Source organism: Cygnus olor, chromosome 3, assembly GCF_009769625.2.
Source record: "Cygnus olor isolate bCygOlo1 chromosome 3, bCygOlo1.pri.v2, whole genome shotgun sequence".
Classification (NCBI taxonomy): Eukaryota; Metazoa; Chordata; class Aves; order Anseriformes; family Anatidae; genus Cygnus; species Cygnus olor.
The window spans coordinates 70,305,213-70,433,989 of record NC_049171.1 but is presented as its reverse complement, the minus strand read 5'-3'; the positions used below and the strand labels follow the sequence as shown (position 1 = coordinate 70,433,989).

Genomic DNA, 128,777 nt, shown 5'->3' with positions numbered 1-128,777 from the left:
AGACAGGCAGACTTACTTGACACTTAAAACTGGACACTTAAAGCTTGGTTGCTGCCTACAACTTCTTTGAAAGCCTGTAGCACATCAGAAATGAAGCTGCATCCCAACCATGTTTCTTGCTTCTTGGTTTGTATGGGTTGTTAACCTTTCTAGCTAACCTGGAATTATGATAATCTTCCTGTTTCTTCCTGTTCAGCCACCTGTAGAAGTAGTCCACTTGGACTGTAAATCACTTTAACAAGCGAGTTTAATCTCCTAAACTACTTAAGCATATCTGTACAAATACAGTAACTAGCCAGTGGAGCATTTGCAAAGTCTGTTTGTTTTGTACTTCTTGAATAGATATAGATACACAACAAAAATTCTTGACTAAACATGAAATTTCTGTTTATCTGGTTTCAAACAAGTAAGCTTACTGGACCCATGCATTAACATTAACACTCTGACTAATGGTATAAGGCCACTTTTTGGTTTCTGTCTAGTATGTCATAAAAAGTTTGTGTAGTAAGTTCAAGTTCCAGTTCCTTAAATACCTTTTTTTATTGGAGAAATTGCCAGTAAAGGTAGACTTTTTTTGCTGAGCAACCTCTGTGCTTTTTCCGGTTCTTAGTTCTGAAATTCAACAGCAGAATGAAAACCAGACTGAAGCTCTGGGACTCTACCAGAGTGTGAATCTTCACTGTGTCTTGGCAATGTAATCCTGTACAGATTAGTTTTCAAATGTCTAAATGGCTGCTTGAAGAGCTATTGCTGTTCTGTTTAAGCACTTCCCTTATCTTCTTTGTGGCTTGCTCTCTTCTGAAATTCCTTATGAATTTAAAGTGGCCATGACTGTCAAACCGTGGAGTATAGTAATTTTGATTTATTATGTCACTGACTGGAGAAGTTGAGCCTGAGTAATATTTAGGAAATACAATCTACAAAGATCAATTAGACTAGGCACAAAAACCTGTTGTAATTTACCTAAGATCTTTGTTCTGGAAAGATATCTGAAGTTTAGACAGACCTGATTTAACTTCAGACTGGCAAGTAGGAAGTATCAAACATTTGTTTTACATCTACGGGATATATGATATAGTGATTCATCTCAATTTAATCAGATGAACAGAGGCCCTGTGCTATTGTATTTCATTACCTCTTGCAATTTGAAATATTTCAATCTTAAATGAGCAAGTACCTGGCGTGTAGTCCCTGTATTTAAGGAATCCTTTTGAGATAAAGGACTTGAGTAAAAATCCAAGTCAGTGCTTCAGGTAAAGTGTCTTACTTGGCATGTTTCCATTATCTTATTTCATAAAGACTAGAAATGGCAAATAGTCATTCTGCATTGTAGTTGTGCGGTCTGTCTGTGCAGCTAATTTGTTTAAAAAGTTTAATGAGACTTTACAACTTCTGAAAAAAATTATAAAGGACTTGGAGTAATTAGTGATCCTTCTCTATGTAATTTTCTAGGTGTAACTTAGTTGCATTAGTAGAAAAGTATGAGCTAATCTATGATCTAAGCTCTGGAGTTTTGTTTAAAATGTTAGATTGAGTCTTAATAGCATTCAGTCTCCTCAAAGTGTGCAAATCCTTGTTTATTATTAGTGATTAATTGCTGGGGAATACTTTGAGCAATTCTTAGAGACTTAGTGCCTGAGTCACTGTTTGATAGGTGGTGATAAGAGTAAATAGTTATAAAATGAATCTTTGTAGTAAAATTGTGGTGTTGAATGGTGAAATACTTTTCTTTTAAATGGAGCTCCTTTATATTCTGGCTCTTAATATCTTAATGATCTTGATTCTAAAATGGAGAACTGGCTGCTTCTTTCCTCCTTTATGGAACTCTTTACTTGCTATGGAAACAGTTCTCTAAATGCGCATACACATTCATCCTTTGTATAATGAATTACTGAAAAATGTAAGAAAATGAGGTGGCAATGTACAGGAATAAAAAAAAGTGTATTAGGAAAATGCCAGTGATATAAGTAATGGTTGGAATACTCACTTGGCAGTATGTGAAAGGTCACTTCAGACAGAACTCTTTGTTCTGCAGCAGCCCACTAGTGAAAATAAGGAACGTGCTAGATTCAGATTTATCTAATGAAGATTATTTGAAAGAAATTGTCTATATTGTATGACTATTATAAAGCTCTGTAAGCTTGTTTTGTTTCTGTTTTTTGTCTAAACAAGCATCTCTGGGAAGAAAAAAAGTACTTGGTGTGGTTTTTAAACACAATCATGGTTTCTTTTATCACTACCTAACATGTTCATTCAGTGAAAAATTACTAGCTTAGACATCCTATGTTGCTTATGTGGACTCACAAATTTTACTAGATGAATTTTATAATTTATCACTTTACTAGTTATTTTACCATTTTAGTCTGTATTCATGCAGAATGCTTCATTCCTTAACATTCCTTAAGTATGTTAAGAAGAATTTTATCGTTAAGTATGGTGTTTGAATAGTCTTGGCTTGGGAGATGAACAAGTAGAGGGTCAACATATCAGTATTGTTTTTTTCCAAGGTTCTAGGAAATGAAACAAAATGTTCAGTCTTTTGATAAAACAGACATTCAAAATTTTTTTTCCTTTTTTTTAACTTAGGAACTTTTAAACTGTTCATTATGATGACTCTTCTGAAAGCTTAAGTTATGGTAATTGTCTTATCGAAAGCTCATAGATCCTTACGGAGCATATGGCTAATTCTGTTTCTAGACTATCCTTTACTTGTACATATCAATCCAGAAGAAAGGACTTTCAGCTCCTCACATTCAGATACATTTGATTTTTTTAACTTTTGCTTTGCAAGACTGTTCTGTAAACTGCAGTATTGAAGGCTGCTCTGTAGCTCCGTAGTATAGTACTTGAGTCACATTATCAATTTCCATCGTTCATATTATGTTCAAGCAATTTTGATTACAATGAGTGAATTTGATTTTTTGACAATGCTCTATCAGTCTTGACGTAATAAAATGTCTGCCCCTCCAAGATGCATTCCATATTCAATTACTATGCCACAAAAATGGTTTTATACTCGGTGTTTATTTAGTCCAATAAAGCAATGGAACTGTTGTATTGTGCACAAAGATTACTTCAAGTCTCTTTGCTTTTTATAGCATCTGGCCAGTTTAAGTGCTAATGCTTCTATATAGATATTTCTGCAGGCAAACTACTTTCTTTTGAACTTGAGTTGCTTTTTTTTCCCAACTATGCTTTGCTTCAAGGTCACTAAAATCACTGCCTTCTACTATTTAGTAGTTTAAGAAAGAAAGGCTTTCAGTTAGATTGTCCATCAGAGTGGCAGTTATTTTCCTTGGATTATTGTTTTTAAGCACAATTACATGAGATTACTTTAGTTCTAATAGCTGTGACAGCACTTCTCATGTGTATAACAGCACAAGTGTCATAATGACTTGTCATTTTTGGGTTTCAGAAGTCAGAAAATATAAACCTGTTGTGTCTGTTCTTAAAGATTGTATTTTTACTTGGGTGGAAAACAAGTTTGAAGACGTTTTACAGCTTTATCTATGGTTGTCTTCCTCGTTTTTCTTTAAGAATATTAATCACATGATTCAAAATTTGTCTAGCAATCTTATTCTGCATTTTTAAGAGTATCTTTTTTGCTTTTAGCCTTTATGCAGAACTGCAACCATACATAAACATTTGTTTAAAACTGCATTGAAGTTAATCACTATTAAAAAGGATTTGCTGTGATTTGCAGCTTGCCTTGAATTAGAACAAACAAGACTTAACTTCTTTAATCTTCTGCAAAAAAGTTACATCCTTAAAAGTGAATAGCAAAATACTAAAGTAAAATGGTGTACTGAGAGATTTAGTAGTCTCTACAGCTCAGCAGTTAACACTGCATTAAGATTGTGCAGTGATTCTTATTTTAAAACTAGAATTATCCTTTCATCCCTCAGGGTGTGATCATAATTCATAATATCTTTTGGGCCAAGATTTAGACATTCTTTTTAAGAGGTAGTGCTACTTTCTCTGAGTATCCCCATTTCTTAACAATTGCAGTAGCTAGAGTACTGCAGTTGCCCTCAACTCCAAAGTTCAGATAGGGATTTTCACACTGTATCAAAACCAGGAAGTTTTTCATTTTGACGTAGACATTCCTTTATGAATCATCAAGCATAAACTTACAAAAGAAAGGTGTGGCAGTGCCTGATTGTTTGAGTTATTTAGTTTTTCTTTGCTGGCTGCTTGCACTGTTACCCAAATACTGGAGAGAAAGAGAGAGAGTGAGGATCAAAGCTAAAAAAGCTTAAAGCTAAACATGTGCTCTGACTATTTCCATGGAATTCAATGGTAATGGTATATTTAAACCGGGCTTGGACAACTGTAGAATATATTACACAATGTTTTGGGACCATCTTCCCCAAAATAAGTTCTGGGGTAAAAAATGAGACTGTATCATGACAGTGCAACCAATCAGTGCTGTAGCAAAGAACTCAAAAAGATGAGTGAAAATTGTAACACAGCTGAGGTTCATCAAAATTTGGGGAGCATCTATTTTACTAGAAAAGGCAAGACATGTTCCTAGCAAAATCAAATGAGAAACAGTATCATTAGATATTTTTGAAATGGCAATGGGCAGATGGCTGTGGACTTAGAAGACTATTCTCTGCTATGCAGCTAGTTCCTGTACTGTGTCTTACTACATCAGTTTACCCAAAATATTTGTATAATCCATTTTCTCCGCTTTGCTTTCTATGTCACACTGACTTAAGTTAACAAAACATCACTGTTTGTGAAAAGCTTGTGAAAAGTTTCAGTCTGTTTGAAGATGGTTTTGCTCAAATTCAGTTCACTGTCCTGTAAGTTACCTCAGGTGCCAACTTCCCAAACAAAAGCAAGTCAGCATTGTTCTGCTACCTTTTCATCTCTTACCTATGTAGCAACTTCCTACTTAAAGATGCAGCATATCTTCTTACAACCACTTCCATCTAGGGTTTTAACCTCTTCTTTGTAGAAAACTTCCCAAAATTGCAGAGTGGCTGAGGTCAGAAGGGGCCTCAGGAGCTTGTCTAGTCCAACACCCCTGCTCAGAAGAGCAGTAGCTACAGCAAGGTAGCTTATGGCCATGTCCAATAGGGAGACTCTGAAGTCCTATCAGAAGACTACTGCTAGTGTTTGACTAGCCTCATATAAAGCAATGCACATGATTATTTCGGAGTGGAATTTTCTGTTTTGATTTAAGTGTTTTCTCATCCTGTCACTGGGTACCCCTGGGAAGAATCTGACCATCTTTAGTCTCCTTGTCAGGTATTTCTACACACTGGTAAGGTTTACCTGCTACCACACTCCCAGGGTTTCACTTCTTAAGACTAAGCTTTCTCCTCACTTGTTCTGGAACACCTTGTGTAAAATCTGAGGAGAGTTAAGTCTGAGCCATCTAAGTTGGAGCTGTCTGAGCTCCGAGACTCCTGAGAGGAGTTTTCCTCTTCTCTCCAGCTACTGTTTGCAGCTACAATAAGTGCAAAGTATTTAGGGCTAAAAAGCTGTTTTTTCTCCAAGTGACAACAGCAGTTACCTGTGTAATGGTTTAAGGAACAAAACACACCACCAAATAAGTGCTTAAAATTGTGTCTTAGAAGAGCGGTGACCAGAATGCCATCCATCCATTGCTAATTGGTATGTGTTATCTTATGATCTATTAAATCCCAATGGATTCATGACATACAGCAGCACTGTACTTCTCCTTTTATTGTCTTGTATTTTTATTTCATACTTTCCATCTATAGGGCTGCCTCTACCCTAATGTCTTTTCCCTTTGGGGAGTGTCTGTGAGATACACTTCTTGGCCTGAGGCATTATGCCAGTGAAACAGCTGATTTGACCTTAAAGATTCTTTGCCAGCTGGGAAACAAGCTTTTTTAAAATTCAGATTAACTCGTCTTTCCAAACAGACTACTCTTGTCATTGCTATTAGGGTATGGAATTCCAAATTAAGTCACCAGATAAATAAAAGGACGTACCTTGGTGGATGTAGAAGTTGAGAAACTTTTTCTTCTCAAATCACACAGATATGTGCTTTTAATGTCCTTTTTTTTTCCAGACACATGTAGAATTTCATGATAAAAGGTGCATTTTGAACTTCATGGGTAGCAAGTATGATTTAACACAGCAAAGAATGAAGGGTTCTGGAGCTTACATACATTCTTTTCTGATTTCTGTCTTTCCTCCTTCTTCACCCCAAAATATTTATAGTCATGCACTCAAATTTCAGTTGTTTTTTTTCTGATGTCTTTCACAGAATTGTATTACAAGAATTTGTATTCGCTGAGATGCTGCAAACCTCACTGGTCACCTGCAGTGGGATCAGGAATGAAATTTTCCTACTAAGAGGGAATGCCTCTTAGCTTCTCTGCCCAGTGAGTATGGGGAAGGGAAGACTGAAGCCACAGAGGAGCTGAAGGGTTTTATCTGTGCTCTGGGTCACAGACTCTGTCCTGTGATTTCCAGCCTCAACCTGTAAGCATGCAGGAGAACTCTTTGAGGTGTGGAGCCCTCCGCTGGTACTGAAGCAGTACCCAGCTGTCCAAACTCACCTCTGTGTCTGCCATCATTCATCTGCATGTCCTGATCCATGTTTGATGGCATAATTGTCTGGAGGCCAGCATCTCAGTCTGAAAATAAATAAACAAACAGGAAATGTTTGTTTGGTTCTCAAGTGGGAAGTGTCCCGTGGTACCTTATTTAAAATGGATGCTGCTGGACATAATGCTGAAGGAAATGCAAAGATGCTGGAGCACTTTCCACTTTGAAACATAAAAGTATATATTTGGCCTTCTGTCATCTTGATATAAATCAAGATCTGATACTTGTCTAAAGCAAGCCTCTAGATGTAGCAATATCTGCATGTTTTTCCTTATATCTTTTGACCTATTCATGTCCTCTGTGTCAAATACAAACAAATACATTTTAATTGATTTTCATATTAGTTTGAATAAGACTAAGTGAACACGTATGATCTGTTCTATCACAGATCTTTCATCATGCACTACAGATTGGGAAATAGTAAAAAGGTGGAGTTATTTAGAAAATATGAGTTGTTAGGGATAGTGTAATGTCTGGGCTGTATCTGAAAAAGTCCTCTTAGGGTAGTTGAAGTCAACTATTTGCTGAATCCAAAAGCAGTTGACAAAGGTTAGGTTTACCTGACCTTGGTGAAACTCCGTTCACTTCAGTAATTGTAGGCTTCATATCAGGTACTAATTAGTTCTATCATTAAAAAGATAAATGCTTGTCCACTTCAGCTCTAAATGCTCTCTAAGCTCTGGGACTAGTTTCCTTTCCCATTCCCTTTCCTTTTTCTTTTTTCTTTTCCATTGACTTTTTTCTTTTCCCTTTTTTCCTTCCCTTTCCATTTGCCTTTCCTTTCCCTTTTCCTTTCCCTACCATTTCAAATGGGTACTTTTTGCTCTCAGTCTTTGTGTGTTCTCCATAAGCTTATTCTTGTGATTTGAACATTTATGACAAAATGCACTTTGTTTCCCATCTTTCTTTTATTATTATTTTTTTTCTCAAATTATTATCTTCAGAAAGACCCTGGAAGCTACCTTGCAGCATCAGAGAAGACTGCTCCACCACCGCCGAAGTTCAGCCTTTTCCTTTTTGCCACCTTTTGGGTCGCATCACGGCCTCTATTCCCAGCGGGCTTCCTTTGCTTGCGCCCCCCACCTCCCTCCCGGTGTCCCTCGTGCCTCCACCGTTTCTCCGCCGCGCGCCCCGCCGCTGGCAGCGGCCGCCGGGACTCCGCCGGTGTGGTCGCCGAGGGGTCGCTATGCCGGGGGTCGGCTGGCCGCAGGGGCCCTGGGCCGCGGGGCGGCGCTGGACCCGCTACCTCCGCGGGTCCAGGTCGCCCGGCAACGCGGTGGACGCGGCGGCAGCCGCCGCGATGGGCTCCAAGGGTGGCAAGAAGAAAGAGGTCGGGAGCCGCAGCAGTTCCGGGCTCCTGGGCCCCAAAGAGTAAGGGCCCGGGGTGCGGGGGGAGCCGGCGGGGTTGTGAGGGGAGCGGGGACGCCGCCGACACCAGGGACGGGCGGGCGGTAACGGGCCGGGGGCGTTCTGCCCCGCGGGGACGGGAGGGGGCGCGCCCCGTGCGCTCCCCGAGAGACCCCATGTGCCCCCCCCGCCCCCCCCGCTGCTCGGAGGGGATGGGACCGTGCCGTGGAGGGGGCGCACAAGCTGGCGGGGCGATGGAAGTTTGTTTGCTCGAGGGGATGCTTGGTTGAAAGCAGGGTCAACGGGTAAAGGGGGGGGGGGGGGGGGGGGGCGGGGGGCGAGTTGTTTGCTGTGGGTTTAGTTTGTTTGTTTGTTTTTGTTCTTTGGAGGCTCAGCTTTGTCACTGAGATGCAGAACCGCAGAGTGGTTGTGGTCGGCAGGGACCTCTTGAGGTCACCTACTCCCAAACCCCTGTACAAGCAGGGACACCCAGAGCAGGCTGCCCAGCACCACATCCAGGCAGCTTCTGGAGACCCCACAGCCTCTCTGGGCAACTTGTGCCAGCGCTTGGTCACCCACAAAGCACAGAAGTGCTCCCTCATGTTCAGAGGATACCTCCTGTGTCCCAACTTGTGCCCATTGCCTCTTCATGTGGAAGTTGTGCTTTCTTCCCCCTTATAGTACTTTTTATGGCCCTGTCAAGTAATGATATCCTGCCAGAAAGATTTTGCATGTCAGAATGTATGTCTTAGGCCTTCAAGAGAGTAGCAGAAATGAGATCACACGTGCACGTGATAGGTCGTGTTGTGATATGGTTAGGTTTCTACACGTGAGGAGCACTATGTTGGCCACAGCTCAGAGTATGAATCATAGAACCACAGGACGGTTCAGGCTGGAAGGGACCCTGAAGATCAGGTTCCAGATGCATTAGGCTTATGGGTACAAAGCATTAGATTTACGTTAAGCAGCAGACAGCAGTGAGTTTTCACTGAAAAGTTTTTTGGGGCTTAAAAAAACTCAGAGTTTTTAATCAGGAGGATAATTTGGGGATCACATGCAGCCATCCATTTTCATCGTCTAGAGGAACTAAGCTAGCTGAAGTTTTCAGGGCAAAACAGCTAATGACCCTTACAGCACATCAATTTCATTTACAGGAAGGGAACATAATTCCCAGTCCCTTGAATGTTTGTTTTATGTTATAACGAATCTCAGGAAATTAAGTGTATATATAATATATATATATATATATATATATATATATATATATAAACATTCTCCCTGTTCATTTCTTAAATATTTCTGTGTAAGTAGCATCTCTTGAGATATTTAAAAACTATTCCCTGTTTGTTAGGTATTAAGTGCAAATTTTCCTCTGTGAAAATGTGTATTTCTCCCTGCAAAGACAAATAACTAAATAGAAAACATTGAATTTCTTTCACTGTTGCTATTTTGATCTATGAATTCTGTATTTCTATCTTTTGAGCAACTTTCTCAACCTAAACTATGTAAATATGCGCACGTGACACTGTCTGGATTCAGACAAAAAAACAAACAAACACTAGTGACACAAAGTATGTGCTCATGCCCTTTTCTTCATTTTCCTGCCATAAATAAAGGTGTTGGTCCTATCACTTATTTCTCCCTTGAAATCAATCTTAAAATGCTCCTTTCTTCTTGATTCATATCCAGTTACCCGGCCTTTGCAACAAAATATTTTGTTTCAAATATTCATACTTCTGTTTCACATTTCACATCTTGATTCACATTTTATCTTTCCTGTTGCTGTGGTCAGCCAGCATCTCTAGTTCCTCTCTTTTCCTCTCTGCATCCCTTTTCTCAGTAACTTATTTTTTTTTTTGTCTTAGCCACAGCCATGCTGCCCCTCATATTTACTTCAAGCAGTATATCAAAAATTTTCTGACAATTCTAGCAGGTAAAGTACTATTTTCCTACTTTGCACTGTATGTAAAATTGATTGGGCTGTCATCCAAAAGATTTTTTTCCCATAATAGGCATTTTTACAGTGTAAGATTTTTTTTTTGAGATGATAAAAATATGTACTTTTATGTAGTAAAATCGTTCATTCTCTCCCATATCATAGAAAACTTGTAAGAGAATCATTCATATGAAATGAGTTATTTGTATCAGAATATCTAGAACAGAATCTTTTCCTTTAGCATGCAATTGCTTTAGGCTTTATTAAATGAGACCACGTTGGATAAATAAGATTAGAAAATCATTTTCCCTGTGTCAAGTTGAGACTAGAGAATATCTAATTACAACTGTTTTGAATGATATTAAGTTTTACTGGAATGCCTCTGGAGTGTGAATAGGAGATATGCTTGCTGTATATTTGAAATCTCTTGATGGACCTAAAAGGCAAGAGACATGATGTATCTCTCACTCTGCAATTATCATCTAATTGTAAGGGAACAAATGTCTAGTATATGCCAGTGTTAATTCAGTGTTAGCATAGGAATATTTACTCATTTCACTAGGGCTGTTTTACATAAGCAATAGTAGCTTGAAGTGTGTCCTAATGGTGGTTTAGTGACAGGTTACTAGACTACAGAAGACATTGTTACAATCGCTTGATTGTAATGCTGAATCTTTGTAACCCAGAATATATAAGTTGCATTATTTTTTTTTTTAATCAAACCAATAACTTCTATTTAAACTGTAACATGTTTTTTGTGTTTATTTGGTCGCTGTTGTGCCCTTTCCCGCTAGAGTAAGACTCATCAGTAAACTGCTAGATGTTATAGCAGTTCTGATACTGGTTTTCTGATTAACCTGTCCCTGCTCTTTTTTTTTTTTTTTTCTTTTCTTTGTCATCCTGAAATATCACTAAGGAATTTTGGATGGATGGATGGATTAAAGGAAGGAAGAAAAAGTGGTTGGTTTAGGACAATGCATGTCATGCCAAGTTCAGCAAACTACTTGATAAATCTTTGTGTTCAGGCTGTTGGGAAAAAATTATTTCAGTATCTGTTGAGTTGTAGATAATAAGTGAAATCAAGAAAAGCTAGTGACAGGTTATTCTAAACTTCAGCCTAGATGTTTTGTCTTAAACTTTTTACCAGAAAGGTAGCCCATAATTTTCTCATGAAACTGTAGAGCACAGTGCTGTAAAGCACTGGAAAATTAAATCTGAATTCAGCACTTGCTACCTTTTCAGTCATATTGTTTTGCGTGCTCTGTAAGTTGTAGGTGCATTTTGAGTTGCTTACAGGCCATATTCTGTAACAGTGTTTATTTTCAGCAAGAAATTATGGGGAAAACATCTTAGTACTCTGTTCAAAGTTCTGGGTGAAAGTCTGGTTTTGCTGAAATCAGTGAAAGCTGTTGATAGTTGGGAGCTGAACATACTGGGGCTAAAAAACTTGCCCTTGAGAACATTTTTGACAACTTGAATAGCCTTTCTTCTTGCTTTTAGCACAAGACAGGGACCCTTATTTCCCAGACTGTTGGGAATTTGTATCCCAAACCCAACAACAAAAAGATATTTTGGCATTCCTAGTCCCTTTGAAAGGTTAAACATTGAAATGTATTTCTTTTTTTTAAGTTGTGCTGTAAGCCAGTGGTCTACAAGCTTTTTTGATTGTACACTACTATCAATAAAAATTGTGAGCACACTCCACCAGTACACTTATATTTATTTATTTGTAAATTATATGCATGTAATACTGAAGCTCTAATATTTTCTTTCTTTTTCTTCCACACCCTACTTTGGAAAGCACTACTATACACCACAAAGTATCTATGGAGAGAGCGAGCAACCGGACAGATTCAAATGCTGAACTACAGTCTGTTAAAGTCTACAGGGAGCTTTTTATTTGATCAGGCTTATGGTTGAAACTTAGAACTGTAGACTGTGATTTATGCAAAATGGAAGCAATGTTTCACTTACAACATTCAGCATTGCTTCTAGAGTGCTTTCCCCTTTGTCATAGGATTTGTGATGCGCATACCAGAATAATAGGAATGCTATTATTAGCAGACAGATTGACAGATCCATGCTATTTCTTTATTTGGAAATAGATTCTGTATAATAAGGAACATCTGCATCATAGTAAAGTTATTCTGTAGATCTGTATCATTGTTGTCAAGAAAAATCATCAGAGTACTGAGTTGATTCTGCAGGAGTCTACCCTGGAACAAAATATTAATACTGCTGCTTCTATTATTTATATTTTTTATTAAAATTGCTGAACACAGTGATAGGACAAATTTGCTATGTAACCCTATGATTTAGTCTTCACTTTGATTGCCAGTTCTGTGTTGGAGGGATTAATCTATGTTTCCTCATTTAGTGATTTTCTGCTAATAGTAAACTAATGGTAGTAATGATTGTGAATATTTTATTAAAGACAGTTTACCAAGTCTTTTTAGTAGGTTGTGGATGTTAGAAGTAAATATTCTTATGTGCATACTATTAGGTTGAAGCTGTGTTCTTTGTATGTATGACAGTTAAAAAGACGACAAGGAAATAGCTATTATGTTCATTCTGTTACTGAGCTCGTTCAGTAAATTTGTGTACACCTTCTAGTGTCCAAATTTTGCATAAGTCTGTCTATGGGAACTTCAGTAATGTTGCTGTTCATGTACCAGAAAAAAAGAATGGAAGTTTGCAAGCTGCCTTAGAAAATATTGTCCCATTAGTTTAGTATTCCTCGCAATTGCAAAGTAGGTTTTCTCTTTCTCTCTCTCTCTTTTTTTTTTTTTTTTTTCTGAACAGAGCTTGCAGTTGCAGGGACAAAATACATTTTGTCTTTTGTGTAATACTGTCTTCTTACTAGTAAATGGTATTTGTTTTCATGTGTCTCCAATGGTTGAAATACTGAATAGAACTATCAGTAGTATAAAAAAAGAAAAAGGTTAATAGTTTTTAAATATAATTTAAAAACAAATCCTCAGAACAGTCAAGGCTTACCATAAAGAATTACAGTGCTATAATTTTAAACAACTATAGGTAAAACTAATGCAGAAGCCCTCTGAGAGAAATGTGTACAAATATCTGGACAATAATATATTTTGATCACCTTAAATTATTTGATAGATTTCTAGTCACACCAGTCTCGTCCCTCTTCCCCCCCCGCCCCCCCCCCCCCCCCCCCCCCCCAAATGCTGACAGTAGTCAGCAGAGTGCTATGTAATATGGAAAATCAATGGGGATTGTTGGTGGATTATACTGCAGTACTGGAACAGGACTTTGGAAACATACAGAGAGGGCAGGAAATTCCTTTGTACTTTCTAAGCCAGACTTCACATAGGTCAATCTGCAGGATGCTCCATTGGGTCTCTCTTCATTACTGCTTTCTAATTAGCTGGCTGTTCCCTTCAGGAGCTATGCAGTTGTTAGAGATGACAGACTGAAGAGCTCAAAAGAACAGCTGTCCTTAAAGCTTTTCTTAATTGCACCATTAGAGGCTACTGAGAATCTGATCTTTTCCAGGTTTCAACAGCTACGGTGAATTGCAGGAATTGATGCTTTTGTCACCGCTGAAGATTCTGGCTAGTAACAATGATAATGAATCGAAATGCTTTGTAAATTAATTTAATGAAACTCTATGCCATTGAGCCCAGTTCTCTGAATTAAACTGAAGTCACTAACATCTGCCAGCACAAAGAAAAATCTGAATTAGTATTTGGGTTATTAGGGACAAAAGTGAGGAGTTAATGGTCAGTGCCAAGAGTGGCAAGTGGTGTAGGGATAATTGTAGCATAGGCACAACTTCCCAATGTACAGGGGAAGGTCAGAGTGCTGTTTGAGATCTTGTTAGGGAGAGCAGTAGCTAAGAGCAATGTTTACTGCTGATGGATCCTTCAGCACCTGCAGAGACAGGCTGGAGCCTGGACTGGCTGGGAGCAATGATTGAAGTTCAGCTGTGTGCCTGATTGCACCGAGTAGCAGGTTGCTGCATTGCTGTTGTGCAGTGGGATGCTGCACCAAAGCCTGGGATTACCTCATGTTTGCTATTAAGATTAAAGGTTGAGACAGTAAGAACAGGAAAAAAAAAAAAAAAAAGTGCTCCATTGCTAATTCATACTTGCACCTCCCAGAGACCTAGGGGAAGGAGTCAGCAAGTGTATGATTGTCGTTTTATCTACTTCCAGTGTGTTTCTCAGGTAAATATCCTGAAGGTTTAGATTACAGCAGCGGTTTAGAGAACAGGGTCTGAATAGATGAACTTTTTGATGTTTTTGGAGCCCCACTAGATTGACTGAAGTTTAGGAGTGGGAAACCTCATGTCTTATGGATAACTGCACAGGGGTTGAACTTGAAGCTGCTTTCAGTGTTGTGCTGGATTACTACTGCTGGTTACTGTAAATTGTAATGTGTGCTAAAATTTACATAGAAAAGGTCTGCGGAAAGATTATCTCTGATCATCATTGTGGCCTTCCTCTGGGCCTGCTCTAACAGCTCCACATCCTTGTTGTGCTGGGTGCCCAGCCTGGATGCAGAACTCCAGGGGGGGCCTCACAAGGGCAGAGCAGAGGGGCACAATCCCCTCCCTCGACCTGCTGGCCACTCCTCTGTTGATGCAGCCCAGGACACAGTTGGCCTTCTGGGCTGCAAGAGCACACTGCTGGCTCGTGTTGAGCTTTTTGTCCACTAGACCCCTCAAGTCTTTGAAGTGCTGCTCTCAATGAGTTCTTCTCCCAGTCTGTGCTCACGTCTGGGATTGCCCCAACATAGGTGCAGCACCTCGCAGCTGGACGTGTTCAACCTCATAAGGTTAATGTGCTCACTTCTCAAGCTTGTCCAGGTCCCTTTGGATGACATCCCTTCCTTCTGTTGTATTGCCTGCACCACTCTGCTTGGTGTCATCTGCAAACTTGCTGAGGGTGCACTCAATCCCACTGTCTATGTCACTGGTAAAGATTTTAAACAGAGATAAGTATGGTTTGGTGGGTTCTGATTAAGTTCCACTAGAGGCTTTTGAAACAGATTTAAATTTTTGGACAAAAGACATTGAGGATACTAGTCCAGTTTATCACTGATGCCATACATTTGCAATTTTTGGATTAGCCATATCCATTTTATGGTTAATTCTTCTGTATTTATTGGAAACTGGGCTAGAAAGGGTTTATTAACTGTTTGTGGTACCATTATGACAAGGCACTCCCTGTTCTCTCAAATAATTCAGAAGCAACATAAATCTGTAGTGGCCCGGGATTCCAATGCTTCCAGCTGCAGAAACAAAGAGTAGAAATGTCTCTGTAGCTTAAAGCTTAACCAAACAGTGGGCAAAAGATATCATCATGCAATTGCTTACTTTCCCCAGACATAGGAATGTTAGTGAGTAAATACATAATGATTTAGGTTCAATTTGGATGAAATTCCCTGGTTTATGATTTTTCTTGAGAAGCTATTTACTGCATCAATGTGCATCTGCAAATGCTTATTGTTCTAATATTAAATTGTAATCCAACAAAAAATAGAGTCATTACTGGAGAGTTTGCGTTGTCTTGCCTGAACATAAAACATCCACTTCTAATTTATTGTCTTTTCTTGTCTATTTACTTTGTACATGACTCATATTTCTGAGGCTGGTGTTTTTGTTCGTCTCAGAAACAAAGTTAAGCACACCTAGAATTTTCTGAGTAAGCATTTTCTGGCCTAAAAGATGAAGAGCTTGCTTTCAGCACCTGTGCTTCATTGGTTGAAATGTTTCAGTGTACACTCTGTGTAATAAAGCGCCATATAATTTTATCTTTGTAGTCAATTTGTTAATACTGTTTTTTTTCCTCTTCTGCCTTTAACTTTTTTGAGTTTCATTCTTTGAGGTGAGAGGATGGTTCTTCCCAAAGTAAATATGGTAAACATATTGTACGTTTATAAACATATTATATATTAGCCTACCAGTATGTTGAATTTGTGGTTAACCACATTTCATTCCAGCTAGAAAATTATGTATTCAAATTGTTCTTTCTTGCTAATTGTAATTAAAAAAATAACCCCCTTAAGAACTCAGCCTATTGTGATCTGTAGCCTTCAAACTTCATGGACTTATGGGCATGAAAAGACTAAGTCATATATCACTGGCAATATCACGATAAATGCTATACTCCCTGTTGGTCCTAATTTTAGGTTATTCTTTCCCTGTAACTCTAAGCACTGTCAGAAGATCTTGCAGGCAAGCATTGTCCATGAGCCATTAATTGAACTATGCAATCAGATATACGTCTAGACTTCTGTTACAATGAACTGTGCAATAAAGAAAAGCAGCTTCCAGCAGGAGAACTATATAGCAGTAATAGTGCTGCCAAAAGAAAAAAAGAAAAAAAATAATTGTGCTTCGAAACTGGAAAGCATTCCTAAAATAACACGTTAGATACTCTGTTTGCTATGGATTATTCATCTACTTAAACAGAATTGTCTTTAGCTTTTGAGAGCTCTATGTAACAACACTGAAGAAATGGGGTTTCCTGGTGTTCTTGTCAAGGCATGCTAAGTGCTTTGTAAATGAGTTGACATAAATCCACAGAAGTACTGAGGTGCTCTGTCATGCAGAGATTTTCAGTTCTTAGTTAATTACCCATGTGCCATACAGAAGGCACAAAAGTATTTTACAGAAGCCAACAAGGAAGAAATGCCAAGGAAAGGAGCAAAGCTCAAGTCATATTAAAACAAAACAAACAACAAAAAAAAACATTGGAGTACCAAACTAGTCTGGAAAGAGGTGTGGCAATCTTCCCAGCATTCCTATAGCTGAATCTCAGGTCAGGTTAATCTTTTCAGCAGAAAACAGTGGGAGAAGCAAACTCAGAATAACTAGTTTCATAATTTCTAGGGTGCTATACAAGTATTTGGAGAAACACGACCTCAGATTGCTTCTTAGAGTCAGAAGCAGTAAAGAAGGATTTAAAAAGAGATACTCAATTTCCTGCCTCAGAGAACAACAGAACCAGTGGATGCTCTGTGACCAAACTGTTAGTGGTTTTTCACACAGAGCTCTGATGGAAAGGGGACTAAGGGACATTTTTCTTTGTTGTCTTGAGTTTGACAGAGGTATGTGCTATGTGAGATAGGCTGTTCCAGTAACCGTACATCATTGTTCTCTCCTGAGTTGCATCTGATGCAAAGGAGTCTGAAGGCTAAATATTTTAGTGGTCAGTTGTTTTCCTTTTATTGATATTAAATTTTCTGTGTTTTATGTTAGATATATTATTTTTCTTGTGTCATGAGAACAGATAAATAATTCACTGTTGTCTATACTATTCATTATTTTGTACATTTACACTTTGTTATTCCCCCATGCTCTGAACTGTTGCCTGTCACTGAATTTCCAAAGTTTTGGTTACATTGTTAGGGCAGCTGGAACCAATCAATACGTCATGCAAAAGCCATAATATCCTAAGTGGCATTATACTGTTCTCACATATTGGGCCTCCTGCTCCTAATGTCTTCCAATATTTGGTTTGCTTTCCTTGACTATACTTGAACAGAGATCCTTATAGATCTATCATAATGACAGGCAGCTCATGACTCTGAAGCGTTATCATTAACAGAACTATATAAACTGTAATCAATTGCTGCTAGTTGGAAGGACAGTGCATTGATCAAACAAATTTTATCTGCAAAGTGGATGTAGATGTTAGACTACAAGATTGAGCTACGACCTCTTGGTGCCCATGTTAGTCTGTACTCGTTTCACTTGGCCTGTCACCTCCACTGTTTGAAACCAGGTATTTAGTTCAGCTGACATTATTCACATCTGCAGCACATTCCAGAGTCAACAACTTTGGAAAAATCAGTCAGAGATCAACCCTCTTGACTGGAATTGTCACCTGAAACAGGCACTCTTCTTACCAGGACTTGCTATGACTCTAGCTTGGTCTTGGTATATCATATTTTCATCTCTAAAAGTGAGTATGATAAAGCCATCCTCAATAAAATACTTTTGTCTCTCTTCATTAAAATGCTTTTTTATGAGCTAGATATTACAAGGTTTCTGCTTTGGCAGGCAACTCTTGATTTAATCTTCAGTGTTCTGCTCTTGGAATGTAAATTTATATATATATACATATATATATGTATATATTATTGAAGAATGTTTTAAAAAGTTTATCTGACCTCTAGTGTGGGCAGCGTATGAAAGGCTGGCAGATGAATGACTTCCAGGCCATCTAATACCTTTCATTATCAAGTGGATCTTTCAAATATGCTAAATAGGGTTTTTTTTTGCCTTTTTTTTTTTTTTCCATTTTATATAAAAAGCTTTTTGACAGCTCTGTAGAATTGAGAGCAGAAATTCTTTACTGCAGCTAGCTCTTACCACTGAAAATGGCAAGATGAGCTTTTCTAGCCTTGCTCTCACGTGCTACAGATTCTTGACTTTTTCTGCCACTCAAAGCAGCAGTGTCCACGCTATTTTGTCCTGAAGCTCACCTGGTTTTGCTTCTTTCTTTGAGCTATTTACTAATGGTAGTTTATGCAATAAAAAAATATTATTATTATTCTTGGAACGAAAAAAAAAAAAAGGTTAAAACAATCCAAATTAATAACACTCTGTATGAACATAACACAAGCTGTGAACTTGAAGGTTGAATGGCACATAAATTCTTCATCAGAAATATGTGAAACTTTACTTAGTTTTAGCTTTGCTAAGATTTCATCATGATCTGTATGAAATATTCAGTTGCCTTCTCACTGCATTTGTCATCATTTTTATGAATGTATCTTCATCTTTTTTTCTCTAGCATATGGCACAAGTCTTGTACTGTGGCTATTGTGATTTTTATATTCAATTTCTGACTTTTTTTTTTTCTGTTAAAATTTGTATATAGAAAAAAAAGTATAGTTGACATAAATTGATCAAAATACCAAAAGTCTAAATTTTGTTGATAAGAACTGATCCAGACTTTGTAAGAAATTCAGCTGATATTTTAAAATGTTAAAGACCAAAATTTGGACAATATTTATAGGGCAACAAATGGAATTAGGCTGAAAATAAGGACAGCAAACTCAAAAATAAGTTTTAAAAAACATAATGCTTCTACACTAATACTTTCTACCTTTGCACCATGCTTTTTTGAAAAAATCTCAAGGAAACACCTGTACAACTGGGGCAAGAGACTTGGCACATAGCATTTTTTCCCCCCTCTATAGCCTGGAAAGCAAACCAAGAATTACCATCTCACCTCCCATTAACATGCAGGCAAATGAAAATAAGAAAAAATCCGGACTTCTCTCTCACAAGGTTGAATGTGAGGCTTCATGAACACTCTCTTGGCAAATCTGCAGAAGTATTTGAAATAGTCTCATTCTTGGCAAGTTACTTAAGTCTACTTGTTCATCTGACACCTACAAGGATGTTGGCTACATTTAGAAATGAGCATATTACACTTCAAAGTAGTGACACACATTAAAAACTCCTTTAAAAATGACATGCCTATAAAATATAATCATTTGGTCTTCGTCTTTTCTTTTTAGTATCACTTTAATCTTCTACAGTTTGATCTAGCTTCACACAGAACACTGTGCTTTTTGAGGAAAAAATCCTAGACGAGGCTTACCTCAGCAGACAAAAATGAAGTGATAGAAAACCTGTTGTCATAGGTTTTGCAAGCAACTGTCATTACAACTTAGATGCCTAACAATTATTTATTCTGCTCCTTGTACCTGAACTGTGTCCATGCCTTGATTCTCTCCCCCCTCCATGAGAGCTCTGAACTTTCAGGCTAGTGTAATTTTTTCTACAAAGTCCTTTAAGTCTTGCATCCCTTGTCTGATGTAAGAATAAAGTTACCATAAATAACACGTGCATATTTGGTTTTATTTTGGAATTACTGCTTACTGTATTAATAGTAATAACTGTATTTCCCTTGGTGCTTATTAGATCATCTGATCATGACTAATTCTATTCATTCCTCTTCTGAAGAATGGCACTATGTATGATTAAAAAGAGCAAATCATTTTGCAGTGGCGTTACTGATACTTGGTTAAATGTTCTCATATGCTCTCCAGATCCTTGTGAACTTGGGTGTTGCCATAGTTTCCACCGTGAGTTTCAGAGGTGTTCGGATGCTAAATGAAAAAATGGTTTGAAAAACCATTTCAGTGATTAGACTTTAAAACCACTTACTACCATAATTAAAGTTTTCAGAGTTTTATTATTATTATTATTTATTTATTCTTTTTCGTTTGGGTTTTGAAGAGATTAGGAAAAAAGTTCAGTAGCTTTCCTCCCAGGGTACTTTTGGAGGAGAATTTGAACCATCTTTTTGTTCTCTGCCCTTTTTCCTAATTATTTTTTTTACCGAGGCCAGAAATTGTTCTTTCCAGCTGCTCAAGCAATTCAAGGGAAGGGACTCTTTTTTCTTTACCTTTTCCTGGAAAGAGTCCAAAATTCTCATCTCTTTGTGTCTTAACATTAGTTCCCAACTGGGAATATGAGGTGTGAGATTCCTCATCTCCATCTCTTCCTTCACATTGTTCTTACTTCTGTACATATCGAGGAGTTCAGAGCATCCAGAAGAGCGATAAGAGACAAAAGGGTAAAAGTTTCAGCTCTGAGCCTCATTCACTGTCCTACCAAGTATTAGTTACCTAAATATCATGTCCTGTTACTGAATCATTTATATTAATTATTGGCCATCCCAAGAAGTGAGGTCAAGGTGATATCAGGTATATGGTTAACAGCGTATTTTCTGGGATCTGATTGAAACTATGCTCTAGAGTATGACGGTTATTAACATTTCATGAAAATAGTAGACAGTATTTAATGAAAGTTAAAAGATTTGCAGCTTTAACTCTAGGCTAGCAACAGTCTCTAAGAGAAAAAATGAAAATGATGAGAATCAAATTGATTTGGTCTTCTATTGGAGTATTGTTATGATCTAATCTGTGGTTTATTTTTTAATCTTTAGGACATGCTATCAGTAATGTTGGTGACCATCTACCATATCACTTAAATGCATCATACTACAGTTACAATGGCTGGTTTGTTTAACAGTTTAACAGTTGCTGTTCAGATGCAAATGATCAGTCTTTTAGTTCTCCAAAACATGCTTTAAGCACACACACACATCAATGCACAACTGAAGTTAGCAGATGCGTAGACAGTAACTGTAGTATGGCTGCTGAGTAGTAATTAAGCCAATCAAAACTTAGGTTCAATTTTGCATCTCAATCCCCAGCTAGAGATCCCAATACTATGTACTATGTCCATCAAGACATCTGTATTTCTTTCTTAGGATGACAATGCAAAGCAGATCTTAACAGACCTGGAAATCTAGGAAGAAGGTTTAATAGGTATAAACCAATGAAACCTTAGAGCAAATAAAACCTAAACAAGCTTTAGATGCAAAAAGTGTCACCTTTGCTAACTTTCTCTTAAGAAATGACAGCAACCTCTGAAAGAACAACAACAACAACAAAAAAAAAACCCTCAATATATCCATATGCAAATAACTAACCAAAAACCCTGAAGAAGTCATTGATATGGTGGAATGTCTGTTTTTGTTTGTTTGTTTCTGAACTTCCAAAGTACAGTCATGGAGACAGTGAGAGCTGATGCATTTTTATCTAATGCCAAGCAAGATTATATGTGACATAACTTTTGCAGGGGGAGGTTGGTAAAGAGAGTATTTTTTTCTAATTTTATGCACCAATGTAGAAATGGAAAATATTTGAGGAATGTATGAAATAGGAAGAATGGTACATTACCAGATTACAAAACAATCAAACAATCAAATAAACAAAAAATTCTTCCTTAACAGAAGAGAAACAGAATTCTTCTGTTTCTCAACGGAACGGACCGGAACGGAAAGGAAAGGAAAGGAAAAAAAAGAAGTGTTTGGTATAAGAAAAGAGAAGAGAAAATTGCAATATCTTTAGCTTTTTATAGCTGATGTACATAATGAAATGGAAGTGTCATGCAAGTGTATTTTTAAGGCTCCAGTTGTACAAAAGTCTCATTATAATATTGCATTTCTGCTGTAGGATACTGCTAAGTAGCAAAGAGAGATTTTGACCTAAGTTCTTTTTATCCAAATAGTTGAAGTAGATGTGCTTTTCTGCAGTAAGTTTTATTTAAACCCTTTAGTGTTGTGTTTTCCTTTTGTTCTGTTTTCAGTGTCATGTTGCTTCTCAGGTCCCTGCAGCTTCTTCCTTTGTTCTTTGAGTGGACAACGTGCAGTTTGTTCCCTGTGGCTGTTGGAGAATATAATTTAGATGTGACCTGTGCTTACTTTATCTGCTTTCTAGTTAGGTATGTGAGAAACACTCCGTAGCCAATAACTTAGGCTCAGGCGAGGATCTCAGTGAAGTAGTAATTTATTCGCGAGTGCAATGGCGGGCGCCCCACAAGCAGGAGAGCGCACCTACTAGTTCCAAAACACAGTTTATATACTTTTTGATGACAGGACCCTCCCCTGTTTCCCCACTGGAGTGGGTATCCAGGTTCACAATCTATCTGACCCTTCACAGACAATGCCTGGCCTTCAGTTGCCGGCCTGTTTTTGAGGTGGTATGTTTTCTCCCCTTATCTGGCTTGACTTAACATAGTGATTTTACCTGGTTGCTCTAAGGAGTCTGGTTGTCTGCATTTACGAGGTCACCTGCTGGGCTTTCTTATCACTGTAAGCATATCTCAATACCACATTCCTTCCTTCTAAACAATGTAACACTGCAAAAACAACATTTCTATTCCCATAGTTAAGGGGAATCAATCTAACTAGTTCCGTTTTCAGCCCTTCATATGCACTGGAAAAACAATGTGCACAGATACTACAAGTGTTAGCTGGTAGCTATGTACCCTTCGTGTATTAGTCCTGGTGAAAATCACTGCAGTCTCAGCAGACTTTTTTGCCAGAGCTGTGAATCCAAGAAAGAGTGTAGTGAGTGTGCTAGAGGTGGGAATCCTATTCCCCAAATACATTCCGCCATATCTCTTTTATCCATAGCAAACTCCTTTGGGTTGGTTAAAGTGAGTAAGACTGCAAAACAAAAACGAAATCACTTAAAAAGTTGAAAGGCTTCTGTTAGATGAGTTGAATTGGGCTATGAAGTCTAAGACTTGTATTGGAAAGGAAGGAGAATGATATGGCTTGAAGCAGCAGAAAAGGAAGAGGGAGGAAACTGTGCCCTAGGATTCTGTTTTTGTGCTTCAGCTGTCCCATTTACTTCTGCAGAATTCCTCATATAAAATATTTGTGTCGGTTTATACCCAATAAAGCCATTTTGCTTATCTTAGTGACAAAAAGTATTGTAATTACTAACACTAGTTTTATTACATTATATTAAAAAATGAATATCTTATTTGATAAAAGTCTTTCTACTGTGTTTGCATTATATACTGTTCATTTTTATTCATTTCTCTGGTTGTTTCCCAGGACATCTACATATCAAGTAGGTAATTCAAGATTTCCTATTTGGCCAGAATGGAATGAAGCTGACATCAATGCAGAAAAATGGGATGCTGGAAAAGTTGGAAAAGAGAAAGAAAAATCTGGAAAAAGTCCTATTTCAGTAAGTGTGACACAAATGCGTTTTTTTGTACCATGTTGGCTTTTGTACCTCTTTAATTTCTCAATAATTCAAAATAATTGTCATTGATAAGTATATAAATTTCCAACTATATATTTTCATTAAATTTAAATAGTTCCCTACCGAATTAAATGCATAAACTAAATACATTGTGCATTGTTTCATTGTTGCATCTGTTAACATAAATATGCGCTATTAGCACATTAATGGTTTAAAAAGCCCCAAACCCCCAGATCTATTTCATAACATAATTAAAACTGGGGATTTGGGAAGAAGCCAAACTGTCCTAATAGGCTGGAGCAATCTCTTTGCAGTTTCTGGGGGCAAAAAAGCTTGATGCATCCATCTTTGCAATGTTTTTATGGGGAAAAAATGCAAGTTGATCTCTTTTCTTCCGCATGCCTCAGTTTGTGGACATGTGAAATACTGTCTGCAGTTCCAGAGTGCAGAGAACAGTTTGAGGTGATACAGTTATATTGTATAAAGTAAAGCACTTACCATATGCAGAAAAAAAAAAAAATCCTCAGTCTTTCCAACTTTGGAACCATGTTTGAGTCTCATCTGGATTTTTAATTCTTCAAACTGATTTTGCTTCCTTTGTGTACTTTAAATAGTTTGTTGCAGATTGGTATGTTGAAGGAACTTACACAATGAAGCAAGCAAGAAAAAATATGGGAAAATATTGTTTGGGGGACTTTGGTTTGGGTTTATATTGCTTGTTTTTTTTATGGTTTTGAGATATATTTTCTTTCACCTTCCTTTAATCAGTAAATACTTAAAACATCATAGTTTTTTCCACCCCAGAAACTCTTTTTCAGTTGGTCTGTAGAAGATCAATAGTACATAGTATGGGTTATGAAACACACAGAAAAGGATAATATGCCTAAAACTTATTTAAAAATCCAGACACAAATAGAATGCACTAACCACGTAAATAATTAGTTTTTCAGTCAATACAAGCAGTATCAGAGCCTCATCCTACACTGTGCTATTACGTAAACAGGTATTGTATATCCTGATGCCTTCTGTTTACACAGAGAAGTATCACTTTGGAAACGGAAATTTGAAAAGTATATGAAGCCCTCCCTTTAACGGGCTAATTCTTGATGTTGTATAATTCTCTCTCTCTTTGATTTCTATGGCAGTTTTAAATGCTTGGAGTCTGCTTTGTTGGTGTGTAAATATTGCTTTAGGGATTTAATTTCAGTCCTCAATTTAAAAAAAAAAAACAAACAAAAAACTTGAGAAATAGTGAGTTAGAAAAGTACTTAGAAATAACTTGGTAGAAAGGTGTCTGAATTAAAACCTTATAAAGGTTTTGGGGAAATTTTTCTCAATGGTGGGAAAGAGGGGAAACATTTCATATAGACCTGGTTAGACAGTGCAGACCACATAGCTGTTCCTGAACAATATAATCAGCTTTTTTTTGCTGAATTCTCAGTTTGGACTTCACACTGTTTTAGTTCAGAGTTATAAAAACTATTAGTACCTTTTTATGTTATTCTTACCCTTAAGTGAATTATCATGTGAACAATGAATTATTTTAAATATTGTGAAAGATACAACAGTATAATTAGTTTTAAAAAGTGTTCCTTTTCTGTTTATGCATATTTTACATAGCATGTCTTTGATGATCCTGAAGGAAAAATAGAATTGCCAGCATCCTTAAAAGTGCATTCATGGAAACGGCCACAAGAGTTTTTAACAAATAAGGTAAGAAACAAGCAAGACCAGAGTGAACCATTGTGCACCCAGGAGATGGTGATATGTACAGTGGTTAACCTGCGTGGGCCCTGGCCTCTGCTGCACTGTGTTGCAGGCACAGCATGACTGTAGGATAAGCTCAGCCAGCACATTGAAACAGAGGAGTTGGCGGGCATCTCCCACTTGATATCGGCCACCTGCATGTTCTTGCCTTTATCTAAAAGGGCAGCAAGAAGTTCTAATGTGGATATCCTTTCTGTTTAACTATAGAAGTGATGAACAGAGCTTGTAAGAAAGTCCTATAATAGCTAAAATGCTATAACAGGTCAATAACACCAAAATGGAGTAACCCATTCTACAGGGGAGTCTGCACAATGTGCTGTGCGTGGAGAAGAGGCCTGTTTGCTGCTGCACACCTTCTCTACATAGAATCATAGAACAGCTTGGGTTGGGAGGGACCTTAAAGATCATCTTAATCACTTCCTTTATAGTGTTAACTCTAATAAATAGAAGGTTAAATGAAACTTTACGGAGTCTGAGTGCACCAGCACCTCCTGGTGCAAGACATCACGGTAGCGTACCCTTCCAACTCTGCTCTGCTTTTTTTCCCTCCATGTTCATTTAGAAGACACCTGGTGAGAGAGATGTCTTCCTGTTTTTCTTCGTGTTCCTGTTTTCTCACTTTTAAAAATCAGTGTTATGGCAAATCAAGTTCCCTTTGTTCCAGCTAAGGCATCTTGAGCAGACATATGAAGTAAATATCTATCCTGAAACTATGGACTAGCTTTACCAGAAATTCAGTACTTTTTCTCACTCTCCTACCTTAAATATTGCATTTCTCCAGTATGCATTCAGAACATGTCCACATCTTTGACAGTACTTGTCTGGAAGGTAAACATAACATTTTAAAATTGTGCAAAGCTCTTCTTCACTTTCTTTTTAAAATGAATTGCAAAGTAAATAAGCAGCCTACCATTTTAAAGGTTGGAATGTTCTTCAGTGCTGTTGCTAATCTTAAGTTTTAAACATTTTTTTTCTTTAGATTAAATGCTGAAGTTTTTAAGCACTGTGACCACCTTTAAAACTTTTTTTTTAGTCTTGTCAGTTTTCCTTTTGTCAGCTTGTCAGTTTTATTTCTTATTAGCTAAACACTAAGCAGCTCCAAGATTCATTTTTAATGGAGGAATGGGAGGAGAAGTCAGGGGAGTAATTGACAAGACCAAAAGATTAGATGAGAAATGCTGCCAGCATACATAAACAGAGTAGAGGGATCTGAAAGATGAGGGCAGGAGAGCTGGCAGCCCAGAAAGCCATGGAAACATGTATCTGTATTAAAAATAGCTTTTAGACTATCTTTAGAGCACCGTGAAGAAAGCAATTACTTTCTTTAAGACCTGATTAAAACTTCGGTGCTTGTTGTTTTAGTACAACATATTTTGGATCAAGTAGTTATGATTACTAGGAATATTGTAAGTTATTTGATATTAATGCTAACCTCAAGTGATGAAAAGCTATTAAGATGATATATGTTACTGCCTAATCTATAAGTAACTAGAAATAGAGTAAACGAGGCTATTTATTGTGTTAAGGAAAGAATCAAGCTGTAACCACCACTAAGTGATGAGAGGCACAGAGATATTTAGTTTGATAAATTACAATCCTATTACTTCTAAACTGCTTATGAAAAGAAAATGGACTCTGTACGCAAGTGACAGTCATCAAAACTATGTAATGTAGTTAATCATAGAATCATAGAATGGCTTGGGTTGGAAGGGACCTTAAAGGTCATCTAACTCCAAACCCCCTGCCATAGGCAGGGATGCTGCCCACTAGATCAGGTTGGCCAAGGCCCCATCCAACGTGGCCTTGAACACCTCCAGAGATGGGGCATCCACAGCTTCTCTGGGCAACCTGTTCCAGTGCCTCACTACCATTACAGTGAAGAATTTCCTCCTAATGTCTAAAGGTTAATAAAGTCAGTGTTCATACTGACTGATGCTTATATTTCTACTGGTGTTACCAAGACTGAATTCAGACATGAATATCGTTGCTTAAAAAATATCTGTAATTATATTTTGAGTTGAACTCTTGAAAACATGTGTTACTATTAGGAGAAAAAAACAACTAAGTTTTGGTAAAGTGGTCCTCTGTCTAATGTTCATCCAGTTCAGATAAGCCAGTCAGCTTGCTATAGAAGAAGCAGAATACTCAGTCATTATGCCCCTCCCCCAACACACACACAAAAGGGGAGGAGTGGGGGCAGAAAGAAATGTATTGTTGTCTGTTGGTTTAACGGACTGAAACAACTAATTGGGGGTCAAAGTCCAGCTCTAAACAAGGAAAAAGAAGGGAAAACATAGGACAACTCCTTTTAACAACAGCAAATTGTTGAATTGGTTTAGCCATCTTGTTCTAACCCTCGCTCTTTAATTTAAATTGAAGTTCTTCTTGCACACTGCTTTTAGGTAAATTATCCTAAAGATAACTGTGACCACATAATGAGTGATGACTATGGAAACCTGATATATTTTAATTTCCTGCCTTAATTGCACACAATAATGTCATACTTGGAAACACACCATAAATATCTTGTGATTAATAAATGAAGACAATTTATTTAGTTATTTAGTGTTAAGTATACAAAATGTATGAAGTATAAAATTTTTCATTAACCATTTTCTTTATAATGTCTTGACAGTAGAGAAAAGAGAAAGTAAATAAAGATCAATAAAGTCTGTTTGCAAAGTAAATCATTAAGTTGATAACTTGGGTCTGTGAATTATCTTTCTAACCTCTTGTAGCGAGTCTTTGCAACTGAAGAGCTGGGAGCATAGATGGTCCTTCATGTTGTTCTTTTATAGAACTTAAGCATATTTCAAAAATATATTGCATTTTGTATGTTTAAAATATATTTGCAAATTATTTGTAATGACTTTTGATAACATTGACTTGAAAATAATTATGTTGCACTTTCTCCTTGATAATATATTTGAAATCATTCTGTTAAACATGAATGCAAATTTTTCTTATGGAGTTCCTTTATCATAGAATATAAGACCAGAAAAGGATAATAAATTATGTAGTCTAGGCTATTGCATGTCACAGGGAGTTAAGATTCATCCTTGTGTTGCTCTAATGAACGAATGAATTTTGTTAGCCTAAAATATTTCCATTCTCAAATTGCTAAACTATTGTGTGTCACAGGCACAAAGAGTAATAGATAAAGCAGCACAGGAAATTGAGTGAGTTGTTCCTAGGCCAAATGCATGCTGTAATGGAATCAGAAAAGAAAGATGCCAGACACCTGCCAGCCTGGCTGGAGGGAAAATCCTTTTGGAACTTTAATCTAATTAATTCGAGCCTGCACCTATAAAGAAAAGTAATCTTAGGCAAATTTGTTTTCTACTCTTTGATGGTACTGTATTGCCCATTGCAGTATCAAAGTTGGACAAACTTTTAGCATTCAGTAAGACATTACGAAAACAAGCAAACCATACTTCTAAAAGATCCTTTGAACCCTGGTGGAGGGCCAGGGAAATCACAATATATGAAACAATGTTATGATCACTATTTAAGTGCAGAACTGTTAATACTATGAAAAAATTGAGGAAATCTCAATTTATATAGTTATGTATTTATTTCATTTGGTATTTTTAAAATCTTCTGGTAAGAATAATGATTCCTTTGAATTCTGAACATCTGTATTTTGACACTTTTAAGAAATACCAAGTCAGGTAAAAGATTTGTAAACTGACAACCTTGAGTTTGCAAATATCTAACAAATGCTTGCAAAACATCTAGTTTTTGTAGGTCACTACCATTAAATACTACTCTTCATTTCATTTTTTTTCCTGTTAATTTATCTATGGACTTTTAACTAATATACTTTCTCCTAGATTCCTGTGGTGGTCAAAATGAAAACTCATGTGATCTTTTTTTAGGAAATGAACATTTATTTTGTAGCGAGGTAGGTAGAAATGCGCAAATGTCTGTTACTTTATTTATTTCTTCTTTTCATCTCTTTTTAATCTTTGCTGTCCACAGAACCACCATTTTATTTTAGTTCCAGTTTGTTGTAGTAAAAAGTTATGCTTATTCTTGTTGATATAAACCACTGTAAGAAAGCCTGGTAATACTTTTAAAACTGTAGCATATATCTATAATCTGTATGTTAGAAAAGGACACACTCTGAAGCATTATTAGTTAAAACTTGTATTTCACATGTTAAAAATTTGTTATAATTTGAAATCACATGTACCCATTTTTCTTTGGTAAATGATGAACAGCATAATTTCTATTGTGTTTTTACCTATTTTCAGCAAGTTTTGTGTTATTGTAGATAGATATGATTTTAAGAAAAATTGTGCTGGGGATTTTTTTTTCCTTTTCTTTTGCATGAACCATAGCTTTTATGTCACTCCTTCCTTTAAAACAGGAGCTATTTTATTCTTTCATCATTGTAATATAACTTGATTTTATTTTCTTAGAAGATGTAAGTAAAAAATTTTTTTTACATAGTTCTGTTTGTTTTCAGATGATGAGATGGATTATAAGTGAAATTTGTGCAGTCTGGAGGATATATAATGGAAAGGACTTAACTAATGGAACATCCATGGTATTTTGGAAACCGTGGGAACATATTTATGCCTTATGTAAAGCTACTAAGGGACACATACCTCTATACAATAGCTATGGCAAATACATAGTGAAACTTTATTGGATGGTGAGTATTTACCTCCAGCAATCTAAAATTTTGTGCAGCTAGCGTGGCAAATTTTAATGGTTAGGAGAAGTATTTATAATTATTGAAAAGACATACAAACAAAATTGTGTTGACAAATTGTTGATGCATGTTAATGAAAATTCATTGTACAGTGTATGTGATTTTTGTACAGCATAGAACCTAATAAAACACAGTCGTCACTTGATAAGACAATTATTTTTGCAGGTTAAGTAGAATAGCTGCAATTAGATTAATCTCTGAAAAGAAAAAAGAATAAAATGATATGACTACTGTTTCAGTGCTTCTTAGATATTATATGAATACTTGTTTTAAAGCTATCTGTAATGTAAATCAAAGTGCAGTAGAATTGGATTCTTGGGAAAACATACAAAGTACTCTTACATACGTGTTCCATTTCCAGCCCACAAAATCCCTTTTTTTTTTTTTATTCCTTTTTTTTTTTTTCCCCCCTTCCACCATAGGGGTGCTGGAGAAAGATCACTGTCGATGATACTATGCCTTTCAATGAAGAAGATAATTTGTTACTACCAGCTACAACCTGTCAAATTGAACTTTGGCCAATGTTGCTGTCCAAAGCTATCATTAAGCTGGCAAATACTAGGTATGTTTAGTTAGCTCACTTTCAGTTTATTTTGTGAAGTCATGTGGAATTTGAAATAAGAAATGTTTTAGTATATGTGGAAAATGTATTTTGCTAAAAGTTTTATAATGAGAAATATATACTTTTATGAATGCTGACACAGTAAATCAGTAAAACAAGGGCCTCTGTGGATAAGGAAGGCAGAATTTTTCCTTTTTAAATGTGTCTGTGTATTCATGCACCTAAAACTGTTTTTTTTTTGGGGGGGGGGGGGGGGGGGGGGGGGGGAAGTTACCTCCCTGTCTGCTTTATTTCTTTGCCATTATTCCCAAAGGCTTCACATGTGGTTTTCTGCCAAATGGCAATATCCAAGACATTTTAACAAAGTAGTGCTTCAGATGGTATGGACGATTAATATATTGCATATTTATAAGAAATACAGTAGAAACAAAATATGTTTTTGATACATCCAGCTAGTAGTTAACTTTAGAATTAAAATAAGTTGCTAGAAAATGCCTTTACAAATTGGAAGAGAACAGAATATAATGGAGTCTGATCCAAGAGGACTGAAGATGGTAATCTTTAGTGTCCTTGATGGTTGTCCTATTGGGACTGTCACATAAATTCAAAGTGAAAGAGATAAAGGACTGCAGAGACAGAATATTTGCCCCCCTCCGGGACAGGCAAAAGGGGATCCTGTTTTCAAAAACAGGAAAGAAAATCTCATTCCCCCAGTTGAAGAGGAGCCGCAATGCATTCTGATGGGCTTTCTGCTCCAGCTCACCTTTAAAAGGGAATAGACACAGTGGAAACAGAATGTAGAAGAGGAAAGAGGCACTCGAAGTCATTGTTATAAGAGAGGAAATTATGCTTTGGAAAAATAAAGGTGTTTAGAAGTACTTCAGGGTAATTTAAAATTCTTAAAATTATACTCTTTTTAATTCAATATGATCCTTACAATTATTAATACTTTTGACTAGAATAAAGAGGGAAAGCAGTGGAGTGATGTTTTTCATCATGAAGTACTGTATAAATTACAGTCTTTATTTTTGTGCATTTTTATGAAGAGTATGTTTAGAGGGCCAGGTCTTGTGTATTATACCTTATGTTTAAGATTTATCAGACCCCTAAGTGTTATAGGAGTTCAATTACTTACTGTGTGTACCAGGTTATTTTCTGTTCTTTGCTAGGTATTTCTTTTGATTAGGTATATTTTTAATACATTAATGTTACACATTCTTTCAAATGACAAAATGTACAAATTCAAATGTGAGACGCATAAGAGCTTTTATTTTAAATGGTAACAAAAGTAAACATTATAGATATGAATATATGATACAGTTATATATATATATATAAAGCTTGCAGAATGTTTTGCAGCATTTATTAGAAAAGCAACATATTATTTATAGATGCTTGACCTAAAAGAAATAAAGCTTTTAAAATGCAGTATGGAAAATAGAGTATTATAAGTTACTTCTGACACTTTTGCCTTTAGTGCCACTGTTGTGAGCTGTGTGGTGATCCACTTGCAAAAAAGTGACCTGGAAATTGGCCCATGGTACAACCAGTTGGCAATTAGGGCCACAGGTTCCTATGAAAAGAGCAATGACCACCAGGTGTTTAAATGATTAAACTTCAGAAACGAATTCAAATACTGAGCTGGATAGTCAAGCCTTCCTGTTCTGGTTATATCAACAGTCACTTCTGTCAAAAGAGTGATCTAAAGTATTTCCACATTGACCAGGGAGTTGCCTATAGCTGCCTGTAAACTCTGTTTGCAGGAGAGTGGTTGAAATCTAACATTTCTCCAGAGCACAAGAATGACCAGGTGCTTGCACTTTTAGCCTTGGTCCTCTCAGGATCTTCTTACAGAATTCTTTCCAGAGAGTAGGAAACTATATCTATTTGATAGAGTTGACTGTGGTACACTGGAAATACAGCCAACTGTTAATAATAATCTGGGATTCGGAGCAGCTCTTCAGAAAGGGAAGTTCTAGATTCAAATCCCTCATGGGTCTGGTGGGATTTCAAACCCACATCTCCAACCTTGCAAAAAGAGACTCTACTGCATACAAGTATACATAGTATGCTTGCTAACCATACTGAAATTGCTTTTGTACAAGTGGGAATGCTAATATGAATGGCATGATGCAAAGGCACGGCAGCAAACTTGAATTTTTAGGCTAGTAGTCAGCTATGGATTGAAAAACTAAAATTGCCATTAAAAACTTGTTTTTCAGCAGTCTTATTTTCTGTTTGGGCCTTGTACTGCTTCTACAGAAAGCAATATAGACTACAGAATTCGGTGAGCTGGTTATATGATATTTCTGTGTAATGGTTGTTTTTGTCTTACAGTATACATGAAAATGGAAAAAGAGAGCTGGAGGAATTTACAGTTCTACATGCACTGACTGGATGGATACCAGAAGTTATTCCTCTCCAGTAAGTTCGTCTATTAAACGTTTTGCATAATGTTAAATATTTACTTCTATAAAACATTATGTAAAATAAAGCTGAGCCATACAAGTCCTTCAGCATCAGTTTTGCGGAATGTAAGGTTTTAATTCTAGAACTTGCCTTCAAGAAAAGCAATTTTTTTTGTGTTTTTATTTGTAGGTCATGCAGTTGATTGTAAAGCTATTTATCGTGTTAAGCTGCTGATGATTGTTCTTCAAATTAATTTATTTTGAATTAATATTGAACCCTGTGGTGAAATCAGGGTTAGAGAAGTCTGTTTTGTTCTAGAATACAGATATAAAATGTCTGGCAGTAATACTAATAACTGTATGTATATTAGTATGATTAGTATTATTACATTAGAATGTACTATAGAAAATATATTACATGAATTTGGAAGTAATCAACTTCAGCTGGTGAGGTGTTTTCACATTTTAAATTGGAACAGTTGTTATGCTTTTATTCCTCCAAATAAAATTCCAACCTATAATATTTTTTCTTGTTTCCTATGAAAGTCCATTCCATTGTTTAAAAATTATATATATATATTTTTTTTCTGCTTGACATTATTTTTGTTGAATGGAATGACTGAGGTACACATTCTAAATATATATATATATATTTAATGGCACTTTTTTGCCTTTTGATGAACACACTAATGAATAAATAGATACAAACTTGGTTTATATATAATTTATTCAGGTTTAATTGTTTATTTATAAAAGCATTTCAATATTAAATAAGTTAATTCATGCTTTATTTTAGCTCTTATTTCCACAATCATAATTTTATGTCCCAAGTTATGCTTGCAACTTAAGTTTTTGATATATTTGGGTCTTAAAGTAGTGTGTCTGTAGCCCATGTACTTAGAAATCTCAGCAACGTTAATTTTGTTTCTTTATGTAGTTCATTTTTAGAATAGCAGCAACAAAAAACAGTATCAACAAATCTGGCAGTTATTGCAAAATTTAACTTGCTTGCACTAAGAAATGTGAGTGCCACAGAATCTTTGCAATAGAGGTATAAAGATGACTTTAGCTTGTTGTACAATTAATAATTTTATTGTAAAAAGAATGTTTCATGCAATTGGCTTGCATTAAACTTATTCATGGCCCTGAATGATTCATTCAGTTTTAGATTATTTCAGGAATCACTGACTTTCTGTGAAGAAACAGCACAGCAGCAACTGTCAAGTCCTATGAAAACTCTGTTGTAGCTGGTGGAATCAGGGGCAGAGGCATAGAACTCCTGGTGTTGAAACAGCTACGGAAATCCTGTTTGAAACTACTTTCAAGAAGAGATTTTTAATGTACAGAGCTAGAATCAATTAATTATACAGGGTAGTTGCAAAGTGGTCGACAAATTTTCCTGCCACAGCTTTTATCTACAAAGTCAAGCAAGTGTGTTTTATTTACTAAAATAACCCAGTCACTTTTCCTGAGAGTTGAACAGTCAGTTGTATTATAGCGTTGTCTAAATGAAGATCACACATTCTTATCTTGTTACAAATATCATTATCATTGATATGTACGTGTGTTTGTTTTTTAAGGCCTGGATACTTGAACAAAGTCTGGGACTTTTTGAAAGAGATTTTGCCAGAATTCAAGTTGACAAATGAGGAAACTTCAGAACTTGACAATCCTCGGACAGATACAAAATGTAAAGAGACCAAAGTGTCAGAGTTAAAAAATGAAGTTTCATCTGTGAATAAACAGCCAGATAAACCTGAGAAAGCAGAGAAATTTGGCAAAGGTCTGTAGTTGTAGGTAGTGTTATCTTTGTAGGTCAAGCATAAGTAAAGTTAGCATAACCTCTGCCTTCAAATTCATCTATCTTTATTATACCTCATGCAAGTCTGCAGGTTTCTTGCTTCACTGTGTATTTTGCAATGGTATAAAATCAAAGAAATTTTATTTAACTGTGGACCTCGTTAGAAGCAGTATTAGACTCTTCTTTCATGAAAACCAGGCTTCATTTTCTGGCAGTGAGTTCTTCAGCTCTGTTAGTCATTCCTCTGAAGAGTGGTTTCGTGCAGAGGGATAACAGTCAGAGAGTTTAGATTGCCCAAAGGCAAATGGGTCAGTACTGTTCTGACCATCCAGAAAGTATACAACTCATAACGGATGTTACCAAGAATGATTACCTCTAGAGTGTACTGACAAGTACGTAGTATAATGTCTGTCTGCAATTTTATTTGCAGTAACGTTTCTGTTTATGCTACTAGGTATTAATTTTCTTCAAGAACTGCTAATCTTATTTACATTTAAATGAAGAAAACTAGGCTTAGAAACATATTCGTTCCAGTATATTATTCTGCAATGTTTATATTTGAGTCTTAGTTTTCTTAGCTGCTGTTTTAAACTTGGAGGCATGGATGCAATTTCACAACACTTTTAATGTTATTGGAAGGTACAAATCATAGAACCACAAAATCATAGAATATCCCAAGTTGGAAGGGACCCACAAGGATCATCGAGTCCAACTCCTGGCTCCACACAGGACCACCCAAAAATCAAACCCTATGTCTGAGAGCATTGTCCAAACACTTCTTGACTCCAGCTGGCTTGGTGCTGTGACAAATTCCCTGGGCAGCCTGTCCCAGTGCCTGACCGACCTTTGGGTGCAGAACCTTTCCCTAACACCCAGCCTGACCCTCCCCTGTCCCAGCTCTACGTCATTCCCTTGGGTCCTGTCGCTGTCCCCAGAGAGCAGAGATCAGAGCCTGCCCCTCCAGTCCCCTTGTGAAGAATCATACACTGAAATTTCTTTTTCTTCACTGACTTTGAAAACAAAATAAAAATGCATTCCTCAACTTTGAAGCTCAAATAATAATCCTAATGTCAAAAGTGTTATAGAAATGTTTGAAGAGACTTAGCTGAGGGACTAGTCAGGGACTCACAGGCACTCTTTCTATCATCTTATGATTTGCCCACCAGTGTAGAAGATACTTCAGAATTAGGAATGGACATGTACAAGGGTACAGCCACTGGAAACAGCACTGTTACTCATCCAACAGGGTGCTGTAATTTATTCCCAGAAAATGGTGTAAATTTAATCCTGCCTAAGCTTTAGGATTTGTTAGTAACTGAAACAACTAAGAATCAGGGAAGCACAGTATTATGATGAAGTTCTATAATCTTCCAACTCTGAGGCTCCAAGTTGTGTTCTGAAGCTCCATTAATTTTTTTTTTTTTTTTTAATTATAAATGTATTTTTCTGTAATCTAAGTTTTAAGGCTGGAGAGAAGGTTCTGGCTCTGGAAGATGTTTTTTCTTCCATGTGATTTTATAAGTGATGCTGACAGTATCCTCTTTTATATTGCTCTATGCTTCCAATAAAATTTTGTTTTCTATCACATATAACTTGCTAATATTCCTTCCTAAAACTTGTATTTTCTTTCCTGGTTATGTTTTTTTTTTTTTTTTTCCTTTTAATTATTCAATTATTTTATTTATTTATTTATTTATTATTGCCTAGAACAATTTAATTTCTGAGGAAAAAAAAAAAAAGTGATAGAAGAGGTTTCTTTTTTAATAAAAAATAAAAATAAAAGCTTTTATTGAAATGTCTCTTGCTCCCATATGTTGTAGCAGCAAATGTTGCTGCTGGGAACTTAGGCCAAGTCTATGTTAGATTGTTTTGGAAACTACTGATACACGGGATCAGGGATGTGAAGAAAATATTTGACACAGTGCCAGGACTTCAGGAATTCCAAACAATATAGTGGGGAAGTGAGAGTTGTGCACTAACTGGAAGGTGTAACTGAAGCCTTCCTTGCAGTTTCAATAAGTCTACATTTAAATCTTAAGAAAGTCTTTTTTTTCTTTTTTTTTTTTTTTTTAACTGAATGACATATCTCTTTATCATACATCAATTTCTCTTCAGTTTTGAATAGTTTTTTTTTTTTTAACTAAAATGTTATTAAAACGTTTACACAGTATTAGACTTTAAGACTGAAAAATTTTATCAGAAAAAAATTTTAAAAAAATCTCATCTTTGTTTTACTTAACAGAAAAAGCAGAACAGAAAGAAACTGGGAAGAAGAAAAACAAAGATGGAGAAAAAGAAAAAAACAAGTCAGCAATTCAGTCTTCACAAATGCTGGCAGAAGTCCAAGGTTCTCCTCAAGCCTTAGCTGAGAGTAAGTGCTATTAAAGCTTAAAAACCAAATGGAAGTTATAGGTAAATAAAAGGCTTTTTTTTTTTTTTTTTTTTTTTCTTCCATTCTCTAACTTATTGGGGAAAGAGTAAATATACTCATTAAAAAAAAAAAGTGATTCTTTACAGGCTGTATTAAAGACTGAAGTCCTTCCAACATATTAAAATCCTATAAATTATATTAAGAATAATATTGCAGTAATTTGTATTTGATGTTGAAATGTAAAGCAAATCTACACTGAACATTTGGAAGTTGCTGGCCAGTCATGTAGGACCAAGATTTGTTCTAGATGTAAATAGTCTTTTTTTATTAAAAATAATAATAATAATCTTCTTCTGTAGTAACTTATTTGCAATATCTACTTTATTCAGTATATTGAAATTGGAAAAAGGAGGAATGTTCCTTGTTGAAGAGCAGGGTGGCCAGAAATAGTCATTTGAATTTCCTGCATGACTTATTTGTTTAATAAATTTGTTTCCTTTTTCCTGGAAATATGTTTTGATTGATGGATTTTTTTTATATCAATACGTCTGTGATACCTTAAAAATTGAGAAAGTTCTTGCTTTGTGCATTCAAATTTAAATATTTTTTAACAAAATATAGTTTAGAAAAACCACAGGTAAATTTTAATTTGTCAATAAGAAGTGTCATATTTATCTACATAAAATATAAAATTCTTCATAAATCGTAGAATCATAGAATATCCCGAGTTGGAAGGGACCCATAAGGTTCATCAAGTCCAACTCCTGGCACCGCACAGGTCTGCCCAAAAGTTTAGACCATGTGACTAAGTGCACAGTCGAATCTCTTCTTAAATTCAGACAGGCTTGGTGCAGTGACTACTTCACTGGGGAGCCTGTTCCAGTGTGCGACCACCCTTTCGGTGAAGAACCTCTTCCTGATGTCTAGCCTAAGCTTCCCGTGCCTCAGCTTGACACCGTTCCCACGGGCCCTGTCACTGGTGATAACAGAGAATAGGTCACCTGCCTCTCCACTCCCCCTCGCGAGGAAGTTGTAGACTGTGATGAGGTCCCCCCTCAGCCTCCTCTTCTCCAGGTGGAACAGGCCAAGTGACCTCAGCCGCTCCTCATATGTCGTCCCCTCTAGGCCCTTCACCATCTTCGTCGCCCTCCTCTGGACACTCTCCAACAGTTTAATGTCCTTTTTGTAGTGTGGTGCCCATAACTGCACACAGTACTCGAGGTGAGGCCGCCCCAGCGCAGAGTAGAGCGGGACAATCACTTCCCTTGACTGACTAGCAATGCCGTGCTTGATGCATCCCAGGATACGGTTGGCCCTCCTGGCTGCCAGGGCACACTGCTGGCTCATATTCAACTTGCTGTCAACCATAACCCCCAGATCCCTCTCTGCGGGGCTGCTCTCCAGCGTCTCATCGCCCAGTCAGTACGTATAGCCAGGGTTGCCCCATCCCAGGTGCAGGACCCAGCACTTGCTTTTGTTAAACTTCATGTGGTTGGTGATCGCCCAGCTCTCCAATCTGTCCAGATCTCTCTGAAAGGCCTTTCCACCCTCATCCGAGTCCACAACTCCTCCAAGTTTGGTGTCGTTGGCAAATTTGCTCAAAACACCTTCTAGTCCTACATCCAAATCATTTATAAAAACATCGAAGAGGACTGGCCCTAAAATGGAGCCTTGAGGGACCCAACTAGTGACCATCCGCCAGACAGATGTGGCCCCATTTACCACAACCCTTTGAGCCCTGCCCGTCAGCCAATTGCTCACCCATCGCATGATGTTTTTGTTTAGCTGTATGCTGGACATTTTGTCCAGTAGGATCCTATGGGAAACCGTGTCAAAAGCTTTGCTGAAGTCCAAAAAGATCACATCTGCTGGTTTCCCTTGATCGACTAGATGGGTGATCTTATCATAAAAAGAAATCAAATTTGTTAGGCAGGACCTACCCCTCATGAACCCATGTTGGCTGGGACCAATGACTGCATTGTCCCCCATGTGCACTTCAATAACTTCAAGGATCATCCTCTCCATAATTTTACCAGGCAATGATGTGAGACTGACAGGCCTGTAACTGCTAGGGTCTTCTTTCTTACCCTTCTTGAAAATTGGCACCACATTTGCCAGCTTCCAGTCCAATGGGACCTCTCCAGATTCCCAAGATCATTGAAAAATAATTGAGAGAGGTCCCGTGATGATAGCAGCCAGCTCTTTAAGCATCCTGGGATGAATCCCGTCCGGACCCATGGACTTGTATGGATCCAGGTGGAGCAGCAATTCCCACACATGTTCAAGGTCGGTTGGGAGTTTGTCATTCCCACTGTCATGGTCCTCCAGCTCAGGGTACCCTGGGTCCCGAAGCCCATCATCAGTGTTGAAGACAGAGGCGAAGAAGGCATTAAACGTCTCTGCTTTGCCTATGTCATTGTCTGTGAGGAGACCCTCCCCATCTAGTAGCGGACCTATGTTTTCTTTGGTTCTTCTTTTTCTGTACATTAAATGTACATTATGTACATTAAATGTACATTAAGCTGATTTTTGTCATTGTTTATATCTGTAAATAGCATATCCATACAGCTAGCAGAAGGAAACATATTTATTAACTGGAATATTATCTAGTTGAAAATCAGCAGGTGAGTGTCAGTGGAACAACTTTCTTTAAGGTTATAACTACAAAGTAAAAATGTATAAAAAGAATGAAAATCAGTTTCTTATTATGTGAATCAGTTTCTTGCTTCCTGATTTAAATCCCAGTTAAAATTGTTCATTTAAATCATTTTGACTTGTGTCAATCCAATGTTATTTTTCATCAATGAGTATATACCTTATTCATTTGAATTCCTACATTATATATTAGTAAAGGAGTTAAAGAGAAATTCTGAAATTAATTGCGAACAATTAATAAGTTTGCAAACAAAACTTGGACTAAAGGCTTTTTTTAAATCATAGTAGTTGTGGAATAGGAGATTAGGCATTTCACTCAATCATGTTGTGGGAAAATAAAACAAAGGAGAAGCAGAAGTAACGAATTCTGGAAATTGTACCAAATCTGTGAAAGGGCATCAAAAATCATCATATTTTGTATTTAAATATGAGGAAACCACATGACATTTTGGTCTTTCTTCTGCCATTTAAAGCACAGTGTATTCTGTTTTCTTAAAGACCCTTAGTGACGTGCAAAGAAGTTATTTGGAAAGATTACTAGCTTGGGGCTAAAATGTGGCAGATCAAAGAACTCTTTTATCCTAGATCTCTTTCGTAAACAGAAGATGAAATGCATGCATTCTAAAGCCATGAAATATTCTTAACCTTTATTAACCTCTGTTGAAGTTAGCAAAATGTTATTTTCCTGAATGAAGTCGTTTAATCAACATCAATGGGATTAAGAGATGGGTAACATAACTTTATTAAAACTTTTGAATCCTGACAACTTTCACATGTCTTTTAAAAGCAGTATTATTTTTTTTTTTTTTTCAGACATTACCAAAGAAAAAAAAAAGTATCAGAAAAGAGTTCTGGAAAAAAATCAAAAGTATATATTTCACTACTGAACTTACTAAGAAATTGATTAGAATTATTTGTGCAGATTGTAAAGTCAGAAGGCTTAAAATAGGGATAAAACTTGAGATTAACAGACTGCAAAGAAAAAAAAGAAAGGTAAAATGTAATTTGAAATAGTACAGGACTGAATTATAGTCCCTATGAGGTTGTAGCCACAAGAGAAAAAAACTTGTAGGCCATATGAAACAGCCTGCAAAGAGTGGCACAGGACAATAGAACTATTTTTGTGCATGAAGTAACATCTGTAACTAAGTCTAGGCTTAAATTCAGACTCTAGAGGCAGCAGCTACAAAATGTTTCTGAATTGTTCTTGGAAATCAGTGTCTTTACTCAATGCAGCAGGCCTTTTAATATTTTTTTTATTTTTATTTTTATTTTTTAAGGTCAGTGTCTTGAAAAGTACTTAATTTCCAGCACCATAAACGTGGTCATTTCCCATGTACAAGTTTTCACTGTACATAATGAGTATGAGGACTTTAAAGGAATTGTTTTTTGTTTGTTTGTTTTTTCCTGGGAAATATTGGAATTATTTCTCAAAAAGCAATGGCACACCAGTTGCATTTAGAAGCATTTAGAAACTTCTCTTACAGGCTTATGATTTAGCAGGGTTTATAATATGGTGGTGGGTTGACACCATCTGGCAGCAAAGTGCCCACCCATTTGCTCACTCACTGTCCACCAGCAGGATAGGAGAGGATCAGAAGAGCAAAAGCAAGAAAAAACTTGTGGGTCGAGGTAAAGATACTTTTCAATAACTTTTAATACATGGAAAAAAATAATTAAGGAGAGAAAAAAGTAAGTGATGGAAAAACAATCACTCACCACACGCAGCCTGATACCAAGCCAGGCTCTGAGCAACAGCTACTTTAGGAAAACACCCTCCACTGTTATTGCAGTGTGTGACATTGTATGGGATGGAATATCTCCTTCATCTATTTGGGTCAGCTCTCTCACTTATGTCACCTTCCAGATTATTTCCCACATCCAGTTTATTCTCTGGGGCAGCAGAGTGAGAAGAAGGACTTGACGCAAGCACTGTTCCGTGACAGCTAAAACACTGGTGTGTTATCAGCATGTTTTTGTTGCAAATCTGAAGCACAGCACCATATGGGTGGTTCTGAAGAAAATCAGCTCCATCCCTGCTAGACATACTACAAATATACAAATACAATTCTGAAGCACCTGTGCACTCAAACCAATGCCTTCTGCATCTTTCCAAATACTATATGCATTGCAGGAAGCAGCATTGTCCCTACTTTTTTTTTCCTCTATTTATCCTATTCTGTGGAACCAGAAGAATAACCAATCCTCCACCTGATCAGTCAGGGCTCTTCCTGCGAGCAACCAGCTCTTTGGTCCTGTGGCCAGCCAGTCCCTGGGATTCTTTTGCAGGCAATTCATTTCTCCGCTTATCAGCCTCTTCTTCTATTAACAATTTCTACTTTCATACCTGGGGAGTCCATTCATTCCATAAAGAGGTTTTATGATGGTAAGGTGTGAGCTATGTAGGCCTCTTGCTCCTATAATGAGCCACCACTCCAATTCCTATTTATGTTTCTAGACTAATGATTTTTCTAATGATTTTGGAACTGCTGGAAAAGGAATACTATTCTACTTTAAAAGGCACTGGCCAGGTATTTGGGAATTTGTTCTACAAACTAGCTCTTTGTGTCTGCTGTCTCATTGTGCCTTGATATTAGTTCTGTGATTAGAAATAATATTTTCTGTGTCACTTTCTATGTCACAGAAGTGCTGGGAAATTATAATAATGTTTAAAAAATGTTAGTTATACAAGTAAACCCATAATGTTAATCATCAGAATAAATGAGATCCATACCGCACATTAAAATATCCATAAAGATTTTTTGCATTTCCCTTTTGCCAGTTCAAAAGAGTTTTTACTTATAAGTGGGGATCAGAGCCTAATATTTTGTTTTGTTTTTTCAAATGCATGCTATCATTCTGAAATATTTATGTAATATTTGAATTATGAAGAACACCTATATCACTTTTCTGAAGGCTAAAATAGAACTCTCCAATAGGGAAAGTTAATTCATGCCCAACTCAGCAGCAGGGGTTAGTGTATGAGCAGCACACCTCAACAGAAAGATATTGAAAGCCAACCAAACTGTTTTGGAAAGTTAAAACCTGATTGATACAAAAAAATATTTAAGAGAAATCTAGGGATATAGCGAGAAAATTATTCGCCAGTCTTCAAAACCTATGTTTTTTTTTTCTTTCTTTTTTTTTTTTTTTTTTTAAATAAAAACAAGAATGATTATAAAGCATAACAATATTCATTCTTGGCATTTCTTTTTAATTGACTTAATTGATTTAAATGGCATTTCTTTTTAACTGACTGGATGTGTATGTTACATGGATTGATTCCATGATACTCTCCCTTTTTCCAGGGACTGAAATGTTTGTCCAGATGGTGTAGCAATCACCCTCTGTAAATGAATTTGCAATGCTGCAGATGTAAAATATAAGCACCTACAAGGATTCAGAAATCTTTAACAACACAATGCAAAATCTTTAAATCTACACTGATGGATATAAATAATAGGCTTTGCTGAACCTAACTTTTTGTTGTACTATATGTTATGACATTTTTCATCTGATAGTGTAATTTTATCAAGGCTATCAGTTTGAAATAGATTCTCCAGATGATGAATACCTGGTATTCATGAAATACCTGTGTGTGAGAAATGCTTCTCATGTGCAATGAAATTGGTATGGCTTGTGGCATATACTGTTCGGTAATGTGTGGTACATCATAGATACTACTGCTGTTTTTTTTTAACAGATCAGATATGTCAGTAAGGACGGAGACTCAACCTAGATTGTATTCTTGCTTTTGAATAAATTGAAACCTACAGCTAACACAAGCTGTGGTTAATACAGTTATCAAAAGCATACAGAGATAAATACTAAGAATCCAGTAGAAAGTAACTGTAACTTACCATAAGCTTATGTTTTATTGAGAAGATGAATTCCTAAAAGAATATTCAAGATGCAGAGATGTCTTACTGCTTCAAGAAAAAGACATTGCATACCTTTATACCTTGTAAATAAATGGATTTTGAAAAGCCTGATAAATTATATTTTTCAGACACTTGCCTAACTTTTGTTTTCCTTTCTTCTCATTTCCATTTTCTGGTTTTTCATTTTTTTTTCCTTTGTATTTCCATTTCACAGATAATGTCTATTTTTAATGCAACTTCCAGTTGAATACTCAGTAAACATAGGTAAAAATAGGAAGTAATTATCCTATGTTTGAGGTGGAACTGAAGCGAACAAAGACAAAATATTCTGATGAAAGAAAAGTGTCACAACCACTCTACTGAAATCCTGTCTGCACATGCTTTCTTAGATGTTTAAAGAAAAATGCAGAGATGCTTCTTCCTGAGCCGACTTTTAGGTCAAACCACAGACCCATATTTCTAATACTGTATTTTTTAGACTTTTAATTTTCCTTTGGCATTTATGTACTGTCTGTCAGCCAAACAGCTTTGGATTCTCTAACTTTCAGGATTTACCAATGGCTTCTTTCATAGATGAGAAGATTGAGTGGTTGCTTAGTGCAAGGGATTTCTAGGGCTAATGAAGTGTGGGGAGTCACCCCCGCACACTTTCTGAAGCAGCTATTGTTACCTCAATTTTTCCATCTCCTTGACAGAATTAAGAGCAGCAACCCTGGTTTTTGACCACTGTTTCTCAAACTACCTATTTCAGTCTTTATACCCATTGGTAGAAGTAGTGAGTGCTCTGACTTTTCATCATTTTGCCAGCAAAACCATTTTTTGCTTTCACTTTTGAGAAGCCTTTAGCTAGTACTTGCCAATTGGTATGCTTTCACTTCAGCTGTCTAGATGTGTACTGGGACCTTCATGCTAGTACCTAGTATTTTTAAAACTTGAAGAAAAATAAAAGAACAAGTGCAAGAGCTACTTCTGCATTTCTAAGTTGTAGCTTTTGTTATTCATTTGTGTGAAAACACTAAAATATGTAAAAGTTGTTGATGATCTAAATACACAAGGACTAAAACTATGTACTTTTTACATCCATGGCTCCTCTTCTGAATACTTTACAATAAGCTCTTGTTTTGAATGGAATAAGAGTCAGACAAAGAAAAGAATAGTGGAAGCAAGGCAGAGAAAGTGAATAGCTTAGGGGAAGGAACCACAATGTTTATTTATGGCTTACCCTGTTCCAAGACCTGTTAATGTTTTCTACCTAGATTCTTCTGTACGAACCCAGCCAGATATGGCAGTATATGCTGGCTTTATTCCGTTACATTTGTTTGAAGCGGAGGTGTTTTCATTAGATCAAATGGTAAGATTCTGTACTCTCAGCAAAATAATGCATTATATTTTGTATTATCTGAATGTTTATTTTTGTAACAACTACATTGTAAATAATAATAATAATAGTGTAGTAAAACAATCACCAGGTAATGATTATCAGTTAAATTGGTATTTCAGTCCTAGATTATGGACATGCTTTTTCCTACCATAACCACGCTCAATTTTTAGTTTTACTTCACTTTCCTCTGGATTTCAAGTGCTGAAGTCTCTGAGTAACAAGGCATGGATGAGAAAACGCATCATGATGAGACACTTCTGAATGGAAAGAATAATTATTTTAAGGATTACTTGAAAAACATGAATTTTAGTTGTTTTTTTTTTTTTTTTCAGGCTACAAATAATTATCTCATATACATTTTCTGTTATGATGTTCTGTATGAAATAGTATGTTTATATTCATTTTTATCATTGGTGTTGAAAGTGGTGGAAGCAGCTGGAGAAAGTTTAGCACTTCAAGAAGCTGGAGTAAAAGCAATGCTTAAATTTCCACTTAGCTACTCATAATCTGCAGAAAACTATTTTAAATACCGAAGTGGGCTTTCATGAGATAATTATTAGCTAAATTTATTTTAGCTAATAATCTAATCTAATCACATTCTAATCACATTTTACATAAGTAGAACATTAAAGTGTAATCTTTCTCAGAAAACCAGCAAGCTTCACAGGATGAGGACAAGAAATTTCAAAAAAATAGTTTGCATGTCTTATGTTTTAATACTCTGAATTTCTTCTTCTCCTTCTCCTTCTCCTTCTCCTTCTCCTTCTCCTTCTCCTTCTCCTTCTCCTTCTCCTTCTCCTTCTCCTTCTCCTTCTCCTTCTTCTCCTCCTTCTCCTCTCCTCAGTGAAGCTCATTTTGTGTTATTTCGAAGATTATGTTGTTCTCTGTGATTTTAATTTATTTTAATTCAAGGTCTCAGACAATACTGTCTCTTTGCTAGTAGTAAGTAATATTAGTCATTCAAAAACAAATTGAACACAGTGACGCAGGGGCTACATCCTTCCTGACACCTAAGGCCTTGAGTCTCAGACTTGGCCACAGTCTGTAAGGATGCAGAGATTACAGAAAAAGAGGCATGACAGACCACAAAGGATGAGGCAGGTGAATCTATATGTCTAAAACAGTAAAGACTGATACGAAAATGGAAGCTGAAATTAAATATTGAAGTGTAGTGGATTTCTTGTGGGCCCTAGTTTAAAAAAAAAAATAAAAATGAAGCCCGTTTTCAAGCGTTCTTTGGGGGTCTGGTAAGCACTACATCAATGGAAATAATTATAATTTGGAGAATGGAGTAATTGTTTGGGATAAGAGTTGCTCCCCAAACTCAGTAGTAGAAGGTTCGTCATTGATTGTACTTGTGCCAGAATTTTCCTCCAGATTTTTTTCTGTTTCCATTTTAGCTGTGTCTTCTAGTGTGTATGTCCTTGGATTTATGTAGTAAATGTAATTGTCTTAAGTTTGTTCAAACAAGATGGAAAAAAAATCAATAGTTTCTGTTATGCAACTATGCTTCCTGCTCAGCACCTGATGAATTCTCCTTTACAGCACCTAACTGGCCCTCTTCAAAATCCATCCAATCTCAGATGGTTTAGCTTGCATTTTTAAGTTATTAGAATGTGTGTGTAACCAGTCACTGCTCCTGTAAAACATCTTTATAAATTCAGAGATCATATGAGGCCAATATATTTCTTATGTACCTTAAAGAATTTAATTTGATCCTCTCCCTTTAAATAACTCTGACAATCACAACCACAGTCTCCTCTGCACTGCTTGCAATTATGCCACCTTGGGACCATTTGATGATGAAGAGGTACAATCAGAATCTGAGCTGATGAAAGGGTTAAAGAAATACGTTATAGGCAATTTATCTAGCAGTGGAAAGAAGGTGTATTTTTAAAAACAAAGTAAGGATGTACAAATCTTGAAACAGAACATTCAGCAGAGAAAAAATAGCAGACTTACATATGAGACCATTATTGTTTTAATGGGAAGAGCACCACCCAATGTCCACGTCTAAAATTGCTCTTAAGTCCTTTGCTAAGGGCTTTGGTATATATGGGTCAACTGTAGTGCCTTCAATGTGTTGTCTAATTAGCCATAACATAGAAAGCTTAACTTTAATGATGTTGTTCAAAGTGTTATTACATTATGAAGATATCAGAAGTTGTCTAAAACACCAGTTACTTTTAGAATTCTACTAATTTATAAATTCAGCATGAAGGACTATTTTTTTCAAAAAAGAAAAAAAAGTACTTTTAAATATGTTTATTTGAAGCAAAATTTTGTCAGTGTTGTTTCCTTACTTGTACATGTTGCTTCACTTACATTTTTTGTAGCACCCAAAGAATATGATTGTACAAATATGTTTAAAGAAGTGATCAATCTTTTCTGAAAATTAAAACATAGGCAGATACTTCTAAGTATTCAATTATGCTTTTTATGGTGAATATTGATCCTATATAGAATGCTCTTGGATAATGTTCTCAGGTGAACTGTTCTCGCTTCTTTTGTTATCTAAACCATTAGATGCTTCTGTGCGCATGCTGTTTTTTTTTTGTTTTGTTTGTTTGTTTGTTTGTTTGTTTGTTTTAAAGAAAGGGGCAATGAGAAAGGAGAGCTGTGCCCAGTCAGATTGTCTTTTCATGTTTCATAGGCTGGTTCTTCAGAGAATCTGAGGCAATATGGGCTTTCGCAAGTATATAGCCATCCTGTCCTGGTTACTAGAACGAGGTCCTGCCCTCTGGTAGCACCACCACAGCCACCACCAGTTCCTTGCTGGAAACGTTTCCGTCAGAAAAAGGAAACTGTTGTGACATCTGAACCTCAAGGTTTGTCTACTCAAACCTCTGAAATAAATTTGTAATTATATTTTAATTATTATAAATGTTCTCAAGCACATACTTATCATCTGTTAGTATAATTTCAGTAGAACTGCATTATGGATTACTTTTTCTCTCTCTCTTTTCTCTCTCTCTCTCTTTTTTTTTTTCCATTTCTGTAATACTTTGCTTTAGCTCTATTACTCTATTATTTCTTAAATGCTTTGAGAAATGTTTTAATGTGTTGCTAAAAAAATACTTTACTGGAGAAAATTCAAAGGGAGTAATATTAGAGCAGTGCAGAAGCTCTGAGGCAGAGCCATGAAAGCTTCTAAACACCTTTTGAACATTTAAAGTATCTGACTAGCCCTTCTGCAATTATTCACAGTTTTAAGAGCAAACTTATTCTGGGCCTAGTCTAGACTGCATAATGAAATTAAGTATATAACATGAGATAGCTTGAATATGAAAGATTTACAGGCATGCTAGCAAAATATACCGGCATAGAAAACAAGAAATCATCAAAGGTAGAATGTTCTGCCACAGTTCTGAGCTATTTTGTATAACTTTACCTATAGGTTAAATATACTTTTAATACCTTGCAAGCTGAGAGTCAGAGAGTTATGCATTTAATTTGCTCATGTTACATCACCTAAAGCCACCCCAGTTGTTCTCTTTTATTCAAGTGCATATCAAGGTGTTTGGAGATTCTTTCCTGAAGTCTTTGTATAATTATTTAGAGGTGAGTAATCCCCTGTGGAAATCATCTGTCAATTAAGTATTAAATATTTCTTATGAATATATATTTAATTATTTTTTTCCAGAGCCTGTGATAAAGAAACCTGAACAATACATCGAGATTGCTAGCCTATTTTTGAACTACAAATTGAACCCTATCACAATACCAAAAGACGTGTAAGTATGCAGTATAGTTTCAGCAGTAACATCCATTTTTTTAGTCATTTTCACTATAAAAACACAATGGCTTATACTTATTTGGGTCACAGGAAAAAACTGTTCAGTTCATGTAGTCTAAAGCACATCAAGATCAAAGCACTCTATTGATGTCACATAATAATTTGGCAATGAGTGAACTGTACATTTAGGATCAATATCAGAATTACAATAGACAAGCCACTTACAAAATGTTAATAAACTCAAAAAAAAATCTGAAGCCTTTCCTGCAACTAGTCCCAAAACTTCTAATAACACACAGAGACATACACGTGCTTTTATATGCACCTTCCTGGCATCACAGATTACAAGCACACCCCCTCCTTTGGGAGTGCAGGGTTCCCTATGTGCACACACCTCAGGTTGGGGTTCACCTCTGTGCGCACAGCTCCTTTAGGAACTGGGGTGCTCTAGGCTTTGTATGCTGCTCCCTACAATTTGCTAATCTACATGCTGGTGAGAAAGGCTACTCTGTTGGTCCCTGTTGGTCACACCCTGTACTGACAGTCCCCTAGCTGGATGCACAAAGCTGAGTGCATTCAACATCCATGGACAGCGAGCTGTCTGGCCTAGGCACAGGTTGTCACGCCAGTGGGGTAGCTACAGGCAGTGACAAACCAGAGTTTGTCTGTTGCTGTTTCCAGTCCAAGGTCTCTCCCCTCTATTGCACATTTTCATCATCCTTTTGTCTTTTCAAGCTGTCTTCTCATGTTTCAAAAGTTTTCCTGAATATGATTACCCATTTTTTATTTTATTTTATTTTATTTTATTTTATTTTATTTTATTTTATTTTATTATTTTTTAACTCTGGCTGATTCACATCTTTCTCTTTAACAAGAACAGTTTGGGGCAAGCCCCCTCTCAGAGAGTTTTGTTTGGTCCCATTACATGATCTGTAATACACACGTTTATTCTCCATCATTGCTAAATGAACTGTGTCAATTTCATCTGATTTATGTCACAGAAGAATATATTGTCATTTACCTTTTTCTACGACGTTGTCTTTTTTGTGTGAAAATTTCATATCTCTTTTCTCATGCTTTCTTGGAGGTTACTTTTTAGACACAAATCATTGAAAATTATATTTCTGAATATTAATGAGCATTTAAAAAGCCTGATGAAACAGTGGCATTTTTCTTTTCATCTGGCCTTGCAACAAATTATATAGAATAATTTCATAACATTAGCAACTCCCCATGCAAAATTTGGCTGTATTTTTTCTAATTATATTTTTTTGTTGTAAAGTTCATAATCTGCATATGCCAAAAATAGCCAGTGTAACACCTAACTGTGAACAGTTACTTAATGTTAATCTCTTGCTCATTTCTGGCTCCATTATTACATCATACATAAGATTTTCTCTGAAAAATAATTGGCCTTGTTGACTCAGTCACATCCAATTATCAGAGGAAACTGATGTGGCTGAGTCTCTTTCTTCAGTTTTTACTTCTCCGTAATTCAGGAAGAATATACGGGGATCTTCCATCTTGCTAAAGAAGAGTATAAAATTTGGCATAAAATTATATGGAGAAAAAAAAATCTAATCCCCATTTTCTTTTGTTTCTTCATATGAGATGTATCAGCCAGGTAGTAGATCAGGTATCTTTAATGAAAGTATGATTATACATTGAAAAATACCCATCAAAGTCTAATTTATTACTTAATTCAGAGATTTTATGTTAACCTCAAAATATCTTGTAATTTTCTGTAATTAGGGGGCCAAAAAAAGTAAAATATTTAATAGGTCACTTCCACCACAAATAGGAATATTCTTTAGCATCTTTAAAGTTTTGCCTGAAACTACTGATATTTTTTAATTTCTTGCACATAACAAGGAAATTATTTAATGGCATGTCAGTACTTTTATTGATTTCACATAATTGGAACAATTACTGCTGTTTTTTTACTATAGTTGTTACAAGCAGCCTGAGAGTGTAGCTGAATCTGTTCATGCTCAAAACACAACTTTTTATAAATATCCTGTATTAAAGACTGTTTGGAAGTTGTATAATCCTTCAAAAACCAGGTTCTTTAAACAAGGAGTCTTAGAGAAGAAGTTTCAGAAATTGATGTATGCATGACTTCTAGTCAATATTCAATATTCAATGTTAACACTTTCTTGCTGACAGGAAAAGAACGATTTCCATTAAGGTTATCAGGTCCTTTTTTTTTTTTTTTTTCTTTTTCTTTTTTTTTTTTCCTTTGACTCACTGCATTATATATTACTGTCAGGCTTAAAGTTATGATGTGAGCATTCATTAGGCAACTGCTAAAATTATTAGCAGTTAATCCCTCTTTTATAATCTATCTTTTATTCTGATTGAACTCCTGACAAAGGACACACTGAATGTATGACATACTAAGTGAGCACAAAAAGGTTTATGTCATTTTGATATTTCTTTTCTTGAGCCTGAGCTCAATTTGTATATTGCTGGGAACCTATGTATATTTAAGGTGTGTGCAACTTTTTTTAAATGCATCTCTAAGTAATCAGAATAAACTGCATATTTGACAGGTACTGCATTTTGATCACAGCGATTGGATTTGATCACAGCGATAATAAGCCAGTAAAATATTTTTGGAAGAATGGCATTTGTACATGGAAAAAAAAGTCCTTGGATTATTTTGGAATTCTCAGGGAAAATCATTGTTTTACTGATTTATTTGCTTTTTCCTGATTAAAATACTCTAAATTACTTGTTTTTAAATTGTAGGATTAGAAACACGTAAAAATGCTTAAAGCAATATACATAAATACATTATTGAAAGAATGAATGACAGAATAATAATTAAGCATAAATTTATTTATTTTATTTATTTTTGTGTTAACATACATTACATTACAAACATATTTGTATGTTATTTTATATATTTCTTTTCATATTTAATAGATTCCTTCATGGTCAACCTACCCCATTTTGTCAAGAATGGTTTATTTAATGTTCTAAGTTTCCATGAGAATTGGCTAATTTAGTCTCCTGTGATTTAATTAACAGGTAGAAAAGAAGAATATATAGCAAGAGTTAACATTTTGTTAAAGTAATATAGCTGCCTAAATAAGGTGAAGGACTTAGATAAACAACTGGGACTGAAATTGTTTTTAATGTCTTGCTTTTATTCTAATAAAATTTTTTGAAGGTCTCAAGGGAAAGATAATTGTGACAAGTTACTGCTAAAGATCTTGATGTTTCATTATATCAGTCCTTAAGAAAAGAGTTAGGTAACACATGCTTACATTTTTCTCTGTTCTTTATTGCTGCCATAACACAATTACTCACATCTAATTGTCATGTTTGCAGCATTGTTTTGATCTCATTCTCCTAGTTTGCTTGACAAGGAAAGAATTGTTTGTATGTCTGTATTTCATTCTTCTGCCTTCACTGAAGTCAGAGGCAGAGCTTCCGTCTACCACAGCAAGAGTTGGCCTTACTTAATTATCATGTGTTTTATCTGTCTGGTACATTTGTAGACTGATTTTTGAGGGGAAAAAAAACTATTCTGACACACACAAATATATATATGTGTGTGTGTGTATATATATATATATTTTTTTTTTTTTTCCTGTCTATGGGCCATAGAAATTTATTCACTTCTGGTATTACCATCTAGTTTTCCTCAACTGGCTTGGGTTTTGTATTTTAAGGTTAGCTAGTTAGTCAAGCATAGATATATGTGTGGTGCCAAGCCACTAATTATAAGGTATATATGTGTATGTACTTTCTGTGCTGCTCTGTTGTCAAAATAAAGGAGGTACAAATTATTTTGACAGAATTCTGTTAAAAATAGTAGTTATGAAAACCAAGAGCAAATATGTGTATTAAAGTGTTCGAGTTTTCTTTTATTATTTAGCTGCTTCCCACAGTCTACCATCAAAAAAGGATTTCATTCACTGACCCATCTCCCTTCTGTCACTGAACATGCTGAAAATGTAAATGACAGTAATGTGGTTATGAATCAAAGTGAGAGACACTCAAATGCAGAAGATTATTCTCAGGTAATATATATATTTTTTGACCTAATTTTATATTGCAAAGGATAGTGAAAGATGAAATAGAAAATACTTGATTCTTAAATATAGGTTTTATAGCATATAGGTTTTTTTTAGCTTAGTAAGCTATCTGCAACTTCCCCCAATATTTAAGCAAATTCACTGTTCATTCCACTTTATAGCTACATTGATGTATGGGAAACCTTTACTAACATTTTTCATTTTAAACTTATATTTATGCTTTTTTTTTTCTGTTGTTTGTTTTTTTCTTTCTTTAGATTATCAAAGTAATATTGCTAACACTATAAATTCACGCAAATGAGGATTTCTCAGGGCTTGCTCAGGTTGCCTCCAAATTCCTCCAAACAGATTCATTAGGGATAGCACACTGAGCACAGTTTGCCAAGCTGGCCTAGGAAACGTCTCCACAAAAGGAAATGACGATCACTAGAGATTACTAGGTACATGTTGCCACTGTAGTTTTCCATGATAAATAAGGTCAATCTTATCCCAGGTCAGTAAAATATTACTAGGATGACTTCTGGCAGATCTAACCACTGTTTGTTGTTGTTGTCATTTAAAAAAAAAAAAAAAAAAAAAAAGGATTGTACCTTGTTCTTTATATACACAATCAAAGTCTGCTTTTAGATATGGCTCTAAAAGAACACTACTTGTAGTATTTAAACCTTATATTTTGAATGGAGAAAGGAGACTTACAAAAAGAGACTTTCTGGAAACTACACTATTTCATGCAAAATATTTTGTACAGGAAAATTATTTGCAGCATAGAGACATAGAGACAGAAACATTCAAGTGATGAACAAACAGAGCTCCACGGATGTCATTTTATTAGCACAACACCTACAAAAGAATCCAAATTGTCAGTGCCATTATCTCTTCAATTTCATACTTAGTGCAGCAAACACCACTCATAAGAGCATGTGATAGCATTTCTCTCTTTGACTTTCTGAAAATTGAGAGAGAAATCAGCCTAACATATATACAAATGCCTTTCTCAAAATCTCAAAATCTGGATCCAACTCAGTAAACCAATTATATCTGGGGGAAGATGGGGAAGAAGCACTCCCAACTTCTAAATGTTTACTACAGTTCTCCCCTTCACATTCATTTTCTGTCCCAAGTAAAGAATAAGTGCCTTTTCTATAGGTTTTTTTTTTTTTTTTTTAACTTTCAATATGATTACATTATAGAAAATAATTTAAGAGTCTCTATAAAATATATTTATCCATAGTGCTGCATAAAGGAAAAACAGCATCAAAGTGCAGATTCTTACAATCTTGTAGTAAAGATGATCCAATTTTAAAATTTCTACAGTACCTTTCTGGGACAAATTGATAAATACACATGGGGATAATATTTGTGGTATTTCGTTGATGTACAGTGACTACCTGTAGTGTTACAAAATGTGTTTGAAGACCATAGAACTGCTGTTGAGGATAGTGTTAAGTATCTTCATGGACAAAGAAAGTAATAATTTATTTTGTAAATTTTGAAGTAAAGGGAATTTTTTTTTCTATGTACTTTTTGGAGTACCTATACATATGTTTACTCTTCAGAGTACACTATAATGCCATTTTTATATTTCAGATCTGAAACTCAATGTTTTAAACTGTTGTATATCTATATTGTGTCTAGAAACTGTATCTATGTGTGGATATATTTATTCGGTATTATTTAAAAATAAGACAACGTTGCAGTGAAAGAGAAATCTTTGCAGTAGAATATATTTTTGGCTATTTTGCATTTTGTGTACATTTTAGAAACAAAAAATAGCTTAATTAGTACTTCATGACCTTTTAAAAGTCTTTTTAATAATTTCAGCTTACAAAAATCATTACAAAAGCAGCAGGGTAAAAAGGTGCTGTAAGTAGTATAATAATTATTGGTTGGATTACTGCCATCTCTATAGCTGTACAAATATAGATTTAGATAATTGCAAAGTAATAGACATTTATGTACTAGGAACGTAGAAGTAGTTTGGAATGTCACTTTGACTTTCTCCTCTAGTCCAGGAGTTAAGAGCCTTTCTGCGTGTGGAAAGCTGGTATGTCACAGTAGAGTATGCAAACAAGGAGAGTCAAGGGCGAGTAAGAAAATACATGAGAGACATTGGTTAAAAAAAAAAAAAAAAAGAATGGTTTGAAGAAGAAAAGAGTGTGACAATCTGAGGGCAATCTGGTTCAGACATGAAATGCAGGAAATCACGAGCAGCTAATTAGCTTATATTTGAACCTTACCTTTGCCTCAGTTTAAATCTCAGCTGAAAAATACTGTGCTTATTAATAGCTGTGGTACGTAGGTAGCACTGCATTTGAACTGACTGCAAAAGAAAATAAAGTTTTTAACTTGCAGAGCAATCTTCTTTATTTCACCTATTAAGCATTTTAATGAAAAAAAATATATGAATACCCTTTGGAAATTCATTATGGAAGAGCTTTCTTTCCATAGCTTTAAAACTTGAAAAAACAATATACATCTAAATCATTTCTTGTTTGTCTGATTTAAAATCAATTAGTGTTTAAAAAACAAAAACTGAAAGAGAAACTTTGATATCCTCTACTCACTATGTAATTGCTAATTTGTAGAATTTCATATTGTTATATTAAGCATGAATAACTTTGTTTCTATTTTAAGCTGTGTGTTTGATATTCAGGAGAAATCTGCTTTAATAGAGATGTAGATCTGGTAAGAATTTTGGGATGGAGCATTTTTATGCTTTAATGGAGATCTGATATGTCAGCTGCTGAGCCAGATCCTCAGCAAGTTTAAATTGGCATATTTAAGTCAACGTCAATGAAGAGGTGCTGGACTGTGTCCAAAGAAGGACAATGAAGCTGGTGAAGGGTCTAGAAAACAATTACTTTGAGGAGTGGCTGTGGGAACTGGGGTTGTTTAGCCTAGAGGAAAGGAGGCTCAGGGGAGACCTTATCACGCTGCACAGTTACCTTAAAGGAGCCTATAGCGAGGTGGGAATCTGTCTCATCTCCCAAGCAACAAGTGGTAAGATTAGGGGAAATGGCCTCAAGTTGTGCCAGGGGAGGTTTAGGTTGGATAATAGGAGAAATTCTTTACTGAAAGAGTAGTGCTGCATTGGAACAGGCTGCCCAGGGAAGTGGTTGAGTCACCATCCCTGGAGTTCTTCAAGAAATGTGTAGATTTAAAACTTAGTAGCATGGCTTAGTGGTGGACTTTAGTACTAGGTTAAAGGTTGGACTAAATGATTTTAGAGGTCTTTTCCAACCTGACTGATTCTATGAGTCTACAAGTATATGAAGCTACATCGCTGAGTATGTGTTTCCTTGTTCCTAAGGTCTGTTGTCACAGAAACAGGGAATAGGGAGAATTGAAAGATAAAATTTTATGAGCTAGACGTGCCTTCTTTGAAGAATATTAATTTGAAAGACGTGGTGTTATTTCTTGTGTCCCCAAGTTACTTATGCCAAATAATAGAAATGTTCAGTTATTGTTTTTTCAAACACCTTTTTTGTTTTCCTGTTTTTCCCATTCCCTCTGATTTTTCAGTTCTTAAAGCTTTGTGGATGTTTATTAGGAAAAAAATCCTTTAAAATATCTGATTTTTGTAGTTAAACTGATTTTGAATCACACTGCTATTCAGAAAATGCATTTTGTAAATATTTCTTTAAAAATTCCATAAAATAGGGCCCAGTTATTTAGTGAAGGGGCTTGTTTTTTGTTCTTTTTCAACAAGAACATAAGTAATTTATGTATGCAAGATGCATTGCAATGCATTTGAAAGTATATTTTTGGTTTGTTCTATTTGGTTGCAAAATTTTATTTGTGGAATAAATAGCTTCCAGTTCTAGAAAGTTTTCAGAATTTTAGTTTTTTTCTTTTGTTTTTATTCCCTATCCACCTTTGTGGATAAAACAAAACAGAACAACAACAACAAAAAAAAAGGCCCTCATACATAATTTGCATAGTATGCATTGCAGTTTTCTGCAACAGTAATTTTGGCAAGCTCTTTTGAGAAAAAGATTATCCTGGAACAGTGTTTCCTTGCAGCTCACTCATTCAGAATCCTACTTAAATATTGTTCATTGAGATTAATTATTTAATACAAGTTATCTCCAAATTCATTAGAAATAAAAATTTTATCTTCTCTTTGAGGAAATGTTGAACACTAACAAAGCAATAAAAGCCTAGTCCAAATACATTTGACATCAGAATTTGCAATGGCTACTAAATAATTTAAAGGACCTACCTGATTGCTATACCCAGAAATCCTAAGCAGAACACTCTGACTTTTTTTCATGGCTTCCTCAGTATAAAACTCTCTGGCAATGCTATTTACTAGAACAGAACTATTAAAATTGCCACTCTTTTCCACTAATTTAAACACAGTACACTTGTTCTTTGATGTTCGTACTTTATTTTTCAGTGTCATCCCTATGTATACAAGCTTCAACTTTTGCTTCACAACTGATGTCAGTCTATTTAGTTAGCTTGTTCAGTTTTGTGCTTTTTTCGTGTTACCAATAAACTTCCCAGACTCATGTCATAACAAACTTTTTTGTCTCCTCATTCTGATCCTTCTTAGCACATACTTCTTTAATGTCTATTAGGCTCAGTGAATTGGTGTTGAGTTACAGGATGGCTAGGTAGAAAAAAAAAAAAAATCAATTTTCTTTAAGAATGTTTGGAAATTAATTTCAGTCTGCACAAAATTTCAGGAAAAATAAAGTATACGTGGGATGTTACACACCTGAATTAGAAGAGGGACTTGAACACTCAGTTTGAACATTTGTGGTATAGCAAATCTTCCTGACAGGCCCATAAATATCTACTTGCTTATAAAGATTGGGGACAGTTCCAATATCAGAGATTGAAGAAAATAATACTGGATATTAGTAATTCAGTATGTTTAAGCCATTTCTGTACCTCAGTCTGTGCACATCTATCAACTTTGCAGTTGTTCTTACATTTGTACAACTGCCTTCTTTCGAAAGTCATCTCTGTTACCTTCTTCCACAACACAGCTAAAAATAGACTAACACATTTAAAGAAAACAGTAACTCAGGAACAGGCAAAAAAAAAAAAAAATGTGTCCAAGTGACTATATTTTTAAACCGATTTAGTGATTTTGTTGACTCTCAGGCCAACATCAAACCTAAAAATGTAACACAGGGCAAGATCTTAAGAAATATTTTCATCTTTTGTTGTTGTTGTTGTTGTTTTGTTTTGTTTTGTTTTAGTCTTAAAAATGATGTTTTTGAAGCTTTATTGCTTCACCTGCAATTATATCCAAATAACTTATTTTTGGAAGAAGATTGTTTCCAGAAAAAATGGTTTGAAAGGTTTTTTTATATGTCATTTCTACAATAGAAAAAGATAGTGGTTTTATAAAAATATCAGATAGCTTTTGAAACATTTTGTTTTGTGCATTTGAGTAAAATAACAACATATCTAATGTTAGGAGGTTAAACAATGCAAATTAATCTTTGAAATGAACAAGATAGATATAAATCTATGAATTACAATTATTTTTACAATTATGTGTGAACAATTATAAAACCTAAAAGATGACTAATTAGATTTTTAAGTTAACTGGCAAATTTGCCTCACATTTTGCATTTAGATTTCCTATTGATATGAACAATAAGTAACTAAACTCTCCCTGAATCTCTGTACATCCTTTCATATTTCACAGCACGATCCAAGTCTTTCTTTAAATTCCTTCTTTATCAGATACTATGGCAGAGCAGATTTGGCCCTTCAGATAATGTGTGCTCATTAAGAAAAATGACTTTAGTTTCTCCTTCGATGCCAGTATTTTAGATGCTATAGCTGAGGCTATAGCATACGAGCATGAGAACTTCCTTAACAATCCCAGTCATCTCAGTACCACTGAGATTTAGGTAGAAGGATACATCCCATACCATTACAGAAGCAGGCACCTTATGTCTACACTATGTCTGTACTCCAGAAAAGGAAGTTGACCCTGTGACTCCTACAGGAACCTTGGCAATTCTGGAACTATGCAGGTTGTAGACTACCGTGCAGAATAAAAGACAGCTGTATGCATGGGTACTTCTGAAGCCACAGTGTAAAGAGGATATATAGCCCATGTATAATTAGAAGTTTTTAGGCCCAAATGTTGAGTTGTGAATGCACTGTGACAGGTGATCACAGCTTGTCTTCTGTTTTGTACAGTTGTATGTACAGAAATTTGGAAAGAGGAGCTAAAGTACACAGGCCCTTAGATGTCCTAAAATCCTATTGTCTCCTCTTCAGTTCATTTGCTTTAGAAAAGCTAGAAATGCATCTAAAAAGGACATGTAAGATGTAATATATTTCAATTACCAGATTGTTCAACAGTTAAAAATTTCAACAATCTATGTATTTTACTCTTAATTGCTGTTTATGTTAGATCTCTTTTGAGCTTTGACTCCTGAACATTCTTTAAAAATATATATCAGATTTAAAGTAAAGTTTAGAATTTGTGCTGTGCAAAAATAGGCCTTTCAAGTTCTCTTAATAAAGAAAATACTGCAGTTACATTGTACATGCTAAATTATTTTGTACTATTTTGGAACAGAGACTCTTAAATCTGTAGTCTATTCACTCAGCTCATTCCTTTAATTAGTTCAGAGAAAATAAAGCACCTAGAATTTTGACAGTGGTGAGATTCCAGAGCTTATTCTGGGACTGTGGAGGTGCTGTAAAATGCTGCAGGAAGAATTTTATTGCAGCTAGGAATTAAAGTTGAAAGCCCTGTCTTTCCTCTAAGGATGCATTCACAGGTTCCCGCATATTGTGTGGGCAAGGTAAGTCTGTAATGGGAGAGTCAAGGCAGACCTGAAGTTACTGCACAATGACAATGTGCAAAGTTTAGGTATAAGGTATAATTGTAACCTACCATCCAGTCTAACTTAGACTCCCTGAATTTTGTCAGCCTGCCCTCAAACTACCCTTCTAGATTTTATTGAAAAAAGCATAAAAGCAACTCCAAGTCAGTCCAGCTGCCACAATCCCTTTTTGAAATGCAGAACAGGAAATCACTGCGTGTCCAGATGTTGGTCAGCTCAGTGCTATCAACATCAACACCTCTGCCCCTTGTAAAAATGGGTATATATCAGGAGTTTGGGCAGGGGGAAGGTGACACTTTGTGTTAAAGGGAGAGGTGGAAAGAAAAGAAGCTTGCAAAGTTGTTTGCAAGAGTGTTATTAGGCTTCAATGTTTACAAAGGTAAAGCTAGTGCAGTTAACCCATTAATAGTGTAGTGGAAAATGGAGTTTCCAAAAGGCTGGCTAACTGGATTTTAACTTTAATGCACATGGATATTGCATTCATGTTAGTCCAGCTCCTTGAGCTTGAAAATAGGATTGACCGGAACAAAGTTGTTTTTCAAAAAAAAAAAAAAAAAAAAAGAGAGAGAGAAAAAGAAGAAAAAAAAAAAGAAAAAGAAAAACAGCAGGCAACTTTGTATTGTGCAGCTGATACAAAACTGAAGATGCTGTAACAATCAGGCATGCTGTCGCCATTGACAGTTGTGTACACTTGTGCAGCAAGAAACATTTGTTAGAAAAAGGAGCTCTCTATATACTCTCGAAGAATGGAAAATTAGAATAGAATAGAATCAGGTCTAGAATAGAACTAATTAGTTCTTAGAATAGAACTTATAGTCAAAGAGAAGTGGTAACAGAGAACATTTTTAATAGTATAGGAGTAAGCAAATAGAACATCTTTTATCTGAGACTCCAGATCACATGTACTTCTCTAGAAAAACATTCCCTCTCCCTACTTCTCCCTTTTCCTCTCCCTCTCCCTTTCCTTCCTTTTCCTTTTCCTTTTCCTTCTCCCTCTCCTCTCCTCTCCTCTCCTCTCCTCTCCTCTCCTCTCCTCTCCTCTCCTCTCCTCTCCTCTCCTCTCCTCTCCTCTCCTCTCCTCTCCTCTCCTCTCCTCTCTCTCCTCTCCTCTCCTCTCCTCTCCTTCAGAGATAACTTACTAGCTTGTTTATTGCAGCTCAGGGAGGACTGCCCAAAAAGAAAATATTTTCTTTAAAAACATTTAAAACATTTTTTTTTCTTTCATATAGGGTCAGCATAATGCAGAGACACCAACTGAAAGTAAGTATGTTTGAAATTTATATTCAGACTTCTGCCAGTCTCATATCATTTGGCTTTGGTGTTAACCCTCATGTTAAGAATATGAACTGTCTTATGTTTTTATGGGTGTTGGTTTTACAAGAAAGAAACTTCAAACTTTACAAGACTTTACAAGACAAACTTTACAAGAAAGACTTCAAAGAATGGGTATAATTGCATAGAGTGAAATCTTCAGGTTGGTATTTTAAAAAATCCCTGACTTGCAAGAATATTTGGAAAAAAATACACTTTACACACTGCAAAGTTATTCTGCAGTAAAATATACTGGATTTTGTACACAGAGCTGTATTTCTGATCACTGTTTTATACTTCTACTGAACTGTACTTTTTTTTTTTTTTTTTTTTTTTTTTTTTTTTTCCCCTGAAAGAAAAGAAAAGGACAAGAAAAAAGGACAACTTCTATTTTAATAAATGCTATGGTTTTAGATTAGTGTTTGAAGAGTGTGCAGATGGAAAATACTGAGTCATTTTTCAAAATAAGTAGCTTTTTTTAAGTGAACATTTTAGCAGTGTTGTCAGGAGAAGTTATATTCCTTCTTTGTCAGTGAAGTGACCAGATAAACTTCATGTACAACAAACCTCTCCAAAACTTTCTGATAGGGTTCTTCCTTCTACCAGAGTCCTGAAAGTGAATCCCAGAACAGAACATGTGAAATGTGAACAAGCTTCATGCTTTACTTACACTAGGATTCATACATGTGATACTAATACTCATTTTGTTTTCAACTATTTAGTCCCTGTTGAAGCATGTCCAATTCACCTTTGCTTTTGAACCATTTCTGAATGTTGATTCTCATGGGGGGAAAAGACATAGTGTTTTAAAAATGTTCGATTTTGTTCTCTGTAAAATAATATGATCCCTTCTTCCAATAATTGAGAAATGTGATAAATAACCTCTCAGTTATTTAAGGATGTACACAGTTTTGTAGCTTCTACAGTAATTAAACACAGTAATTTCATGCAACATGAATGTTCATGTCTTTTTAAACTTTACTCATTTTCTGGAAAATTGTGCAACCAATCAACCAGCTCTAGTAACTCCAAAATAGGATACAAGATAAGCTGATAAAGAAAGAAAACCAAACAAAAAAACACTGGGCCATACTTAAAGTATAATGAAGACTGAAAATACATTTATGATTTTTAAATATTTTGAAGTGAATGTGAGTCATTCCTGCAAAACCTATACTAATAAATACTAATAAATACCTTTTACTAATAAATAGCTTTTAATCAATATGTTCAGTACAGGCAAAAGACATAATTTTTATATTATACTTTTAAGAACTGTAAATGATTTGAAGTGCTGTAGTGCTTGAATATCTTTTCTTTTGACTTCTATATAGGATTTTTATTAATATCTTTCCAGTAAATAGAACCAAAATCTCACTGTATCAAAATTCTATAAGTTAATGAGCTGGAAATATAATTCTTCAGCTATTGTCTCACAGCTTTGTACCTCTTTTAGTTCGATTCCAAAATCCAATAGAAAAGTAGTAGTTTGCAGTAGATGTCTCCTTAAAGCCTGACATGAATATGTTGGGATGTTGGAGTATTTTTGTAGCTGTCACTATTAATTGATTCTGAAGTTAGTGCATCTCAGTAGCCAGATAGCTGTCTTTTCTGCTTATTCAAAATCTACTCAAGAATGGTAGAAATTGGTGCTAGAGTAATAACATGATAAAGTTTTTAACAGTTATCATTCAAAATTTGTAAAAATCAGACTGTTGGCTGTTAAAGTGGATAAAATCCTAAAGAGTGACGTATCTTCATCAACACTCAGCAACATATCCTGAATGAGCGAGACACTTCTTAAATGTTTCAAAAGTAAGAAACTGAAACTGAAAGAACAAGAAAATGCAGGGTTATCTCAAAAAAAAAATCTTTTTAATTCCATTGGGGAAAAAATTCCTTCAGTCTTTATTACAATCTTTGCATGCTGCATTCTGAAAAACTCTTCTTGTAGCCAAAATAGCCAGAAGAGAGAAAGCTGATGGCTTAGGGAAGCTGGAGATGACTCCCATTCTTGCTCTTCTTTTGTATAAATCAATCAACTTTGCATCTATCATCTACTGAAAGATGTTTTTGCTTTGTTGTGAATTTGTATCAGCAAATATCATGAGAAGAGGTGAGAAATCTGTATGATACCTATACTGGTATATTGTGTATGTCCACAAAATATCACATAGTCTTGTGTTTAGTTTTATAACAAATTTTCACATTGTGCTACAGGGAGCTGTGGACAGTTTCCTCCATGAGGTTCGTGCTCTCATAGCATAACAGAGGAAAATGTGGAGGTGGACATGTTTACATCCTCTGACCTATAATACTAATAATTCACATTACTGCTGTAACAAAATCCTCTGTGCTGAGGTTAGGGTTTTCCTCACGGTCTCCAGGTGATCTCAACTTGTGTGTCGTCATTTCTCTATGTAAAATCCATTTATTACATCTTTATGTAGTTAATAATCATTACTGGATTCAAAGACTAGAGCTCTATGCTCATATTAGGTGGTATGATCGCTTTTCTTTAAATAATACACTTCCTTTTAAAGTCTTAATTAATTATTAACAAACCCCATTTCAAAAATTCATTTTAAAAGAAAAAAAATATTGGGAAAGAAGGCTTACTAATAAATCTTGGTTTAATGCTTTGCACTGTCATGCACTGTAGGTTGTGAGGGTTACTTCCTATTATTCCAAAACGATTCACTGAGACTTTCAATTCCACATGTCTGAGAACATGAATCATGAACCAAGACTGAGAGAAATAGAGAAATCTTATTTAAAATGTTTTATTTATCAGTATAGGATTTTTAATGCACATTTTATCATTCCTAAAAATTTCTCAAAGTGTACGAAGTATTTGAATGAGGATTCAATAAGTTTATGTCTTCAGAGCTTTGTTACAGGTCATCAGACAGCTGAATACATGGACAGTCTGATGTCAGGAAAGTTCCTTCTCTTCACTTACAGCAGATTTGACAAGCATTCCTATTGAGGGCAGTGCTATTTTACAAGCAAATTTAAACATATAAATGAATCGTTTTCTTGCTCTTCACTACCATTTTTTTTTTAGGAAACTTTGTCCTCTTATATTTGTTATAAAATAAAACAAAATAGGTTCAATATTCACATGAAACTTCTTAGCCTCATCAAGTCCATTGAAAACTTGTACTATTGAGGTTCACCAAATCCAATGCTTTTTTTTTTTTTTTTGTAAAAATGTGGTGCATCACTGTCTTTCTCTAGAATGTCCTGAGTAGAAAATCATAGCTTTACAAATCTGCCAGAACAACAACAACAATGTCCTAAAACATATAATTTCACTTAATTGTGCTCTGTTATAAAATGAATGTTCACAAATTTACACTTGCTCTTTCTGCTCTGTTTTTACCATAAAGCAGCTATATACAAGATTAAGTGCTTTCCTATGATTCCTAATTGCTGTTGGTGCAGATGTTGGTGAATGTTGGTGAATCTGATGTAACTCATTCATGGTATCACATTATTCTCATAATTATATGTTATCTCACAGAAATCCTGCTGTTCCAGTATATTTATCCAGAAACATGATGACACTAGAATACAGTCTAGAAATGACAAGATCAGAAGGTGAAATTTCAAATAAGCATGCTGGAATTATTCAGTGTGATGTTATTGTTATACATATGGGATATATTGAAGTAGTACACTTCAGATGTAGAATATTTTCCAGATATTTTCTCTGATTGTGTGGAGAATCTTTAAATTTTCCATAAAAGTGGCTAGAATTTGATGTTCTGTTGAAGTTGATAGCTGGAGTTACTTTCAGCTTTGCGGTATTATATAATGCTTTTTTCATGGTGAAAATGTAATTTGGTTTAAGGCAGCTCAGATTTGATATTTCAGTTTCTTTGCACACATGAAGGGGAATAATGCACCTTGTCTCAGCAGAGTTTTTCATTAATAGTCGGGTCCTTTCAAACTTGGCCTTCTGTGATTTCGTGAGAATCTATGGCAAAGCAAAAAAAAAAAAAAAAAAAAAAAAAAAAAAAAAAGAGTTTGTAGTTGAATGAATATCAGTATTTGTTTCCTCATATTATTTTCATGATCATTGTACTCTACTCACATTTCTTTATGGTTGGAATGCATTTGCAATTTATGTTCTTCTACATTGCTTTCTGTGTTTTGTTGTAGACCTCTGTGTATTGTTGTTACTTTCAGCATTTTTAACTAGTGTTCTCTCTCATTTTACAATCATCAGCAAAATAGCTTATTGTGCGAAATAATAGCTAAAATGGTGTAATAGATACACATGTTCTGTTCATGATGGTAGAGTAATATTTTTGGTTAATTTTTTTTTTCAGACCTCTGTACTGTTCTGTCTATACATATCTACATACATCTAGGTCGCTATCGAACACATGGCCTTAATAATTTAAAATACACATGGTAATTTAGAGTATTTACAAGGCAAGAAGTGCAATGACTTTTTGCCACATTTTGTGTCTGTACAATATAAAATACTTTCAGAGGATTACTTACCATATAATTTTCCCCATATAGGAATGCAAGGAGCAGAGATGAACATAACTCTTCAGCTATCAGCACAGCACTGTAGGAAATTCGTTCTTTTGCTGTCATATTTATTTAACTCAAATAGTTCTTTTCATTACCCTTTTTACAACAAACTGATGAGTTTGCCCCCACACCACTTTGTGGTGCTGAATAGCATGGTTTTAGAATAGAAATTGCTCAGTACTCATAATTCAATTGTATTGCAGACTGTCCACCACTGAAAGGGGCTGAGTATCCTCCTTTCCCCAATCTTATATCCTTTCCTTGCATCAGAACCAGTGATCACATGGGTCTTTGAGGACCCTTTGAAATTTCTGCTCTAAATGGGAAATTTCCATTTTTGTACATCTATTACCATAAACCAGCTTGTCTGTCGCTTTTTACAAAAAATGAAGCAGAAGAATATTTTTCAATTTTGAAAAATTTTGAACAGTTTCTTTACAGGGTAGTATTATCTTGCCCTTTTCCATGTATTTGGCTAGCAGTCTATTTAATTCATAATTTGTGTGTTCTTCTAAAGAGCTAGTTCATGACTACAAATAGCCAGATAAAAAGTATCCAGATACTGAATGTGTCAGCAGCCAAAATGTAGTCAGTTTGATGAGGGAGCTTGATTTACATTTAAGCATCTCAGTAAAAAGCCAGAGCTTGAAAAATAATGAGCACTTATCAAAACCAGTGACAGCTTTTGATGTTAACTGTCTTAGAAATGTCTTCTCGCTTTCTTAAGAACTTTACTCTTTCTAATAATTCTGGGATTGTCATGCAGTACAATTTTTTCTTACCGTAAAAATAGGGATTTGTGTAATAAACTCTGCTAATCTGTGTTTTTATGCTACTCTTTCTTTTTTTCCCTTTTTAGATTTATTATTTGAGTTTTTATGTTGCTTTACTCTTAATTGTTCACCTGCTTTTATTTGTTGTCTTTTGTTGTTGTTGCAGTGGATGTTTTAGTATTACTTCTATACTTGAGTGTTTTAACTTACTCATCAAGTTACTTTTTTTCCTCTTGGTCTTGATTGCAGCATTAATCTTTGTTGTTTGAGTTCTAGGTAGTATCAAGTTCTTGAATTTCAATGTGCTCTGCCTTTTTCTAAAGATCTTTGCCATGTTTAACTTTATAATATGCTTACATTATATCCCTGCGTATTTGATTAGTATTTGCATTTGTTCAAGGAATAAATTATATGATAATTATGGGCAATTATTTTCTGAAATTGTCTTCCATATGTCAGTCTTAAAATACTAATTTATACTGAGCAGCTCTTAAGATTTGCTTCAAATTTATTTATAGTTTTATTTCATAAATTATATCTTCACTATAACACCCAGTGTTAGCAGTTTCTCATAGCTAGAAGTGTCACTTCTTGCATACAAGGTATGTAAGCAGCTTGTTTTATTTTTTTCTTATATTTCTTTATGGAGCCAGGAAGTTCTGAACAGAATATTCTTTAGAATACATGGATAAAAAAGGATAAAATATGACATTTTGATGTCATATGACATTTTTCTAGTGGGGAAAATTCAGCCATTTTGTTGACACTGCTTTTGCTTTCCTTTAGTTGTACTGGGAGGGCTAAGGTTTCCTCTGGTCCCAGTCTGCATACATAATCAACAGACAGGCTTATGTATTGACTTTTAAATAATGTGGAACATATCTTCTGTTTGAAGGCAGCAGAGATCTATTGACCCAATTGATTCTGAACAAGGTCTATTGATAGTGTTCTAGCACTGGTGTTAAAAATGAAGAGAAACATTGAGCTGCAGGAAGATGACAATGGCATAAGGCATAGTTCAGCTCTGGTGACCCTTTCTGTGATAGGCAGATTTGTAAGCCACTGTGGTTATTTCACTAGAGGCCTGAAAGCTGTATTAACTTATATCTAAGAAAAAGCCTAGGTTTCCCAGCTTTCAAGAAGTTTTTCCATACTGTAAGGGAGAGAAAAAGGTCTTTGGCACATTTCATAGAATCATAGAATCCTCTAGGCTGGAAAAGACCTTCAATATCATCAAGTCCAACCATCAAGCTGACCTACCAAGTCCCATCACTAAACCATGTCCCTTAGTGTCGTGTTCACACATCTCTTAAATACCTTCAGGAATGGGGACTCCACTGCTTCCATGGGCAGCCTGTTCCAATGCTTCACCACCCTCTCTGAGAAGAAACTCTTCCTAATATCCAATCTGAATCCCCCCCTGGCACAACTTGTGGCTGTTTCCTTGTATCCTATCACTTGTCACCTAAGAGACTGACACCCTCTTCGCTGCAACCTCCTTTCAGGTAGTCATAGAGAACGATGAGGTCTGCCCTCAACCTCCATTTCTCAAGACTAAATCTCAAGTCCCTCAGTCACTCCTCAGAAATCTTATTTTCTGACATCTCCTTACATTACGCTACTTTTCATTCTTGAAAAACAGTTGCAAAAATAATTTAGAGGCATCTATATCCGGTAAACTCATTATTCAGCAGATCGTTATATGTTTCATTGATCATGAAATATTACAAAGCATATTTAAATTTAAATTATGCATTTTTCTAATTAGCTTTCTCATTTGTAAAAGCCTGTTTGGATATTACCTCATGTTTTTCCTTAGGAAACATTCTGATTTAATAGCTGTTAATGTTTGAACTGTTCTATTAATCTCAGCTGTTCTGAGCTCTCCTCAAAACTTCTTTTTGGAGAAGACTAAACATCTCCTACAACAATTCAGATGAATCTCACAGAGTAAAGGCAGAGAAAGGTGATGTTTCAATGCAAATTAAAATGTTATTAAATGATTACAAAATGTTTCTACAAGACAATTCTGTGTTAATATTTTGGTATGCATATGACAATAGTTCTGATTTTTCTACAAGAAAATAAATGTAATATTGTTCAAATTAACTTCTGTTAACAAGTAGTTAGACAGACTTGCGTGTGTAGTATCAAAGGAGCACTGCCTAAGTACCAGCAGCAAAAATAGGTCTTTACGTCCTCACTCTCATATATTTTTTGTCTTCTGGGGGTTATAAAAAATTACGTCATACTGCCACACCAGCTTTTCACTGAACAGAATCTTTGGACAAATTGTTGTATATTTCTTACATGCTCACTTCAGACGGAGGCAACAAGAACCTATACAGAATTGTTTCAGTCATCTTTTGAACTTTTTAGTTTAGTGTTTTGTTGTTGTTGTTGTTGTTTTTTAAACTCTTAAGATGTGTGGAAAATACCCTGATAATTTTAGGATAATTTTTCAAAATAAATATAATTTTACTTTGATGTACATATTATTAGTGTATTGAATCTGTGTGTCTTCTTATCTCTGCAGAAGAATTGCATGAAAATATTAGTTCTGATGCAAAACAAATGTCAGAAACAGCTGATACTGTTATGAACAGCCAGAGAGAGGATAAATCAAAGGAAGAAATCAAGTCAGAAATTACTTCTGTTTCCAAGGAAACCTGGATTAGCTTTGAAGACTTCTGTGTTTGTTTCCAGTAAGAAACAGAGGTTTTGTGTTGTATTCCTTAAAATGTATGGTATAATAATGATAAAATGTGAAATGTGACTATATAAAACCTGTTTCTTCTCAACAGATCTTTTATGTATAACTATCCTTCCTTTCGGGGTAGTCCCAAGGCTTCAGATTTACTGTCTCTATTGGCAATGAATCTGTAGGTGCAGCCCCAGGCTGTCTTGGGTGTGCCCTCCAGAGTACTGCAGAGAACACAGCCATCAGCTTCATGAAGTGTATTACACACTGTATGTAAAGAGGATAGAGCATGGTAGGTCATGGAGCACACAGCAATTCGGGTGCTCTCATCTGACACATCAGCCACTGGTTGGCCCCAGTCTGTGAACGTTACAATTCTAAAGCAATAAAAATTGTTGAAATCTTCCGTATTTGAAAGGGAAAAAATTCTAAATATCACATTTTTACTCACACTTAGAACTTGGCATTATGCATGTGTAGCATATAAAGCATAGACGAGACGGATCAAGACAAGTGCAACATTTATGTTGCACATCAGCCCTTAGGTAAGATTTTGTTTTCCCACTACTTCAGAACTTACTCCAGAAAAGAAACTTTGTATTCTCCCACCAATTTTAAAATTTCTTCTTTTAAAAATTGTGTAGTTTACTTAATATTTATATATATATTTCAGACCTGATCTGTATATTAAAAATAAACACCCTTTTCTGATGTTCTTTAAAATCATTCTGCTATTTGTAATTGTCACGTTGCTTGCATACTGTCTTTGCTGTCATTTTTCCTTTCTGCCTTCCCCTGGTCCCCAACTTCCCTTCTGGGGTATCCCTTTAACTTCTGTCTTCTGTATTTAAGGAGCCTGGAAAAATACAGCTCCTTTGGACAACCTCACATTGCTGACGGGAATCATTTTCTCAGAGAAAGCTCACACTTTTTTTTTTTTTTAATTTTAGTTTGTAATTGGGATTTTTTTGTGTGAAGCTTTTATTTTCATAGAGTGTAAAATATGGACTCTTAAACTTGTTAGCCAAATGTTAAAATAGCGTTGACATTTTGTAGACTACAGCAATATTAAGAAATACCAAGCATTTGTCAGTTTCTTAAATTCCTGTCCTAAGTGCATTTGAGTTATTAATTTGAGTTATTATTTTTACAGTGAACTGGTAAAACATTTGTTATGAAAAGCATCTCAATTCACCTTTGAAGAATTTATCACTTGAAGAATTTAGGTGCCTAACATTTTAATTTTTACCGGTCAGTTCTGTTGGAAGCATTTCCTTATCTGACTAGTCTATATCTCCGATACCCTCAAAACAAGACGAATGTTCAGAGTTTGTATCACCTTTGGGAAATCAGAAAAACTCTGGTCATTGTAGGAATTGATATGTCAGCAATAAATCATGAATAAAATACCTGAGTAATCAAAACTTTTATTTTATGTAAGACATTGGACTTCACATTCAATGTCATCCATCCTAAATTAACACTGAAGCCAAAATATTGTCCTTGGTTAAATCAAGGTCAGAATATATATATATATATTTTAATCAGGAATTGTGATAAAGTTTCTGAAAGTAAGCAGTCACCAGATAATTGAAAGAGGTATTAATAAACTTTACAAAAGAGTTCTACCTTACTGTGAAACACTTCATAGAAAACTTCATTACAGCAATTTTTAGGCATGGAAATTATTAAGTAATATTAGCTTATTACAATTCATAGATTACAGATTAATAGGACAAATTAGTGGCTTGACCTCCAGTGGACTGCACTTTATAAGTACAGCAAAAGTATAAATTAATATCAGCTGCTTTCTCCGGAGATGAATTGTACTGACCTTTTATGAAGCAAAAAATACTGAATCATTTATGAGAAATAGCTGTGAGTGATTTATGGAAGATTATAATGTGTTTACTAAGTAAAATTAGTATCTTATACAATGAAAAAAAATATACCTGAAATATGTCATTTATACTAATATTATTTTCCCACTTTTTGTTTTGTGTTGTTTTCTTCCTAGGAACCTGTATGTTTTCCATAAGCCACACACATATGCTTATAATTACCAGAAGACAGATTTTAAGGTATACGACTATATTGAGTTTGTATGTACTTTTAAATTTTTTTGTCAAAACTTTACATAATTCGATAGTACATATTTCCTAAATTTCATTGGTACACCACATAGAACTGCTATTACTGAAAAAATAATAACACCTTAGAATTATTACAATCAATATAAAGATGTTTGTTAGAAAATACCCAGAAGTGATTCATTGTGTTTAAGACAAGGGGAAAAAAATGTTGTGGATTGCCATTGCAGAATAATTCAAAACATATTGAATAAGTAAATCATAAAAGTTGGTAGTGAGAATATATTTTAGAGTGAAACACATCTCCATCCATCCTTTATCTTGAATGAAATCTGCCTCATAGCAATGTAGAGACTTTTCTAAATTAATTTCAATAATGATTCAGCTTCAGAATCCCCTCTTCAGTTCTCATTCATCTTCACCTGTCACCTAATACCCAAATCAAGGGTCTGTTCAGCTTAACCCTCCATTTTCTCTTTACATACTAAGTCCTATGATCAGGTTCTGATGCAGAACTAACTCTCAGTTACACTGAAATAACGATAGCTTTTTAAACCTGCCATTAGTTCTTATTATCAGAATGCTATTCAACATGTCTGAATATCCTGTTCCAGCTCTAGTTGCATGCTGTAACTGTAGTGTAATTACATAGTACTTTGTTAAGTATAAACTCCAGGTATGAATTTAATATAAAATTCTGTACTGAGAAAGTTAACTACATGGATTGTGCTTCATAATTGTAGTGCCTCTACACCTCTCTGTGTTTATAATCAAATCATAACAAATTTTATCAAAAATTACACGATATACTTCCACAAGCCGTAATCAAATGCAGACTATATAACCTTCTGTGCTGTTGTGCTAAAACGTATCTAATCACCCTTTGCTATAACATCATTCTATTTTTTACATTGATAAGCATGAGGTGTTTACACTATTAGGCAAATTCTGTATCAGCGTTATAAAAACACTTTTATATTATGCTACAAAGCTAACAGGAATTGTATTCCAGGATCAAACACCAAAAATGTATTGATATGTCTTCAGGAAAAAGCTGACATATTAAAAGAGTTCTGAAGCAAAGAAGCTTATTCACCTTCAGATTTTGAAGAATATCTAGGAACAGCAGAGTCATTCTACTGTTTTTGATATTTGAACAAGAATTTTGTATTAAAGTTGAGAATGAAAAATGCTGCCTCCATACATAATGAGGCAGAATCAGTTATATTTACCAATTAAAAAAGCCTTTATTTCTTATAAGCTTACTGTATCTAACTAGAGTCCGGAAGTTGCAACACAAAGCAAACATTTTGTTCTGTTAAATGCTGTTTGTCAAGGGGAATTACTGAAGTACTACATGTAAAGAAAATCATGTAAAAGTAGATGAATTCTCATTCAAGAAACTTTTACATTTTCTTTTATCTCCTAACTGAACAATATGGTTTATACATGCAGCATGAGGCTCTGGGCTCGAATGATATCTGCTATTTGGAGGAAATAAGGACGACTAATTTCTTCTTTTTCATACCGTATCTATGGTCATAATATAAAAAATCTAATGCTTTTTATAAGTCTGAGAGGCAATGTTCAACAAAAATGAGAGAGAGTAAAAAATGAAAGATATTAAAATATCTTTTTTCTATACAGTCTACTGACGATCAAGTCCTCTATTATTTACTTGTGGACAGTCTGAAATCCGTTGAAATACTGGTTAGTTTCTCTGCATTAGTACGCTGGGACATTGGAGGTAAGGCCAATGTAGAAAAGTGTATGTTAATGTTTAATATGTTTATGCAGTTGAGTTTAGCTATGGAGTATTTTGGCATAGTTTAGCATTAAATAGTAAAGTTGATTCTTGGTAATACACTAAAAGTCCAAGGAATGTTTTCTTGTTACTTCATATTGAAAATGAATATTTTCTTGAAAGGATCCCTTTACTATATATTATGTTTTGATGCATGCTTTTCATCATTATCTTTCTGATATGGATTTCCTTGTGTTTCTTAGTCTTTTTTTTTTTTTTTTAATCTACATAATTTTCATTCTTGAAAGCCACTTTATGCCTGAGCTGATAAAAATGCAGTAAAGTTAGTAATATGACTAGAGATGATTTTTGAACTGATTTTTAAACCAATGCACAGTAAGCTCATTTAAAGGTGGATTATTTCAAAATCCAAAAGTTTGGATGGTTTAAATAAAAATTGCTTGAATTCTATGGGAATCATAGAATAGCATACAGTAAAGCTAATGAATATTATGATGATCAGCTTAAGTTAAAAAGACATTTGAACATCAGGTATAGACATAATTTTAGTGCTTCAGGAGTACAGCAGCTAGAATCAAAAAAAACCTTAAAACCAAACCAAAACAACAACAACAAAAACAATACCAAAACCTAATCAACCTGTTAAAATAACTAAACTATAGTATGAATATAAGCTTTGTATGTGTGTTCACTTTCTTTGCAAGATAACAGAATATGTATTCTAAAACTTTTAAGAAGTTTTAGAGCATCTTTAAGTGACTTGGAAGATATCAAATGTACACATTCTTTCAATGCCTTGTTTAAGCCATGGTTTTCTGGTAAATAGTACAAATTAGCCATATTCTGTATCACCTGACTATTTTTAATGACTACGTCTTTTCTGTTCATTATCAAAGCCTATATAAAGATCTCAATGACTGTAAGGTAGATATATATTCACATAAATTTTTACATAATTATTCATATAATTTTTACTGTTATTCCTTCCCCTTAATTGTGTTTTGTTTGTTTGTTTTGGTATTTCTGTTTGGTTTTCTCTCTTATCATAGCTACTAAACAAGAAGCTTCTAGTACTTCAAAGGCAATGCTGATGGTTGAACATTTCTCTTGGAAATGTGCAACTCCTGGGGAGCATGTGCTGAAGATGCATACATATGCAACCAAAGCTACTGTGTTAAATCTTCCTGTTGGGTATGTATGAGCCTTCATTTCTGAAGGCTTCTTTATGCTTAGGGATTGAGATGATTTTTTACTTTATGTAGTAACTAAGGTTTTATTTTCTAAAACATATGTTTTTGAAATATCAAACTGTTTGATAGCTAAGATTTGGTAAGTCTGCAAAATTGCTAGGAATTTAAAATAATTAACCAAGCCCTTATAAAGATTTTGAACTTTTTGATCTTGTTTAAGAGTACTTAGCAAGACAAATCATGTTTGTTAGTTTATACGTTTTAATACAAAAATATTATGAACTAGAATACAAATTTTACTTAACATTATTTCTAACTAGAATGATTTTGAGATATTTCTCAAAATGCCAACAAAAATAAAAAGATTAGGATTTTTAGTGGAACTATGAAAGAATAATGCACGAGGTTCATAGCTTTTCTTGAAATAGGATTTATGAACCATGAAAGGAGAAATTCTGAGGGCATCCAAGAAGCCTTGCATAGCTTACCTCACATTCTAAAGTTGTTCCAAAACTGTATTACTAGTGCTTAATATAATTTATTTATCTTCGTATGTAACTCCATATATGTAGCGTAGAGCATTGCCTGATTATTAAAATAAATAGATAAAAGGCAAAAGCCTTTGATATTTGTTAGTTTCTGAAAATGTTTCCCATGAAAGAAGATGACATCACTGTATCTTGCCCTAAGCAGGAGGTTGCTGACTAATTCATTGAGGCTTTTTACATTTCCAAAAATAGAAATACACCAGTTTTATCTCAAAAAGATGACACAAAATGTATTTGAAAAGTAATGACCTGAACTTTCAGCTTGCTTTTTTTCTGCTCTCCTAAGATAATTTATCTTTCTTAAAATATAAATCAGTATCATGCTACATACTTAGAGTACAACAAAATGTACTTTAGACAATTGATTGCGTATATATCAAATATGTGTCATATATTTTAAATCCCTTAAAACAACAAACAAATAAATAGGCATAGAGAAAAAACCACACAACACTAGCATGTTGATATTAAAATTAGATCTTTAATGTAGCCCTCTAATTGTCTGGATTTGGATTAATATAGAAAAGATACTATTCTGATTGTAGGTTAGTTCTTTGGCACGTGCATTTCCTAAGCATAGTTTCCAAATTTGCATACCGCTGCCCTCTGCGAAGCCAAAATAAATTCTTCTTCTTGCACCTGCAAACTTCAAAGCTACTAGAGATACAGGCAATTCTAAAAGTTAAGTATCCCACTTTTGATTTTCTCTCCTCTATTCAGGCTTTCAGTAAGCCTTAATTTACAGCAGGTGTGGGAAACAAATGGGCTTATATTGACTGCTGCCCCCTTTTCATTCCAAATGAGAAATGACTTGCTCAGCCTGGAAGGCAGTTTCTTCCCTCTGCCTCTTGGTTGCCAGGGGGCACCTCACATTTCACTCCAAAGAAGATACGATTAAAAAAAATCTTTTGGGATGTGGTTAGCAATATAACTCTCCTTTCTTATTCTCACTGCTGTATCTCTGTTTAAAACAAAATTGCAGCTTTTACAAACCTACTGAGCTAAATGCCATTCTGACAATGATATAAGACCATGAAACTTCCCTATTTAATGGCAATAGATTTCTCAAGTATTTCAGATGGACTGTAGGAAAATACTCACTGGAGAGAGGAGCTTGAGACCCCAGTGTTGTATAACCATAGTTGGGAATATTTTGACTTATGATTGGAACCTGTTGTAGAGTATGGTGAGCTAAACAAGAATAAGATGGGCATATGCCAATAACACATACTGAATTTCTGTTGTTTGCCACCTGAGTAGATAACAGTTGGATGGTTTGGCCCACAGTTGCTACACAAAGCCACCAATCTGAAAGGTTCATCTACCAAGCGTCTGTTAAATTTTTCTGTTTTTTACCGCTGCAAACATGGAAATTATGGTCTAATTTATTTTTATGACCAGAACATTTATCTTCCTATCAAAGTTTTCTAAAGCAAATGTGTTTTTAAGTGTAGCTACCTGACTGAAGGATTTGGGGTGTATCCACCTGAAATATTGAAATCATGTATTTTGATATAGAAAAGAGAGTAAAATCTAATAAATAAACAAATAAAATAGTGACTTTTCTGATTTTACCTACAGCCTATACCTGGAAGTTTTTGCAAAGCAAGAAGTTAGAAATGCATGATTTGAAGAGCTAGAAAAATCTAGGAAAGGATTTCACTTTTGCCAAATGTTTGTATGAAAGGAAAATCTAAGATTTATTATGACTTTAAAACAAAATTTTTTTTTTTTTTTCTTTAATGTAGGCGACACATACTGCTGTTCACAGTAAGTTCTCCCATAGGGTACCATATTCATCTCTGTAGCATGGTGCCATGTGTTTTTGGAGAAGAGGATGCTGTGATTCCAAGTCTAGAAAAGGTATGCATAGCAAGAACCAGTCAAACATCATGCTAAAGCTGTTTCTGACTGTTATTTAGTTTTAAAGTGAAGTACTGTTGGATCATCATTTAGTTATTATGTTTCAGTATGAAATAGATGAATAGATAAAAGAAATATGTTTTATAACAAGTACCAAGTTGGATTTTGCAACAGTTGTCTTGTATAAATGTGGAAGTAAGCATCAGATAGTATAGTAGTTCACAGAGAACAGCAGTGTGGAATGGAATACTCAAAATACTCTTGCTGAAATACATATGTCAGAGGTTGTGTATAAGTTCTCTGTTGGAGGCATGTGGTAAAATACTTGTACAAATATCATTCCATATTCAAACGTACCTGTCTAGTAAAAATAAATTGTCACATCAATAACATTTGTTTTGTCCCATGAGATCACATATTACTCACTGAGTCCCAGAGTAGCTTTTATCCCTAAAATAAACAATTGATTCAAACAATTTTTCATTACTGAGATAAGACGCCACAGGGAGTAATTACTACAGCTTTTGGTCTTCTTTGCATACATTCCAGACAGATATCACTGACATTCATATTTTCAAGATTTCTTTGGCAAGTGCTATGCCCAAATAATTGGCATGGACAGATGGGGAGGGAGTGTAGCTTCTAGAGCTCAGTTGTGCAGTAAAATAAAATTAAAAGATGAGTATAACAACAAATTTATATAGCAATGTTGATCATCCTGGGCAAGCTCTGGAAGCGTGGGATCCATGAGTGGACAGTGGGGTGGATTGAGAACTGGCTGGATGGCAGAGCTCAGAGGTTTGTGCCCAATGGTGCTGAGTCTAGTTGGAGGCCTGTGGCTAGTGGTGTCCCCCAGCACTCAGTACTGGGTCCAGTGCTATTCAACTTATTCATCAATGACCTAGATGAAGGGACAGAATGCACCCTCAGCAAATTTGCTGATTATACAAAGCTTGGCGGAGTGGCTGACATACTGGAAGACTGTGTGGCCATTCAGAGGGACCTGGACAGGCTAGAGAGTTGGGCGGAGAGGAACCTCATGAGGTTCAACAAGGGCAAGCGCAGCGTGCTGCACCTGGGGAGGAACAGCCTCCGGCACCAGTACAGGTTGAGGGCTGACCTGCTGGAGAGCAGCTCTGCAGAAAGGGACATGGGGGTTGTGGTGGACAACAAGTTAAACATGAGCCAGCAGTGTGCCCTTGTAGCCAAGAAGGCCAATGTGATCCTAGCCTGAATCAGGAGGAATGTGGACATCAGGTCGAGAGAGGTGATCCTCCCCCTCTACTTAGCCCTGGTGAGGCCACACCTGGAGTATTGTGTCCAGTTCTGGGCTCCCCAGTACAAGACGGACATAGAACTTCTAGAGAGGGACCAACGTAGAGCCACGAAGATGATTAAGGGATTGGAGTATCTGTCTTATGAGGAAAGACTAAGCGAGTTGGGCCTATTTAGCCTAGAGAAGAGGAGACTGAGAGGGGAACTTACCAATCTCTATAAATAGCTGAGGGGACAATGTAAAGAGGATGGGGCCAAACTTTTCTCAGTGGTGACCAGTGATAGGACAAGGGGTAATGGGTATAAATTGAACCACAGGATGTTTCATCACCATATAAGGAAGAACTTCTTTACAGTTCGAGTGACAGAGCACTGGAACAGGCTGCCCAGAGAGTTTGTAAGGTCTCCTTCTTTGGAGATATTCAAAATCCGCCTGGATGCAATCCTGTGTAACATGCTCTAGGTGAGACCCTGCTTGAGCAGAGGGGTTGGACTAGATGATCTGTGGAGGTCCCTTCCAACCTCAAACATTCTGTGATGCTGTGAATCAGGGTCCTAATAATTGAACATTAAAACAGCTTAGGTAAATTTACAATGTTTATTGCAGCAAAGAGGTTTAAATGTGAGAAGCTGTGGCATTAAAAAATGACTTTTGGCTAGACTATTCCCTTTACTTCAGAGTATCATTAGCAGGAAAGTGTCCACATTTTTGCACAGAAATCCTGATGAAGATTAATGATGACTTAGGCAGCATGTATTTGGACTTTTTTTCAGGAAGACACAAATACTCATCTATACCCTTTTATAACAGAAAAGATGCTGTGCATTTCAGATGACAGCAGTCATCTTAACACTGCGGTAGAAAGTTTATATGTGCATCTTATTTTTGAATAAATGTTCTAGAACTAAAGATATAGGAAAAATAAAATCCGTAATAGATATGCATTATGCTACCTGTTATAATGTTGTAATATTTGCATTTCAATAGCTAAAGTCAGTGAAATTTTGCATGTTTTGAATTTTGATTAAATTTAAATTTTGAATACATAATTGATTTTATTGTTTATAAAATTAATAACAATCAGTTGATTTAAGAAAAATTTAATACTTCAGCACAGGAAAAAAGCCCTTGTATACTGTCACAGCCTACAAATGAAACAAAAGAAAATCTTAGAACAATCTTGCTAACAATGGTTGGTTTTCTGCTTTTTCCCCAGGAGAGCTTCAGATTTATAGAACAAGCTACAGCTATCCTGAAAGCTATTGGTAATGTGATAAATAATTTCAGCAATAAGCCTGAACTTTCTGAAGCCTTGAAGGAGCTGAAGCTAGCTCACTGTCCTCCTGGCCTCCACAGTACTGGAATGGCTGAAGAACACTTCAAGGTGAACAAACAATTTTAATGGACATGTATCTAAAGGCTACAGAAGTCAGATAACGGCTTAACATTGTTGTCTACTTCAAACCAATGACTATACTTTTAAAAAGGACATCACAACAGTTTCAAATGTGGCATTCATCATTAACTGAATGCATAAATGAAACTTGCAATGGTGTACCATAATTATCTCCTCTTGGTATGAACACATTTTAATATGTGCGCTACGTGCTCTGAATTTTAGCCTCTGGTTTAACAGTTTCATTAAGCACTTTTTGGGGCACGAAACATCAGCAACTTAATTTTATGACTTAAGTTTAGATTTAAAAAACACTACCTGAAATGGAAAAAAAAAAAAAAATCCAACATGATTCCTTTCTGTGCCCAATATTGATGGTACAGGAAAACATTGATACAACATATGTTACTGTAGACAGCAATGAATTTTTGTTTCAGGCATGCCATTTCCAAGTTTATTTTGTGTTGTTTTGAAACTGCCACGTTCTTATTTCACTTTTATGCTCTGTGTGTGTGATGAATTCAATGGTCTTTGTATACATGATAAAAAAGTTACACTTTCTGTGTAGACCTCTGTACTGTAACTTTTCATTATTATGAAGAGTGCAACAAAAACATGATATAAGAAGGTATGGTAATTTGAATGTCTATGTAAACGTTGATAGTACTGCTAGCGCTTTTTTTTTTTTTTTTTTTTTTTTTTTACAGTCGATGCTTTATATATTCCAGCTTCACTTTCATCAAAGTACTGGAAAGTTCACACAGTTTAGATTGTTTATTTTAGAAGACTGAATAGAAGAAAGGGCACCATATTCTTAAAATCAATTATATTAAAACAATAGAGCACCTAAGTCATTTTTTTGATGTAAAGGCTTAATACCAGGCTCAAAATCAGCAAAACAGCAGAACTATAAGCGGTTCCAGGTGCATCTCTTATGAAAGAGCCAATTTTCATGCCAAGTCCAACATGGACTCTCTGCATTTGGACTTGCATTTTGACAATGCATTGCATTGGACTCTCAACCAAGTCCAAAAAGTCCTCTCTGAAATGGAAAATACAAATTTTAAATGTATTTTCTACTATGAAATGTGTAAAACTTAGGGACTTGAAGAAAAATTCAGGAGGCATCTCTCTTCTCCCCTCACAAAACCAGTATATATATTTGTAAAGGAATAAGAAAAACAAACAAACAAAAATAAAATAAATGAGAGGCACTGAATTAGCCAACAGTGATTCATGAATGAAAATATGGAAATAATCTATCTTTAATATAGACAATGAAAAATGATTCTGAATATAAACATGTATTAAAGTAATTTCTCTCTTCACCAGTGCTAATTTTTTCAAAGGAAGTTTTTATTAACATTACTATACATAACTGGAGATAAAATGTTTCCAGAAAGCAGAACAATTTGGAAATAAGGTCAATGAAAGAGAAAAATTATCAGATAAATATTTTTCCATTGAGTTATTACTCTGTTCTTTAGTTCAAATCGTGAGACAGGCTCTGAAAAACACACTTTAAAATTTCTAATCTAGCCAGGGATGGAAAAAGGGACTGCATTTCTGCTTGTTAAAGAGCATCAAGTTGTTGAGAGTAAAACATCACTTTAGTCCAATAAATAAGACACCAAGTTTTCCCCTTTTATCCATCAGTATATTCTAACTTTTAATAGTGGTACCATCGATTAATTCAGTATGCCCATTTAGTTGTTTGTCTCTGTTCTAAAACTTCTAATAAGAATGCCATTTGTCGTGATGGCAATTGTGTGTTCTTACATCCTCTGGTCTGAGACAATCAGCTCACTTTACATAGACTGATAAACTATTTTGGGATGATAAAAACATGCTTTACATTCTGTCCTGTATTTAAAAAGTCAGGTACGAAACAGGTTTTCTCTTGATTGCTGGCATGAAGCACTGTAGTCCCACAGTGAGGACTAATTTTCAGTTACTGTATGAGAGGAACTTAAACATGTAATGAAAAATAAAATTAAACAGTTTTTGCAACTTTAATGAGGAACAATATAAATCAGCTTTTGAAAATGAATAATTCTCTGATAAATGTTTTTCTTCTTTTTGATTTTAGGTTTTCAATAGTGCATTTTGGTATTTGATTAAATATGTTTTGGGCAAGAAGGTTCCTTACAGATACAAATTTGCCTTCAGGTCCTTCACTTTGGATTTTAAAGACACTGAGATTTTTGAGGATGACAGTGTGTCTTCAGGTACTGGACCAGTATTGTTAATCACTTCAAACATATCTGCCATTCTTATTTTGGAGGGAATTAACTCTTCACTAATCTTGTGTTTTCTCTCCTGGTTCATTAAGAATGAGAAATGGTTTGCTTCCTATGAGATGCCCAAGATTTCTGACAGATCTGATAATAGAACTAATCCTTGTCTTTGTTCCAGAAAGTATGTTTATGTTTTATTAATTTATAAAATTGCTCTTTGTCTTCTTTGAATTGCATTTGTCAGTATTAATGAGCACTTACAGATACTTTATTTTACCTGGTATACTGCAGTTCATGGATCTCTTTCAAATTATCATCTGAAATGAATTTAAATAGCTACAGTGTACATGAAATGAGAGCAAGGGAAGGCTCAAGTTACTACCTTTACTGAAAGTTCTATTTCTTGGTGGTGGATTAATTACCTGCTCTCCCTCCCCCTTTCCTCCCTCTCCTTCCCTCCCCCCCCCCCCCCCCCCCCCCCCCCCCCTTTTCTTTTTTGAAGCCTATTAGTTGCCAAATCATTGCATTTGCTGGCTAGTATTCTGGCTAGTCACACGTGTAGTGTGGGAACTAGCTACAGCACTGTCCACCTCATCTCCAGCCTGTGATTAGGGTAAGTTAGCTATCTGAAGGTACTGTGGGAGGGATCATGATATTATATGGAATGTGACAGGAAGTTTGGTGACACTGAATGGGGCAATAAGGTGTGCAGGCTTTGCTGGTTCCCCTTCCCAGAATAATTCTCTCATTGCAGGTTCTTTTCCTCATTTTATATGCAGGCTGGAGGCATAAAGGGTTAGAATTAAGTTCACCTGGCAGCCAGATACATGGCTCTTTTCCATTTCCATAGGCTTGTTTTACTATCTGTGTAACTTTTTAATCTATTAATATTTATTTTATTAATGTAAGCTTTATGTTTATGGCTTCATAACAAGACAAAAAGAATTAATCTGAAAAATTGGCATGAAGATGCATTTTCATCATTTAAAGATCATTCTTTCAGGGTTACTTAGCTTCCCCTTCTACAGTTATGAACTTACAATATGAAGTCTTTGCTCTTGGTCAACAAAAAAATGATATTACTTTCCTTTCATTAGTCAATTTATTTTGGAAAGTCGATATAAAAAAAGTCATTAAAATTTACATGAGTATATTTACTGACAAAATAATGTAATAAATTTTGAGAAAGCACCTATATTTGTCTCTGTTGTTGCTTTAAAGGGGATTTTCCTCCAAGTCTCTCTTCTGAAGGTTATTGGTTTTGATATATAAAAGATGAAGAATCGGACAGAATGACTGCATAACTCAATGCGTTTTTCAGATTTATATTCTAGGACAAGAGTAAAAGTTATAAGGGCCCGTTTGTTGACATTTGTAACAATACTTGAAGTCGACAACACCTGTCACATTTTTCAAGATGATTGTGCAACTAATTTCTGTATTCCAAAAAAAAATCCAACATTAAGTACTTGTCAACAATAAACAAGAAGGTATTTTTACATTAGATTTGAATAATCAACACAGCTAGAATATATGAAGTTTTCATATAGCAAAGACGTCATACATGTTACTGAATTATAAGGTACAGCGTGGCAGATTATTTTTGTTTGTTTTGATTCTCCACCTAAATCATAAAAAGTGGAAGAAATGTATGGCAAAGAAAATTTTTATTTCAGTTTGCTTTCCTACAGTGTAAAATTTATCTTTTTAATTTTGTTGCTTTTCCAGACCTAAATCACAAAAGGTTGGAAAGTGAATTGTTTCCCTTTGCCTTTATTTACCTTTGGATGTATATATTTTGCCCTGCTTGATAAAGATTGCATTAGAGTAAGTGCATGCTTTTGTTCAGGTTCCATCCCAGAATGCTAAAGTAATGGAGACAGCTACATTAGAAAAAGCATAAAGCAAGCCAAATGGTGGGGGAAAAAGTAGGTAGATAGTAGGAAAGCACAAGTGACAAATGCATTATAGGAATGCCTAGAAGGACCTGGTTTATCTGGCCTGCAACAACACTGCTGCATTGTCAGGTTAGTTGCACAGATCGTATCACAACTTGAATTATAATCCTTTGAAAACTAACAGTTATCACTGTAAAGTACCGTAATAGATGAATGAAATCTTTTTGTTGTCTGTGTCTGAGGGTAGATCTATGCAAGTCTGAACTTTAAATGCCACCTCCATTTTGTATTAGCATATTCATTTTGCACTGTGTGCTAAATACCCCACAAGACTTGCCCAGGGCAAGGTATGTCACAATGTACTGCAGTTAGTAGCCCTTTCTGGCAAAGTTTCTGAGAAATCACCCTGAAAACAACTTAGTGACATTGATCTGTCTGCCAAATACCATCCGACCCTATGGAACAGCTGGCACAGGAGCCACAGGAGATGTGAAAGTCCATGCAGTATGACAAAAAGATAGAAGGTTCTGAAGCTGATTGCTTCTCCATGTCATGGCTGTTCCATGGTTTTCTGGAGAGATAGAGTAGATAGAGACTGCAGAACTTCAGGGAATCGTGAGATACAGAATTTACGGAGGTGTGTGATGCTTCTTAGAAAAGAAAGCCTATCAGGATGATGTTACACGGGACAAGGTGAGACGGTCTTAATAGTTCAATGCTGCTTGGCTGCTCTCTGTTGCACGCTCCCTCCGCTTACTCTTTACTGGTTTTCTTGGACTCTGTAATGAACCAACTCAGTTCACTAACTGTCTCTGGCACTGATTTCTAAGTCTAGAGTCTTGGTCACTTGACAATCATTTAGGCACAATTCAAAGGTTACATTTCTTTCTTGTGGATAAATTCCACCTTTAAAGTTGTAGAGTGCCTTTTGAGTGCAGTTCTGTAAGAATCTTCTGGTCTAAAACTTTATCTTGTCTAGAAGTCAAGCTGTTAGCTATAAGGTTATCTGTGTAAACCATATTTGAGAAATCCTATACCAGCCCGGTTCTCTCCTGGAACAAGCTTTTCTTTCTTGAAATAGTGGTTAAGAGGGTGATCACACAGTTATGTGGTGGGACTGAAGGGATAACTCTAGACATTTGTTTCCTCTTCCACTCTGTTTGGATTCGAACTTGAGTTCCAATACAGGGGAGGGAAGGTTTGCCACTAATTGACTGAATATGTAAAGTGTCTCTCTAGTACTATATGCAAAATGGACCTAATCAATAAAAGCATTATATTGCATTGCCTACAGTATCCACACTATCAGGAGAAAATTGCAACTGATTTATCTGTTGAACTAAGTTTTGTTAGGCTGCTTGGAGAACTTCATTTTCTTTAATAGCAGTGTATCTTGTAATTAACAAATAAAACAGGTCAGAAATACCTGATGAATCAGTTTAATTGTAATGTCAAATGCTGATCATTTGAAGCATCCCCTAGCAAATATTTTTTGATTTAAAGCATTTCACAATACCACACATCTCTGTTTAAAAGACAAAATACTGAGAAATGTGAAGTCAAAACGAAGCTTATAGATCAGAATATTTAATTTTGGCTAGCATTACTTTGACTCATGTTATAAATCAAAATATTTTTGTTCTTATGAAAATGTATTTGAAAAATAAATTTAAAAATACATCTTTAAGAACATGTAATTTTACAAAACATTCAGTGTTTCACAGTGTTTCCAATTTTCACCCTGATTTGGTGTAACTTTTGACAGTTCACATGAATAAGTAGTGAGGTTTTGTCATTTCTGTGCATGACACTGCAACCAAGTTACCGTATTTGTATATTTAGAAACAAATCAACATTTAATTGACTGTATATCCATATATTCTTTAGCCTCACAGATTAGACCAGATGGCCTCCAATGGTCCCCTCCAGTCTATATTATTCTCTGCTTACAAGCTTCTATCTTATAAAAGTGGCTGTACTGTGAATCTTGTTGAGTTCTGATCTGTCCTCTGTTGAAGTGGTGTTGTGTAACACCACTACACAGAGTGTTTCAGAGCCACTAGATATTAAAGAAGCTTTCTGGGGTTTGGAAATAAGACAATAATAAGGATTGATGGTTGGAAGCAATCAATCTTATCAATGTTTGACACAAGAGATCGGATTGAAATGTGTGATCTTCTAGTTGATGACAGCATTATCTTTTCTTAAGCTAGTGTGTCCCACGTTTCAAGCAGCGCTCTCTCCTCCTTTTTGTTTGTTGGTATTTCATTTTGGAGCACAGTTTCCTTCCCTTCTCTCTGTCTCACCCTCCTCACTGTACATAGTTGCAGTTCCAAACTGGCCTCCTGGCACTGCTTCCTTGTAGTGCTGCTCCCCGTACCCTCTCCCTAAATCCTGGTACTGATGGCTTCCAGGATGCTAATTCTAGGCAAGGATTCCTTCACAGAGTTCATTAGTAATTTTTCAGATCCTACTGATTTCTGTTCCACTCAAAAACTCCTTGATAACAGAAAGTCACAGTCAGATAAATGAACTTCCACTTTATCATAGATCCTACCCTTAATCTACAGCTCCTTAGCAAAGGCTGAATATAATATTTTGAATAATGTTAATGTTTAAATTATTACTTCATAAAATGATCAGATTGAGAGAGAGAATCACTTAAAATATTATGAGGCTCTTAAGCTATATGGAGATTCAGGCTTTGATGCATCAAATTCTATTGGCTTATGTTTGGAAGGTTATTTTGAAATTATATTAAAAGATTTGTTTTTTAAAAATACACTGAAATAGCTGTCTGTAAAAAGAAGTAAGGACTTGATGATTTGGTATTTGGCAGTAGCACAGTAGCTGCATGCTAACTTTATAATTACACAGTATGTGGTGTCTATTTTTATCATTATAGGAGGAAAATGTTAGGAGACACATTTTTGTCATATATGGAAGTCTTATGCATAAACCACTGTGTTTCTCTAATATAGCTCTCAAATCATTTGTTTATTTTTTCACTTCATAGCAAGCAGCTACAGGACTTCCAGCTTTAATGATGTTGCTCATTCTCTTACCCTTACTTCGGAGAGTTCTGAGGTTAATTCCCCTGGTAGCTGGCAGAAAAGAATTCCCACTTTTGAAGAAGAAGCAGCGGCTCTTAAACTCCAAGCCATTTGGAGGGGGGCTTATGTGAGGAAAGTATTGAACAGCAGAAAACCAGGTGTGTCCTTTAAAAGTAGCTTTTAAAAAAAAATATTTCATGCTTCATCTTGTTCAAATATTTAAAGATTTTGTTCCTAATTATACCTAGTTAAAGTGAACCAAAATGCAGTAGAACATTATAGTTCAATGAATAATCTCATATAAATCTATGAAGTGTTCAACCTAGCCACTTAGCACATGTGATTCTAAAAAGTAATGTAAGACACCTGCCATTGATTTCCATAAATATTAAAGCAGAATCTACATTAAGATAGTTTTAGCTTAGAGCTGAGTTAAAAGTTTATTTTCTACAAAAGCAAGTAAAAGTTTTAAATATGTATGTGTCCTTCTTTTACATCATTGCAACAAGTAGGTTTGTCTGTGTTTTTCTAAACTATATTTTAACACTGTCATGTTGATTTGTGATGAGACATACAGTAGAAATTACAGGAAAATATGTATGGACAGCTGTGATGAGAGAATCCTAAGGAAATTAATAAAGTAATACATTTGGAGAGTTTCTCTGTCTGTACATTCATGTGTATTTGTGTTTTATTTTCTTGGTCTTTTTTTTTTTTTTTTTTGTTTTAATGTGTATAGCAAATAACAATTTGAACTTAGGCTTTAAGAAACCTAAATGTCATTGGCAGAGTTTAGTATTTCCAATGATTTTAAACTGGTTTAAAGAAATGTTCTGATAAAGGTAGTAGGAAAAGGTGGTGTGAGTGTACAAGTGAAAAAGTGAGAAAAGGTGATCGGAGATGGGGAGAGAGAAAGATCTTAAACAACAAATCCAACTAAGCTTTGGCCTAAAACCCTTTCTTTGTGTGCTTCTGAGGATCATTATGGTTTGTTTTTCATAGATTTGAATTCAGAGCACACTTAGGGAAGGCAGAAAAGCTCTCTTCAAGAGGACCTCCACAAACCATGACCATTTCAGTTCAGAGAACATAATGAAAAACTCTTATTAATCCTGTATCATGTATAATTCTATAAATGCTGACATAACCATTTCAAAGAGCATTATGATATTGATGAAGTATTTGGAGCATTCATAGTCTATCCAATCTAAATTTAATCTTTCTAAGGTCATAATAACTCTGTATTTTCACTCTATTTGAAGCCAGAGATCATCATTAAAAAACCTAGTCAGATACCCAGTTTATGACAGGCTGTTACAGTTCTGCTGGAAACTTTTTTTTGAGTCACATTACCTACATTTCAGTGTCCTGTGGGCAATGTGTAGGAGAGACTGATAGTGAATAAATACAATTCCTCTCCCAACAAGTCTATACAAGCACCTGAGGAATGTAATGGATAATCAGCAGAACACAGCATCAAAGGCTGGTCCTGTGTTCAAAAGATGTTATGCTGATGCTATGCTTCATTCTTAGGTATGTAAATAGAGGTATCTTACATAGCAGTTGAAGACTTGTGTTACATTTCTTAGCCAGCAATTCTATCATCTTAGTTGGACTACTGTGTCCAGCTGCAGTGTCTGCAGTCCAAGAAGAAAGATAGGTGACCAGATCTGGGTAGAGTTGTAAGGATCATGATTAAAGAAGTGTCTTGTACTTGTATACTGTTAGTTTTGAATTTGACAAAATGGAAGATTAAGAATTGCATCATTATAATCTGTAAGTATCCACATGAGAAAAGGAATTTGATAGCAAACAGGTCTTTAGTCTGAGATCTGAAGGGTTAATGAGGTCTTTAGTCTGAGATTCAAAGATTACAAGTTGAATACAGACACATTCAAACTAGAAAAAGAGGTACTTGTTTTAAAAAGTATAAGGTATTTACCAGAATAAAACAAGAGTTGTATTGGGTTTTCATCACTGAAAATTGTAAAATCAAAAATACACATCTAATTCAAAAAAGGCTTAATTCTTTACATGTGGTGAAACAGCATTTAACATGTTAACCAGGCTGTTATATGGAAAGTCAGATCACAAAGATACCTTCTAGCCTTACAGTATATGAATGTCTGAGGATCTTGACAAAGAAAACTGCTCTGTTTTGAGATACATGGTCACCTTTTACAAAGTCATCCCCATCTGCTAGAAATTCCTTCCTGACCTAGCATCATTGCTAGGGTTCTCTCTCTTGTATATTTGCCTGCACCTGTTGATCTACTCGAGTTATCTTTCAAACTTTCAACTCCTCATCAGTAAATCTAGTGCCACCTTTCTCCCAAATTATCACCTGCACCCAGTCTTACTTAAGGTTTTCCACCAAGTAGTCTAGTGTCCTATTAATTTATAAAAAGTGCCATTTGTAAATTAGGAGTTCTTGTAAGCTTTTACTTGTATTAACTCCTACAAATCCCAGAGCCTGGAATCTGCTCTTTTGATGATTCAGATTCTAGAGTTTTATCTTTTTAACTATATATGAGTACCTCAACTCCTTTCTTTAATTTTCTATAATGTCTTAGCTTCCCCTGATTAACCTCTACACTGCTACATTTAATTGAGGTATTTTCTTTACAGTGCTTCGCTGTTTGGCCTTTTTTTTTTTTTTTAATCATACTATTCTTCTATTCTTTGCCATTATCTATTTTTTTTTCTCTCTTACTTCTCATTGTGGTAAAGTGTAACTTTTTTCCCCATCTTCCTACTGTTTTGTTTGTTTATTTTTTCATTAATTGTTTATGCAATAAAGGAGGATTTCACATAACTTTGGTCTTGGAAAGTTAAATGTTAGAGGTCTAAAACAGTTGCCTAGTCTTCATTTTCATTCTGCAGATGGAAATAGACATCCTCAGATGGAAAGACAGGCTATCATCTGGGAGGTATCAGGCATGGGTGGGGTGAATTATCCCCTAGAGCTGTTTGATTCTCTTCTTTTTAGCTTCACAGATTGCCTAGGCACCTGCCCCTTAGTATTATAATTGCTACTGAGAGCTAAACAGTGTGCTCTCTGAGGACAGAGATCATCTCATATCAATGCAACATGTTATTGTGAAGGTCTGTAAATCAGAAAATATTAGTCACATCATTTTTGATGTTGTAGGAGTACTGAAAAGTACAAAGGTGATGATAAAGGAGTTTTCCTCTATCAAAGGAAAAAGTAGTTATCAGCTCTGTGAAACCTCTGTAAAATTCTAAATAAGATCCTAATGATTCGTAAGAAAATTAATTTGTGCAAGTAAGGTTTTTTGTGAGTATTTGGCAGGTGTATACTAAAAACAATAAAAATGTAGGTGCTACATACATTTTTCTAACTTATTTCATTATTTCTAGGTACTAAGGAAAACACTATTGTCAAAGAAACCTTGCAAAAATTGTGGACTGCAATTGAGTTAAATTTTGAACAGTGTGCTGTAATACTGTTAAGGTAATGAAGTTATCAATTCAACTATTTTATTGGTGCCAGTTCCATAGAATTGCCATAAATTGCTGTTTCACAAAATAAATGCACTAAACTGTTGAAAAGGATGAGATGCTTTCCATGAAGACATGCTCTGCTTTATTCTGTGTGCTTTACTTGCTTGAATAAAACTATATCACTTCTAATCATTAGGTAAGGATGTTACTAGAGGGTTTTTTTCCTAGAGCTTGAACTAGAATATTGTCTGTATTCTTCTGTACATTTTTTTTTAATATCCAGTAGGCTGTTTCATATGTATAAATCTGATGCTGATTCTTTGATTAAACATCTATCCAGATGATTTAAAGAAACCTTTTGATTCATGCTTCTGATTCATTTTAAGGAATCATGACTGACATTAGAAAGGCTATTTAATTCTAGCATAATTTATATCACTGGGGGCTCTGTTTGCAGCACTTGCTTGAAAGAAAATGTTTGTGTTCCCTGGTATTTAATAACAGCTTCTGCAAAGATAGCTGCACTAATTTCAACAGTGTTCCTTAAATCATTTTCAAGCATGACTGCCTTTGGGGATCACATATTTTCACAAAGTCCTTAAAAAATATCTCTGCAAGTGTTCACACAACCAGTCCAGCAGTAGACCAGCTCTGCTAAGGTTGAGGAGTGAAAACTAGCAATAATTACTGGCTGTGGATACAAATCCTCACTCCATATAACCCAGCAATTTGAGGAACACTCACATGGGGTATATATTTATTTCACTTTTTAGTGTTTCTAATTAGGATAACTATGTCCTGTTAAAACCTTGGTATGTAGGTGGGATCAGGACTGCACAACTGCAGCCTTATTCTAAATGTTAGACCTCAGTGTTAGAAAGGGAGCATCTCTAAATAACCAAAGATAAGATGCAGCTGTTAATCTGCCTTCAGATTTTTAAAACATATGGGACTGATTCTCAGGCATTGTCTCAGGGGATGTATTTGACTGTTAAAATCATGTTACTATGATTTTATTATTATTATTTTTTGAAATACATATATATATTTTAACAACTGATCTGAACAACTGAATTTAATATAACAATCTAGCACGTTGGCCAGTAAAGTTACATGCAGGAATTTCAGGAGTTCAGTGTTAGGGTAAAAGTTTTCCACATACTCGAACCCCAGACATACCACAGGGCAGAAGCAGTACCATTTTACAATTCAAACAACTGGTCTAAAATGTCCTAAACTAGATTAAGCTAGAGTTACCAATTGTTTGTCATTATACACCCCACATTCCTGGTGAGAAGCTCACTATATTTGTCCATACTGTAATTTTCAAGGAGTTCACCAATCTGGGGCTGTCCAAGCATGGTGTTTATCAGTAGCAGAAGGAACCTTTGCAAAACTTTGTGGACTAAGATTTCAAAGCATCCTGCTTTAAACTACTTCTGGCGATATTTGGATCCAGTCTGTGGCTCATCTTAATTAAATGTCAAGGTTGACTGTTATCATTGCTAAAAGCATGGTTGTGAGGATAGTTTGTGTAATTTTAATTGCTGTCTAGGGATAACAAAACATCAAAGTACCATTGTCCAGGTTTGGTTGATAATATTTTAGCAACTGAAAGAGTTGGACATGTTTTGGGAACATTAACTTTTTATATTACAAATGATAATTAGAACTTCGTGTTGTCAGTTAGGTGCCTGTCAGGTTGGCTCTAATTTCGTAGAACTTAATAACACCTAAAAGATTATTTGCCTAAAGAATAACTTCTGAAGTTACCCTTTTAGGTTCCTTCCTATATGTAAGGAACAATTTTAATCACATTTAAATTTGTTTGGTTTTATTTTTATTGCTGTCTTGTTCCCCACCCAAAAAAAAAAAAAAAAAACCACCAGAAAGAAGTTTATTTTTTAATCTCCTAATGATGCCACAGCTTTAAGATGACAGCTTAATATAAATAAATGGAAGTTATACTTATGGATATATATGTATTTTTAATAAAAACAAATGAACATACACACGGATAGACAGATAGACTGATAGATACAAATATTTGTATGTATCAGCCATTACAGGTTATTAGTTCTTGAACCTAAAGAGCACATTTTCTACCTGATTTGTTACCTTATTAGTGTAAATAACTAACGGAGAAGATAGTAGTAGTAGTAAAACCTTTAATAACCACATTTATATTTACGGTCAGATGCAAACCAGTGTTGCTTATGATTAGTATAAGTCAAAGTCAAGATACATGTCCCCTCCTCATTAGATTTAAATGTTTATCTCTTTTTCTGCTTTCCAGAGAGATGTTTAAAAGAAACTGTAAGTCAATTGAAAAGTTTCCTTGCTATGAAGATGAGTGGTGTAAGGTCTCTTTTGCCGACTATGCTGTAACATATGCTGATCAGCCACCAAATATTTGGTTTGTGATTTTTAGGTGAGTTTCATACAGCCTTATATGATTCTTATGAGGAAATAATATTGACACATTGCGTTTTACCTAATCTGTTTTAAAAACATAAACATGTTTTTAAAACATGTTACATAAATCATTTAATTTGTGAAAATATTTTGAATGTAATTTGAATTTTATTTTATTTTAGGGAAATATTTATTGTTCCAGAAGATATGCTTATAGTGCCAAAGATGTATACCACTATCCCTTCCTGTAGACTTCATGTAGTTGATAATGACACTCTGGAGGAAATGCCACATGTCTTTTTCAAAGTGACACCTCAGGTTTATCCCAAAAATAAGGTAAATGTGAAGAGTGGTGACGGAAAGTATTTTAATAATGATTGCCTGAATTCTGTAGATATTTTCAGCTAAATTGTAACGTTCTGCTTAGAAGTACACCCATATTTACTAGCAAGTTTAAAGAGACTGTTAATGACCTTCTTCCATGCTAAATTTAATGTGGAAAAATAGTCTTAATTTTCTTTGGTTATTTTTGATATTTTCTAAAGGGGGGCATATCACCCAATTTCCCTGAGCTGTGCTAATCAAGGGCAACTTGGCTGCTCTGGCTGATGCTGTTCACCTGCCAGGATAACCTTGAAGACTCAAGGACCAAACTAAGAATGTGGCACAAATAGCCTTTTATAAGGCATGCTTGCAATTATTAAATTACATGCTTCTTCAGGTGCTAATGATAACTGTAGTGCTGATGCCAAATACAGCTTTAGATGTGCTCCCTCTCAAAGTCTGTAAGAATCATTAGAGTAATTTGCTCCTGGAAATAAATAAATAAATGTAGTTAAATAAGTATCACACCTTCCCCTCCTCCTGCCTTTTTGTCTTTAGGCTAATGACAATTTGCTCAGTCTTGCAAGGTATGTTTCCTACGCTCTTGATTACTTTCTCCTCTGGACTCTTCCCAGTTGTTGTTTTCATTGTTTCTTGTTTATGATGCACAACTCTGAGCACGCAAAGCTTTGCACCAAGGATTTACTGAAGGCCATACAAATGATGAGCAAGAAATTATTAGTTTACATGTCTTGTGGGTGGGCTTACTTCGCCTTATAAATCTGGCTGTGATGCTTTCCCTTTTTTTGCAACGGCATTGTTGACTCATACTGCTGTAGCCCTAGGTGCTTTTCTGAAGAACTGAATCTTGTAGTTTATTGTTCTTGACTAAATATGTTGTATTTCACTATTGATTTTAATGCTTTTTTTTTTTTTTTGACTGTTTCCCTGGTTTAAAATAACTTTGGATTCTTATTTTGTCTTCCTAAGGAGACAAAATCCTTACAAGTTACAATCCTTACATAAGTTACAATCCTTAGCTTCATGTTATCAGTTAATTAAACATATATTTTCCCTTCCACCATCCACATTACTAACAGAAGTATTGAATGAAAACAGTTCTAGGTTTAGATCTTTGAAATCTCACTGACTGCAACCTTCTTTTCCAAACTGGGTCATGAATATGTGCTTTTTTGGAAGTGGTTATCCAACATCCACTCTAGTTTCCTCATTACGACAGCATTTCCGTAGAATTATAAGAATGATCAGAGAAACAGTGTCAGGTGTCTTACTCAAGGCAAGATATATGATGTCTACCATTTCTCCTTTGTTCCTGTTATGTGCTTTCCTATAGAAGGAAACTTGATTGGTATATGACTTTTTTGCTATTAATAATCTTTTTGCTTTGTTGAGGGGGTTGCAAGTGGTTCATTTCATTATTTATTTCATAATATTTCCAGCCATTAAATCTATGCTGTCTGATAATTTTCAAGGCAACTTTGTCCATTTTTAAAAAGTAACATCATAGTTCTGTAGTCCTCAAGTACATTACCTTTCCCCCATCAGTTATGAAACATAAATAAAAACCCCTGCGATTGTTTTATTCAGTTATTTAATCGTCATTCAGTTCAGAAGTTCATCAGGCCTAAAAATAAAATTAATATAATCATTTACCACTTATTTTCCTATTCTAGCCTGCCTCTAACCTCTTTAATGTTACCTCTACTGTTAACTATGTTAGCCACACTATCCATGGCTTATCTTTTTAGGGAAGAGAGATTCATGTTTTGGCCTTCTCAGTCTCATCTGTCAATAGCAAGGAACTGATGTTAGTCTAACACCATAGAAGTATTTTTTTTATCCTTTTGCAACCCATATTTGCACGTACTTTCACCTCTGCCCCCAAAAGAATGAACTTATTTTGTATAGTGTTTGTAGTGAGAGCTGGCTGAATGTGACAGGTAAGGACTGCTACTGCTAGAGGAATATGCAGGGCTGTAGACAAGCTCCTCAAGTTCTCAGAGCTAATTTGGGATCTTCAGCGGTAGGGTGTGTATTCTACTGGGAAACAAAGTTCAGTTTGGAATCCGACAGTGACAAGTGGTAGGATGCAAAAAGAAGTCTTGGTGTTGAACACCTCTTAGTGCCTTTCAAGAAAGTGACGAGCTGTGGAAAGAACTATCACAAATCTTACTGTTTCTTTCAGATCTCATCTCAGCATTTGTCCTGTTTAGCATGCCACAGCTGTCTATTTCTGTCTTGTAAGACATATTTTCCACTTCCCCAATTTTACTACTTGTTTTTTTCTCAAGTGTCCTCCCATTTCATGTGCTTTTCTTTAATAAAGATGTCCAGAATTGTGCACAGTATTCCAAATAAGATCTTACCAGTACTATGGTTTAAATACTGGAAATGCTCATTTTCCTATGCCCTACCCCCACATGATACTTTCTATAATCCTTTTTTATTTTTTTTTCCATGGACACAGCACATAATAACCTCAGCGATTCTGTCATTAACTAAATTAAATGGCTTATTTTTTTCTCCTATTCTTCCTTGTTGAGGTCCTCTCCACTTAATAATTAGAGAAGATATTTTAGTTATTATTCTTTCAGCTCATGACTTTAAATTTTACAAAATTAAGTGTGGTTAATATCAGTAAACAGGGATTTTGATTAAACAATATTAAAACAGTATTGTACATATATGCTGTATTTTTTGTACTTGTTTTTATTACATTTCTTAATCACTGCTACTGAGCTTCTCATTTTGACAAGGCATTATGTGATTGTCATAAAACACAGAATAAAGTGCTATTATTTTAATCTGTTACCTTTCTTTCTAACAGTATTTGGTAAAAAAAAAAAAAATAATCAACAGTGTCATACATCAAGCAAGAAATAATACAGCATGCCTGAATTCCTAAATGTCAATATTAATATAGTGTTTTTTTTTTTTTTTAATAAACCTACCAGTTAGTTGTTCTGCTTCAAAACTATGAATCAGCAGCTAACAACAGAGTGAAATAGAAATTTTATCAGCAGATATTATTGTGCTGCAGAGTCATTCCTGGAATACATTCAATCACTCTGAAATGAACTTTACGATATGAAGAATAAAATCTGCAGACTAGCAATAATGTCTGTCTTCTTTCTGCAGATATTACAGTCTAGATATAAACTAGCTACTTGCTTCACATTATTTAGATTTTATTTATTTATTTTTGTATTACATTTTCTTCCACAGTCATTTTTTCTCAACTGCTTGCTACAGGTTTGTCTTCCCCCCCTCCCCGTCTTTTTTTATACACAAGTTTTCTGAACAGATCATAAAATATGATAGAGAGATGAGCATTTTTCAATCTTCAGCTGAGCAACAAAGATAAGATGTTAAGAAATCATTACTGACAACATATTTAATTTAGAAAACAGAAGTCTAATTGAGGGCACTGATCAGTTGTTTGTGTTGACTAGCTGTTGAAGGACATAAGGAAATCACCTTTCTTAATAGAAAAATAAATTTAGGTGATATATATATATAAAAAAAAAAGAACCTTTCTGATTCACAGGTATAGTGAAATGAAACAAAAAATCTAATTATGGCATAAAGTCTCTTGGAGATTTTTAAGAATGAAGCGTAAATCAGATAGGAGTTATCTGGGTATATTAGTTCACATTCTCAGTAGTGACTAATGATTACTTGGTGTTCCTACAAGCTGCAAAATTCAGTTATTTTGCTTTCTTATTGCTTATGTTATTCAGTGCCTACTCCATTTTTTTTAAATCTCAGTTCTAAATTTTCTGCATACTTATGGCAAACATGAAGATTATGGAACCTTAACTTTATAAATATGAATTTAAAAAAAAATTGTACATCATGCTGTCAGAAAGCACTTGAATATCTGGCTATATCCCTCAGAATTTCGACTTTCACTTGTTTAGAACGGTGAAGATTTTTAACTTTGTGCTTAATTACATATTTAAATGTGTGAGTTCTTCTGAATCATAGTTTTGAATGGTTGATATTACCGAGTAGCGATAAAAGGTTGTAAAGTGACTTACAGTTCACACAAATTAAAATAATGAATCATTTCTTTTACATTCATTCTAAAAAATTCAAAAGCCTTGAAATCGCAACCCTTTATTTGATAGTCCTGAAACCACAGGCCTACTTAAGAATTTTTCAAGATTTTGTTTGTTTGTTTATTTGTTTGTTTTTTACTGGAAAGTATTGATTTCTTTCAACGGAAATTTAGCAGAAGAACAAAAGGAGGGTGAGAACCTTTCAAAGAAATTTCACTTGGGCCGCTTCTTGGGTGGGACATGAAATTTTAGTGTTTGAAATGACAAGTTGGTATAACTAGTTTAGAGAATTTGAAGAAGGGACTTAATTCTGAGTTCCCTGGCTACATTGCCATTGGCCATGTGACTTATACCCCTTTTTCTTGTCCTTGCTGTTTAAGTGGTAACACTCATTTTGTTTGTTTATTTTTTAATTTTTTTCTTCTTTTTTTTTTTTTTAATACAAAATAAAATCAAATTCTGAGACCTTATAAATTACATTGTGTTTTTCCATATTCCTCTTCTCAGGATTCATAAAGACTAGGTAAATTTGCATCAGGTCCATTAATCATGTGTTGAATTTTTTATTATTTTTTGCTTATAATGCTAAAAGTGCTTTTATATTAAACCAGCATTTTCATAAAAATAAGATTAATAACCTGACATTTAATGTCTTACTTGAAATAAAATTTTTAAAAATGAGAACAATATTAATTTAACCTTAGATTGAACCTGATCTCTATATTTCCATGCAGCAAATTGTATTCATCTTTACTTTCACACTACCTCCAGCAGGAAAAATGTCTGGTTTATCAGTGAAATAAGTTATTTTCATGTTTACATTCTATGTTTATCTATGCTTTCATATATGTGAGGTCTGCTAGCTTTTGCTAAACGTCTTGTGCATGAATTGCCAAAATAGCTGTTTTCTCATCTTCAGCTGTGGTCACCCTTGGAGTTAAAAGCATCTACAGTCTTAAAATTGCTGTGCAGTTTTCAAATGCACCAACACTTTAGAGCACACTTCTTTCTTACATTTGGCATGCAGGCAAAAACAAACAGGTTAGCCTTTTGAAGTAATCTCTTAGCAAAACCATGGGGAATATTTTATCTCTGGTATATCCTTTAGAAATTCTTTTTTTCTACAGAATGTGAAATTTCATATTCTCCTCAACATAGCATTAAAAAGAGAATGCATCAACTTTTCAAGTCACATAAGAGTCATGTATTAATGGAGTAATGCTTTTTTTCTTTCTTTTTTTTTCTTTTCTTTTTTTTTTTTTCTGGAAAGAATTCAACTTCTGCATCTTAGTGTTGGTAGAAGGTCACAGTCTCTTTTCCTCTTCTCCAAAATAGCTTTTCCTTTCTTCCTGGTCTTATTCCACCCCATCTGAGAGGGGGAATGTCTTATACCTTGTAATTGTTTTTATGGTTAATATTCTGGAGTAAATAAAGGGGCCAGTCAGTTTCAATTTGACAAGCTCGTGTGAAATATTCTTCCTTATCAATAGCCTCTCAGAAGTGATATGTGCCAATCTGAGATGAAAGCAGCCCTCTTTATTGATGATTAGAAAAGGAGTGATGATATCAAGGCCAAGTGCTGAGAGTTTGCAGTTGGGAAATAAGTCATTAAGGGTAGAATTTCAAAAGTGTTCAACTGATTTTTCACTTTATTCCTTTTGAGTTTGATGGTTGTTTCTCACTGACTACAGTGAGAATTGATTTAGGCAGCAGGGGATCATTTAAAAAAAATATATACGTATGTTTTTGAAGTAGTTAGTTCAGAAGTGAAAAGAATATATGGGTATTGTTCTTTGGAGCAGTCTCAAATGATTTGAGTCATTTGGCATAGTCCTAATGAAAACGAAAAACAAAAAGAGTCGTAATTGTTTAAACAGTTCAAGACAGCTGGAAAACATAAACAACTGAAGAGCCAGGACATTATATGAGAACCTTTCATAGCAGCAGGGAAAGAAACAAGAAATCTAAGTCAAATAGTTTAAAGAATGCTCTCATCAATAGTACAATCTCAGCTTTTTTTTTCTCTTTTTATTCAAAATTTATAGATGATATTGATTAATAGTTTCAAAATTAAGTTTGCCAAACTTAGTGATGCTGGATTGGAATCTTTTATTCTGTTTTTTATTTTTTAAGTTATAGTATTTCTACTTAAAATATTTATCATTTATGTCTAATTAAGGATGCTGTGATTTATGTTGTGTATTATAAGAAATAATTACCACTTTAAAAATGTAAATAATTAGTTTAAAATTCCTACCTATAACATCAGTGAAGACTTCTATGCTTGTATTGTTCACAAGAATCTTCATCATTTATTTATGTATCTTTTATGTCTTCTCACTTTTTCTTTCACCAACTTCTTTGACTATTCCTTTTGATTCTCGTGTACTACTTTCTATTTCTTCTTGACTGTCATCAGGCAGTTCTTAACTCCAGTCTTACTACCTCTAACGCAGTTTTAGTCTACGTTTGTCTTTCAATACTTATTCTTTTTTCGCCTTCCACAGATACACTAGCAAACTGAAAGTTTTGCTCTCTTAGTGCAACCAGCAAGTTTTCCAAGGATTTTTACTTTATTTTACATTAACATTATGCATTGTCTTGTCTTATGGCAACAACTTTGCATGGTAATTACCTTAATGCAAATTGTCCTTAAAGCGTAGTTTCTGGAGAATATCTTTGAGAAGTGAAACTCTGCGACATTTCCCCAGCAATAGAAGAGTGTAGGTCTGGTATGGTTTGTTCTGTTGTTGGTTGTGTCCCTCCCCAAAAATAAGACCAAGTTTGAAGTTAGATGAGATTGTATTTGACTTGTTTTATAACTTTTTGCCAAATATAAATTCCCGTAATAAGAGATGTTTAGTTAGACTATAATAAAGCAATAAGATTCTTGCTTATGAAGCACATCTTATTACTCTAATAAGCCTAACACAAATGGTGTGTTCCATGTAGTCATAGGCTGCATTTTCATTAGTGTAATAAGTAAAATGACTTGTTTTCCCTCTTCAGAAAGGATACACATTTATGGCTGAAGCATGTAGTGGTGACCTGCCTGTGGCAGCTGGAAGGTGGAGGCTCCGGCTCATCGGTTCTCATAGTCCACTCCCGTTCCTCTCTCGTGAGGCTGTAAATAACATCTTTTCTACTAAAGAAATTAAGGAATATTACATACCCAATGAAAAACATGTAATGTTCAGGTAAATATTGAAAGAAGAATGATTAAATTCTGCCTTTTACATGGACTATCCGTGACAGAAAAGTATGTTCTTTCCTCATTCTTGGAATGGGAAGGTGTTAAAACAAGCATCTCAATTTTATGGTCCATCAATACTCAATACCAGGTTTAACAGATCATAAATGGAAGTGTTTTCTGAAATATCGCAACTAATTAATGAAGAACAGATATGAAGTACACAGACTGTAGTTCCAAGATTGTAGTAACAATATTCTGCATTTCTCTAGGCTCAATCTTGAAATTTTATCCATATATCATTTACTGAAATTGCATGTTACTTTTGGGAATTAAACATGCATTAAAATTGAGGTTTTGCAAGTGGGGAGGAGGCATAAAGTTTGGTATATTTTTCAGCTTGTCAAACAAAGCTAGAAATAAAATTCAGAAACACAACACTCTTTTCTGATTCATCTGATCAATTTCCATCTTGCAGGGCTGGTAGAAGAGTTTCTACACACTTTACAAGAGCATGTAGATTGCTTTAAGAGAACATCATATTAAATCAGAGCATTATTATTTTTTCTTAATCTTTCTTTGATTAATTAGAGGGTTGTTTGTTGTTGTTGTTTGTTTCTTTGTGTTTTCATTCTTTTGCTGGGTTACTTTTTAATTGAAACAGTTCCCTCATCTGCCTAACCATATTTTTCAATAAATTCTAGTACAGTAGGAGGGAGAATGTGTATCTGGACATTTTATAAGGTAGTGTAAAAAACAAATGGCAAGACCACCCCTTTTTTTGCAGCCATCCACGCTTATATTGATCATGGATTCACTGCACTAAACTAGAGTACAGGAAGTTTAGCCTATCAGATTGCAGGAAAACAGTTAGCTACAAGTTCAGTTTTACATGTTTGTCTCCAGCACAGAACAACATTCAGGTACTTTTCAAAAAAAAAGATCTGGGATTGTTGGTCATAGTGATGTGTTTTTTTTTTTTTTTTTCTTTTCTTTAGGTATTCAGTAAAAGTCACAGCATCACATATTACCACAGTGCAAGTACAAACCTCTGAATCAGATGTGTTCTTTAAACTACAAGTCCTAGATAATGAGGAAGAAATTGTGAGTGTCACTGGAAAGGGCCATGCAGTCATTCCTGCTTTTAATTTCTTGAGTAGTGAAACACATTTGAGTTCCAATGGTGAGTATTGTATTCAGTATTTGACAGTTTTATTCACTATGGCATATATATTCTTACAGTAACTTTAGATAACCACAGAAAATAGAATTTTCCCCCACTTTTTCATAAAATCCCTAGTGGCTTTGTGATTGAGTAAAATCAGCTGTATTCTTGAGCAAGGAGTAGGAATCCTTGTCCCTCAGCAACGAGGAGAGATATCAAAACAATTGATCGAAATAAGATGTCCATCCTTATTTTATTCTTCTGGGGGTTGGCCTTATTTTGTAACTAAGTAGAGTTGACTGAATAACTGAAGTAGTTTCTCAGTTCTGAAAATTTCATGCATATGCTTTCCTTGTCCTTGAGAACTGAAATATACTTTCTTTTCAAGATCTTGCCTTTATTTGTTTGATCTGAAAGTTCAATGTTTTGTTTTTAAGAAACTGATGCCCAAGTTACAGTGCATGGTGGAATATTCATAGATTATACTGAACCCTATCATTTGAGTGCACCGTCTTGAGCATCACTCCTTTTAGCAGAAGCACACATATTATTGGCTTCTTATCCACCATATAAGCCAGAGTACAAGCAAAAAGACTCTTGAATAAATGAGATTTTCTTAAGGATAAATACTGTCTGATTTTGACTCTGCCTCTACAGCAGCTACATAATGATCATCATGGAAATGGAAGTCACTGAAGGAAAAACTACTTGCCCAAGACTTTCAAATTTATTAAATGTTCATATTGTCAACTCTTTATGACAGCAAGTGAGATGTTGAGGAAGTTATCCCTTACGGGAGCACATGAATTTAAACAAAATTTCTTTTAGCCCAAATTTATTTGAAATAAACACCCACTACTGCACTCATTTTTTTGACTGAAAACTTGAATCTGAGAAGTTTATTCACTAAAGGTGTACTTTCTTTTTTCTTTTTTTTTTTTTTAATATACATTTTTAAATTAAATTTTATTGCTGTTCATTATATTGCAGTCTTGTCAACTTGGCTCTTGTTCGTGGTGAGAACTGGTCTGTGTTCAAAGGTCATCTTTCATAAATATGTTAATATTCACATATTTGCTCAAATGCTTTGGAACTAGTGATTGCACCTAACATAAATCCAAAGGGCATTAATTAAAACTGCCTCTGTGCAATCCAGCAAACCAACATTGTGAATATATAGTCTGTGTCCAAAGCTGGCAGCATATAAATACCTGGGGTAGGGGACAGGGAGAGAAAGAAAATAAAGCTAGGCTCTTCTCAGTGATGCCCATTCACAAGACAAGAGGCAGCGGGCACAAACTGAAATATAGAAATGGAAAAGTAAGCATTTTAAAAGTTTTTATTTTGTTTTTACTCTTAGAGCAGTCAAAAATTGGAACAGGTCGTTCAGAGATGTTTTGGAGTCTCCATCTTGGATATAATCCAACCACAACTGGAAGTGGCTGTGAGCAACCTGTCCCAACTGACCCTGCTTTGAGAAGGAGATTTGAAAAGTATAATTTCCAGAGGTTTCTTCCAGTCTCTGTCATGCACTGGTCCTGTGATAGGGGCAAAGTCTCATTTGTTGTTGTTTTTTTTTTTTCCTTCCATTTTTTCTTCATGATGCAAAATTAATCCAGTATTCTTGGATATTATGTACAACTGAGCAGGTACTCATTTTCAACCAGACTGAATAGAGACAACCTTCAGTTTGAGATTATAGTAATGCTTTTTTTTCACACCTATGATGGAGCAAGACAACTTCCTGCATGCTCTAGAGAGCATAGTTAGCTTATCTGGGTGTCCTATTTAATGCTTCAATTCCAGGCTTTCAGAAGTTTAAGTTTTGCCAAACTCAGTGTTCAAGATCTATGATCAGATAACAGCTGTTTGTTACTGGCATTTTTATTATTTGATAACATTAGGGCTGGGGTATTCAAGAAACTAGAAAAGAAACCGTAATGAAAGGTTTTGTCATCTAAAATTATGTTCAGCCAGTTGATTGACATTTGAGTTCTAAGCGGTGCTTAATTTTTCTGTTCAGAAGCAATAAATACAACTTAATGAGGTACGTGATTCTTACGTGTATTTTCTACAATTGTCCCTGCAATACTTAGGTCATTTTTAATGTAAATGATGCATGTTCTACATGTTTCTGCTACATTTATTATATCTAGCAAATTTGAGATCAGCTACTGTTGTGACATCTTATTTTTTTGCCTAATCTTCATTTGTTTCAGTTTTATATACACTTCACTTAAGACATTTCAATTTTACTAGTAATATTGTGTAATATTTTGAATTTTCCACTACATCTATAGTTTTCATTTTGAAATGTGTATTCTTCATGAGCGTTACAAATTCACTTAAATAAAGCAATTGTTTATAAGCAATCAAGTCAGCTACTGTACTCTTCATGTACACCACTATGCATCAGTGTTGTAAGATTAAATTCTTAAGTCCTTTTATGAAGAATTTTAAACAATGAATCTTCTGTAAATCAATCAGTTTCTGCCTGTTTGAGCATATTCAGATCCTAAGGCAAAGACAAATTGTACAGATACTGGATTATTGCTTTGCTAAAGCCCAAAATAGCATTGTATTTCATGTGTTCATCTTCACTATTTTGAACTGTGTAGTTTTGCAACTTGATGCTTTGGAAAAAATATTTTATCTAAATTTCCAATGCTGCATAGGAAAATTAATTAATTTCTTCATGTTTATGAAACATGTATCTTGCTATTTCCAGTAAAGCAAAATTAAATACTACAGAGAATATGCTCTTAAAATGTAATTCATCAGATGACAATGTAAGTATTGAAAGGAAGTCATGGAGAAACCATCATGATACTGTGACTGAATTACCATGGTAATCAGCGGTTGCTTTTGATTACTGTTTTTGGATGGGGGAATGGATTAGTAAATTTAACAGTAAACTGGTGTAGAAGTAGGAAAGGCACAGGATAGCTGAGATTAGGACCAACACTACAAATACTTGAAATAAATTTCCAAGTTACCTTCAGTAATGTGAAGAAAAAAATTTCCTTCAGGAAACCAGCTTGTTGACAAAGATCATAGTCTGAAGACTGGAATACTATCAGGAGGCACTGTCAGGAGAAAGAGAAGAGAAATGGGTTCCAGCTGATGTGGGAAGGGAGAGGATGGAGCAGAATAACTAATGGGGACGTTTTGTCTTTGCCACTGCAAGCAGGGGACATAGACAGGAGGAACTTTTCAAAATATCCTCAGAAATCATACACACACATTAGGCTTTTATTTCAGCACATAAGACTAAGAGATATCAGTTACAGCAACATGCTTGAAAATAGGAGTGTTGTCATTTCAGGTTCATATTCAGAAGTGGAGCCACTGAATTCTAACTGGAAAAAAGTAGTAATTTTTTTTATGAATTGTATGTTTGTATGATTTTATAATGTATTTGAAAGTGAAATGAATATTATGATAACGTTTAAGTGTGAGTATGCAGAGACGCATCGTTTGGAAGGGGAAACTGTGAGGCAGTGACTATTTGCTGATTTTTATTATTATTATTTTTACAATACTAGACCATGTGCTTTAACATTGAAGTTCTCTTCCAAAATATAGGCATTCTATATATCACAAAGTCCACCTTTTGTGAAAATGTTCCAAATCTTTCAGAGAATCAAAACAAAAAGATTATGAAATGTAAACAGTATAATGAGTGTGACAGCATCACATTACCCAACTGCTGACTGTGTAGATGCAATTTATGGCATTGTAAAAGCATGTTTCTTTGCTGTTGTCAGAAGTTTTGGGAAATTATGTCCTGTACAATAACAATATTGGAACCTCCATACATACTGATGAGAAATTCAGGTAGGGATTTGTACAATGGACATACAATATAAGATTCATACTATTGGTATCCACTTGTTCTCATTTAAAAAAAAAAAGAAAAGAGAAAAGAAAAAAAAAGTTTTTCTAGAAGGCACTGCCGAATCAAGAGGTAGGTATGAATTCCTTCTAGTCAGAACTTTGTAAAAACCGAGATGAACAGATAGGCATGCAAGAGGAAACGTAATTTGGTGTAACAGCACCACCTGGTGACAATGGCTAGAAGTGTTATTTTGCTTGTGTATGCTTTTCGGGGAATTTTCCGGCCAGTGTGTGGTCTCATGTAGGATTACATCATTCTAAACTGAGTTATCGTCATGGTAGGATCATCCTCTTGGCAAACTATTATAGAATTATTGAATGCTTATGCTATTCAGGTTTAGGAGAGTGAGAAGAAGAGGACATTGAGGCATTCCTGAAAGCTAATTACAGTCTAAAGGATATCACCTCCCTTGAATCCCATTTACCATAACAGTTAGAGGTAGGCTTCTCCAGAGGACAGCTGCAGAGCTCCTAAAACCTAGAAACCACTCACTGCAGAGGAGCTCATCTCTGTTGGCTACAAGGAGTACATTTATTTGGCTTCACTGCTTCAAAGCTACCTTTTGGTAAATTCTTTGCGCTATTGCTTGATGACAGTGCTCAAGCAGACATTGAAGATCGTTCCTTATTAGAACTTTTATACAAATATTGTGAATGGTAACCTCAAGACAAGTTCTCCAATTGGAAAAAGTCTGTATGCAGAATTATTCTTCCGTTTGTAGTCTGAATTGTTTCTTTACAGTAGAAAAGAGTACTTTCTCCGAGATCTTTCTCTGAGATTATACATTTGAAAACACAGACTAAAGTTATGGGAGGATAAAACAAAAACAAACATGAGAGTATATATAACAATGAGATTTCTCTGTATATGTCTCAGAGACTTTTCAGAATGTCAGATTGAGTACTAAGCTAGTGTTATTCATTTTCACCTGCATTCAGAATTCCTAGGGTTATATTTTTCTTCCATCTGTCACAAGAGGTGGGTACAAGTTTCACATAAATCCCACAGTAGTCTTGACTTCTTTAGCCTGAGAAAGAATTACCTACTCTTGCACGCTTCTGTTTTGAAAGATTTTCCTTTTGTGTGAATGTGCACAGGTTTAAATTTTCTGGACTAATACTTCTATTATAGCCTTGATTTAGCACATTCCTGGTTTCACAGTTTTTCCACATTAATACCTCCTGTAAGAGATCAGGGTATAACTTTATAAAAGAGCACAAATAGTTCTATACCTCTTTTCAAGACTGGCTTTGTTTGAGCTGTCATCTATGACCTTTGTGTCGGTTTGATGTAAGAGACTTCTGTAAGGATAGCAGTTGCCAGAACTGTGGCAAATGCAGCTCTCCCCTCCTTCTGCAAATGCGCACAATTTATTGAATTAGGTTAAGTGGGTATCCGTTATATAGAGTACGAGGCTATCCATATTATGTAATATATAGCACAGCGCTGTGATGGTTAGTGTTGGAGAGGAGTGTGGATTTTGCAGGGAAACAAATTATAAGCTTTTTTATAAAAAGTAACAACAGTTAGTTATAGAGTCTTTCAAATTTCTTACTATGAAGAGGTTCGTGAGTTGTATGCAGAATGAAATCAGGATAATAAGCATAACTTTAGTTGGAACCTTATGATCACAATGCAGCAAGAGAAAATTGAGTATAGTAGTAATTCTTTTGTATAGTTTCTGGGGGCATCTGTTTACCTTATATTAATAGTTCACAGAATTTCTGGAAACTGACACTTACCTTTTTAATCATCTTGCAGGAAGTAAAACCCAGATTATTCAAAGCATTACAAAGAAGGATTCGGAAACTGGAGGATTAAAAAAAAAAGGTCATATTTCAACTCCAAAGGGTACCAAAACTTCTTTCGAGCTGGGACCTTTAAAAGAAGGTTTATTTACATTAGAAGAAGAATCTCTCCTCTTGGAAAACTTTGCAAATAATCATGGAAGTCCACAACAAGTAAGAGATTTCAAATTACTGGAATTTAGTGGGGAATTCAGTGAAGAGATGTTGATAATTCTTTTAGTGCACATGGAGATCTGATATCCTGACGCATGAATGAGGAAACCAAAATTAAGATTGTTGTTAGATTCTGAGTGAGGCTGTAGAGGAAGGATAATGTACCTATATGAATAACCAACTAACAAGGGGTCATTTTTGTTTTCAAATCAAGGAGGCAGATGTGTTTAGTCCTCAGGCATTCTTCACATACCAAGTTAAATTCAAATATAACATGGCTTGGAGCTAAGAGACAAAAGATACCAGTAACAAGTTAAACTTCTGATTCTTCAATGCAGCTTTTCTTTGACATGTAATGTAAGAAAAGGCCAACTTTATTAATTCTGCTAGAGAAGCACCAGTTGCCAGTCAGCTGAATGCTTTAGTAACACACACACCTGCTTCTTCAGCCTAGAATTGCTTAGAGAGGGATGTCAAAATTGTGAATTTCTCTTAACTTCACCTAGTATTAGTTGCTTTTCTTAGAAAATAATATTTTGTTCCTCAAGCACTGCTTTTTTCTCTGTTTCCATGTGTTTCTCTATGGTTTCTTCCTGGTAATTGAGTTTAATTGCAACAGAATATTCTAAGAAAAAAAAATCATTGATAAATAATTTCCAGTATTGTTTCTTCGACTCAATACTGGCTTTAAAAGTTGGAAAACAATTTTTAAAAAAGTATTGAGATCATATCCTGTTCAGTGTAAATAATGTTTCAGACAACCCACTGACCCTGCCATCTCCACCTCACTTTGTGACATTATTGAATGCTGGTATTAGTGCTCAAAGCTCTGTAGTAGGTCTTAAAATAAAAGACAGAACTCTTTGTCTTAGCACATAGCATACACAGGAAAGTAACATGGAAGACTTAATGGAATGTAGCTCCTTATTTTATAGCCCAATTTAGTTTCAGTTCATTAAACACATGAGTAATTGTTTAATTTCACAGGAGTTAAAATAAAATCTTTGGAATTAACACTAATTTTTTAAGCTTCTTGTGAATACCGTAATGTGCAAGCTTGTAAATTAATCATGTGTTTCATTTGCTGAGTTCAATGGCTGCTACTTTACTAACCTACAGGGTTTTTAAATACATTCTGTAGTTGTTATGTCCTCAGCATGTTAACATATTGCATTTTCTTTCACAGTCTCACAAGTATATCATACAGGCATTGGTGTTATATAATAGTTGGCCACTTACAGAGAGTCAGTTGCAGTTTGTTCAGACACTGAAAGAAATGGAGAAAAATGAAATCAAAGGTACGTTACCCTTAATACATATTCAGTCAGATGTTTTATGTTAGTGATTTTTTTAATGTATATTGCTAAAAGCCAAGACCATATGATATTTCTTTTATTCACTGTTTGAGGGAAATAATTAAGCAATAATCTCTTTGCTCTGAGGCTTATAGAACTGGAGTTTAGCTGTGTGATTCCATACCTTCAATTCAAAAATAATAGAGAAATCAGAGGTTACTCTGCAAAACTTACCTGAACTTCTTAGGGCTCAACTTTAGGTAGGGTTCTAGAACAGTTGCCAAAGCATGTCTGAGAGACCAATGAAGTGGCACAATGTCCTGACAAACTAAATCTAAATATAGAAGTTTCTACGGACAGCGGAGATGCATGCCTGCTAATAATTTAAGAAAATGCACTAACAGGAAGGGACAAAAGGCCTGTTTTCAGGATATGTATTACTTCTGTACTGCCAGGGGAAGAATTCAGGCAGGAGACAAGACTGGGACAGGTCCCAAGAATATGCTTTGTATTCTAGCCAGGAGGGGGATGGAGAAATTGCATAAATATTCCACAACATTCCCCCCTCCCCCCCCCCCCCCCCCCCCCCTTTTCTTTTTAAGGGACATAAAAAACAACACATATTAAAAGTAGTTAAAATATTAGTAAGTATCTTAGAAGTTATACAAATGTCTCATCTTTTCTTCTTTTACCACCGATACTGAATATTTTAAACCCTAAATATTGTAAATGAGAATACATCTTGCTGGATCCAGCAGCTGGACTGAGGCTGCTGTAGCTCCCTGTCGCCAGGTCCAACCAGTAGGGAGGCTGAAGTTGTATTCCCAGCAGGCATGTGCACACAGAACATATGGAAACTACATATATAGATATATATACACATGGCCAACCATACAGATCATGGACAGGTGCTCAGAGTGCTCATGTGAACACAGGCAGCACCAATGGCCTCATCCTGCTCCCTTTTCTGTCTGGACAGAATCGAAGTCTAGTGAGACTATACATGTATGAGGTGGATCTTTCCAGCACTTGGGCTTATACACCTGGTCTGGTCCCTGGATCCCAGCCTCTCCAGCTGCTGACATCTGAAAATACATACCCTTGAGGCTGCAGCCGTACACCAGTTGCTGGTACAGACTGTAGTGTGCACACATGCAGCTGGCCAGGTCATCCCGGGTTCCAGTAGCTGTGCTTTCTCTTGTGAGATGCACAAGCTCTCCCGCATCCAGAACTGGCCCTTAGAGACCCATGCACCCCCTTGCTCCCAGCCCTGTTAGTCTATTCACTCACTGGTCCAGCTTGATCATATCTAGCAATTACATGCTTGCTTGCACACCAGCACACTCTCTAGTTGCTGCACTGCAGATAGATGGGCCCTCTGACCCATGGTCTGGCTCCAGTTACACCCCCATCTGTACACATGTACATGGAATCAACTCAGGAAAGAATTTTAAAAGAATTCAGTAAGAAGATAGGACAGACTGCACAGCTCAGGCACAAGGCACATTTGGACAAGTGTGCTGAACAACAAACTATTGACATGCAGCTGTCAATTTTTAACCTTTCTCTATTTTCCCACTCTTGTTCCTCCCCAAATCACCTAAATCCATCCCTTTATCCAATTTTGGTTCTTCCCTTAAATATCCCATGATAAATCCTGTAGGATGCTGCTGTGGTTTAGCCCGGCTGACAGCCAAACACCACACAGCCATTCGCTCACCCTCCCCCCTCCCTCTCCGGGATGGGGGAGAGAAACGGGAAAGTGAAGTCTGTGAGTTGAGATAAAGACAGTTTATTAAGACAGGGAAAAGAATAACAACAATAATAATAATAGTATTAATAGTAATAATGTGTACGAAATAAGTGATGCACAATGCAATTGCTCACCACCCGTTGACCGATGCCCAGCCTATCCCCGAGCAGCCCGACCCCCCCCTCCACCCCGGCTAGCCACCCCTATATATTCTTCAGCATGACGTCAGATGGTATGGAATACCCCTTTGGCCAGTTTGGGTCAGCTGTCCTGGGTCTGTCCCCTCCCAGCTCCTGCTGCATCCCTAGCCTGCTCGCTGGCAGGACAGAGAGAGAAGCTGAAAAGTCCTTGGCTTGGTGTAAGCACTGTTCTACAACAATTAAAACATCAGCATGTTATCAGCGCTCTTCTCATTCTAATCCAAAACATAGCACCCTGCCAGCTACTAGGAGGAAAATTAACTCTGTCCTACCTGAAACCAGGACAGATACCAAACTGTTTTTTTCCCTACATCCTGTAATGCGTCCAACCCCTAGGCTGCAACCACCTGAAATGGGAAAGGTGATCTGGATAGCTGCTCTGCATGTCTCATTGTCATGGGTTCCATGCCTGCACAGCTCTTGGGAGGAGCCTGGACAGGGTGTTCCTCAGAAATCCTGAATCTGGGGCTGATGGCTCCTAGGATAGATTCGGGATTTGCTCAGCAGGGTATTTTTTGGGCTCCCCCTCCTGCCACTCTCTCTCTGAGCTGTTTTGTGGGTGTGTAGATGAGCTTTTATCAGACAATCTAACCCTATATAGATGCACTTACTGGTTAGAGAAGCTACAAATGAAATGGGATGTTACAGATTTTTATATATTTTTTTCTTTAAAGTGTGAATGTGTCAGTCCATTTACTTATGAATATCTCTTATAGTTCGAGGTAGTCTAATATCAAAGCATAATTTATTAGGCATTCTTACAAACAAAAAGCTTAAAGCTACCACAGATTTCAGTTTATCAGCAGTAATATTTTGAAAACTTGCTCTCAAAAATGCTGTTTAGAGGTTTCTTTTGTCACCAGGTTCCTAGCATCTTTTTACCTCCATTATAGTCTTAATTCTGGAGCTACTACTTGAATCTTTTGTTAGAGGGAATATTTCTTTTGGTTTCTGATATTCTTCTGCCTCCACCCCACATTCCCACAGGCACCAAGGAAATGCATTGCACTTCCTTGTTGTATTTCTTTTAGAAGAGTTCACGTTAGTCCCAGCTGTTGTAATCTAGTAATCTGTCACTCTGAATGAAGATCACCATGCAGTCTACAAGACACAGAAGTTCCCTAGAACAGTGAAGTTTCAATTTTTGTTTAGGTCATAGATGAATAAAATCCACACTGCATATATGCAGTACTTCTGGGCTCAATGCTAGCTATTTATACTGCTAACTGATGTGTAGAATATATTTGGTGGAAGAACTAAACTGTGAGATGAAGTTTCATCATCGATTAGAGTCTGAAGGCATCTTTCTGCTAAGATGTTAGAGTAATGCTTGCAGAGTAATATTGACCTTATAATACGTTGTAAGAAAGCACAAGATTTATATTGTCTAATACAGCCAAACAAGATACCATCTGAATGCTAACTGCATCAGCATGTACGTGAAATTCTACTAAATGACCAAAATGAAAATCTGTTATTTTGATTTTCTAGTTGCTTTGTTGACAATTGTTTCAAATTGAAGATGCATTGTATTTGTTTATAAATCACATTAACTGTCTCAATATCTGTAGAATGCATCTCCCACTATAATATCTTTAGGTCAACCTCTGCTTGTAAACTCATGCATTCAATTTCAGTTTAGACAGTAGTAGATTTATTATTTGTTAGTCACCACAGCTGACAGAGTATCAGTTTCATAACTTGTAAATTCAGAGTTTATGCCTCCGAAATGTGGATTGATATCTGACTTTTTGATATGGAAAGTTATATCTGCTTGAGTTGAAAATGGGGCAGATTACACTGTATCATGAACACAATAATACTTGAGAGGTTATGCCTTACAGATAGATGCACAGACAGCTATTTTTGTTGCTATTTCACCCTCTTAGTTTGTTGCATTCTTCACAAAATTGCATCCTCTTGCATTGTGTTAAGCTTCTGACTTGGCTACAGCTTGTTTTTAACATACCAACCATGCTTCTGCTGCCTATCCTTTCCTACAACTGCCACCATAGTCCGTAAAACTGTGGGTCAAAGGAGGTCACAATCTCTGATTTTTTTTTTTGCTAGTTTTCAGCTGATACTACTGAAACTTGTCATTAACTTGAATAGTCTCATGTTCAGTTCCTGGTGGCAGTACTCCAGTCATAACTTCCCTTCTCCGTTTTAGCTGATACCTTGGCTCATTTATAGTCAACCAGAGTCAAGTCACAGTCAGCGTTAATGAGAATTTTCTATTCGGATTCTTTTTAAATAGAGATTTCTGTGTCCTCCAATAACTGGTGCCTTTGAAAGTAACCAAAATCTATTTCACAGTTCAGATTAACTGTGTGTTTCTGTTTATATAAGAATACCAATTGATAGTGTTCTCATGGAATAAAAACTAGGTTGCCCAAGCCACCAACAGTTTAAAAAACAACACATACCAACACTTCGTGTATTTACTACTTAGCATTTATTTTATGTACCCCTATTAACAGCAATATTTAACTAGAGAGCTTAGTATAGGTAGGTATTTTGGAGTAAACAATATTTAATCTCTGAATATTTTTCTGATGGTGAACCAGTTTTCAAATTAAAGCAATTTGAAAACTGAGATTTACCATCTCAGGCTGCCAGCACCACTTGTCAAACACACAATTCATTTAATAGCAATGTTGGTGCTTAGCCAAAAAGGCATCCTCTCACCATATGATTTTTAAGAAAGCTGCAGTGAGCCAGGTGGAAAATTCCTGCAACAAATCACAATTTCAGGTACCACTTTTTCATGTAAGGCAACAGTGCCATCTGGAGTTAGTTTTGTATTAAAGCTCATTTATCACTGCAAAGAGTATTTCTGCTTTGTGTCACCATTTACCAGTTTTTTAAACTAGTCTCCATTTAGAAGACTCATACTACTCATTGGTATTAAATGTTTGTTAGGAACGTTTTTGAAGAAAGTAAGTTTTCCAGCATACAGGTGTTGTGATGATTTTTTATTTTGTCTTTGTTGTTTGTTATCCTTTTCTTTCTTCATAATACTTAATACTGAAGTTTGACAATATTTGCAAGTAGAACTGTTAGCAAAAGTTATTTCATGACTAATATATAGTCATATTTATTATATATAACATCTTATGTTTTATTAAATAACACTTTGCAGAAGTGAAACAATAAAAAAGTATTAGCCAGGATAACCCAAGTAAACAGAAATGAGAAAGTGCCAAAAATATATATTGATTTTTATCTATATCTCTTCCTACTCCCTGGGATCTGTTAATGGTGCAAGACTTCTGTGGAAAAATTCTAAAACATAAAAGTCTGGATTCTTATGCAAAAGGGGAAAAACTAGAAGGGAATCTTGCAACTGCCAATACCATTTTAAGTTGATTGTGTGAGCAAAATTATTTTAAGATTTGTTTTGTATATTTGATTTTCAACCACTTTTGGGGGGAGGGGGAAGGTGGGGGGGGTGTTAGATTTTACTTTTGTTGCAGTAAGAGCAGATGTTTTATTGTGCAACTGTAGCAACCCAAAGCTGAATCATCAGTGTGGGCTGAGTACTGACTGCAATACATATTTTAGATATTGTCCAAGTTAACTCATCAGTTTCAGCTGTCAACTAGAGAAGTCTGTCTATCAAGCTAACATAGAAGGGTGAGATTGGTTGCCCAAACCAGGTAGTAGAGGTAGGTTTGAAAAGGCAGGAAAGGCAATATCCTTTGGAATATTACCTTTTTTTCCTCCAGAGCAGCAAAAGTTTCTGGCACTTGTTCTGTCTTCCCACAGGAGAACTTGCTGTCTCATTCTGGGGCAGAATTTTGTGAGAAGTTTAGCAGGATGTTCCTTTCTTCCTTTATCTCTTTCCCTTCTTGCCTGTCCGTAGTAAGTGACCACTTCCCTGGTGTTTGATGAAGCAGGTGAAAAAAAATAGACCACTGAGAATACATGATGGCGCTACGGTTTTAAGACCTATAGTCAACTAAGCCATGCTTTAACCTCCCCATACTACTGCAACTGTATTGGTGGTTTGCTTCTGTTCTGGTGCAGCTTTACTGCAACTTAAGTGTCTGGATGAGCCCAACTTTAAAAGATCCTTGACATTGCTATCTGTCCAGAATACTGTTCGGGGCCCAGTCAGAGAAAGGAAAAGCAACAGCTGAGATTCTCAATCATTCTCCAGCTAAACCTAAAAGTCTTTCATGGGACAAGTAACAGTCCTTTCTGTCAACTACTGTATAATCCCACTAAATTCTTACAGCATGCGTGAGCATGATATGTTCTCAAGGAAAACTTATGAAGAATCCTTTTTATTCTACTTATGAACAAGATATGTTCTCTGTCATTTTAATTTTGCAAATCGAGAGTAGCTGCTTACCATTCCCAAAAAGAAAGTATTTGTATCTCAATCAGAAGTTATGAGTTTCAGACAGGAATCCTTTGGTGTAATTATTTAGCTTGTCATAGACAGGACATTAGACTGGATGGTCAGTATGGTCTCTTCTGGCATTAGATTAAATGAATCTCTGACAAATGATTGTAAAGTTCTAGAGAAGCTAATTTCAAAAGTTGCTACCAGCTGTTCGTCATCACTGTCAATTGGTGTGATGCCCAAACTTTCCTGTGCACCATACATATACAGTAACTGCCACTGAGAGTTTTTGATGATTGGTGCATCTGTTGTCAGATGAAATTCAGCCATGGCCTTTTGCTTTCTGTATTCTCTCTCTGCCTTTCTACTTATTGCATCCCAGTGCAAAGCATTTGCCTAGTTTTGGCCTTGGGGAAAGCCCCAAGGAGCCACTCACATTCTTCCTTACAGCCTGAGTGGACTGCAAGCTGTATTGCCCAACTGCAGTCAGTGCCCACTCCAGGAATTTCTGGAGGATGATCCCCAAATCAGTGAAATCTGCTGAGGGAACATGGACAACACAGTCTACTGGGTAGCTAGCTGTGAGAGCTCCACTGAATCCTGTCCTAGGACCCCACACTAGGAATTAAAACAGGATGGCTCATTTTAGCCTTGTCATTTCATATGCTCACATGTGATATACATTGAGAAGTTAGTAATTAAGTCCAGAGCATCAAAATATTAAATTTCAGACTTGTAAAATCTTTATAGAAGCCAAAGCTTGTGTTATCCAATGCCATAGACAGTTTTTGTCTGATATGATTTAGGTAATGACACTGAATGTCTCTTGGTGTTTGCATAAACAATAAATAACTTATCTTTAAAAATTAATAATTCACTGAATAATGCATGTGCACTAGTCTGATTTATGGTGCTAATATGTTATGATAATGTGAAATTAAATGGAAAGATGCTTCTGTAATGATATAACTTCAAATAACATCATCACTATTTTATATTTGCATTTCATCTGGAGTTGTTTTAGTAGCTTCAATATTTGTAGGGATTGCTTTAACTTTTGCTTTCCTCTTTTAATATATGTTTTGTTTGCATTGAATCAATTTATGCTTAGCGCTTTCGTACCATTGTTCATTATTTCAGTAACACGAGGAGAACAGAATGTAATTTATATATAAACACGTATAATATATGATTTAATATACATATATATAATATTATATATATTTGTAGTTACTACATGTATGTTATAAATATGCTTGTATACATTTCAAATTTACATTTTATATTTCCATATAAACTCAGCCACGGCATTGCAGATCTGATCCAATGCTCATTAAAGCCAGTGGAATACCTTAGTGGACTTTGGAGCAAATCAAGCAGCACTTTGATTTGCCCTCCATGGAAAGAGATTAGAAAAGCACAGCATTAAGTGAAAGGTGCCTTGTTATTATTTTCAGACTCTAAAACAGTTACTCATTTCCTCTTTTTCGAAGAGAAATTGCCTGTTTGATTGAACTGATCAAATCTAGGTTTTCAGCTGTTGTTTTAATGTTTCAAGCACTATGAATGTGGGGTGAGACAGAGATTTCAGACACTGATCTTTAATCTTATAGTGTTGTGGATCCAGTCCAGCTTGTATCAGTTGACTTGTTCCAATGCTATTAGATCTGTATTCTATTGCAGAATTCATTTATCCTTTTTTATTTTTTAACAAGAATATGGCATGCAAGAAGTCTTGTTAATAGCTCCCACTAGCTAAGACAGTGCAGAATGAAAGTGTCACAAATGTCATTTCTCAGCATCTTCATTTCAAACACAGGTCATACAGTGAGCACATACTTGAGAAGATTAAATAATTAATCCAAAAATTTATCTGATTATTCTCAAAATTATCATTTTAATTTTCCCAAGTATACATCGTCTCAAATACGTTTCTTCGCTTCAAGTTTCTTATGTTTTGGGGTGGGGTTTGATTGTTCATTTGTCTGTTTTGTTTGTGTGTGTGCTTCTTCTCTTCCACTCTTTCAGGTTTACAGGGATATGAGGTAGTGAGAATGTTGGCTTTGACTACTTTGAGCTTCTCACCTACCAGGTGCATTGCACTGACAGAGTTTGTATGAGACTATATAAAATAATTAGGAATCAGATTGTTATACTGTAGATTGCAATCTCCTTTTTGGACTGACCCATTGACAAGGCAGCAGTGCAGGGACTCTGGTAAAATGACTATTAAGTGCCATTTAGAACAAATAAGGCTGTCAGAATACGACCACCTTGTAAGTCTATTCTTAAAAGTTGTTTTGTCCCCAGTTTATTTCTTATTCCAATAATTAATGTTAGTATAGTACTTAACAGTGTCAACTAATTATTTGGCTTTTATTTGTCTTTCCTCTTGCTGTTCTATTCTGTTATTCCATCTTGTATGTTATATGGGGAAAATACATTTATGGATGACAATGGTATCCTTCAATTCACTGTGCATCGTAACTACATGTGAACAGAACATGGTGAAAAACATGAGGAGCGCAGTTTTTTCCCAGCGCTCAATAATCTTGAAGGACAAAGGTCTGCAAGTGTTCCTAAATCAACCAGAAAATCAAAAGAGAAAGCAACTGAGAAGACAGAAAAGGACAAGTCCAATAAGGAAAGGGGATCACTTATGTCTCTTGTATTTCAACCTGAATATCAGGTGAGAACAAATGTAAGAATTTGGATTTGTTGAAAGTGTAATATTTATGCGAAGTATTGTCAGCTCTGCTGATCAGAATTTCTAGCACTTTTAGGGTATCCCTTGTGTTTCTCTATGCCCTGCTTTGCCAACTTCTTACTTTACACCCGAGAATGATTGAATTGCACGTGTAAAAGACAGGTATCCTGCATTTAGAGATGTGATGTGTTCATTTCTTTATGTGCAACACCAGCACTGACAGTTTCTTTTGGACATCTAGTTTCTGTCTCTGCTGAAGGTTTATTAAATTCCATTAATTTGTCATCTTGATTTCTAATTAGAGTCACTTGTACTGGTTTTCATGGGACCCTCAGGGAGATAAAATAGGTCTTTCCCTTAGGTTAGTTCCTCTTTTACATGTTACAATTGTTATTAGCTTATAGGTATACAGTGGCAGAAAATTCACTTACCTGCTTGCAAATTCTTCTCATCTGTGGTAGGATAGTTTGAATGTGTTGTGGTTGACCAACCTGTATGCATGCTTTAAAAGTAATAACTGACTTTATGGATTGCAAACAGATCAATATAAGGTGAAGAAGAAACTGGCAGGTCTTCCTTTAATAGCATTGCCTTTGCTGTTTTTTGTTCATTTGTTTGTTTTTGGCTGCCTCATGGGTGGTATTTCTGTGGGAGACCATCTCCACAAATTTTTTTGTGAAGAAATTTCTACTGGATTGTTTTGTTGACTAAAGTTATTGCACAGCAAGCTTCCTTATGATTCATATCCACACCTCATCATACTGAGTTTAGGAACAGTGCCTTAACCCTTCTTCCAGAGCAGTCAGAGTGGCTGCATTTGAGACAGTTAGCCACATAAATGTATTGCAGCTTCAGGTTGTGTCAGACTTCTGCCTTCAGCTCCAATGTTGAGGTATGCTACAGGTGCTGGGATGATAACTTTTGGGAGCTCTTCAGTCCATCACAAAAATAGATGCAGGTTTCAAGAAGAGACTGCCTGCTGATTAAGAAGATGTCTGACTTTAGTCTCGAAGAAAAGCTGAGCTCCTATCTCTACTTCTGAATCTTGGGCTTCAAGCTTCTTGAGATGGTACACTTTTGAGAAATATGTGCAGCACAGTATTTTATTTATTAGAATAGACTTTGAGCAGAATAGCCCTTTGAGCACTACTTGCATCCTATGGTATGGTATGGAGAAGCTTGCATTAAAGTAGTTTAGAGAATTTGGGACGTGATTAGAAAGAATCTGATGCCAAAGGAAATAGAACAAGATATATTTCTAAAGAAAAATCCAGGTTAAAAAATAAGACGTCTGGCAAAAAAAAAAAAAAAAAAAAAAGGCATGTAGAAAGAAGGAAATGAAAGTAGGGAAGGAAAGAAGGAAAAAAGCTTGACAGGGAGATAATTACATGAAAAAATGTTCAGACAGACTGTTGAGAAGAACTGGGAATGTAGAGCATGCTAGATAGGGGTTGGGCAAGGCATACAAACTACCTTAGAGGGGCTTGATGCAAAGCAATTTTTCTCTCCTTTGGCAGCAGTTTGTTTAGTTATGCAAGTCAAAGTCTATCAATGTATAATGTATACCAGCTGTGAAAATTACAAAGGTACAGAAATATAGCTTCATCCTAATAGTGGTAATAGACATATATTGATAAATATGTTTACGGTACTTCACTTTCAGCAAGCTGCTTTAAACAAACCGTACTGGACTTTACGTCTAGTTAGTGAGCAGAGAGAGGCAGAAGTTCTGGAGGTGAAGAAAGACACTCAGCGAGCAGATGAGATCAAAGCCATGAAACAAGCATGGGAGTCTGCAGAGCCAGGAAGAGCTATCAAGGTAATCAGAGAGCAATCCTTGTGGTAACGTGTCTTCACAAGTTGCAAAAGCTGTTGTGACGGCTGAGCAGTTACCAAAACTGAGACACAAGTTCTTGACTCTCCTCTTCACCACTTGGTGGAAGATGGGAAATTTTTTCACAGCCTAAAGTATCAAAAGTGCTGATGTGCATGACTTCTGTGCAGGAATCTATATCATCTACTTTAGGCTTCTTGAGATCACTGAGACTTTAGTTTCCATTTTACTGAACAGAGAAAAGATTCTCCTTAGAACACTTGCTACCTCTACACAACTGCAAAGCTGCCACTTGTGGCAAGCTGAATGTTTAGCATGAACAGATTCTAGTGAGAAATACATTGCTATAAACATGCCAGGAAGATTCCTGTTGAAGAACTGGCACTTGGCCATATCATCAATCTAATTGTCTCCTACAGCCAGGATTCCCAAATTCCTTCTGGGTTGCAGGTACCCATGAGCTTGTACATGCCACTCTGTATTAATTCACCATTTTGGAGAAGCAATACTAATTCAGATGTATCAAATGCAGCTGGGCTCTTTTAACACAACAGTGTTAAAGGTACATCTCAGAAGTGAAACCTCGTTCATGGGTCTTGCCAGTTATGCTGGCAGATTTTCTCATTTCTTTTCTGTGTATGCAAAGCTCATAAAATTTTCTGACACCATTTTATTAAATTCTGATCTAAGGAGAGATGCATTTCTTTGTGGTTTTGATTGGTTGTGCTGGGACTGAAAATGTAAGCACTGCATCCTAAAGATTAATTGGAAGTGACTCCACTTTGATGTGGCCACTTTGATGTACCCACTTTGATAGACTCTTCAGAATGCCGTTCTATCACCATTGCCTTTTTTTTACTCTGAAAATCAACTGAATTACAGCTAAAGGCTTCCATTTTAAAAGCTCCTTAGGTCTATGGCAATTTTCTAAACCAGCTGTGATTATGAAAATTACATGCAGTAGTAAATGTACATAATACAATGAAAAAAGGTTTAACTTGGGTGTCTGCTATTCTAAGTAGCTTCTCTTCATTCTTCTTCATCACCTGTCCCCAGCATCTGTTATTTCAGGAGTCACATGCCTGTTGACCCAGGGAATTAGACGCCTAACTCCAGGCTGATATTTGGCTCCTCTGTTCATTCTGGCAATCTGAGCTCTTAAGAGAAAGCCCAATGAGCCCAAGTCACCTTCTGAAAAGGCAAGCAGAAGTGGTGATGCCTGTATTTAGCATCAAAGATAATTTAGCCTGAGAGGGTTTGCAGTCATAGATCCCATTCCTCAGGATGAAGCCCAAATCACCAAGGCTACAGGAGCTCCTAGGATGAAGTACTAGCTCCCTAAAGAGATGCAGTGAGAGGGGTTCTGACCATGCGTTCAGCTATGAGGAAACAGACCCTGTTTTCAGGGGCTGATTTTCTTTTTAAATCCAAAGAGTATTTTAAACTGCCTGGAGGTCAGGGGTTTTCCAGTAGTTCACTGCATCTTTAGAGTACATACTCCATGTCTCAGGACTCATTTAATAGGAATCCTAGCATCTTTTCTGTTTCCTGACCCAGGCAGATTTGTATACTGCATTACTGACAGCATAATTTTCTTATTTGGGATATATACTAAATATAAACAGTATGCACTGAGAAGAGTCAAACCCTTCAAAGTGTGCTGCCTACTTTCCATTTTGCTGAGCTACCATCTCACTAAGGTTTACTTAGAGGTTCTTATTCATATACTCAAGACACACTTGCTTTAAATTTAAGATAAACTTTAAATACTAGTTTCAATTTATTTCCCCTCTATGCAACACGTTAAAACTAAACAAATAAAGGTTCAAGAACGTTACTAGAAAAAAAAATTGGATGTTTAATGTTGACAGTTTATTATTTCAGAAAAAAAATCTTCTGCAATGATGGCTTGAATATGACTCTAACATAAAGCATAGTCCTCATATTTATGTATTTTTTTCCACCAAGTGCCTCACTTACGCTATTCGTGTTGTCTGAGGAGATGTTTTCATAGATCAAACCAGTGAAATATACTCACCAGTAATAATAAATTGGCATCATATCTCACCATGTGCTGGATTCAAAGATTTACTGTCCTATTCATTGCTTATAGATTCCTACTTTGAAAATTCTTTGGGTTTTAAAGTATGTAATAGAAGTCTTATCTGGATTAAAACTTTGTTCTCTAGGCTTTTCAGGAACGCATGAAGTTTATTAATAAGCATGCTGCAAGAGATTCAGAGAAGTCCGTAGCTGAGGCTGACATTGCCAGTTTAACACCCAGATCAGAAGAAAGAGGTAAGGGTATAACTTTCTGTCAGGCATGTCATCTTGATTTTTGAGCATTGTAATTTTAAGACGTAAAGGGATATTAATCACTTAAAAAAAAAAAATGTCTAAAAATTAATGTGGTGTAAAACACCACAGTACAGGTTTTTCTGCTATGGGTTCCCAAATGTAGCCTGTACATAGCACAACCAGTGTTTTAATGTACAATGTGAAATTAAATAGTAGGATTTAAAGCATTCTGCATAGGTTATTGAGTTCCTTAAAACATATTTAATGTAAGTAAATGGAGAGAACAGCCCCTTTAAAGGAGTCCAAATGCACAGTGGCATGCTTAGTCTCTATCTTCTCTGTCCCCTCTGTTTTAATTGTTGTATTGCTCCAGCTGCAGAATAGTCCTACCATGCTAGAATTCCAACACTAAACAAAGCTGGCGTTTTTGGAAGTTCAGTGGAAAATACCTACTCCCTCAATTCCAAGTTTGGTCCCAGAGCTCATAAGTACAGATACATTTTTTAAAATGTTTAGCAGCTGAAATTGCATATCACTAAGACGCTACTACTTCTAACGTACATTTTCTCTGTGTTAATGTTCGTGGACAATGCTCTGGAAGTGAGGTGTCAAAAAGTGCATAAAACACATACAGAGCAGCACCAGCTTCCCAGAGACTTGCACAAGAGCTGTCTAATTTTTCTTAGTGGTGACAATTTCTATGGGGTCTTCCTCTGTATTTCCCGGTAATTATTGGATGCTGATGAAAATCTGAGCTAGATGCAAGGCTGCAAGTCTTTTTTTTTTTTTTTTCTCTCCTGAGAATAATGAGACCTGAGATTAGGTCATCAGAATAATAAAGAATAATAATACTCAGTTTGCTTATGACAATATCTGGCCATGGATATTTGCATGGAACTAGAATTTGTGACTAGTATGTAACCTGTAAAGATTAGTATTTTGTCAGTCAGGTAACTAATCCTCCTGGGAATGTTTCAGAACTTACAGCAGAAATAGTCTTCACCTTATGCTATTGACAAATACATCATTATTTACTTTTTGCATTCCAGAAGAACTAGAAAAAAAATATTTTTTTTAACTTATTGGGTAAGAACTTCAAAATTAACAGCTGTCTACCAGGTTCTTTGTTCTAAACTAAGCATTTGGAGTGCAATGTAATGTCTCATGAATTAGAGAGGCGATAACCCAGTGACTTTAAATTGTGATGGTTCAGTTCCCTAGGGTGCAGGAAAAGTCAATAATGTTCTTGAACATTTCTGTAATGTTCCGTGTCTTAATGAGAATTTTTAGGCTCTAGAGAATAATTTTCTGATGGGCAGTGTCTAAAGTATTTCCAAATTTTGTGTCACTTTCCTACACCAACAGAGAAGGCTGGTGTATTTGTCTATGTAAATATAGAGGTTTACTTTATTTTTTTTTTAATGCTCAGAAACCTTTTTCCTATTGTTGGTGAGAAAATTTTAGTAATATCTTTAAATGTTTCAATTAATTAATGCAATAAATAGGTTAATAAGAGAGCTTTTATGAAAACAAACTACCGCAGTCATCATTAAATCTCATCAAATTTCATGGGCTTTTCCACCACAGCCAGATGAACTGAAAGAAGTAAGTGCTGGAATAATCACAACACAGCTCAGCACAGTGACATTATTAATATCATATGTATCCCTGTCTTGTGAGAATGCTACATTAAAGCATAACACATATACTATCCATGTGGTTAAAAACATTCTAAGAGTGCGTTCTTACAATTTTAAATTGTCATGGGACCTTTTTTCTTGAGATTGTTATTTTCCAAACAAAACATATGCCCAAAAGTGAATATATTTTTTTAAATTATAGCCAAGACTGAGCAATCAGATTTTTATAGATTTTTTGTTTGTTTATGAAATAAAGTGATTCCTTGCTTATTAAAATTTATTCTCTAGGCATTTTAAATTGGTTATTCTTGTTTATATTTACACTCCTTCATGAGTCATTTTGATTTAGCTAAAATACATGTACAAATTTCACTCTAGTATTTTTTTAGCATCTTTGATTCTATCATAAGTATCAGAAGTAAAAATGCAGAAATATTATATCATCTCCAACCCGTATTCTCTATTAACAATTCATTTTGCTGAGCCAAGAGAGGGGGGAAAAAAGCTATATTACAATTTAGATGGACCTGTCTACCATAACTGAACAACTGTTTTAATCTGTTTTGCTGTAGGTTCTTTTTCTCTTACCTCAGAAAAGAGAAAATCACAAGCAGCTATTGACCCAAGTTTACCAATGCAGCAGAAAAAATGGAAGCCTCCAGACCTTAGTCCTTACATGAGGTAAACTACAGCAAGAAAAATTTGCCAGTGAAACAAAAAAATGAAAGACTAAGGGGTTTTGTATATGTAGGAATTAGTAAATGCAATAACATTGTTTAAGCACTTATATCTCATCCATATTTTTATGCCATATAATAGATGTGAATTTAGACTTAGTCCTTCATATCACTGATGTAAGCTACAATTCTGTCACATACTTGTTAAAGTTGTTGTGACAATCCTGGATCATGTTTAATCTGTCCTTCACGTCGCATGCACAGAATCACGTAGTAGTAAATGTAGAGTGTAGATGGTATCTTGATGGTTTTCCACTTTAATTTCCTGGCATGGATGTCTTTTAAAATCAGAAAATCAGTGCTTTCCTACATCCTAATATAACTTTTGTCTTTTTTTTTTTTTTAAATGTGTTGCATGTCAAAGGAGTAGAATTACTGCATTGCGTGTAATGAAAAAGTGACATAAAAATCTGAAGGACATTCATATGCATCCAAATATGTTTATTTCAGTGATCATCTTGAAAGAAATGCATATGAAGTTTGTCATGATATGGTGCTAGGCTCAGTATGTTTAACAAATGTGGTGTAGTTAATGATAATAGTTAATAACTGAAATAATTATATGCTTTATTCAAAATAATTATTTTCATTATTGCATGTGTCAATGTGAACCTGTCTAGCTAATATGCATGCACTTGCATGTTGGCTGTGCTGCAGCCAGAATCAAGTTCAAGCACAAGTCCACCTGTGTTCATTGTGGCATTTATGCAACTGGTTGATTTGCAAAAGATCTTAGACCATGCTTATTGCCCAAACTCAATTTTAAATTGAAAGGGAAACTGGTGTTATATTGAAATGAACAATATTAAAACAATAGAAAGTATGGGAAAAGATCTTCCATAGGCTTGAGTTATGGAATGATTTCATTTGTCTTTAGCTCCTTGACTTTTACACTCATCATTTAAGTCAGATAAGAAAAATATATTATCCACTTAGCTGCCATTATGCCAAAGGGGGGGGGGGGGACGACACTAACAAACAAAAAAATGTTTCAGCGCTGAATTATAATACCAAAAACTTCTAAAAAACTAAGATATTTCTTGCAAATTAAAAATGTGTAACGTAGAAATTTTTCATATGCTCAAAGATGAGCATGATTGTACCAATATTTTAAAATAGCCACTCAAGTATAAGACCTTGCCTCACCAATGCACTTCCTTATTGGTGTTAAGTATAAGAAGGCGAAAGGTGACTCCTTAACCATATCTAACTGTACAATGGTTACTTTACATTATGTAAGCCAAAGATATACATATAGGTGTTATGAAAAATATACAGCACCCCAAACTGTATTTGAAATGAGATAAATATATTTGTTTTTCCTTCAGAAAAACAATGTCTGAATCTATGCTAAGAAATGAGTCTATCATTCAACAGCGAGAGACGCATAAACTGGAAAAAATCAACCATTTTAGAGAACTTCGAGAGCTGGTTTTGGAGCAAAGAGAAAAAGAGCAAAATGCTAGAGCTTTATTGAAGCAAAATGTACTTGAAATGTATGAGAAGCTACAGGTAGGTTTTCAAGTTTACGTTTCTGTAACTGTTACTCTGATATCCACCATAAGCATGAATATCTTGATCAACAATTCTCAAAACTTTTGTATTCCGTATCAGTAATTAGAATTAGTGTACAAGTTTGAAATTTCACTTGGGCAAAGATTAAAACTAAAGTCCATAGGAAAACAAACAAACAAAACAAACAGTACTACACAACATCATGAATATTCTTAATATATTCTTGTTATAGTTCTTTGCAAAAACAATTTTAGGACTATCACCATAACAGTATAGTTTAAAGTGAGAAGAAATTGAACATTTGATATATATGACCAGATGTACATTACATAAAGCATCTCTGTTTGTTTGTTTGTTTATTTTGTAATGTTATGGAGTTGTATTTGGGGGTTTTGCAAAGTAATAAAGAACAAGATAATTCATGTAGGAGTGAGTTGCTCCTAATATGTCCTACAGCAAAGGTAGAGAACACAGACTTCCTGGAATATACGTAGTGTCAAAAAATAACTGGAATTGTTAATCCTTAAAGAAACATAGCTACAAATAATAAATCTGGTATCACTAGTGAAGGTTCCATTGCTAGGATTAACTCAACCAATACATCACATGTGAAATTGGTACAAATATCCTAACATAATTGGCTTAACTTTTGATTGTCAACAGGAACAAAATGTACCTTTGGTTGTCTACAGGAACAAAATGTGTTGTCACACAGTGTTGATACAGTAACCACTAACAATCAGCTGGTGACTGTTCAGAGTTCTTAAAAGTGGCTAAGAGACAGTAAAATTAATTTTAGATTAAACCAACTGTTTAACAGAAATAACTTGAAAACACCTTCTTAACAAGTACCCAGCCAGCTTTGTTTATATTACTTAACTATAAGCCTGCAAGGAGCCATAGTCCTCTACCAGTGACTAATCGATCCCTAATCCCTAATAACAATGTGTCCACATTTTCAGATGTTGCTATGATTTTGGATGCCTAACATACATTATTAGGGAAAACATTTCTAGTGTAGTTCGTCTGCTCTTTCAAGGAGGCATGTACATTTAAGATGTTCCACAGTACTAATCTGAGTTACTTGCAAATGTGCGTATTGTGCTGATTAGTAATTTTACAGTTTTTTCATCTGTAGACCACAGAGAACTATATAAAGGTCTCCATGTATCCCCATTTTCCAGGATGGAAACATAACGGAAAAAAGTTTTTAGAAGTGTCCAAGTCCCACTTGGTCTAAATCTCATTGAAGGCCAATGTGATTTAGGCTCTGTGAGTTTCTTCTGAAAATGAGACGTGAGCTCCTAAACCATTTCAGTACTTCTGAAAACTAGGTTTTAAGGTTTTTTGTTAAGTGGAATATGAAAAATAGGTGTGGTTTTTGTGTTTTTATTTGTTTTGTTTTGTTTTTGACTTATTTAACGCAACAAAGCCAGTAAGTAACAGAAGCAGGACTAGACCCAGATGTGTAACAAGTTTTTTGCCCTATCCTCTTCCCACACAATTAGCTTATTAAACCAGCAGTTTAAAAAAAAAAAAAATCATGAATTTTCTTTTTTTTTCTTCATGGTGAAAAGGTTGATATATAGCTGTGTCCCTGTGACGAATCAATAGCAATACATGTCTAGGCAACATGAAAAGGAGAGAGGCCCTACCTGTACTTATATAGTCAGAAAGTGAAATATAACTAAAAGGGTGCAGTTGCTTGTGATGAAATGCAGATTCATGTGTTGCTGTCTGGTTTTGGCTAGGCATCCTTAGATGAAACACGAGGCCAAGTTCACAGCATTCGGGAAGCATACAGAAGCAAGCTGCTAGAGGCTGAACGCAGAAAACGTGATGAGCTGGCAGCTCAAGAAGCAATCCTGCAAACAGAGCAAGAGAAGAAAAGCCCAGATGCACGCAAAAAAAAGCAAGGAAAAGGATTAGGAAAAAGAAAGTAGTTGATAGTACTACTGAATTGTACTTCACTCTTTGGGAAATAAAATCTATACGCAAAGATGAAAGACTAGTTGCTATTTTCCAGTGTTTGTGTCAAGTATGTCATATTTTATCTCTGACTGCTGCTATCAAAAAATTGATTTAGTATTCTTCTTTTTATCAAAGTGTTTGGTATTTTGCTTGTCATAAATGGTACTCAGAACTATTAAATTTTATACTTTTTACTGGAAATACATTTTGCAATAAAAAATCATATTGCATTCAGAGTTTTCTCCCCAAATCATGCTTTCATCTTGTTTTTTCAAACAATCAAAATGGAGCTAGTCAAGAATGAGCCAGAGTTGGAACAGTGAATGTAACCTATCAGTCTTGAAGTCATTTAACTTTGCAGAAACATGAGTTCCTTAAGTGGATGACAACTTGTGAGTTTATAATAATTAAATAGTGGCATACCACATATCTCTTATGCAGGCATTGGAAGGCTTCCCAAAGCCTGGTTTAGTAGACACTTGCAAGCTATCTGTGTACTGTAGTATTTTTTTTCCCTTTCACATCTGGCATCATTCTCAGAAGTGGTTTTGAATCTCACAGTAGCTCTCTGTAGTGGCAAGCTCATGGCACAGACAAGGCTTGTTGAATGCTCCCTTAAATCTTATTACTCTCTTTATATTTCCTTAACTATATTTTTCCCATGGTGGCTTTGGACAAAGTCATTACAATAAACCATCAGCTGGAACTTAAGAATATTTCTTAAGGGTAGAAACAGTGTGTGTATGAAATGGCATTCACAGGCTTTCTGCATAAAGTGCAAAATATTTCCCTTCAGCTCTTGCTTTGATTGGTGTAGAATTCCTAATTTTTTTAATACTGTCATCAAATACAAAAAAATACATGTTTTCATACTCACTAGCTAGCACTCTGTAATAAGAGAGAATGGTCAAAACTTTTACAATGGCAAAAAACTCCGTCTAGACCAGATGGAGCTGTTATAAATGGCTTAAAGAACTTTCTGTATGTAGTCACACACCGAAGTCTAGGAAGTTTGACTGCATACATGTTGTATATATACAATATGTCCATTTCATTATCTAGATACATGGGAAACTGAGAATCACCTATTTAATGCAAATCACAAGAAATGTTATCCTTTGTGTCCCATCCACTGATACTGGATATCCATTGCATTTTAAACTAGCCTTTCTTCTGCATCTTAATGACGTACCAGATGTTCAGCTTCTACTGGTTTTGCTCACCTCTGTTTTATCAGTACCTTACTGCCTGTCTTGAACTTGACTCGTTCCTCTATCAGTCTGTGATGTTTGTTCTTTGTACATCGTCACACCTACACACCAGCTGTGATGCCTCTGCCTCCATACAGCCCCCTTCCTCCCATACAACATAAACTCACTGGACTGAGCTTTTGTGTTGGCTAATAAGGAGTTGACAACTAAGTCCTAAAATTGCACTGATGATTTTTATTTCAAAGAACAGGAGCTAGCTTTTGCTTTGACCCATACATGCTGCAAATAAAAAGCCTGTCAGTCTTGTGCTATAATTGCTCTGACTTTGTCCTCTCTATTTTGGAATATGGGCTATATTGCTTTATAATATTCCATCTTGTTTCCATGGCAATAGCACGTGTTGGTTGTCTTCTTATGTGAATCTCTAATGAGCTTCTGTAGAGGAAGATCAAGCTGAAGTTCTGTTCTTGATGTCACTGCAAGTGCTATAATGACATTCTGTTGTAAAAATCAATCCAACACCA

At 35.4% G+C, this 128,777-nt stretch overlaps 1 protein-coding gene across 1 annotated transcript; it reads left to right on the top strand.

Annotated features, from left to right (window-relative positions):
• The first annotated feature begins 7,743 nt into the window (after nucleotides 1-7,743).
• ADGB (androglobin) lies at nucleotides 7,744-127,959 on the top strand. The gene is given in 36 exon segments (XM_040553086.1): nucleotides 7,744-7,962; nucleotides 23,281-23,416; nucleotides 25,055-25,147; nucleotides 29,035-29,047; nucleotides 29,050-29,105; nucleotides 29,673-29,861; nucleotides 30,344-30,483; nucleotides 32,821-32,907; nucleotides 34,472-34,674; nucleotides 36,935-37,063; nucleotides 44,856-44,950; nucleotides 47,634-47,808; nucleotides 48,624-48,714; nucleotides 52,603-52,747; nucleotides 60,819-60,849; nucleotides 68,761-68,929; nucleotides 70,943-71,006; nucleotides 72,663-72,762; nucleotides 73,830-73,971; nucleotides 76,267-76,381; nucleotides 78,874-79,041; nucleotides 81,143-81,281; nucleotides 86,205-86,399; nucleotides 89,623-89,716; nucleotides 92,003-92,137; nucleotides 92,304-92,457; nucleotides 99,537-99,724; nucleotides 100,716-100,900; nucleotides 106,542-106,741; nucleotides 107,928-108,039; nucleotides 116,842-117,029; nucleotides 118,711-118,866; nucleotides 121,071-121,179; nucleotides 123,392-123,500; nucleotides 124,885-125,068; nucleotides 126,823-127,959. Coding segments are annotated over 36 exon segments (4,866 nt in total). The 5' UTR covers nucleotides 7,744-7,777; the 3' UTR covers nucleotides 127,015-127,959.
• The last annotated feature ends 818 nt before the right edge of the window (nucleotides 127,960-128,777 follow it).